At 37.6% G+C, this 144,179-nt stretch overlaps 1 protein-coding gene and 2 non-coding genes across 6 annotated transcripts; all 3 read right to left on the bottom strand.

Annotated features, from left to right (window-relative positions):
* Positions 1 to 15,469: 15,469 nt before the first annotated feature.
* Lrch2 (leucine rich repeats and calponin homology domain containing 2) lies at positions 15,470 to 107,993 on the bottom strand. Of its 4 annotated transcripts, XM_052737780.1 has the most exons (22): positions 107,609 to 107,993; positions 72,932 to 73,076; positions 70,221 to 70,347; positions 64,674 to 64,779; positions 64,456 to 64,592; positions 55,367 to 55,500; positions 51,535 to 51,622; positions 51,129 to 51,240; positions 50,841 to 50,938; positions 50,686 to 50,744; positions 47,924 to 48,031; positions 42,757 to 42,834; positions 41,242 to 41,307; positions 36,198 to 36,246; positions 36,001 to 36,117; positions 31,462 to 31,506; positions 27,946 to 27,996; positions 25,438 to 25,495; positions 24,570 to 24,682; positions 24,259 to 24,396; positions 24,025 to 24,102; positions 15,470 to 18,176 (listed from the first exon to the last, which is right to left on the bottom strand). In XM_052737780.1, exons 1-22 carry the CDS (start codon positions 107,976 to 107,978, stop codon positions 18,057 to 18,059), a joined length of 2,397 nt encoding a protein of 798 aa, XP_052593740.1. In that variant the 5' UTR covers positions 107,979 to 107,993; the 3' UTR covers positions 15,470 to 18,056. The 4 variants fall into 4 exon arrangements, with proteins under 4 accessions (XP_052593740.1, XP_052593748.1, XP_052593756.1 ...); XM_052737788.1 differs by lacking the exon at positions 42,757 to 42,834; XM_052737796.1 differs by lacking the exons at positions 41,242 to 41,307; positions 42,757 to 42,834.
* LOC128118242 (small nucleolar RNA SNORA35) lies at positions 27,495 to 27,623 on the bottom strand. Its single transcript, XR_008221066.1, has one exon. It is a non-coding gene; the product is annotated as a small nucleolar RNA SNORA35 (small nucleolar RNA).
* Positions 68,383 to 68,455, bottom strand: Trnak-cuu (transfer RNA lysine (anticodon CUU)). The gene has a single exon. It is a non-coding gene; the product is annotated as a tRNA-Lys (tRNA).
* Positions 107,994 to 144,179: the final 36,186 nt, after the last annotated feature.

Here is a 144,179-nt window from a genome sequence, read left to right on the forward strand (position 1 = left end):
GGCCTGTATATATATATGCTCTAGTCCTTACCCCAAGTCACCTGCAGAGTTGCCAGTGGATAAGGCACAGTCGTATATTGGAAGGGAAAGGAGACAGAGGCATAAATATCAAACAGTTCAAACTGGGGTGATCTTTTGCAAAGCTGGAAGAGCTAAATGTTCCAAGATGACAGGTGCTCGGCTCAGAGGACAGTCACTCACAAGCACATTTGGAAAGCCTTTACTTAGCAGGGGTTAGGGCTTTATTATGGCCACAAAATGGAGCCCCCTGCTCCTAGCATTTATAGAATCTAGACCAGTGGTTCTCAACCTGTGGCTCGCAACCCATTGGGGGTCAAACAACCCTTTCACAGCAGTCACCTAAGACCATCTTCATATGAGATATCTACATTACGATTCATAAAAGTAACAAAATTACAATGATGATGTAGCAATGAAAGTAATTTTATGGTTTGAGGTCACCACAACAAGAGGAGCTGTATTAACTGGTCCCAGCATAAGATAGGTTGAGAACCACTGATCTAGACCCTCCCCAAGACCATGAGAAACAAGGTGGGGTTGCACACAACTGATGATAGGGAGCCACTGGTAGCTTAGGCGTGGGTTTCAGGTCTCTACTCGTACCTTCATTCATGGGTGTAAACAGTCAACAAACCCAGCCAGGATTATCCTTTGCAATGGAACACAGCTGAACTCCCCACGATAGTGTTTGCTTGGTTTGGAGGGCAGTCACACACACCAAGTTGCCTTAAAAAAAATAAAGCCTCTATGTTCTCTCTCTGCTCTCATATTTTCCAAAGTTATCTCGGTGCTGCCCATAGTCCATATAGCAACAGGACAGAGGAGGCTGCACCAGAAATATACACTATTTCCTTTCAAAGTTCAGAAGAGCTGCTTCTTAGAGAAAATACACGAGTGCATGCATGCATATGCACACTCAAGTGGGGGGCAGATTTGCTGAATATTTTGTAGAGCTCTTTTTTTGGAAAATAAAGCCTATTTTCAAGTTTGTTTCCTAGATCTGATCATCAGATTTCTCTGAAAAAACATTTGAAGGTATGCTACCAATCAGATGATCACAGATACGGAAAGAACTTCCATAAACAGAAAGAAAAATCATCTTGCTCTAGCAGCAGAGTTCCCCTGTGAGAGGGATATTTTGTATGGATTAGAAGAGTCTCTATTCCTCTAGCATTGGAGTTACGGCACTCAAGGCTCTCCACGTTCCCCGAAGGCATGTGCGCATATGTACATTTGAACAGCCCCTTCACCGGACATAACCACCATCCTTTACTTGGCTATCCTGGTGAAAGCAGGGCATCTTCTACAAAGGGACTGCCAAAAACAAGGCCTGATCAGTCCCCGGTTGCTGGGAGAACAACATTTGAGGGAGAAGCGGATATGAAAGTGAGAAGTGCGGAGGGAGGCACAAAATGACCCTTGGGGAAGCACATTCTAGTAAACAATTAATTAGGAATTCATTTCTCAGGCCTAAAAAGCATTCCAATCTCTGATAGATTTTCGGAAAACTGCAAATGCCCTTTTTGGCGAGGACAGAAATTTTTAGATAAGCCATCTATTTAGTCTGTTAGAGAAAATAGTTAAGAAAACCATTGAGAAAATAGTTAAGAAAGAGAAGACCGCCTAAGGGGGAAAATGCTTGGCCTGAAAAGAGAAAAGACCTTCAGTTTCAGTGGGATGGCACAGGTAGCGGAGGCTAAAGATCAAAAGGTCAAAGGGCAAGATCTTGAGTAGGCTGTGGTGTCCTATGTATGTCCTCCCAGCTCATGGGAGACCGGAAGGCAGGAGTGCAGTTTACAGATTAGCGAGCCTGGACAGGTTAGCAAGACTCTGGGCTTTTTGTTTTAGGGTGTGTGTGTGTGTGTGTGTGTGTGTGTGTGTGTGTGTGTGTGTGTGTGTGTGTGTGTGTGTGTGTGTGTGTGTGTGTGTGTGTGTGTGTGTGTGTTTAAAGAATTATCATTGGTATCTCCTTGAATTTGATGGGCTCTGCATCCAGATCTGTGTGGGAGCCCGTTTTCAGGTTCCTCGTGGCTTTACCCAGCAGGTCCGCATAGAGGATGATTAGGATCAGGGGCCTGAGTGCAGGTGTCTGGGATGGACTGCACTTGGCTGTGCTGGGGGAGGAGGTTTTTTGCTCCACCCCCTGGCGTCTCTATAAAAACCCTGGGGCAGAGACAGTCGGGGCCCGTTGGAATAGGTTCCAGGCCCTCTCGAGGCTATCCTTCATTTTCTATCTGTTTATCGCCACAATCTAAATCCTTCTATCTAATATTTCCTGCTGCTCACACTCAAGAAAACTCTGGGGAACTGTGGGGTTGGTGGGTAAACGCCCCACAGATCTGAGTATCTACCTTTTTTCTTTTTCTCTTTCTTCCTTCCTTCCTACCTTTCATTCATTCTTTCTTTCTTGTCTTTCATTCATTCGTTCTGCTTTTTTTTACAGCTTCCTGATATTATCCTTGCTACACGTATGATATATTCCTTGACTCCTGATCCAGATTCAAGGATGACCCTGCATATTAAAAAAACTGACTCTAACTAAGATAGTAAATTAGCATGACATATCTGGACATTAATAGAAGAGGTATAGGAGTGTGGAAAAGCAAATACGAGAAAGGAAAGAAAATACAGATAAAGAAATGCTATGTCTCTTCCTGTTTGCACACTTGTTTTAAAACTAAAATAAGTGTTCAAAATCAACATTACACTGGACATGCTGTAGAATGGGGAAAACAAGAAGATAGTCTAAGGAAGAACACAAAATGACAGCATGTAAGGCATTTGTGCTACCTACCAACCATGGCTATTCCACAATCTAAACAGTGGAACTAGACAGTACAAATTCTAAAAGACTTGCTTTAAACTCCCAAATATCCTAAAACTCTTGGGGGAGGTGGGGCTTGAGTTACAGGGTCTGATGGGGGATGGGAGTTGCTTGGCTCCAACTGTTTGGGGGGCACCCAAGCAGGGGGATCAGGATCTGTCCCTGGTCTATGGGTGGGCTTCTGGAATCCGGTGCCTGTGGTGTGACACCTTGCACAGCCTTGGTGCAGTGGGAAGGGGCTTGGACCTGCCTAGGCCCAGTGAGCTGGACTCTGCTTACTTCCCATGGGAGACCTCGATTTGGGGGATGCGGGGTGGCTTGGGAAAGAGGGCGGGGGGGGGGGGGTAGGAGGAGGGGGGGTTTGTGGATAGCATGAGGAGTAAAAATAAAAAGAAAATATAACCATTCACATGGTAACTCACCCCTGAAGGAAAAAAATAAAAATAAAAAAGCTCAAAATGAACAACACTTTGTAGCTTGAAATTTTCCCCGCTTTCCTAGGAATCCGCAAGATAGACAGTTTTATTTATGTATCGTGACTTGAAGAGCCCTAATGAAAATACAGAGCTTGTTACTGATGTCTTCTCTAGCCTTGTTAAAATGCTGCACATATTGTATTATTCTTGGAAGGCCCAGATCGTGACCATAATTGAGGAAATGTTCCTCAGAACCCAGAGTTTCCTTGGGTGTTGTTTATTTGTGTGTAGCCAGGCGTACACGCTGCTCCTTGTCATATTGTTTCTTATTATGTTATTCTCCAACAGAGGATTTATTTTTAGAATCAATTGAAATTAGAGAGTTCAGTGGAATTAGATATAATAAATAAAAACGGCTTTGACATGGAAACAAAGAAACTTGAGAAAAAGAGAAAATTCTTTATTTATTGTTATTGGAACTACTTTAAGAAAATGTTGCTTTCTACAGAAAGACAAACATCCTACCTAATTAGCCCTTGCAAATCCTTACAATTTTGGAGGTTAACTGATGGGTAGACTATTTATTTGATTGAGAAATTAAGTAAATCAAGTCAACTCATAACATATATAAAAGAATAGATATACAAGTTAAACTGGAACAGACCGTCCTTTGAATTTTAGCACAATTTTACTCATATTTTAAGGACAGACTGTCAAACTGTAGCCCAGGAAGTTACTGTTGTTGGTAGTTGTTAGGTTCTGATGTTTTGCTTTCACCTCCAGCCTGGTGCTTGTGTGTTGGTCATATCATTCTACTATCTTTGATATAAATACACAAGAAAATGGTACGTGGGATGTTTCCTTATATTACTAATTGTCATCACCATCAATGCAGTTCAAATAAAAAAATCACAGAATATTCTTTTTCCCTTTTATTGAAAATAGGCTTTTCTCTCACATAATATATTCTGATTATAGTTTCTCCTCCCTCTACTCCTTCCAGTTCCTCCTCACCACCCCCTTTCTGTCCCTCATTAGAAAACAAACAGGCTTTTAAGGGATGATGACAAAATGAAATAAAATACAATAATATAAAACAAGAACCATCATAGCAGAGTAGGACATACAGAAGGCTAAATGCCCAAGAAAAGGCACAAGAAACAGATATAGATGCAGAGACCCACTCATTCCCACAGTAATTCGATAAAAACACAGAACTGGAAGCCAAAATATATATGCACAGGGCCTGTATGGTAAAAGGGGGAATATTTATATATAAATATATATTATAATTGATATATATATATAATAAAATAAAACAATACAAATACCCCCAAATGCCCTGACATGACATTATGAGAAAAGGAACCACCAAGTTGAGTTCATTTTCTGTTGGACATCTATTGCTTGGCATGCTGCCAACCCTTAAAAGTAGTTTGTTCCCCAGTGAGACTCTGTCCAAGATAACTGCTGGGTTATGGAAGAGGGCAACAGCCTGGGTTATTTGAGGATTCACATGAGATGCCTTTGGCCAACAACTCAATTAGATGTAACCCAATCCCAGTACTGGAAGCTTCATTTGGTGACCAGAGATGTATATTTAGGGCTCTGTCTCCCTCATTATTTGGCAATTTCATTTAGATGTCCTTCATATATGTATATATATTAGGGAGCTTCTATGATTCTACTGTATGGATTAATGTCTGAGTCTTTGATTTGATTCCATTGATCGACATGTCTGTTTCTTATGCCAATATCATGATCTTTTTTATTACTGTAGCTCTACAGTACAATTGGAGGTCAGAGATGGTGATACCTATAGCAGTTCTTTTGATACTCAAGATTATTTTAGCTATCCTCTCTCTTTCTCCCTCCCTCCTTCCCCCCCCTCGTGTGTATGTTTCCATATGAAGTTAAAAACTGTTCAAGATCTGTGAAGCATTGTGTTGGAATTTCGATAAGGGTTGCATTGAATTTGTAGAGTGCTTCTGATAAGATGGCCATTTGTACTATAATTAATCTGTAGCAGGCTTTCTCAGACCACCAGCCCCCAAATCATGACAAGGAAACTTACTATCAGTTATGAATGCTTGGCCTTAGTTTAGGCTTGTCCCACTAGCTCTTATAACTTATTTTAACCTGTTCCTCTTCATTTACATTTTGCCTCGGGGCTTTTTACCTTTCTTTCTTTCTTTCTTTCTTTCTTTCTTTCTTTCTTTCTTTCTTTCTTTCTTTCTTTCTTTCTTTCTTTCTTTCTGTCCTACATTACTGCTTCCTCCGTGTCTGGCTGGCTGGTGGCTGCCTGGCTGCCTGGCCCCAGGCATCTCCCTTTTTTTCTCCCTCATTCTCCCTCTCTAGCCTAGATTCATCCTGCTACTTAATCTCTCTGCCCGCCAGCCCTACTTATCCTTCTATTGCCAAGCTATTGGCTGTTCAGCTTTTTATTAGACCAATCAGGTGGCTTAGGCAAGCAAGGTAAAACAGCAACACCTCTTTTTCTTTTTTGGTTTTTCGAGACAGTTTCTCTGTGTAGCTTTGTGCCTTTCCTGGATCTTGCTCTGTAGACCAGGCTGGCCTCGAATTCACAAAGATCCCGCCTGCCTCTGCCTCCCAAGTGCTGGGATTAAAGGCATGGGCCACCACTGCCCGGCTTCACATCTTTACATAGTTAAACAAATGCAACACACTTTTACATAGTTAATGCAATAATCCACAACATTAATCCTACCGATCTGTGAGCATGGTAGATTTTTCCATCTCCTAATATCTTCATAAATTGCTTTCTTCAATGTCTTAAAGTTTTTATCACACAAGTCTTCCATTTGCTTGGCTACAGTTACCCCAAGATATTTTGTATTATTTGAAGCTATTGTGAAAGGTGGTGTAATTTACTTCTCAGTTCTTTGGTCATTTGTATATAGGAGGACTACTGATTTTTGTGAGTTAATTTTGTGTCAGGCAACTTTGCTGAAAGTATTAATCAGCTGTAAGAGTTCACTTATGTAGTCGCTTATGTAGACTATCAGTATCATCTGCAAATAACTATACTTTGAATTCTTCCTTTCCAATTTGTATCCCTTTGATCTCTGTCAGTTGTTTTATTGCTCTAGCTAAAATTTCAAGTACTATATTGAACAGGAATGGAGAGAGTGGACAACCTGATTTTAGTAGAATTGATTTGAGTTTCTCTCCCTTTCATTTGATGTTGGCTATAGGCTTGCTGTAAAATGCTTTTATTATGTTTAAGTATGTCCCTGTGTCCCTAATCTCTCAAGGAATTTTATCATGAAGGGGTGTTGGATTTCATCAAAGACCTTTTCCTCATATAATGAGATGAGATGATAATGTGGTGTGGTGATATTTGTAATCTAAGAAACAAAGCTTGCCTGAAGATCAGAGGACAGAGCCAGCCACAGAGTTAAACATAGAGGTTAGGAAGAGGTGGCAGAGATCTGTCTGGATCTTTGTGAGTTCAAGGCCACACTGGCCTACATGAGATTGATCCAGTCTAGGAGAGAAACAGAGTCAGGCAGTGGTGGCACACACCTTTAACCCCAGTATTTGGGAAGCACACATGCCATTAATCCCATCACTAGGAAGGCTGAGATAGGAAGTGAAATGGCTGGGCAGAGAAAGGCATATAAGGCATAAGGAGACAGGAACTTGAGAGCTTTTTGGCTGAGGACTCAGAGGCATCCAGGCAGAGGATTCAAGTTGGTGAGGTGAGAAGTGGCTGTGGCTTGTTCCAATGTCTCTCTGATTTTTCAGCATTTACTTTGATATCTGGCTTCAGGTTTTTTTGGGTTTTTTTTGTTTTTGTTTTTGTTTTTTGCCTGTATGCTTGTTGATTCTTTTTTTTAATTTTTTTTTATTTTGCAATACAATTCAGTTCTACATATCAGTCACGAATACCCTTGTTCTCCCCCCTCACGCCCCCCTCACCTTACCCCCAGCCCACTTCCATTCCCACCTCCTCCTGGGAAAAGCCTCCCCCTCGGACTGAGATCAACCTGGTAGACTCAGTCCAGGTAGGTCCAGTCCCCTCCTCCCAGGCCGAGCCAAGCGATCCTGCATAGGCCCCAGGTTTCAAACAGCCAACTCATGCAATGAGCACAGGACCCGGTCCCACTGCCTGGATGCCACCCCAACAGATCAAGCCAATCAACTGTCTCACCCATTCAGAGGGCCTGATTCAGTTGGAGATCCCTCACCATTTAGGATTTGTGCAATAATATAGGGTTTCTTCTTTCAGTTTGTTTATAGGGTAGATTGTTTAGATTGATGTATGTTGAACCATCCCCACATCTCTGGGATTAAGCCTACTTGATCATGGTGAATCTTTTCTCAAATTTGGTTTACAAATATTTATTAAGAAATTTTGCATCATGAGTAAAAATGTTCAAAACTACTCTTTCTTGGGTCTTTTTGTGGTTTAAGTATGAGAGTAACTCTGACCTCATAAAACAAATTGGGCAATGTTATTTCTGTTTCTGTTTTATGGAATAATTTGAGGAATATTGACATTAACTCTTCTTTAAAAGTCTGGTAGAATTCTGATCCAGGACTGTTTTGGAAGGGAGACTTTTAATGACTGCTTCTATTTTACTAAGTGTTACAGGTCTCTTTAAATTGCTTAGCTGATCTTGATTTAACTTTGGTAGGCAGTATACATTGAGAAAACTATCCATTTCTTTTAGATTTTCTTTTCAATTTGGCAGAGTACAGGTTTTTAAACTATGTACTTATGATTCTCTAGATTTTCTCAGTGTCTCTTGTTGTGTCCCTCCTTTCATTTCTAATTTTTTATATTTGGAATTTCTCTCTCTGCCTTCTAGCTAATTTGAGTAAGGGTTGGTTTGTCAATCCTATTGATTTTCTTAATCAACTCTTTGTTTCACTGACTATTTATACTTATTTGTTTGTTTCTATTTTATTGATTTCAGCCCTGAGATTATTTCTTGCCATCTACAGTTTTAGGTGTGATTGCTTCTTTTTGTTCTAGAGCTTTCAAGTATGCTATTATTAACATGGGATCTATCTAACTTTTTATGTAGACACAGTGCTATGAACTTGCCTCTTAGAACTGCGTTCATTGTGTCCCATAAGTTTAGGTATGTTGTGTATTCATTTTACTTAAATTCTAGAATTTATTTTTTGACCCACTTTTCATTCAGTAGTGAGGTGTTCAGTTTCCATGAGTTTGTAAGCTTCTTGTTGTTGATGATATTGATGTCTCCCACTATCGGTGTGTGTCAATATGTGATTTAACTACAGCCCTGTTTCTTTTAAGAATTTGAGTGCATTTATGAACTTTCGTGCATAGATGTTAAGAATTACAATGTCCTCTTGGCAGACTTTTCATTTGATGAGTGTATAGTGCCTTTCCCCATCTCTTCTGATTAGTTTTTGTTTGAAGGTTGTTTTTGTCAGACATTAAAATGAGTATACTAGCTTACTGCTTAGATCTATTTGCATGGAATATCAGTTTTCATTTTTTTTACACTGAGATGTCTTCTGTGCTTGATGTTAAAGATTTTTTCTTGGATGAAACAGAAGGATGGGTCCTGTTTTCACTTCCATCCTGTTAGTCTATCTTTTTATGGGGGGGAGGGGCGGGAATTGAGACCACTGATGTTGAGAGTTTTCGATGAGCAGTGTTATTGATTCCTGTTAATTTGTTGTTCTGCGTGTGTGTGGGGTGTGTGTGTGGTATGTGGTGTGTGTGTGTGTGTGTGTGTGTGTGTGTGTGTGTGTGTGTGTGTGTGTGTGTGTATGTGTTACTTCTTTTGATTCACCATGTTTCCCTTCTTGATTTCCTTGTTTTCTTGCATGTGGTTAATCTCTCTAAGTTGAAGTTTTCCATCTAATGCCTTCTGTAGAGTTGGCCGTGTAGAAAGATACTAACTGCTTAAATTTGGTTTTATCATGAAATATATTACTTTCTTTATCTACTACTATTAAACTTTTGCTGTGTGTAGTAGTCTGGGCTGGCATCTGTAGTCACTTAAAGTTCATAGAACATCTGTCTAGGCTCCTCTGGCTTTTACAGTCTCCATTGCAAATCAGGTGTTATTCTAATAGGTCTGCCTTTATATGTTACTTGGTCTTTTTCCCTTGCAGCTTTTAATATTCTTTCTTTGTTGTGTACATTTGATCTCTTGATTATTACGTGGGGAGGGGACTTTCTTTTCTGGTCCAATCTACTTGGTGTTCTGTATGCTTCTAGTACCTTGATAGGTATGTCCTTCTTTAGGTTAGGGAAATTTTTTCTATGACTTTGCTAAAAATAATTTCTGTGCCTTTAACCTAGATTTCTTCTCCTTCCTCTATTCCCATTATTTGTAGATTTGGTCTTTTCATAGAGTCTAAGATTTCTTGGATGATTTGTGCCAGGATTCTTTTTAGATTGAACATTTTCTTTGACAGAGATATCCATTTCTTCTACAGTGCTTCAGTGCCTGAGGTTCTCTCTTCCATCACTTGTATTCTGTTAGTGAGGCTTGCCTCTGAGATTCCTGTTTGAGTTTCTAAATTTTTCATTTCCAAATTTCACTCAGTTTGGGATTTCTTCATTGATTCTATTTCCACTTTCAGATCTCAAACTCTGTTATCCATTTCCTTCCATTGCTTGTTTGGTTTTGATAGATTTCTTTGAGAGATTTATTTAATTCTTTAGAGACCTCTATCATATCCATAGAGCCTATTTTAAGGCCTTTGTCTTGTGTTTCAGCTATGTTGCATTTCTCAGGGCCTGCTGTGGTAGGGTTGCTGGGCTCTGGTGGAGACACATTGTCCTGGCTGTTGTTGATTGGGTTTTTATGGTGGTGTCTATTCATCTAGGTTTGGGACAATAGTAATTCTATAAGCTGATAACTGCTTTTCTATTTGCTAGGTGGATGTTTTGTTCATTGGTTTCTGTTGCCCTCTCGATCTTGACGAGAGTGTGGTGGCTATGTGTTATCTAGTATAGAATTCTTCTGGGATACTGCCAAGTGTAACCACTGGGGAGTTCTGGTAAAATATGTTTCTAGGTATTGGCAGCTGACACTTAGGAATAGAGATGGGCTAGAATGGGGGTTAAGGAGGTCCACTGGAAGGAGGAATGTAGTGGGCAGCCATTCTAGCTTTGATCTGATAGTTCCAACTCCCATTGAGGCTTTGGTAACTGTCACGCCTACAAGGCGGGGCTGAGAGAGGACCAGAAGACCCGAGATCCAGATGGGCCAGCTCTCTTGGTTCCTGGACCCTGGACGCTGGAGGTAGATCGAGCAGAGTTCTTCAAAGAACACCACCGGACTGTGCTACACCTTTCCCAGACCCTGTTACCTATCCCTTCACTTGTAAGTTACCCCACAAAATAAACCTCCCTTTTAACTACGTGGAGTGGCCTTAATAATTTCACCAATAGAGGAAAGCAGTGTAAAAATTCCATCAGGATCTTCTTAGTTCTCTTAGAAGTGGGGCAGAAAGGAAGAGAGGCCACAATAGGTAGTTTGCTACAGAGCTGAAGATGAGACTGAGGTATTGAATTTTGAGGAGAATAGGAAGAGTGAGGATCTAAACTTCATCTATCTGCTTTGCTGGCCTACTTGCCTCTCTGGAAGGCTTGGATGGTGCGTTTCCAGGGAATGCCTGCTGGGGTTGGGAGTTTGCATAAGGGAATGAGTTGGGAGAAGGCTAGAGAAGATCTGTGTAATCCACTGGAGATGGGGGAAGACGGGGAGGGGAAGGCTGCAGAAGTTGATCTACCAGAGATGGCAGTGACTAGAGTATTGGATTTGGAGGAGAGGAGGGAAGGTGAAGATTGACAGTTAGGCAGGAATGGCAGAATATTTTTGATGTCTAAGGCCAACCGGTATAGATCTGTGAATATCACCTTTGAAAATTTCTCGCTGCAATCCTTCACCTCATAACTCATTGCCAAATATCTTAATTAGTCTCTCAGATTTCATTTGTTTCTTTCCTCTTAAAACTATCAGCCAGACTACTGTCCATTCATCTCTCTGGAAGCATAATCTAAATGGTCCTTCACTTAGAATCTTCCATTATCATTTATTGTAAAACTATAGCTAAACTTATTAGCATGACATTCAAGGATTTCCACAACATAATCTAGTGTACATCTCCAACTTCATCTCTCATAACTTGCTTCCATTTCCCTCTTCTAATAAAGTATCCATAGCTGAAGAATAGTGTTCCAGGTCTGGTTGTTTTTTGTTTTCCCCTCATGATTTTTCTCATCACCTTCATCTCAAGCTTAAGATCCAACACATAAACTTCACCTTGAACCCTCAGCTTTCTATTCATTTCCTCCACAGTCCCCACACTCCACCAGGTACACAGAAGTAACTATTCCTTCATGTGTGCTCTCAAAAACACATTCCTTTTTCAATGATCTCTCTCTCTCTCTCTCTCTCTCTCTCTCTCTCTCTCTCTCTCTCTCTCTCTCTCTCTCTCACACACACACACACACACACACACACACACACACACACACACTATTTAAAATTCACATGGAAGCAATCATGAGCAAAAAGACTACTCTTGGTGACATCACCATGTTTGATTTCAAGTTATGCTACAAAGCCATAGCAATCAAGTCTTCTTTTTGCTCAAGATTGCATTAAACTTGTACACAGCTTTTGGCAAGACAGTCATTTTCACATTGTCAGTTTTTCTGATCAATAAGCACGAGAGGTTTTCCCATCTTGTTATCTTTTCCTCCATTTCTTCAGTGTTTAAAATTTTTCTTACAGGGGCTTTTCACATCCTTGGTTAAGTTTATTCCAGAGAGTTTTCTAAGGCTATTGTGAAGGAGATTGTTTCTATAGAGATTTTTTAAGTATGTCTCACTGGTTTATAGAAAGGCTAGTGTGTGTATTCAGCCACTTTGCTGACAGTATTTACCAGTGTCAAGAGTTCTTGGCAAAGTCTCCAAGGACTCTTAGCCGTAGAAACAAATTGTCTACAGAATAAGATACTTTGAAATCTTCCTTTCCCATTTGGATCCCTTTCACTTGTTTTTCTAATCTTCGTGCCCTTGGAATACTTTATTAAATGTAGACAGTATCAAATTCATCTTGTTCATTATAATAGTGGAAAATCTTCAAGTTCTTCCGCTTTTAATATCATGTTGGCCAGAGGTTTGCCATATGCAGTCTTTATGTTGAGATATGTTCCTTCTATTTTGAGTTTCAAGGTTTTTAAATATTTATTTTTTAATGATATATACTTGGGGGGGCATGTGCATGTGATTACAAAAGTCCTCTGAGGTTAGAGGCATCAAATTCTCCTGGAAATAGAGTTAGAGACAGTTGTGAATTGCCTGGTGTGGGTGCTGGGAACTGAACCTGTGTGCTCTTCAAGGGCAGTATGTGCTCTTAATTGAGTTGTTTTCTTTTCAGTTTTTTTAGTTCTTTGTATGTTCTAGAAAAACTCTGTCCGATGTGTAACTAGTAGTTTGCCTCCCATTCTGTGGGCAGCCTCTAGACTAGAATTGTGGTGTCTTGCTGAACAAAAAGCCTTTTAGTTTTATGAGGTCCCATTGACTAATTGTTGCTCCTAAGTCTACAATACTGGTGTCCTGGTCAGAGTCCCTTCCTGGCCCAATGAGTTCAAGCATATTCTCTGCTTTCCCCTCTGTCAGTTTCAGGTTATTGGGCCTTATGTGAATATTGCTGATGCATTTGGGGTTGTGCTTTGTGCAGCATGAGTGACAACGATTTAGTTGTATTCTTCTGCATGTAGCCACCCAGTTTGGCTAGCACCACTGGTTGAAGATTTTGTCTTGTCTCCAAAGTGTATTATTGACATCTTTATTAAACAATCATGTGTCTCTTTGAGTGTGGGCTTAGGTAAACAAATGGAGTTCAAAGCAATCATTGTGAGTGAGTTAACCCTAACCCAGAAAGACAGATGTCATGCTTTCTCTCATTTATAAATGTTAGCTTTTAATCTTCAAATATCTGTTTCATCTGGAATACTCATAGGTCAATTAATTAGCAAAGCACCACAGGGGAGCGTCCAATTGATAGTAGAACACGGTGGTATATAAACCAGAATGGATCAAGGGGGTAAATTGGAGTAGACGGTGCAATGTGAGAGCAGGATAGAAGAGGAAGTGGGAACATAAGCAGCACCAAAGGCCTTGATAAAGCTCGTATGGAAAGCTAATACTTTAAAGCTTCCTAAAATACATACATACACATATTGTAAAAAGAAAATACATGGAATTACCCTACAAAAGGGTGGCACTGCCCCTACTAGACAACACAGGCCAACAAATAAAAACCCCATATGCATACACAGGCTTATGCATCACAGCTGCAAGGTATAATTTTAATTACTATATCATAAATTATAATGCATTGTTTTACATTTGTTTACACTATAAGTTAGTGAGGGGTCTGAGTAAGGACTTTTAGCAAACTCAATTTGTTATTGAAAATGTGTTTTACATATGTAAAATCCTATATATTCCTTAACTACTTTTGTAGACAGGTAATTAATGTGTATCAGTAGTAAATTAATTTTTCCTACCATTAAGTGGCAGAGTAATCAAAGTTTTATATTTGAGAAACAAAATATTATGGACCAACTTAATATTTTAAAATAATCACATTTTAAAGAATTCATTTTAGTAACTTTCAAATGACTCAACTATCAAATTTCTATCAATAAACTATTTTTGTTATAACTGCCATAACTTATTAACTGTTCATATATAGAATTCTCATTCTACACCAGAATTTCCAAAACAGCAAGATTTTATGTGGCAACAAAACTTTGACCCTGGACCTTACATTAAACAGGTAGGTACACACTCTATTGTGGAAAGACTAAGCCACCTAAAATCATACATATAAGGGAAACTTTCATGTTTCATGTTTAAAATATGGAAATAAAAGACATTGTAGCTTAAAACACATGGCTTTGATACTTTTCATTTTATAAATTATAGCAGCTATCTTGGCATTTACAAATCAATCTTATGTACAATAATAATCATATGTACAATAATGCATGTGCCCTTTAGGGTTTTCCATACACTGGTATAGGTGGTTGAGAATCTATTCTAGGGCCATCTAATGCTGAATATAAAAACTATAGATTTATTAAAGGAGAAAGGAAGCCTAGTGCTTGTTAAAGATCACTCAAAATTCTGCAATAAACTTGGATTATCTTTAAACACCTTTTATCAAATAGCTATTTACTTAAGTACTCGTTTAAATGTGTATGTTTAAGGTAACTATAGCAATATTCTCAACAGCATCAATAGCATTTTGCAATATATAAATGTTCTACATTTAGGGTCAAGCAAAACTATAAACAAATTAAAATAGTTACTTTAAAAAATATGTGCTTTGGGAATTTATTTTTTGAGAAGACGTCTCATTATGTAGTAAAGGCTGTTCCCAAACTCACTGTAATCCTCCTGTCCTGGGCGAATTATAATGGTGAGCCACAATGCCCAATTAAATATGAGCATGTTTAGAAAAATTACAATTGAAAGTGAAAGAATAATTTGTTATAATTCAGTAGCATATAAAGCACTAAAAAGTACTTTAAAGCAATCACATATTGACCTATTCTATATGTTGTTTTAAAGAAAGTTTTCTTGTCGTATAGAGCTTACATCATATGTTGATAACATTAGATTGTAAAGATAGCTTAATACCTTAATACATTTTAAACTAAACTGTCTTGAAAATAACATGGTGTAAAAGCCATCAGGACTCTTACAACCATCTACTTCAGCTTTCAGCTTTCGTTGCATTGGTTGCTCTTGTCCTTTAGTTTCTGAGACAAATTCTCATTATCTGTCAAGCTAGCCTTAAACTGCTGGTTTCAAGAGATTCTCTCACTTCAGACTCCCTAGGAGGCAGGATTCTGGGTGCACCACCATGCCCAACTAAAAGAGCCCCGTAGGAATATCTAACTTATCAAAGGTTTTATTTGTTTTGTGTGGGTCAAAAGTGTGCCAAAGTGCACTTGTGGAGTTTAAAAACATGGGTACCCACAAAACCAGTCAAACTTGGGTTGTCAGCCTTCACTGCAAGCCCTTTCACTCACTGAGCAACACTGCCAGCACTCAAGGTTTGAATGTTCATCCGCGGTGGGGACCAGAGACACAAACTCTCAAATACTGACCAAAAAAGGTGCTGATATTGATAGAGAGACGACTGAAAGGAAGAAATGGAGTTCCAGCTTAGATTTTTTTTCATTTAATTTTATCCACAGTTTGCATCGGTAATATACATTTAGTGTTCCATTTTTTAAATGCATCAGAAAATCAATTATGATAAATCTGTGACTAATACAAACATTTCTGAATTCTTCAAAAAATTCAGTTAGAAAAGTCATTAAACTAGCATTCTATAAAGATAAGTATTAAACAAATGGTTATGCATTTTTACTCATTTCAATTCAAACATATCCAACATCACTTCCTTCTTGTGCCATATGGTCATAAAATTTAACAGAAGTAGCTATGTAATGATATTTTGGGCCCAATAAAATATTCTTTGATTATTCAATTCTCCTCAAATCACAAAACCATTGTGATTTGTTAATTGTTAATGCAATAACTGATGAAGTAAGTATATAATAAGCCATAGAAAACATTTAGAATAAATTTACACTAAAAAACTACTAACAGAAACGTGTGAGGATCTTGGTATAAGGTTGTCATTGTGGACTATAATGAAACCGCATTGGAAGTGATATTGGTAATGCCTTTTGGCACAATAATAATTGAACTGCTGTGTTACAGACCTCAAGGGGACCCCTCTTGAAAAGAAGCTTTATTTGCTATAAAGAATGAGCACTGAAGTTCTGGTGTCTTTTCTCTATAAGGTAATAGCTAACTGACAAGTGAAATGTAGTAAAAGAATTGCCTGAAGTTTCACAACTATTTCAATAATAACAAAGCACAAAATACTTGGAAAATAACACAAGATTAATTAATAAGAGAAATTCTAAAGCACAATAACCATGAGAGAGGTATGAATGATTGTTTTGGTTGTTAATTTTTTTAAATTTGTAATGCTGTCAACTGTCTAAATTAAAAATTTATCAGCTAAGGTATTTACTAAATTAGCTATATTATCCAAATTTTCACTAAGGAGATTCATTGTCAATGGGGATATTTTTCAGATCCAACTATTTTTATCATATCTAATTAGATCAAATATTTAAATAATAAGTTATTAATAATTTAATTCTTAAAACTTACAATAATAAAAAGCTTTTACTCTTCCATAGCTCCAATTTGACTCATGGGGAATGAAAAGAACACATCTATATTCTGAAGCCAAAATTCAAAAATATGGCTTCCTGACAACTGACCAAAAGAAAATGTAGAATTATTCCTAAAACCAATCCTTACCATAGTATTTGGCACATGACATTTTACATTTTATAAATGTCCTTTGAAATATTCAGGCCAACATTTTTTTTTATTAAGTTGCATCCATATTAAGAGGTAACAAGTGCAAATAATCACACAATTAAGAAATGATACTTGCTTGGCTACTACAAAAGTGAATATGAAGGCTCTTCTATAATAAACTGAGTTATTCATCACAGTAATGTTTTGGAAAAATTCCTGCACTACTACCATCGTAAGTTTATCCATCTTCAAATCAAGCAAGGACTTTACAGAACATACTATTTCATGAAACAGACTGTTTAATTCAACATCAAGTTACTTGAGGATCACAAGGTGTACATGGTCCAGAAATGGCCAAATTTTGAATCAAACCCTGTTTCTCAATGGCTGCTCTCTGAATATGGAAGGCAGCACTGATGTACTTATTGTTCTGATAAGTCAAGATATAAACCCAAACACTGACAGTTGCATCAAAATGTCCTTGACAATTAGTACTTCCCTGGCCCTCCAAAGTCTTACTGTTTTGTGTAATGTTTCCAACACAGAAATAAAATACTCTTCAGATAAAACAATTTAAAAGATGAGTATGCTTTTGCAAAATTAAATAGCATAAATTAAGCACATTAACATTTTTGACAACATGAAAGAACCAATTTAATGAAAACTGCAATGGGTTAACTAAGAAACCACCAATGTGAGGCACATTTGAATCCTCACGTATTACTGACCGTACAAAATCTACCAAAATATTTAAAAATTCCATTGATTCTATTAATACATAAAAAGAAATAGCAAAAATGCTTAAGACTATTTGAGATTCATCAATTACACAGGCACTTCACATGTAAACAACCTACAATATAAATGAAAATATTTTGGCACCAACTGATAATACTAAAAGAATTGAATAATGCCAGGGTTTTGTTTTTTTTTTTCTATTCATTATTTTCCTAGGAAACAAAGACAAAATATTGAAGAGATTGTGTACAAACTAGAAGTATATGAAATAACTCAAATATAGAACTGCTATCCTAAAATATGATTACTTTTACCCAGATGTTTACTAGTATACGGTGATGTAAAAATATTCAACTTAATGTAATTGTTAAATTGAAAGCATGTTTTAATTTTGTATCAATCATCATTTTGAAAATTAGTCAAGGTTCTTGAATTACATAATAAAAGCAAATTTTTAATTTATCAAAACTCCTATTAAATTAATCCAATTTTCCTCCAAAAATTGTTTGGACAACTCAAAAGTTTAAATCTGTGATCTTAATGTAATTTTGAAAAAAGCAACCTAAGGCAAACTATTTTTACTGGACATTCTTCTCCATGATTTTGAGATCTCCGAAATCATTTCAAATACATGAAATTATACACGTGTAGTTTTTTCATCATCACATCAAGCCATAGAAAGCTGTGATGCCTTGGTAGTAGGCAATTCAAGGAGTGCTTGAACCGTAACACCGACTTTCACAAGACCTCGTTCTTCCAAAATATGGTGAGGCAAGCAGAGTCTCTCCTGGGTAAAGAGAAAAGGAGATTTGAATGTCCATTCTTTAGCAGCCAGAGAGATCTTTAAGTCTGGAACAGATTTTATAATTGTATTCGTTTATTAAATTATTTATTTTATTTTTTGAGATTATAATTGCAACATTTCATTTCCCCCTTCTCTTTCCTTCCTCCAAACCTGCCCATATACCCCTTCTCTTCAACTCAATGCAAAGAATCAGATTATTAAAAATGATTTTGTTCTTTATTTTTTGATGTAGATAGATGTTCTGTCAGCTGCACACCAGAAGAGGGCATTGGATATCATGGGAATACAGTTATAGACAGTTGTGAGATGCCATGTGGGTGCTGGAAATTGAACTCAGGACCTCTAGAAAAGTAGCTGGTACTTGTAACTGCTGAGCCATCTCTCCAACCCCAAGAAGCAGATTTTTTAAACATGTTTTCTCTTCAACTTAAAGTAAATAATACAATAATTCAACATTTTTCTTCTTAATTATAATATAAAATATGGCTAGGTTCACAATTTATACTAAGAAAGGGATTATAGATATTAGCTTGGTCTCTAATGCCATCATTTCACCCTTATACATCTATCTCTACTCAGAAACAGTTTGTTGAGGAGTATGTCAACATTACTCAGTCTCTGCTGTCTTACAGCTGCCTCTAATGTATCCACTCACTAAAGTTGCTGTGTTCAAAATCACCAACACCTTCTTAAATGTCAAATGTTGCACACACATATTTGATTGCTCTGTTATGTCGATCTTTAATCAGAGCTTTACTTGAAACCTTATCCCTATGTTTTTTTCTATGATACCAATCTGTTGAGTTCTTCAACTTGCCTACAGCAATTGGGCTTCAAATTACAGTAGTCTTTACCAATCTTCTTCTAATGTCCTACATATTTCCAAGAATTTTATATTCATTCTTCTCTTATTTTCACTACATCACTCCTTAGTATTCTATCTAATAATTTTAATTCTTGTTTCCACCCTGAATTCCAAATCTTTATTCCCACTAAAGGTACATCAAGCAAATGCGAGTGAGCCATGACCAAATATATGTCCTACAGATACGTCAAAATCAACATGTCCATGACAGAACTGCTTCAACAAATGAGGTTAATCTTTTGGATTTTTGTATCTCAGTCATTCTTCAAACTACACTGATACAAAAATAGGAAGTGTAACAGCCTCCTCCTTCTTTTTTCCTTTATAACCAAATTAGTATTCACCAAATACTACTGAAGATATCTAAAGGAGCCTTGAAAATGACATTTGCATCTCAATTTTCATTGCTACATTTAGTGTTCTTCTAGTATTTTACTCAAAAAATCAAATAATCAATTAATATTATTATAAAAAACAAGTTTCAAAGCAAAGACAATAGCTCCCTCCTTAGAAACTACAAAAAGAACAAATTAAGCCAATGCCAAACAACTAGGCACTCTTCATATATGTTACAGTTGTGTAGCTTGGTCCTCTTGTGGGACTCCTAACAGTGGGAACAAGGGCTGTTTCTGACTTTTTTACTGGCTTTTGGGACCCTATTGCCCATACTGGGATGCCTTGACCAGCCTTAATACAAGGGGAGGTGCTTAGTCTTACTGCAACTCGATAATGCCATGTTTTGTTGATACTCATGAGAGATCTGCCCTTTCTTGAACAGTAATGAGGTGGAGTAGATTGGGAGGTGGGTGAGAACAGAAAGGGGTGGAGGGGAGGGATTGGGAGGAGAGAAGGGAGGGGAAACTGTGGCCAGCATGTAAAATAAATAAATAAAGTTATCTGAAAAAACAGAGGGAAATAGCCAAGAACTGAGAAAAATGTACAGAGAATTCTCAACAGAGGAAACTCAAATGGCTGAAAGACATTTAAGGAATTGTTCAACCTCCCTAATTATCAGGGAAATGCAAATCAAAACAACTCTGAGATACCACCTTACGCCTGTCAGAATGGCTAAGATCAAAAACACTGAAGACATCTTATGCTGGAGAGGATGTGGAGTTAGGGGAACTCTCCTCCACTGCTGGTGGGAATGCAAGCTTGTGCAACCACTTTGGAAATTAATATGGTGCTTTCTTAAAAAATTGGAAATCAATCTCCCTCAAGATTCAGCTATACCACCACTCGGGCATATACCCAAGGAATGCTCAATCATACCACAAGGGCACTTGCTCAGCTATGTTCATAGCAGCATTGTTTGTAATAGCCAGAACCTGGAAACAACCTAGATGCCCTTCAACTGAAGAATGGATAAATAAAATGTGGTACATATATACAATGGAATACTACTCAGCAGAGAAAAACAATGACATCATGAGGTTTGCAGACAAATGGATGGATCTAGAAAAAATCATCCTGAGTGAGGTAACCCAGACTCAGAAAGACAAACGGTATGTACTCACTCATAGGAGGATACTAGATGTGGAACAAGAATGACTGGACTGCTACTCACAACACCAGGGAGGCTACATGGAAAACAGGACCCCAAGAAAGACATGGGGATCGCCCAATGACGGAGAAATGGATGAGATCTACATGAACAGTCTGGATGTAAGTGAGGGTAATGAAGGGCTAGGGTCGAGGGAGAGAAAAATGTACTAAATATAGAAAACTATAGAAAAAAGTACAAAATGCAAGGTAATTAATTTTAAAAAATTCATACGCCTCTAGGTAGGCAAAAGAGAACATACAAATTACCATTATCAGTAGAGACGTCACAAGGTATTTTAAAAGTACTAAATGAACAAGGTGGTATTATAAACAGTATTATGATAATAAGTTTCACAAACTAGAAGTAAAGATAAAACATACTGAAACTCATGCAAAGACAATAGGTAGAACAGTCTATATTTGTTTTATAAATTAATTGTGTTTTAAAAACCTTTGGGCCGGGCGGTGGTGGCGCACGCCTTTAATCCCAGCACTCGGGAGGCAGAGCCAGGCGGATCTCTGTGAGTTTGAGGCTAGCCTGGGCTACCAAGTGAGTTCCAGGAAAAGGCGCAAAGCTACACAGAGAAACCCCGTCTCGAAAAACCAAAAAACAAAACAAAACAAAACAAAAAACCTTTGGAGAAAGAAGCCCCTGGTCTAGATGGGTAATTAATAAACTTGGTGAAATATTTTACAGAAAAATAACATAAATTCAGTCCAATTGTTTGAGAAAAGAGGAAGGGATACAAATACAATGGACAGGTCAATACTGTCTAACAGACTAAGTCATTAAAAGAAAAATAAAACCCAACTTCCTCATAAACATCAATGTGAAAAATCTAAGCAAAACGTTTAAAAACAGAGTCCAATAACAAAAAACAGTAACAACAAAACGCATCATGATCAGGAGAAATTTTCCCCTGGAGTTCAGGGTTGATTTAATATCTAGAAAATTAATCAATGTGACTCAGATTATTGAGAAACTGAAGACGAAACAACTTAATCATACCAGCTGATACAGAAAAATCAGTTGCTAAATTCATCATCCATTCCTGATAAAAAGTTACTAATAGATGGGAACTCCCTCAGTTGATACAGGTCATCTATGTAAAACACACAGATTAAGTCAGATGTCAAAGGTGGAAAATTAAAGTCTCCTTTTAAACTGTAGAATAAAACAAGGATGTCCACTTTGGCCAATTTTCTTCAAGATTGTACTGGGAAATTAATTTAGGACATTTAAGCAAGGAAGGAAATACAGGATAGACCACAGATGACTTTCCCTTGAAGAAATCCTACCCTACCTACCCTTGGGTATATCTTACTTTCCAAGATTCTTCTTTAAGAAGCTCATACCCATACTCTAGTGTGTCTTATTTTCTTCTGAGTACTTCCATTTTTGGATTCCTCATTCTTAAGTCTATACTAAGATAGCTTTATTAAACCCAAATTATGATTCATAAAAAAAACAGATCACATCAGGTGGTGGGTGGCGCACCCCTTTAATCCCAGCACTTGGGAAGCAGAAGCAGGTGGATTTCTGTGACATCAAGACCAGTATGGTCTGTATAGTGATATCCAGGACTGCTAGGGCTACACAGAGAAACCCTGTCTTCAAAACAAAACAAAAAAACAAACAACAGCAACAACAAAGAAAAAACAAAAATAAGATCACAATGGAAGAAGAGGTTATTTCTATTCATAGAAAACATCATTGGAGAGAGGGAGTGAGGAAATGACTTAGCAAGATTGTAAATACATAGATCAATGTATGTTAACAATGAAGGACCAGATATTAAATTAATATTCAAATTAATTGTGAATGAAATTCAAGAAGAATCCAGTAAAGATATACATAGCTAAGAGAAGTTAAGAAAAACTACTGTTTTATTAGATATAATTCTACATTATTTTGTTCTATTAATTTAAAAAAATTCTATAGTAATCTCATCAGGCTTTCTTCGTTTTCTATATAAGTTGATAAATTACTCTAAAAGTATATGAAAATTGAAAGAACTCAGAATAACTAATATTACATGGTTTCAAAATCTACAAAGAGCAACAGTGATTTACCAAGGGAATTATGGAACAAAAGGGTTAATGAAACCAAACAAGAAAACAAAAATTTGACTCACAGACTAACACACAAATAGCCTGTGATATAGAAGAAAGGCAGATGAATACAGAGAAAGCAGACTCTTTAAGGCAACAGACTGCACGACTATAAGAAAGTAACAGGAAAATGCATCAAGTCACTGGAAGGGCAGCCATGGAAGACCTAGTGATATCATACTAGAAGATAAAGGACTTAATATTTCCCTGACATAAAGAAAGAAAAGACTTTCAATGGTACTACCAGTGTTCCTCATATGAGGGACTCCAGTCAAAACACTTAGACAAGAAGAAATAAAAAATGCCCAAACTGCAAACTTTACACTTAGGTTACAAAACTACATCCTACTTGCAGATATGACTTTATGTAGAGAACATCCTAAGTCATACAAACATATCTATTAGAAGTGAGTTTGGCAAGATCACAGAGTAAAAGATCAGGGGTATCTCTACATGATAGCAATAAAAATCTGAAAAAAATTTAAATTAAGAAACTAATTGTATATGCTAAAGACTTAATTTTACCAAAGAGGCAAAGTCCTCATGTGCTGAAAACTATAATACACTGTTTACATTGATTTGTAAAGTTATCAATTAATGAAAAGACATCTTATGTTCCTGGATCAAAAGAACAAAATTGTAGAGAAAACAATAATCTGCAAATTAGTCTATAAACCCAGCACAATCTAAAGCAAAATTTAAGTTGGCCATTTTGTAGAACTTGGCAAGCTAACACAGAAATTGATATACTGATATGGAAAGGCAAGGGAATCACTACAGCCAAAATAACCTTAAAAATGAACAAAACTCCATCTACACACTATCTTCAAAATGTGCCACCAAGCAATAGTCAGACAGGGTGTTACTGCCATAAAGAAATCAACGTGTAAAACTGGGAGTATAGCAGTGAAGCTTTCCATTTACAAACAAGAGATTCTGGACAAGAGTCTCAAGAATATTCAGTGGAGAAAGATGAGCCTTAACAACAACTGGTACTGGGGATGCTGGTATGCAGGAGAATAGATCTGTAACCTTATCACACACCCATACACGAAGCTGAAATTCAAAATGAAGTATACACCTAAAACTCAAAAAATTTTCCAAGAACATACAGGAATAAGTAAATAATTACAACCTTTTATTAGACAATGCTTTTTTAGATATAACATGAAAATTATAGAGAGGGGAAAAGATACTCAAATTTGTGTTCACAAAACATTACTCATCCCTCACTATGAAGATGATTTGCTGATTCTACTTTGCATGTAACAGATTAATAGTTAAATGATGATGCTTTCAGATAATTACCTGGGAAACACCCAACTTTTTGCAAGCATCAAGAAAATTTTCTACATTTCTTCGACATTTTGCCATACTCAGCTTGGGCTGGAAGACAAGAGCAGAAAGACATATATTTCAAGCACTTTTATACAGAATGTAGTTGTTACTGGAAATTGTATTTGCTTAAGTGCATTAGTTAAAGACAGTTTTTAAAACTTGTATTTTCCTTGGGAGAAACAGTTATCTGTTGATACTACTTACCACCGCTGGTGATGGTACATGAATACTAGCTACAGAGCGTGGCCTTATGTGATTGGCCAGATGGCAAAGAACAACCCCATCCATCAGTGCAGCTCCTATGTCATCAGGCAGAATTACTTTTAATCTGGATTCAAGATTCTATAAAGACATGAGGATAAATTGCAGATGTCTTACCTAAATGTATGGTATGATTCATATTACTAATTGTATGATCAAAAATTTGAAAAAGCATTAAAAAGAAAATCACTATACAGATTGGCCAAATGAAACCTATTTCTGTAAAGGAGCTGTGCAAGGTCAATGTGACTTACATTGCGAAGCTGCCTTATCTGTTCACGCTCTTCCCGTAAATGTTCCATCTTTCTTCTCATTGTAAATCCTGGATCTGCAGCCCCATACTCTTGCCGAGATGCACGACTAAAGGCTGTATAGAAACAGAAATTCCCTAACTTTTTAGGAAGATAATACAAAGAACAGCCATTCACAGAGAAAGAGGCATGATAAATAGAATCAGAGAATTACACATGTTATTAATAATGCGTTCCAAATATTTTTAATTATATGTAAATGATCGTTAGCTACATAGTTGAAAAGCAATAGGCAATACAAGGGCAATGATTTCTACCACTTATGTAAGTTTTTATTTAACCATATGTTATGAGAAACGTATGACCCAGGTTAAAAGTGATCACTGAACATATGATAGTCTTCTAGCTTTAAAGAAAAAAGGAAATTATTCTGGAAGGTCAAGGTGGTTATTCAGGAATAAGACTATAATTCAATACCTTGCCAAGTAAAATGGATCCATTTTCTCTGGAGCATGCCAAATGCAAAAAGATCCCTGTTTTAAACCACAATATAATGCAGGAGTGCTATCATTTGCAACAGTTTTGCCTGCTGGCACAGGGCTCATTCTAACAATAGTCACAGCAGGGGAGAAATAAGACTGCAGGACACCTAAGGCAAAAATCTGAGGTTCCAGGAGCTTGAAGAGAATGGGAAAGAAAGAAATGACTATGGGAATTGTAAAGACAAATAAGATCAAGAGAAAATTGCTTTTAGAAGAGGGGAAAGAATCTCTGAGTACATAAAATTATGGATTCCAACCCATTTAAGCTGGGAAACTCTATATTAAACAAAGACAACCAATATTATTTAAAGAATATACTAAATATTTACCTGATCTAGGCTTCAAGCCAAAGGGACCATGTGAAAAGCCATCAGTCCTGTCATATTCCTAAAAAAAAAGCAAAACCTTTGTTGTTGCAAAGTCATCAAGGCACATATTCATACCCTCTCCAGTTTTGAGAAGTATTCATTTCCAGTGTTTACTTAAATATTGAAAAGTCAACCTAAATTTAAAATCAAGTTGATATATTTCACATTTTAAAAGTCAATAAATATTCCTCATTTACCTGGGTATGCAATTTTAAATCTTTATTTCATTTTTAAAAAGTAAATTGTGTGCGCACACATATCTCTGTGTGTGCGTGTGTGCGTGTGTGCGTGTGTGTGTGTGTGTGTGTGTGTGTGTGTGTGTGTGTGTGTGTGTGTATGAGACAGTCAGAAGACAAATTGGGGGAGTAACTTCTCTCCTTCAATCATGTGAGTCCTTGTGAACAAACTGAGTTGGTCAGGTTTGGTGGCAAAAGCCTTTACCCAGTGACCTTGCCAGCCCAGAATACTTTCTTACAGTATGAAAAGACTTTTCAAGGAGAATCATTCAAGGTAATAGATTTTTTTAAGGAAGAATCAAGTTAAGGTCTCTAAAATAATGAAACACACATCAACTAAAAGATTTACCAACATGGACTCTGTATGCACCATTGACTTGATACTCAGCAGTGGAAAATTTAAGGCCCATCCACAATTACAGGGGTTTTAGAATAACAGATGAGAGTAAATGATTATCTCTTCCATCTGAACGCACATTATTTTAAAGTGTTTCTGCAAACCATGGTGAGCTATGGAAAGATAAATATAACATTAAGTAAATCCCCGATCAGAGTGAAAAGCCTAAAGTATATTTGTGTAAACATTTCATTTTAATGTGATTAAGTCCATGCGATTCAAATGAGATTGTTGGAAAAATTAAATGAAGTAGCTGAAAGTGCTTGATAAATTTTATAATTCATAAAAATAAATAAATATAATGCAATCGTGGCGGCACCATAATATTCTGGGTGACAACTCTGGGAAGCAGGAAGGGCCAAAGCTTTAGTTACTTCTCTACCGTTTACCGACTAGGTTCTTTAGGAAAGCTACTGGTCTTTTCAGCTACAAAATGACAAAGGCACTTAAAATGGGACTCTATTTATGTTCAATGAAGCAGAGTGACTTTGTGAATGTGGTACACTAGCGGATTTTACTACTTACTTTTCACATGAAACTGAAGCAGTCCGAATCCTGTAAGGTGTCTGAATGTTCCCTAGATGCACTAGGCACCTCCCAGTGAATGTTAGTGGAGCTATGTTAACATGTTCGCCATCCTATAATCTACTTCCTTATGTGTTGTCTCTGTTAGTTTCTTTAAATTGTTGTAAATTCCTGAACAAAGTTCCACTTATCCAAATACAAGCAAAAATTATAAAAGTAATATAACTTACCTGAAAATTTGACATTAATACACTTCCTGGTAGACACAGGCCATAAATCACAAAGCAACTATGCAAACCAAGTGGAAGTCATGTCTATCCTTACAGTTGTTATAACTTACAAAGAAAGGATTTACAAAAGCATGCAACTATGACTAATTTGGGGATATCCTAATTTAAATTGTTCTCTAACACCATATATATAATTCTATTTTCTATATTATTTATAAGCATTTTTATTAAACTCATGCTCGTGGCCATAGGAAAGTTTTATAATACAAATCACCCAAAACAATACAGAAAGAATCTTAGATTTCTAAAAACAAATATACTTACATATAATGAGATAAAACTATATAATCAAATTCATACAATAAATTGAGATCAGTCAAGCATTTTAAGACCTAAATTCACCAAGTGAATGATCATTTTCCTACTAATGAAAATGGACTTTAGAATACTAAAAGTAATCAAAACTAAATGAGATACTATTTCAAATGTTTAAAATTCTTGTGGTAAAGCAAAAGATTAAGTTACACAAACTAGTCATTCAAGCCACCATAGTACTTGAACAAAATTTTAGAAATTATGTCTTTCATATACCTGCTCTCCCATTATTCTTTAGATCTAAGACGCCAGGAAAAGTGTGACCTCCTGTCGATAGGAACAACCCACTGCAGGATTGTTTCTCGTGGAAAAAGGACATTTCTCTTGCATTGCTTTCAGACCTAATTGGTTACAAGGAAAACCAAAGGCCATTGCACAATGCTTAAAGGCTTTTTAAAATTCCAAAGCTATTGCTAAAATCCACCACTTATTTTAATATGTAGAGGAATAAGAAAGCATATACCTCATAAAATGATGTATGTTCTGTGGTATGGAAATAAGTTCCACAGAAAACCACAAGTTAGTGAAATTTACTAGAGATATTCATACAAAGGAATGGTATTCATAATTATTTTTACAGACAAGACTTGTACAAAGTAATCAAACACAGATTTCAAAAAGGAGTGAATAAATTACTTTGTAAAAAAAAGATGAAGTTTGAGAAAGGAGGCATAGAAAAGATACAAAGCATTAAAACAACTTGTACCTCGGATGATACTGGAGACTGTGGTGACATATGAGCATTATCACTCTCTTGCTAAAATATAAAAATAAAAACATGAAAGATGAAATTAAAATACACAATGATGATTTTAACATACAAAAGGACAATGGAAAATTGTTTCAATCAACTGTCAAAGGAGGAATTGGCAATGTACAACACCTAACACCTTGCCACTTAAATGTTGTCGGTGAAACACAGTACAGGCATCCTCTGGAATTTGTTAGATATACAAAATCCCTGGCCCCAACTAACAATGAATCAGATTCTATGTAAAATCTCCTAGTGATTTATAAGAATTTTAAAGACTTAAAAGTACAATCTAGACACAAGAGGTAAGATGTATTACCCCCAAGACACATCAATGAAGACTAGCAAAAGATCATCATGATAAACAAGAAACTAACTGGAAGATTATGTGTATTAGTGTAAGTAGAGAAATATTTACAAATTTAATTGAATAAAAACAAATAAATGGTTCACGGTTTATGAATGAATATTCTAATGACAACCAAATGAAAAAAAATCCTGTTATTTAACCTAGAAAATGTATACCACATAAAACATGTATTCATCTGACAAATGATTATTGGCCACTGACAATGTCAGCTACTATTCTAGACACTAAGAATAAGGAAATTTGGTGAAATATCATTCTTAAAGAATGTCTCAGTCTAGAGGGAAGACAGATTCACGTGCACATTTAATCTAGCATTCCCAGTATATGTATGGCACAGTAGGGATCACAGAGAAACTGTAGAGGAAAGGAAGGGGCGGTAAAAAACTGTTTCTTGAGAAAGTAAAAAGTCAATAAAAGCCAGGTAAAGTGAAAAGATAAGAACAAAGACACAGAAGTATAAATAAATAAAAAAATGATGACTGTAAAGCAACTTTGAATTCGAAAGGGTAAAAAAAAAAAGTGAAAAGAGAACAAGTTGTGAGTTTATGATATGGTTACCAGGGCCTTGATCCAAAAGGACTGAGAATTTACCTTTTAAGGCATGGGGTGAAACTTAAGGTTTCTAAGCAAAGGAACAGCCTTATTGTACTTGCATTCTGAAAGCAGTGTGAGAATGGGCTAAAGAGAGAAGAGGGGTGAGGGAGACATTTCAGTTGCTAAAGTGCTTGTAGTGTAAGCGTAGGGACCTGAATTGGGACAGCCAGTATCCACATACGATGACGAATTTGATGGCATGTCTCTGTGATCCTAACAATGAGAAGGCACAGAGAGGTGAATCCTTTGAGCTCAAAGATCAACAAGTCTAGCTAAATCTGGGAGCTTCAGATTCAGTAAGAGACCCTGTCTCAAAAAATGAGGTTGAAAAGGACTGAGGAAGTCACTGGAAGTTAACAAAGGGTGTACCGGCGTGCATGCATGTGTGGCACACACACTACATAGATAGGTAGGTGGGTAAATAGGTAAGTAGACAGATCGATAAATGATAAAAAGATAGATATAAAATAGTCAGACAGAGATAACATAGATACAGAAAAGCAAGGAAGCTACTATAGCAATCCAAGCAAGAAAGACTAAAGACCCGTGCCAAGGAAGCAAAGATGGAAAAGAAGGTAGTGTAGACAAAATATTTTAGTGCTCCAAAAGAAACAAGCGGATTAGTAGGTTTTCATAATTGATAGACACTGAAACAGGTGGGAGGAAATTGACTATGAAGAGGCAATGAGAACAGCCAAGGTGAACCTCTAGCGTGAAGTTCAAAGAATGTTTTCTGTTAAAGGCTAGATAGTTAACATTTCAGATATCATGGACCACGTGGTCTCAGTGGTAACCGCACAACTAGGTCATTAGAATGCAAAAGCATCTGCAGGCAAATGGCTGCAACTCTTCTGTATTTAAACGTTACTTTCAAACATAGCAAGTGGGCCAGGTTCCATTCTGGGCCACTTTGCCAATCTCTGCTTTGTCACGGGAGATGGTGATTTTATAAAGGAGTTACCAGCTTTGCCTAGACAGTAAACTCAAATGGAAAACTCAAATGGAAAATGTGTCATAGCATACACACGCACACACACATGTGTACACACACACACACACACACACACACACACACACACACACACACCAATTAAATATGAATGTAGGTAAAATCCAGATATCGTGAGTCTTCAATATGCAACCTAGTTTAAAAAGGCATTGCATAAATTGAAAAATTAAACATGTTTGAATTGTGGAAAAAAGATGAACATGTTGAATCCTAGGTGATCAAAAGACTCCAAGCAGCTAAGGACACATTACTACAAAAGCCTAAGGCTCAATGGTAAAGGATGGACTAGAGACATAAACCAGGAGCTACCATTAGGTATACTGATTTTAGTCACCAAAAGTCTGAGCACTGACCAGCACATTCGAGTCCATACTGTGGGCTATGACATAAGGAGAAATAAAGTGGAAGGGTCAAACTGATATTGTAAAGTGCAATGGAAAGCCAGCAGCAGGTACACAGAACTGACTGTAGTTCTGTGAAACATAAACAGCTAAATATTAGCAAACACACACACACACACACACACACACACACCCCTACACAAAACTACTTTCACGATCTACCACAGAAACTAACAATGAAATGATTGGAAGCTTAGGAAACATCTTTTTTGCGGGGGGGGGGGGGGGGGAGATCCCATGAATACTACTTTGATAAGACATGGAAAAACAACTGCATTTGGGTTAGGCAAAGGTAATTCATAATAGATACTTATTTTGCCCAGTGTAATTTTATTTCTAAGAAATACATTTGTTTTCAGATGCCCTGCAAAATACTAAACATCAAATAAACTACCAATTTCCCCAACCACATAGAGACAAAACTTGGGGATGGCAGTGATGAAATGTTTCAGGAGGGGTGCTTAACCTGGAGCAACAGAAACATTTACAGTAATGAAAACTGTATAAATACAATTTTAAATTTAAAACCCTCAACAGGATCTGTGAAGAGTGTTCCTTAAAAATCTTAGATGGATACAATCTCTCAACAGTGAAAGTGTTTTCCCCCCGAAGTCTGACAACTTGACTTCAAGTTCAGTATCTGTAATCCAAGGTGAAAGGAGAGAACAGACTCCTAAAATCTGTCCTCTGACCTCCACATGCATGCCCTGAAACGCATACACTCACACCTGGGCACACACATCAGGCCAACACATGCACACAGTGTTAACACATTTTTGAAAAATATAAACTCTCCACTGACTGCCATGCTGTTTGGGAAAGTGAAAGTGGAGAATGATAACCAATATAAACTGATGGGTTACAGATCCAAGACAAATAATAAACTGCTACAACTATTAGAAATTTTGTTCTAGAAAACAAAGGATTAAATTAGTAACTATATGACAATGCTCAGTTTTTTTTTTATTACAGGAAACTCATGCTTTGTAAGAAAGAAAATGACAGCAGAGCTGCTTTAATTTAATTTAATTTAATTCTTACTAACGCACCTAAATATAAGAGTAAAGAATTCAAATCCATATCACCCTTTGTCTCACCTCCTCATTTTCATTGCCGCTTGAATTCTTCCTTGTTGACTTGTACTGCAAAACATTTTAAATGCATACGTTATTTTTCCTTAAACATGTGAATTTTCGTTCAAAATGACACATGAGACTTATTATTACATTGGTACTTTTATGAAACTTTCTGATATTAAACTTAAGTAAGCAGTTAGTTTAAACACCCCTCCTAATCACACACAAAATACTGTAACACTATCCCAAACCCTCTAAAGATGTCAAATAGGATCTCCTCCCTAAGCCACACCCATTTCCCATTCTTTTAAGTTTGCAATCTGAGGGTTGTCTTAGAACAGCGGTTCTCAATCTGTGGGTTGAAACACATTTGAGGTCAAGCGACACTTTTACAAGGGGCTGCATAGACAGATATCCAGTATATCAGATATTTACACTGTAATTCCTAGCAGTAGCAAAATTACAGTTATGAAGTAGCCATGAAAATAATTTTAAAGTTGGTGGTCACCAAAACATGAATTGTATTAAAGGGTCACAGCACTAGGAAAGTTGAGAACCACTGTCTTAGAGTCCTCATTTTTCTTAGTTCACTGCATTCAACAAGTCATCAAGTCCACTTTTTTGGCAATCTTTCTTACACTTACTTCCTCTGAATTCTTACAACTACCACCTGTCCAAGTTTCCTACCATTGTTCACATGGTTTGTAATTTCACTACACTAAGACAATAGCAATTGTTTTAAAAACAACTGGAGATGTGTTTCAGTGGTAGCATGCTTTCCTATCACCTATGAAACTCTGGGTTCAATCCTCAGCACCACAACAAAGCAATCTACTGATTTCAGGCTTTAAAAGACTACGTTAAATGCATATGCCAACTACACAATAATAGTAATAGTACTAAAAGCTAACATTTAGAACTATCGCTTACAATCCAGTAGTAATGACTGAAATGCATTATATGTATTGAGAAGTTTACTCTTTATAATAGTATAAGTACTTTCATCCCAATTTTATAGTGAAATATAGAGATAACATGTTCAACATAAAGAATTCGAATATGTGACAGAGTAATTCTTAGAATCAAGATAATATAGTGTGACAATCACTAAAATTCTTATTTTCAGATTCCTTGCCAAAATGCATTGAATTTTTCTGCATATCAGTGGTAGAACTAAACAGGAGTTCATAGTAGTTCTATTTCAAAAACTACTAATTCTCAGATCATGTCCCAAACTTTTTTGCCTGATATTCAGGGATCTATTTAATTGTTCCATTTATGTGACTCTGTCTTACATATCCCTTGGAAATAACTTAGCTAACATCTCAGTCACAAACCGAGCTGTATTAGGAATTACAGATACGAGACATATGTTCCTCTACTGTATTTTTTTAGCTGTGACTAATGTACCATTAGTTCCATTTTATATTGCTCTTTTTGTGTTGATGCTCAACAGCCTTAAGCATACAAAGCAAGTGCTGTTATCAATGAGCTACACTGCATCCTGACTTTATATTTTCCTGACATCATAGGAATAATTTGATACTCAATTTTTTATGCAATGTCCTAACACTGACATCTTCTGACAGTTGAGAAGAACTACACATGTCCTTAAAACATTTCTCAGTAACTGAAGATTATGTTTATACCCACTTTATGATGTATGAAAGAAATGAACATTTACTGAGTGATGGCTATATAATGGTCATTTCATATACTATCCAATTTTACCTTTTAGCAACTTTGTAATATAATTGATACAGTTGAAGAAGCATATAAGCCTTCACGACTAGACTATTGAATGAACAAATGATGCTTTTAAACCAAGGAACAGTTGACTATGATAAAGACTCACTAACACCTCTATTAAGTTCACTTGAATTATGGAAAAATATTTTTAAAACAATGAAACTATATTAATGTTAGTGTGTGACAGTTTATATCAAGCTATTCACAGCACAAAGTAGCAGCATTGGGAAGGCTCTGAACTCTAATCTCAAATATATGATTAGCACACTATTCCACTTTCTAGGCCTTAATATCCCTGTCTGTAAAACAGAAATGATAACTGCATTTATGCTACTGAAGGTTCTTGAAGACTTAAGGGGCTAGTCATATTTGTAAAGGTTTATGACAGTGTCTGGCACTTCATAATTCCAATACAAGTGCTTTGATAAATATAATCAGTATGGTTATGTTATATTGGGATAAAGGAAATCAAAGAAATATCAACTACCTTTTGTTGCTTACAATTACTACGCTGTAAGTCAGTCATCAAAGTTCACCTATAAACATACTTATATTCAGTGCTTTGGTTTAAGTTTACATGGAACTAAGGGAAACTAAAGATAAATGGCAGGATATAAACCTACTTGCAGAGTTACAAAGGGTTCTGAAGAAAGAGTTCTCACCGGAATGCCCTGCCCTTTTCCTTCCTATGGGTTTTTCATATTATCCAATTAACCCAAAATCCAGTGGTTAAAAATAATCAGTAATTATTTGTTTAAAGTTTAAGGTGATTACATATTTGTTAAGGCATACATCATTTTTATTTCGGTCATATGCTACTTTCAAACACACGTTGCTTTCCAATATATGGAAAGAGAAAAAAATATAGACTGAGAAACCAACTTCTGCTGAACACCAAAATAAAAAAATGAATCTTATTTATTAGTGCCATGAACTTGAAATAATGTGTAACTTAGCTGAGTACTACATGTTTAGAGAAAATGATTGTAATTTAATGAGAAGAGGTTTGGGGGAGGTGTGAGACAACACAGTTTCCTCTTCAGGGTATAGGGACCAAGTTTGTACTGTTCATCTGCATCAATTAGAAGAGTAAATGCTGATTCACATTAAAAAATATTCTAAATTTTGGTGACAGTCCCCTGCAAATATAACAGACTAGAAACACAAATAAATAATAATGTAATAGAATTTTGGGATAATTCACATGCTCTAGTATTTTAACTTAGCTTTACTAAAAGACCATCTTAAGAAATCTACTGAACCATGTGTAGTGACGCACACCTCAGAGACAGGAGGATCTCTGTGAGTTGGTGGCAAGCCTGGTCTACACAGAGAGTTCCAGGACAGCCAGACCTACATAGTGAGACCCTGTCTCAAAAAAACCCAAAAAACAAAAAGGAAAAAAATTCTACTAATATAACAAGGAAATGGACCAGTCTTCAACTAATTATTTACATAGATGTGTGGTTAAACACTAACTGAAAATAGTTCTGAACTATTTATTGAAACAAATCCAATGAAAATCTTTTTCTGAGAGGTAAGAGCTCCTGAGTAAACTGGAAGTACAGGGGTGGGGGAGTATAGGGGATGAGAACATGGGGGAACTAGATGGTCAACTTGGGGAAGCCACAGAGAGGGAGAGCAAAGTAAGAGATATCTTGATAGAGGGAGTCATTATGGGGTTTGGGAGAAACCTGGTACTAGGGGAAATTCTTAGGAATCCACAGGAACGACCTCAGATTAGACTACTAGTGATAGTGGAGAGGGTACCTAAGCTGGCCTTCCCCTGTAATCAGATTGGTGACTACACTAATTGTCATCATATAACTTTCATTCCAGTAACTGATGGAAGCAGATGCAGAGATCCACAACCAAGCACCAGGCAGAGCTCCTGGAGTCCAGCTGAATAGAGGGAGGAGGGAGTATATGAGCAAGGGGGGTCAAGATCATGATGGGGAAAACCACAGAGACAGCTGACTTGAGGTAGTGGGAGCTCATGGACTCTAAACTGACAGCTGGGGAACCTGCATTAGACCAAACTAGACACTCTGCATGTGGAAAACAGTTGTGTGGCTTGGTCTGTTTGCGGGGCCACTGGCAGTGGGACCAAGATTTATCCCTAGTGCATGAACTGGCTTTTTGGAGCCCATGCCCTATCGTAGGATACCTTGCTCACTCTTGATGAAGGGGAGAGGGGCTTGGTCCTGCCTCAATTTGATAGGCCAGACTTTGTTGATTCCCCATACGAGGCCTTACCCTCTCAGAGGAGTGGATGAGGGGTGGGGCAGGAGGGAAGTGGAGGGGGAGCAAGACAGGGGAGGGAGGAGAAACTGTGGGTGGTATATAAAATGAAAAAAAAAAACTTTTAAATAAAAATAAAGAAAATCTTTTTCTGAACCAGGCCTGGTTTTTCACTTCTGTAATCCCAGCTCATAGGAGACAGAGGCGGTGGTGGTAAGGGGGGAGATAGTGATTTGAGGCTAACCTGGGCTACAGAGTGAAACCCTACCTCAAATAAAAAAGACTCACAGAATTAATTGCCACAATTTGCAATGTAACACACAAACATTCATCTTTCTCTTAACTATTAGAAAAATCATGGTGTATACTGATGTACACTTAATTAATTTGAATTACTGAAATTTTGTGGCTATATTACATAGCATATCATTATCCTACAGAGGAGGGCAATCAACATGAACACAGTTGTGAAACTTAACTGGAGAGTCATATCTTATTAATTTAAAACAAAAACGGTTAAGAATAAAAATGTCATACGTATAAAACAAAATTTAAAATTTAATAAGGTACCTTGAAATAGTCTTTTCTGATCTGCTTGCTCCGTCTCCGTTCTTCATTTTGCCAGATTATAGGCTGAGATTCTGGCCACTGTTGTTCACCTATTTGATCCTTCTGATTTTCTAATGGCTTTAATGAGAAAAGTTGTTCAGCTTACTAAACAAATGACAACGAAATAGTACACGTGTCATTCATTTTATTTCTCTTACCTGCCACGCCAGGGGTGATAATGGTGAATTCCCTTCATCTGCTGAGACACTAAAAAATTAAAGACGCTTTAGTATTTCTTGAGGTATTTTGAAATCCTTTCACATACTTTAAAAATGACAAATTTGTCTTTTCATTGTTCGAAGGCAGGAATGTAAGCAGTGTAAAGACTATCCATACCTACATGTTTCATTTGATTGTGTTGCTTTGTTACTTTGTGTTGTTTTCTGCTGAGACTGGGGCGTGCTGTGTAGTCCTGGACGGCCTGGTACTCACTACTGAAACCAGCCCCCACGGACTACAATAGCAGGTATTAACCACCACATGGCTTACTAATATTATATAAATTAAAGTTGATGAAACCAACCAATAGTGAGTGCCTGCTAACTATTGCTCTACAAGAAATACCAAAATGGGTTTATTTTATATTAACCATATGCATAAGCCAACCCTATTTTGTAGAGGCCAAAAGGAGTATAATATGTACAAATGTACAGTGAATAAACAAAATATTAGAGAAAACAAGTTACTCTTTTTAAAAAATCAAGTAATAGTATCAGTGAGATGAGTGAGCATGTAAAGGCACTAGCATGCCAACAAGCCTGACAACCTGAGTTAGATCCCTGGGATTCACAAAGTGGAAGGGGAGACCCAAAACCCTGAATCCTTGAAAGTTGTCCTCTGACATCCACACCTGTGCCACGGCACACATGCACATGCATAATAAACAAACAAATAAATACATACATAAATTCCTTTGCCTAAATGCCAAAGAGTTCAGAAGACAAACATGTTATATTTCCTACTGAATTACTGATTCTGAGCTTCAGTCATGACATTAACAGGGGCTCCAAAGGACCTGAGTTCAACACTAACACGTGCCTCTTCTAGCTCCAAGGGATCCAACATCCTCTTCTGTTATGGGCACCCAAACACACAGACACACATACAAACCCAAACACACTCAAAAAATTTTAAAAATGTAAATGAGAGAGGGGGGAGGAAGGGGGTAAAGCTGAGCAGGGTTGTGGTGGTATTGTGTTCCCCAAAATATTGTGTACTCTAATAAACTTATCTGGGGTCAGAGAACAGAAAAGCCACTAGAAACTTAGGTTAGGCAGTGGTATCACATGCCTTTAATCCTAGCATTCCAGAGGCAGAAATCCAAGTATGGTGACTCCCGCCTTTAATCACAGAAAACTAGCCTTTAATCCCAGGGAGTGATGGTAGAAGGCAGAAAGATATATAAGGCGTGAGGACCAGAAACTAGAAGCTTTTAGCTGGTTAAGCTTCAGGATTGTGAGCAGCACAGTTCAGCTGAGAGCCATTTGGATATGAGGACACAGAAGCTTACAGTCTGAGGAAACAAGACCAGCTGAGAAGTTGGCCAGGTGAGGTTAGCTGTGGCTTGTTCTGTCTCTTTGACCTTCCAGCATATCACCCCAATAACTGGCCTCAGGTTTGATTTTATTTATAAGAGCTTTTAAGATTCATGCTACACATGGTAGCTCATACTGGTTGTCTCAGCACTCACAAGGTTGATCTATCACCATGAGATGGAGATTGATTGGTATACACTGGTAAGGTAAAGGTCACCCTGGGCCACAGATTAAGAGGAGGAAGAATAAGTAGAGAGAAAATAATAAACATTTATAAGAATACATGAGACATCTCTATTCCTAGCAAGTAATAAAATATATAACAATATGAAAATACAGTAACACAATTCCAGAATTTGAAGATTTTTTTCAGTGGAAGATAGAGTACAAAATTTTTAGTACAGCAACTTATGGTACAAATGACATTTAAATGTATGGAAATCGGAGATTATGTAACAAGTAATATATAAACAAACAACTGAATGACTACTTGTAAAATATAGAAAGAAACAGCAGAAGGGAATGGGTAAGAAAAAGGAGGAAGGATAGAAAGGAAGACAAATATCCTAGGTTCCCTATCTCTTATCAAATACAAAAATCTACCAACTAAATAAATTTATTTTAAATGTAAATAAAGAATCTTAGAAATGGATAATGAAATATGAATGTCATGCTACATGGAGAGCATTTCCACGCCACAGACCAGGGAGAAGGAATCACAGCAGAATCCAGACAGTCCCTACATTTAGAATTCGAAGAGAATTTAGGAGTCAAAGAAAAAAAGGAAAGTATAATAATGAAGCAGGTAAACACATAGAATAGCAACCTGGGACTATATTTGGTTTGGTTGTGCACGCACGCGTGCGCACCCCCACACACACATACACACACACACACACACACACACACACACACACACACACACACACACACAAAGGGTGGGGAGACAGACAGAGAGAGGAACGGAAAGAGAGAGAGAGAGAGAGAGAGAGAGAGAGAGAGAGAGAGAGAGAGAGAGAGAGAGAGAGAGAGAGAGCGCATGCACAACTCTTCTAATAAAGTACTTGCCAGTCCAACTCTTTCACTGTCCCATACCATACTATGCACATACATACCTCTCTGGACAAGCCACCTGACAATCTATAATCCCACCCGCATTGGACTACCCACAGAACCCTCTCTGAACATTGGAATATCATTCTACTCTCCTACTGACTATCAAAACTTGGACAGTTTCTATTAAATATACTCCTAGGTTTTTTTTTTTTTTCAGGAACAAAGGAGTATAGGCTGATCTGACCTAAAATAATTGTTGAGTGCCTGTACAGTAAGGCAAAACTGTATTCCCCAGGTAAACTCTTGGAGGAAATCCGTATTTGCCACCTTATGCCTGTACACAGTTGGGTGTGTACAGAGCAAGGTTGGCAGAAGCGGACTTGGTAAGATGTGATCAGATTCTAGAAATATTCTCACTAGTCAACACGATTTGGTAATGCATTAGCTAAGGGGTTTGAGAGAAAATGACAGAGGATGAAGTTTTTTCAGCTGTTGTACAATAAGAATGGATTTAGCACTTTCTGAAATGGGGAAAATCCAGAAAAAGCACGTTTGAGTGTGCAACAAAAGTGAATAGAAGTATGATTTCTGGAAATCAGACATTTCTACTATACATACTATACATCTAAGTGTCAATGGTAAGTAAATAACAAATTCTACCATGCTGTGGTATATATCAATGCACAACTTATATATAAACACTGTAATAAATATACAACTTATATATAAACACCATAATATATATTGATGTACACTTGTATATAAACACTGTGGTATGTATCAAAATGCACATTCCCATATATAAACACTGTTGTATGTACTGATGCACACATCTACATACACAAACAAATGCAAATATTCATATGCACATATAGAAGAAGGGTATGCTATACCTTGAAAACAGTGTGTTCCCCACAAGTTTCATAATAATTAAGAGCTTGAAGCTCAGAGTGGTGGTGTAGAAGCTGGTGAGGTCTATAGGAGTAGAGCTAAGTACAATACAATATGGTCACTGGGGAGCCTGTCTTTGCAAGGGATTAATGTAGTTTTCTAGGAGCTCCAGTTGCTTCTGATGAGAATAAGTTGCATTACATAAAAAACTAAAAGTGAAATTAATTATTGAATCCTTCTGGCTTCCTGTCTTACTGTGTGACCTCTTCTATACCTGCTTCGACCACTGTGATGCTGTCGACTATGAAGCCCTCACCACTACCATGCAGAATTGAGCTGAATTCTAAGAAATCATGCAAAGAAAGGAAGAAACATGGGCAACATGAAAAGGAGACCACAATATAGAATTTAGAAATAGGAAATCATGCTGAAATAAATAAAAGAATTATGCTCCTAAACTGAAAGTCTGTCTCTCTAGAGAGTGCAAAGATGAGGCTCTGAACTAAGATTGAAGATAAGTAGAAGCCCATTTCAACTTTATAGTTAATCTCAACATTTTAACCTTTATCATAAAAGGTATTAATACCCATTAGAAAATAAGAAACAGGTGTTGCATTGTCATATTTCAGTTTTACAACCTATCTTCTTTAATAATACAGAAAAGAAAGGAGTTATGTGTGGAGACCGTCCCAGTCACTTACATGGACAACAATGGGAGCTGAACCAACACAGCTAAATTAGTAATGGAGAGGATGGAAAGAGGATTAAGGCCGTATTAATTTTGAATGATTGACCATATTATGAGGAAGGCATAACTGTGAGGTGTTTCCAGAGTTGCTAACTTGGGGGACTACATAAGTACTTGCACATTCACTGGGGCAGATGATACAGGAGAAGACATGCATTGGGAAACATAAATCTGCACTCTCTACAGAAACATATCCAATGAGATGCGTGGATTTGAAGTAAACTTATTTTTACTGTACATTAAGACTTCAGGTTCTGCGATAAGACAAATCTGAGTTTGAATCCTGACTCTCCAACTTACAATGTGATCTTGAGTTAGCTATGATTATTTCTGAGTTTCAGTTCGCCAGTGTGTAAAATGAGGATAGCAACAGTAACAACGTCACCAATTTATTGTGATGATTGAATCAGTCATTTACAGAGCTAAGAACAGTGCACCTATATCCAGCATCCACCAAATGATCATTCAATGTGTGCCTCTGTATCCCTATCTTTGAAATTTTATACTTCCCAAAGATTGACCCAGAGGTTGGATAAAACTTAAATTTGAAACCACAAAGAACAATAAATATTTCAGATCTTCTAATTCTCTAAAATTCATATCTGTAAACTTAGGTCATTAAATAAATAGTTTAGTAAAACCCAATTAAAAGAAATTAAAATGCAAACAATAAAAAAGAATAACCATAACCAGTGCTGAAGAAATACATTATTCCTGGTGGTAATGTCAATAGGATAAACATTTGTGAATGAATCAAGACAAACTGCAAGTATAAAGAAAAAGGTTCAGAATCAGGGTGTTTGTTTATAGAAAACTCAATTGAACTCATGTTATGACATACTTGATGCTTAAATTATCTACTTATATGACATCTGCATCATATATTCAGTTAACACCTTTTGAGGAAAATTACTAAAGAGTATCAAGTCTCATTTTAAAATACCAAATATAAGGACTATGATATGTTTATACCTCTTTTCACATTCCACAGTTTGTTTCAGCTTATTTCTCATGACAGAAGTTGAATGATTAAGAATCCTAGAAGTAAATCAACACATTAATTACACACTATACTGAAGAGAACATTGCACATATATGATATCTATGTCCTAAATAAACTGCATCTAGGTCAAAGATCTTTGCTAGAAAATAGTATTTCAGTACTATTTAGATTTAGATGCCCATCAGCACACCATTTATGAATGAAGTTCTCAAAATCTGTCTTGCATCTTGTTTTTGAAATCATTCTCTAAATGTGGATATTTTCCAGCCATTGCATGTTTACTCTGTGTATATCTTATTCTGATTTACATAGAACATAATGAAATATTTTAGGTACCATTTTGAGTCATTTCCTTTGTCCCAGGACAGAAAATGACAGGAGTTATGTCGGTACTTCATAACCATTTTGACAATAGCCAAATAATAAAGTTTAATTGTAAATGCAAAAATCAGTGTTAAAGGTCAATTCCTTTTTTAAAAAAAATCACAAAATTCTTAAACCTTCAATAGGAAAGAGTATTAGAACAAAAATAAACAAAAAATTATGATTCCCTATAAAAGAAAATTATTTGTTCATGGCTTTATCTAATTCTAAGTATTAATCTCAACGTCAAAAGTGGTAAATTAGTAACTATCTTCCACTAAAATAAATAATTGTACACATTCAAATATTCTTCTTATGCATATAAATGTAACTTAATTTTACAAAAGAATTCTTTAGACATCAACAATCTAAAGACTATAGAAAAGAATTTAAATGAATTGTATATGAACTAAACACACATTGGTAATTACAGCTCTAGGTGACTATAGAGCAGTCAGTTAGTGCAAGGTCTCTTCCTCACTAACTTGGCTCTGAGCATAGCCTCACTAAGTAGATGCAATGATGGCAAAAGGTCAAGTATTCATACAAGCCACTCTATTTCTGGGCCAAACAATCACAGAATTAAGCACACTTTAAAAAATTTTTTCCTATGTACATGTGCTTAAATTTCCTTAGATCCAAAAATGCAGAATTATGGTACTGAAATATCATAGGAAAATAGACTTTATTTAAAAAATAAATAAATAAAAGAGAGAGAAATGACAATAAGTACTACTCGGGAAAGAAAGAATTGTTAGGGGGAACTGGTCAAGCAGTTATGACCTTCACCATGATAAAAATGATGTCTCTCCACACCACACTTACTAGTATGATTCATGTATCATACTGTAGTAGAAAAAGAGAGTTGAGGCCAACTTGCATGTAAAATATGTAGTATGTATTTGAAAATTTAACTATATAGAACTCTGGAATATACATTGATTTTTTTTTTACTCTTTGATAAAGAAAAACTAAACATCTACTTTATCTAAATGTCTGTTTGAGATTAGTATGCTTCCCTAAACAGTTCCCAGTACTTATTTTAACCAAACAAAATGGTAACAGTTGAGCTACATAAGCCTGGCCCCTTAATACTTATGGCTTCCACCAACTCTAGATACCTTGATTTCCGTCCTGCTGCTCTGGTCCTCTGGAAGAGTTTGTCACTGAATGATGTTCTATAACTTAAAGGCCTCCATCTATTTTCACATTTCACATATATCAACCAAATCAAAAGATGGTAGAAGGGAGATTGTTTGGAGAAGACAAGGAAGTCATTAGTAAAGGAAACAGAAAAGAAAGAATGGCTAGGTTTCAAGGGTTAAGAGAACTATCCAAGTAGTTATAACAAACTAGAGGTTAACACAATGCTCCACAAAGTGAAATGCTGATTAATCAGATAAAAAGTATGAGAAACATGTCATAATACATTTTATAATTCTAAACCCAAGGCTTAAATTTCTCAAAATGTACTTTTATTTTCTAAGACCATTAGTTATACTTCAGTTATTTAATTTTTAACAATTGCTTCTTTGTTATCTAGCTATATCACAAAGTATTCAGAAGTACATTCCACAAATAAAAAAAAAGCTTTCAGGACACCTAAAAGCATATAAAACACTTATGAAAAATGTAAGGCATATCAAAATACTATAGAATAAGTTAGCAGAGTAAATACATAAAGGGAATCAGTTAACAGAAACTATTGTAAAGTCTACATATACAATACTCTATACTTTAGGATAATAACCAAATATTAAGAAGCTAGCTAGGTACCCACTTACCATGACACATAAGATCAGTTTTATAAGGCAAAGCATAGAAATCATTTCTCTAATATTAACATATATAAGTAGGACTGATTTAAAATGTGGGGAAATGGATCAATAATTTATAGAGCGCCATTAAAGTTTTTAGCAGAATTTCCTTCATTTTATTCTCAAGTCAATATTAAGAATAATCTTTTTTATTATAAGTCATACATACACATGCAGAAAATACTCTAATACTGGCACTTTATTCTCAGCTCCCTTTTCAATTTTCTTCCTAATTCAGTAAAACATACCGTTTTCCTAAATTGGATTTCATTGTGGTGAAAGTGTTTAATTATCTAGTATGCAAGAGGTCTGACATTGATCCCCAGTATATAATACAACATTTAAAATTAACATGAGATCTACTCTGGACTCATTAAGTGTGAAGTGCATGGTTAACTATAGGCACAATGTTATAAGCAGACATCTGCAATTTATTCATCTCACAAAATATTTTTTGATACTGACTTTTAAAAATACTCTTTTCATTTGAATTTTTTCCTTGGGGAGTGCTGGCTTCTATCCTTTCAATCACACTCTCCATAGGGATACATTCCACAACCCTATGCTCAAGAAATCCTCTAATCTCTGTGCTCAGGGAGTTAGAAAACAGACATATGGCACCACGTGAGCTTCATAGAAGCGTATCCTGTAAATCAGAAAAATAAGGCCTGCTTTATAAGCAACCTGTCTTCATAATCTGAAGCCTATGAGTTAGCTACACAATGATCTATTCACTGACCACTTTCCCCACTGTTTTTGAGCAATAATATGTCTTCTGGACTCTTCTGTTACTTTCCTAGGACAACATCATTCACCAAATAAAAATACACACTTCCTTAACCAATCAAAGATTCTTACTAACAAGTGGCAAAACAGCTATGACAAAATTATCACTGAACTCAACATGGGCATTGCTCCAGTCAACCCTAGTTTGAGAGGATAACCATCGCTTCTTTTAGCCTAGACCTAAAACTATGTTTATTTTCAAACAATGATAAGCAAAAGAACAGTTCAGTATATAATCAAGCTAGGAGTCCTGGGGGGCATTTTCTGGTGATTGGGGTTAATCTTATACTATATTAATTACTTTTAAATAGGAATAGCAATAAACAAAAGAAACACATAAAACTATAATAACTGTATTAAAACCTAACACATAGATTCTACATCTTCTCTGTAGAACTTTTAAAAAGCAAATTTATTTCTCCTTTAACTAGTAGATAAGAGCTACACTTAGAATATGGGGAAAGATTACCATTTTTTAAAGACTATAATGCTGGTTATTTTTCATATAGTGAAGAATGAAAGAAAAAGTGCCTCAAACATAATTAATGCTTTCAAACATTTGGCAAGACAGTACATAGTAATACATAACCTTAATAGTTTTTATGTTATTATCTTGAAACGCATAAAAAATAAAGAAGAAAAAATCAGATAAAAACAAAATTGGTGTGTATATACCTTGAGGAAGAAAAGAAAATTTTCTGGAGGATATAAATATTTCAGCAGAACAGATGACTTTCATTACTTAAAATTTGAGAAGTTTTAAGAATTCAGTTAACAAACAATAATATAACCCTGGGTCCTCTGTGTTACTATGTAGAAGACACAATGCTAGGCACCATTTTGTACTAGTTACAAAGGTATTGCCAAAGCAAACCCTACAAAAGATGGCCTACTCAGATGACCCTTAATCTAAACAACAGAGAAAAAATTTAAGAAATATAGATCAAAATGACTATAACAATAGCAGAGATAAAAATATAGAAAAAACTATGAATGGTGAGGTTGAGTCTAAAACTAAATTCTCAAATAGAAAATATCACTATTCTCTTCTCATAATGAAAAATAAATGTAGCTTTGCTAAATAAAGGAAACATAAACTCAAGCATTTTGTAGCTTCCAAGAGCTGGTGGCAGTATGCATCATTAAGTCAAACCACATAGGTGATAAACATTTAGACTACATATAACCTTACTATAACCAGTTTGAAAAAGACATATTAGAGCACACCAACTGGTTATTCAATATCAAATGGTCAGCCCTAAAACATACATATAAGTTATATAGACTGAGCAGGTTGTATTTATGTATTTAGGAATATATGCATGTAACTACATATATACTTACATATATAATACATATGTAAAACATATATACATATATATGACAATAAATTTTTTTAAGTCCATGAATTTGAAAGAGAGTAAACTGGAGAGTTATGTAGGATAATTTGGAGGGAGAAAAAGGGAGAAATTATGTAATCACCTTATAATCTAAAAAATTAAGTTATAAAGGGGCATATTAGAAATGAATTGATAAAAAATATTAAATTATAAATAACATGGAGACATTTACATAAAGAAGTGACATAAGAAAAAAAGAAGCAGAGAATGAGAATTCATTAGATAAAGAAATGATAAAGACAGATAAGTGATACTTTTTAGTATGACATTAAGAGAAACTGTAGTAGATGTGAAAAAAAATGGTATTCGATGGCTATTTATCATATTATCCATTGGTCTGTTTTTTTCCCTAAAACAAGATCCTATACTCATTTGATAAGTCTGCTTATGCTGTCTTTTTGGCTTTACATATGTATTTATTTAGTGCATGCACATGTGTGTTTGAAAACTTGCATGCCTCAGCTTTGGTGTGAAACTCAGAAGACAACCTGTGGGAACTGGTTCTCTTCTTCTACCATATGGGTTCCAGGGATCAAACTCAAGCTGTCAGACTTGTCTGCAGCACCGTTATGCACTGAGTCATCTCACCAGCACTGCATGTATTTTGTTGGTTTTGTGGCACTGAAAATGCAACCCGGGCCCCAAGACATGCTGGGCACTAATTCCATTAGTGACTTATACACCCAGCACTCATTTACTAGATCTTTTCAGGGTTGGTTTAGTATTATGAGTCCTTTTTATACAGCCCAGGCTGACTGTCATCTCATGACCCTCAGCTTCCTGAGATACGGGGTTAAAGGCATGCACCACCATATCCAGATGCGAAGCATTTCTAAAAGTATGTGTATGTGTACATGTGAGTGTGTGCCACATATGTGTGGGTTCCTGTAGAGGCCAGAGAAGGGTGTCAGATCCCTGGAGGTAGAGTTACAGGAGTCATCCACCTTGGATCTTGGGGAAAAACCTCCAGTCCTCTGAAAAAGCAAAATGTGTTCCTAACTCGTGAACCATCCATCAATCCAGCTGCCAGATGCTAAGTTTTCATGATATTTTTAAAACAAATGCCAATATAATTAAATATTAAACTTTCCACGACATCATCACCATGTTAACAATAAACATTTATTTTGAATAAGTGAAGTGCAATACTACTTATCTGCCCTAAATATACCAAAATTATCCTATTAATTTTCTCACGAAAAAGAAACAAACACTTCAGTCTATTTATTTCAAGACTATAAATGTAAGATTCTCAGTAAATGTAGATAGCAGGGAGAGTAGCACATGGTCCATTTTTCAAGTGAAAATGGGCTTTGGGCTCAATGGGCAAAGTGGCTGCTATGCAAGCATAAGGGCAGATTTTAAGCACCCACATAAAAATCTGGAGATGGCTGTATGCCATCTGTAAGCCCGGTCTCGGGAAGGTAGTGGTTCCTGGAGACTCAACAGTCAGCAACTCGAGCCAATCAGTGAGTTCTAGGTTTAGTGGGAGACTGTGTCTCAAAGTACAATGTGAAAAGCAGATGAGGAAGACAACTCATGCAGACCTGTGACCTCCGTGGGTGCACACATGGCTGTGCACACACACATTTTTACACTCTACACACAAAACTGTTGAAATGGACTTAACTTCATTCTATACTCATGCTCATGTCATGTTGGCAAAGACATGCATTTGGAGAAAGCTGAACCAGAGGGGGAAAAAGTGGTTCACCCAAGAAACAAGACACCTGTGAACATGGGATACTCAAATCTTCACACTGATTTAAGAAATAATTAAGAAATAATTACATGATTCAACTCAATTCTGGGGAAACTGTATATCCCAAATAATTGAGAATCTGCTAAAAATCAAATAAATAAATTTTACCAGTATAGTACATACTTAGAAATAAGTGCTTACACTGCAAATAATTCTACTGTGAGCTAAAAATGAATATGGTCAAATAAATCAGTTACTATGATTTAGCAGAGAAATAAAATTGTTCAGTACATTATCTAAGGCTGGTGTGTAGCGCAAGGGCAGAGGTCTTGCCTAGCATGGATGATGCCCAGAGTTTGATCACCAGCACCACAAAAATAGAGCCAATTTGTGTACATTCTGTTAGATATATATGTGATTTCCTATTTCTCTTCTAAGTATTTCCAGTCTCTTAGCAGTTAACCTCTTGAACATGTATATTTAAAGATCCCTAATGTTTACTTGCAACTTCATTTCCTTAAGTTGATAATCTTTTACTGATAATAAAATTCGTCTGTTCAAATCTCATTACTGAAAAGAATACCTGTTCTTCTGTTCTTGCTTCAATAACTGAGCAGCTATCTTCCTCAAATCAGTTACTTCTTTCAAATCATCATCATCTTCTTCCGGATGTAACTGTTCTTTGTCAAGTCTGAAACAGACACAATTATTCAAAAAGTAAAGCCAACTGTGCTTTGTCAATATCTAGATATGGAAACTGTTGTTATTTTTAATTCCATGTAAGCTAAAATCCTTATGCCTTTATATGCAAAATACTGAAGTAGAAAATAAGGAAGGTTTAGGAAAATAAATCTGCATTCCCTATGTAATATAACTATAGCTAGCAAGTGATGCTGAAGTATAGATCATTTTAAAAATTTAAAAATGGATAATGCTCACAAGTTAACAATACACACTGCTCAGCCTTGAGTATAAAAAGGACTGCAAAGCTCCTCATGGCCTGTTTTTAGCAATAAAGAAAAACTAATATCAAAATTTTTCATTTTGCCACACTGCTTCTACAAGTTTACTTGGTTTGGTTTTTAAAATCTCTATGTAAAACAAAAAGAATAGTTTAAATGAGGAAATGTTAAATAGGTTCAAATGAGATTTTCAAAATGTCCAGAGCTTATTAAAATATATAATTTTAACATTAAAAACTAAATTAAAGGTAAGTTATTTTCCAAACTCTATTCTATATCAAAAGCACTCCATTTAATAACAAGAACCATAAATAACAATAATGACAATAAAAATATTGCATTGTTATCAAATCTTACAGACACTAGTGATGTTCAAACTTATGCAACACTTCTCATTTGATGAGGTAAGAAATTAATAGAAAAATTAAATCTAAAGAGTACAGCAAAATGGTGTCACAAGTCTGTAATCTCAACTACATTGGAGCCTAAGGCTAGAGGATGACAAGTTCAAGGATCCTCAGCACTACAGAATGAGCCCAAGACTAGCCTCTTCAATGGAGCAAAACCCTGTCCAAAATATGAAGTAAAAAGAGGTTTGTAGCCATAAACAAGGCATTTTTATCACCCCTTCTAAGGCTCTGAGAACATTACAGAAGATACATAGGAAAGTAAGTGCTAAAAGGTTGGGTAAAGTGCTGTGAAATGTCATTCTCTAGACCATAGATTTTCAACCTTCCTAATGGTGTTATCCTTTAATACAATTCCTCAAGTTGTGGTAACTCCAACCATAAAATTATTTCGTTGCTACTTCATAACTGTAATTTTGCTACTGTTATAAATTGTAATGTAAATATTTGGAGAAAGAGGTCGGTTAAAGGGGTCGTGACCCACAATTTGAGAACCCCTTCTCTAAACACTGTGTAACAACTCCCAATAGTTACTTAAAAAAAAACATAGTTAACTTCATTTGGGCCCACACAAGACAAGGTCTATCAACAATAAGTCAAGGAAATGGGGAACTCATGAAGCTCTACCTATCACTTCTGAACTATTGGCTATTGATAGACTCTGGGAGAGGTTGAATCACTGTGTTTAGTTGTGTATCCACTGTTGAGCCAGGAGGTTCCAACAGTTATTTGTAAACCATGGTTGACACAGACAGCCCTGGTTAATATCAGTGGGACCCCCCAAAAAAAATGAAAAGACATGAACAACATGAGAGAAAGAACTATGGAAAGTGGAGATAACAGGGGTAGTAGTGAGAAGGGGGATGAGAATGACTAGCATCTGTCATGTACATGTGTGAAATTGTCTCAAAACTCATTAATTTACAAAGTAGGACCTAGGCTATAGCTCAGTGGTAGAGCACTTGTATAGCATGCTGAAAGCTCCTACAGTCAATCTTCCACATTAAAAGAAAAAAAAAGACTACAAGACAAAGCAATGTACTTCCTCATTGGGAAGTAGAGATGATTAACTAACAACTGCTTAGAAAATTACCAAGTAAATTTCTAGATATGCAGTTTAGAGAATGTGTATGCTTAGCAGGCATGAGGCATTGAGTTCAATCCCTAGCACTAAACAAAATTATCAATAAATTCACTTGAGAAAGCACGATGTGCAGAGAAAACTAGGGGAATTGGGAGAAAACTCAGTTCAGACACTAGTGGCATTAGCTAAGCACTGTTAATACATAATATAAAGTCTTTTAGCAGGTAATATAAAAATCTCTGAATTGCAGCTCCCATTTGTATAGATATGGAGTCAATTTCTCCAATGCAGGACTTTAGTAAGATTAAATGAGAAACATGGAAAATCACACAGTGCTGCTCCTAGTATGTGGTTAGTACAGCTATCAAGCAAACTAAAGGGATAACTCCATTATTTTGTGAGATGAAATATAAAGAAAAGATACAAATTTCAATTAATGTAATAAACTATGGAAATAACTACCTTAACATTTCCATAATCAGCCGACAAAGTGGAAAGTATGTTAAATCAAGAAGACACAAAGCCCAAGTTGCGGAAATTCAGAACTCTAGGTCTCAGCTTCCTTATTGATAAAATGATGCTGATGGCATTTCTATGACATGGTTGTTAAAGAACTCAAATGAGGCAATATTTGTGAAGACACAGTCCTCTTTGGTAACAAGATAATGCACATGATTATTATCTACTCAGAGAGGAAAGTAAATGTCTATTATAATTATGAATTTAATTAAGGAATTCAAAGTACATGAAAGTTATCTAAACATGGCACGGGGGTTGGGGGGGTGGGAATATGACATATGAAACAAATTCTTTCAAGTGCTCTCAAGTAGCAATACACAATGAATAGTCCAAGAATTCATAAGTAACGTTTTGAGAATTAGTATATACTTACTTTTTCTCATTTCCCAGTTCTTCATTTTTCTGAGACTTTTCGGAGCACTTTTCTTTCCCCTTATAAAAAGGAAAATTATCATTTTAAATTGCATGGTATCTTTTGTATGATCAGGAAGAAGTGAATATTATTAATGTTTGTTCAATTTTGTTTACCTTAAGGAAAGAGACAAATGATCCAATATGTGTATCCCCTTGTTCAGGAACTGCTACATCTTCTGTGTTGGGATCAATAAAATCATACACTTCCTGGTCTAGGTTCAGATTAATATTATAAAATATAATAAATGTTCTAATACTTTAGTGCTTAAGATAAAAGTTTACTTTTCTCAATATAAGATACATCTTTAAATACTATAAATTTTCAAAGTCTATTTTAAAGAAAAATCTCAGTTTTAATAGGAGCTGTGTACATGAAATAATAGCAGATATCACCTGAATTACCTTTCTGAGAATCAGGCTTGCTTCCTATTATATGACTGTCATTTCTGGATGCTTGTTCTCTATTCGATTCTGAAATTTGAGAGTGAAGGCTGATTGTATCATCATCTGACGGCTGAAAGGAACAAGCACACAGTATAAGTGAGGCATTTGAAACATATGACAAAGTATATACCTCTTTGATCAAACAAGAATTACAAAAGATCTGATTTCCATCTCCATATTTCCAACCAAAAATCCATGTTATGATGAAAGTTCTGCTTCTAGGCACTCCTTCTTTTGAAGTCAAGAATTATAAGAAAAATTATAGCTGCATGTAAAATTAAAAACCTATGTGGTCAAGTGCCTTTTTTGCCAAGCTCTAAGAAATAGCAAAACAGCATGGATCAGAAAAAAAAAAAAAACTCACTTCCGTTGTAGACAATCGCTTCTCTCCATTATCACTTCCAATTCCAGAGTCAGGGCCATGATTTTTATTTGGATAAAAATCTTCCATACTACAGAAAGAGAAATCCTAAGAGCAGTTAGAATTTTGTTCTTAAATCCACAAAGTACATTTGAGCTAAAACACCCTAGACAATGTAAAATGCATACTTTTGATGTCTAACATTCTTGAAGCAGGAAATACCAGAAATTTTCCTATAACATATTTTACTCATGTCATTTAAGCAATATTTTTCTTTTATGTTCTCTGTAATGTAGTAGTTGATAAGAGTAATTCTCTTGAGAAATTCAAAAAAAAGAAAGAAAAATAACTGCCCTGCCAGAAAATCATTTTGATAAAGACATTTATTCAGTGATTTTGGCATTTTTTAACTTTACACAATTTCCCTCTTGTTGGCTGTTAAAACAAGTGTTAGTTGTATAAATAATGTGTATAATGTCAAATGTGTACAAGGGCCTCCATTCAAAGCTCTATTAAATGGTAAAACCACACAGCAAATGAAAAGATTCACTTCTGTTGTAGACAATTGCTTCTTTCCATTATCACTTCCAGAGTGAAGACTAAAACCACTAGTTCATGTAATAATTAAGAAAAGGGAACACACATACACACTGTCAGCAAAGTGCTGAATATGGAACTGTTTTTTGTGTGAGACTAGAGCTGTCCTTACAAATTTGTAACTTGCATATTACGCAACCCAGAGAACAAAGTGGTTATTGCACACTGTGCAATAACTATCTAGTATGTAGCAGGTACTGAGCTAAGTGCTTTCAAGACAATGCTGTATCTAGCTCATTCAACGCCCTAACAAAATGGTTGGTGTTTTCCTATTTTACAGGCAGGCAAAATATGGCAATGTAGCTATCTACTTTGCAAATGTTATTGTAAATATGGTCCTTGGATTTTACCTATCCTGACAGTCCTTGATTTTAGCACTATGCTATAACTCCATAGGGGCTTCCTGACCTGAGGCGCTTTTTTTCTCTTTATTTCTTTTTCATGAGACAGGGTGTCACCTTAGCCCTAGCTGCCTGGCACTTACTATGATGTACCCAAGCTTACCTGAAACTTTCCATCTCTCCTGCTTCAGCCTCCTTAGTTCCGGAGTTACAGGCATGTGCCACTAGCACTTGATTCTTCCTGACATTCTCCCCACCCCACCCTCACTGTTCATACAACTGTATTTTTTTAGTTTGGTTCTTGAATTAAAATTTCACCTTCCTATAATACATGGTGGCAGACCTGGTGGCCCAAGCCTGTAACTTGGAAGACATAGGCAGGGGGATCCTCAAAAGTACCAGTACTGGTCTACATAATGAATTCCAGGCCAGACAGAACTTCACAGTGAGACCTTGTCTCAAAAATAACAAAACAAGCTGGGCAGTGGTGGGGTACACCTTTAATCCTAGCACTTGGGAGGCAGAGCCAGGCAGATCTCTGTGAGTTCAAGGCCAATCTGGTCTACAGAACGAGATCCAGGAAAGGCACCAAAACTATACAGAGAAACATTGTCTTGAAAAAAACAACAAATAAATAAATAACAAAACAAAACAAAACAAAATGCTGAAAGTCTTCAACTTCCCAAAGATATATTCCTTAACCAAAGTCTTGAAATATAGCAAGAAATATTTCTTTCAAAATGTGGGTCACAATTTCAAATTTATTACATCTAAAAAGGGTCTAATAAACTCATTGTAAGTTGAAAGATATTTCAAATAAAAATGCATTTACCATGCATCTTGAACATCATACTTTAGCAACACACAGTCCACTGTAGAGTACTGCTTTTCTACCTTTGTGGTCCAGCAACAGCTTGTTCTCACTGCCCAGCAGCACAAGGATATGCTCATACTATATACTGGCATCCCCAGAAAAGATGAAAATTCAAAACTGAAGTATGGTTTCCATTGAATGCATATAGTGTAAGTACCATGAAAAACTTGAAAAATGGCAACACGAACCACCACATGCCAGGTATCATGTGTGACTCTGTGCGTGTGTGTGTGTGTGTGTGTGTGTGTGTGTGTGTGTGTGTGTGTGTGTGTGTCTGTGTATGTGTGTGTGTCTGTGTGTGTGAATGCTATGGTCTGAATGTGTTGTAAATTTAACTCCCAATGCAAAAACATTGGCATGTGAGGTCTGGCAGGCGTTTGGGTCATAAGAGCTTAGTCTTTGAAGAGATTAACCTCTATTGTAGGAACTAGTTTTGTCCTGGAAATAGATTTGTTACAGGAGTAAATTTGACACCCTGATCACATCTCTCACTTTCTTATTCTTATCGGTTACCTTTTGACATGCTGTGGTGCAGTAATAGGGCCCTCACTGAGTGTGCCCCCCATATCTTGAACATAATCAGTTTCCAAAACTATGAGTCAAAAAAATTTCTATTGTTTAAAATTATGTGGTTTCAGGCATTCTTTTAAAGCAGTATAAAATGGACTGAACTCTTATTTATATGGTTCTGTGTCCCACCTAGAATGGGAATTCCAGTAGTTGCCAAAACAAACATGTACAGCTTTCAACAAAATATGCCCTGAATCTAACAGCAGGTATTCAACAGCTATGTATAATAATTACTGAGAAAGAAAGAACACCATTACTAAAATAATCTCACTTGCAAAAAGTAGGAAGCAAATTAGTAGAGATTACCATAGATATTAATTCTAACTTTAATAGAAATTTAATGTTGTTCTACTACTAATATTAAACAAAATACATTTTAGAATCTGAATATAATACTTAAATATCTTATGAAAACAAGAGAAATATTCACAAGAAAGTTCTATTTAGGAACTCAAGACTTCACTGTTAACAACAGTACTTACTACAACCACATTCAAAACAATCTAAATATATCATACAAATCAATGACAAACCTTTAAATCTTTTAGGTGGTCATAGTCTCCCTTTCTGTAGTCTTACCCCATTCCAAGTTATTTTCCGTATTTCTGCATGGAATTATATTTTCAAAAAGCCTTTCAGAGCAATCTACATCTTGAAGGTATGAATTTAAAAGAATAACATATCCACCATATCAAAAGGTCATAAAGAGGATAGTGCAATCAAAGAATATCAATGATATACCATTTTTGACCAGGAGATAAAGAGTTATAGCTGAATGTTAGAGCACCTGTATAGTGTACAACAGGCCCTGCATTCAACTCCCAGCACTGCAAAAAAAAAAAGATCATACACATACACAAAGGGCTGGGGTTATAGTTTAGTGATAGGGCACTTGCTTAGACTGAATACTCAACATAGGAAAAAGAAAAGAACATTAAGAAAAGGAAAAAAGGCACCCCTAAAATATCTTCATCTTCCATCAACTTCAGTTCAAAGTCAAATTCTACTTGCTATTACAAGGATTAAAGCAGTGATCAAAAAGACCTTGCCTTCTGGGAGGAGGGAATAAGGGGTGGGTTGTGGGTGAAGGCGGGAGGGGTGGGAGGAGGGTGGAGAGGGGGCTCTGTGATTGGTATGTAAAATGAATAAAAAATTACTTAATAAAAAAGTAGGCTACCAGATATAACAGTCAGGAAATCAATGCTTCTACTTATACTGTCAAACTTATACATTTTCTGTGCTAAAATAATGCTATCTGAAAATAAATTCTCATATTCAGTTCAGTATCCCCGAAGTTATTCACTGACCAATGATGGGCAGCCAAATACATTTTGTAAAAACTGGTTTTATCAGGCTAAATACATTCAGTATACCCGAGTGATAAATTTCTTTTCTAATAACTGAGGACAATCATCAATTGAAACTATAAGACTACTAATACTATTCACATTACCTGTCTGTGAGAGGCTGAGAAGGCATTCTTTTACTCAGCGATGGAAGATCCAGGGAATCTGGTTTCTTATCCATTCTACAACATGCTTGTATATTTAAGTACTTAAATATGTGTACTTTACCCTTTAAGCATATCTGTAAACAAAAAATGAAGTAGATTTAGTAATAACTCCAAATATAATTTTTTACCTGTATGAGTGTTTTGCTTGTATGTATGTGCACCTTGTGCGTGCCATAAAGCAGAGGCCAGAAGAAGATATGGGAATCCCTGGTAACATAGTTATAGATGATTATGAGCCACCATGTGGGTGCTGGGAAACAAACTCAGATCCTCTTCAAGAACAGAGAGTGCACTTAACTGCTGAGCCATCTCTCTGCCATCTAATTGCAAATAGAAAGGAACACTATCAAGTTTATATATATATATATATGTATATATATGTATATATATATATATGTATATATATGAACTCAAATTAGGCTGAGATATCACAATCTTGGTAGTTTGTATATTTGTATATTTTAATGAATTATATGTGTGGTGCAAGGAAGAAAAATGTGACAATACTGATAACAAATAAAAATATTCTATCACCTTTTCATCAGAAAGGTTTTTTATATTTCTTTTTACTTTTTTCTATGTTAAGAATGAAGTTTTTGTTCTTTTCTTTCTTTAACTGAAAATGGATTTTTTCATACAGTACCTTCTGATTATGGTTTCCCTTCCCCTAACACATCCCAGATCCTCTACACTTCAACACGCATCCAAAAATCAATCTGTCTATCTCTCTATCATTATTGTATTATTAATTATTAAAAGACAAAATAAAATAACAAACCTAAATAGAACAAAACAAAGAAAATACACAAAAACACATACAGACACTGAGATACACACATTCATTCACACACAGAGAAAAGCCATAAAAACAAAATTGGAAACCATTATATATTTACAAAAGATCTGTAAGATTAAAAAAAAGGGGGGGCAGACAAAGCATTGTGAAACAACCCTCCCCCATACACACACACACACAAAAAAAAACCTTCAAAATTACCATTGATTTCATTTTGTTTTGGCCATCCACCGCTGTGCATGAGGACTGTCCTTAAGTGTGGTTGGTATACCAAAGGAGAAAACTAATTTGTCCTTTGCAAGCAGTTGTGAATTGAAGATAGCTTTTGGGTTAGGGATGAGGGCTTATATTTACTTCCCCTCTCAGTGCAGGGACCCTATCCGGCTTAGACCTGTGCAATCCCTGTGTATATTTCTTTTTAAAATAAATCACTTATTTTTTAAAAGGTTCATTTTTACTTTATGTATATGTGCATTTGCCTGTGTGTATGTAAAAGTACCACATGTGTGCCTAGTGATCAAGGAAGGCAGAAGAGGGCTTGGGAGATGCTGCAACTGGAGTCATCATTCACATACTGGAAACTGAACCTGAGTCCTCTGAAATTGCTCTTAACTGTTGAGCCATCATATCTCTGGCCCTTTTTTTTTTTTTTGTATATTTCACTCACATTTTCTTGATAAAAGCAAATGTACAAACTACTGAAAACTATAAAATCTATGTCATGAATGATACTTCTATTAAAAAAATAAGAAATATACCATTCACTGTATTAGTGAAAACAATATATGTTGTGGTGATATATTGTGTACCCTAATAAAGCTTGCATGAAGATCAGAGGCCAGAGCCAGCCACTAGATTAGACATAGAGGTTAGGCAGTGGTGGAATATATCCTTAATCCTAGCATTCAGCAGGCAGAGAGATCCGTCTAGATCTCTAATTTCAAGGCCATACTGGAAACAGAGCCAGGCAGTGGTGGCATACACCTTTAATCGCAGTACTGGGAAGCACACACGCCTTTAATCCCAGGAAGTGGCAGCAGAGCGGAGAAAAGTATATAAGGCCTGAGGAAACAGAACTAAGGCAATTCAGCTGAGACCCTTCTGGGTGAAGACTCAGGGGCTTTCAGTCTGAGGAAACAGGATCAACTGAGGAGTTGGTGAGGTGAGGTTGGCTGTGGCTTGTTCTGCTTCTCTGATCTTTCAGCTTTTAGTCCAATATCTGGCTTTGGGTTTTTTATTGAAAGACCATCTAATACTCGAACAATATAATATGTAATCTCACCAAGCCCAGAAAATATTGATATAAAATGTGAAGAAAGACTAATAAAAATAACATAAGCATATAGAGAATAGATCGGTTAAGAAGCATAATAATCGCAAGGCAGTTGAAATGGAGTTCAACCAGGAAAACACCCTGAGAAAATATTTCCCCTGGTCATACAGAAAAGCAATGGTAAGAGGTAACCACCAGACAGAAAAAGGGATGGTGGCTGAAGAGATGACTCATGGGGTAAAACACTTGCCACAACATCAGGAGGACCTAAGTGTGAATCCCTAAAATCCACATTAAAAAAACAAAAACGAATATAGTAGCACAAGTCTCTAATCCCAATGCTCTTACAGCACGATAGAATATGGAGACAAGAAAATCCCTTAAAACTGGCAATGAGCTAGCCCAGCATATGCAGAGACAAAACAAATGATCATTTTTTAAACAAGGTGGAAGTACTAACACATGAGATTGTCCTCTGACCTCCACATATGTACTGTGGTATGTGCATGCCCACACTTACACACACATACATACACACACACACACACACACACACACACACACACACACACACACACACATGAGCACATGCATACACAACACACACTCATATGTATCACGAATCTTAAATGGTCTTATTAATAAGAACAAACTCAGAGCCAGGTATTGGGTTAACGCTGAATGATCAGAGAAATAGAACAAGCCACAGTCACCTCACCTTGCCAATTCCTCAACTGATCCTGTTTCCTCAGACTAGATGCCTCTCAGCTGAACTGTGATGCTCAAAAGCCTAAAAGCTTAACCAGGCTATAGTTCCTCGTCTTCATGCCTTAAATACCTTTTTGCCTCCTGCCATTACTTCCAGGGATTAAAGGCGTGAGTCACCATGCTTGGCCATGAGCTCACAGAGAGCCAGGTGGATCTCTGCCTCTGGAATGCTAGGATTAAAGGCGTGTGCTACCACTGCCTAACCTCTATGTTTAATATTGTGGCTGTTCTGTTCTCTGACCCCCAGATAAGTTTATTAGAGTGCACAATATTTTGGGGAACACAATACCACCACACTCATACACACACAGATTTTTTAAAAAGAGATGAAGTACTATTATAAAGTAATAATGGCAAAACAAAAGAGCCAGGACAGCCAAAACAATCCTTAACAATGAAAACAGTGCTAGAAAACACCATCTCTGGTATCAAATTATATTACAGAATTATAGTAATAAAACACCATCATACTTGCATAGAAACAGACATGTTGATCAATAGACTAGAAGACGCACATATAACTACCAGACTTTTTACAAAGAAGGTAACAAAACACACTAGAGAAAAGATAGCATCATACCCTTCCATTCCTCACCCCATTTAACCTTTATTCCATGACTCTTCTTCCCTTTTTCATCCCACCTGTCTTCTATCCCTACTCCTTTGAAATATCTTCCTATGGTCCCTTACTAGTTTCCTGACTTCTCTGGGTACTACAATTAGAACACACACATTAAAAATGCAATGCTAACATTCAGATGTGAGAGAAAACACGTGGCTTTTCCTTTTCTGAGTCTGGACTACCTCAGCAAGGATAATTATTTCCAGCTCCAACCATTTTTATAAGAACATAGGTGAATTTTCGTCATGGATATGTACCACACTTGAATTATCCATTCATCAATTAATGGGCATCTCAACTATAGCAACTGTGAACATGGGTGACCAAGTATCCATGTAGTAGGATACAGAGTCCTTTGGGAATATGCCCAGGAGTGCTATAACTGAGTCATATAGCATATCTAATTCTAGCTTTTTTGAGGAACTGCCACATCAATTTCCATAGTGGCTGCATCACTGTGTACTTGCACTACAGTGTAAGTGTATTTTCCTTTGTCAATATCCTTGCCAGCATTTGTGGTCATTTGTTGTTGAGATTTTGTTTTTTTTTTTTTTTTGTTTTTTAATGGCCATTCTCACTTGAATAAGATAAAATATCAAAGTAGTTTTAATTTTCCATTTCCCTGATAGCTGAGGATGTTGAACTTTCTGAAAGTATTTGTCAGCTATTTGTATTTCTTCTTGTGAAAATTGTGTTTACTTTCATACCCCAATTTTAAATTGGCTGTTTTCATGATGTTCAGATTCTTTCAAAACTTGATTTTTAATATTCTAGAGGCTAATCTTCTCACAGAAGTAAGGCTTGTAAAGATTTTCTTCCCATTCTGTATGTTGGCTCTTTACTCAAGTAATAGTGGCCCCTTTGCTGCACAGAAAATTTTTCATTTCATGAGGTTCCATATATTGTTAGTTCAGTGTTTTTCCTTACTGGAGTCCTGTTCATAAAGACCTTTCTTGTGACAAATGAGTCCAAGCATATTCTCTACTTTTTCCTCCATGCACTTCAGGATATGAGGTCCTATATTGAAATCTTTGGTCCTTTTGGAGTTAAGTTTTGTGCAGAATGAGAGATGAGGATCTAGTTTAATTCTTCTACATGTTGATATCTAGTTTGACCAACACCATTTGTTGAATTCCCTATCTTATTCAGTTAACCTTACTTCCTTGCCTTTTCAAAATTCAGTACAGTAGAGCAATTAAAAAGCATAGATTCTGGAACCATGCATAGTAGCCCTTACCCCCCCCACCCCCACACACAAAAACAAAGTCACAGAATTAAATGATTGTTCAAGATCACCAAGATCACATGTCTTGAGACAGTTCCATATAACTGAGGCTGGCCTCAAACTCTCTGTTTCAACTGCTGATCCTCTTGCCTCACCCTGTCAGATGCTGGGATGACAACCACACTCAGTATTCTTTTTTAAAGCTGTCACTATATTTTTCTGATATACATATAAAATCTGGTTTCACACAAACACATTATTAGAAGAGAATGTAAGATTGTGGGAGCCCACAACTGACTCAGTTTCCCAGTTTGAATCTGAAGTCTATTCTGAGTCAACAGAGTTCAAGCTTGCTTGCTCCAGGGCTATGAGGAAGTCCTGATTAGCCTGCAGAGTCTCATTAAAGGGCTTGAGAATGTCCTGATTAGCCAAAGAAGAAACATACTATCTAGCTAGATGCAGGCTGCTGACACCAGATTGGGGAGTTAGCTCAGTGGTAGAGCACTTGCCTAGCAAGCGTAAGGCCCTGGGTTAGGTCCACAGCTCTGGAAAAAAAAGAAAAAGAAACTGCCTGCTCCTTGATGCAGACAGGATAGATAGTGGTTGAATGCCTGTGCTGTGCATTGCTCTACCTCTGTCCTTCAAGACTGTATATAAGCTGGCTGTGAAATAAACTCGGGACTGTCTGGCATAGACTAGCAGTCCTCTCAACTCTTTTCTGTCTTCTTTATTGTCTCTACAAATCCACACACCTCTACCCAGTTACCTAGCTGACTGTCAGCAGGCTCCAACATAAGATTTTAACAAGTTCCTCACATTCTTATGAAGCCTCTACTATCTAACAAAAACCCAGTGCCAGGCATGGGAAACTTCCTTACAAGTTTCTGATTAAGGGCATCAAAGGGACCCCCCAAAAACAATATATGCTATATCAATACCCTTAGTGCCTTCTAGAAAAAGAAGGTAAGATTCAATTGCTGAAGACATAACACAGTTTACTTGGAGGAACTGTAACCAACACCTTTACTAGCTGTAAGTTACCCCCCAAAATAAAACTCCTTTTTAACTATGTGGAGTTGCCTTAATAAATCCCATAATATCTGGCACCCAACATGGGACACAAAACCATGACCCTGGGATTAAGAGTCCCATACTCTACCGACTGAGCTAGCTGGGTTTTTTAAATATATAGCCCAGGCTGGCCTCAAACTTGTGATCCTCCTGCCTCTGCCTCCTTCAGCAAATCCTACCAGCTTGCGCCACCACAACCGGCTTTTTATAAGGAACCCTTCTTGAACTGAACTGGAAGCCTCCTCAATGAAAACTAGCAATTGTAGTTTCAGAAGGAACCACAAATGCAATCTGCCAACAGATCAAAACAAACAATAGTCCTACACAACTGTAATATCAATGAACTATAATATTGACCAGTATAGCAAGATATTCTTAAAGATGCAATAATGGCACTAATATCTTGGGGGTAACCAAGTCACTTCAAACGACTTAAGACTCACTGGGAATAGTATCTATCCCTAGTGAATGAACTATCTTTTTGGAGCCCATTACCTATGGTGGGATACCTTGCTCAGCCTTCATGCAGGGGGGAGGGTCTTGGAACTGTCTCAGCTGAATGTACTGTACTAGGCTTTGCTAATTCCCCATAGGAGGCCTTTCCTTTTCAGGGGAGGGGATGTGGGATGGGCTGGGGGAAGGCTAGGGGATGGAGTGGAAGGAGGGATGAGAGGGAGATCTGTGGTTGGTATGTAAAATGAATACAAAATTTCTTAATTAAAAAAAAGAAAAAAAGACTCACTCAATAGAGGGGAATTCTTGCTTGCCAGTGTAAATTTAACCAATTATCCATGACTGAGGAGCCCATGGAAAGTAGAAGAGAACCAACTACTGCAAGTTACCTAAACCAGTATAATCTCTACTGAATTACAAATATTCATCCTTACAACCACAAATAAGTGTAGCTCCCATCCCTCATTAAAGGCCTTCTTTTTGCAGTTGATAGAGATCATTACAGAAAGCCACAACTAGAGGGAACCCTGTGGAAGAGGAGGTAGGAAGATTGTAAGAGCCAGAAGGGATGGGAGACCAAGGAAACAAGGCCCTCTAAACACAGCAGGACCGGTGCACATATGAATTCACAGAGACTGTGGCAGCATGCGCAGGGCCTGCACAGGTCTAAGCCAGACAGAGTCCAGTGCTGAGAAGGGAAGTAGACACAAACCCCAATCCCTAACCCAGAAGCTGTCTCCAATTGATAACTACTTGGAAAAATTAGTTTCTCTAATTGGCAACTCACTGGATATATAAATCACTTTGAAGGCCAGGCCCCAGGCCCAGAAGTAGACACCAACTCAAAATAAACTCAATGAAATTTTTTGGAAGATTTTTTTTTCTTTTCTTTTTTCTCATAATGCTTTATCTGGGCATTTTCTTTTTTCTTTCCTTTTTTTTTTCTTTTCTTACCATACAGGTCCTTTATTTATTTATTTATTTGTTTGTTTGTTTGTTTATTATGGTTTCTGATTTTGTGTTTCTAGGAAATTTCAGTGTGTATGGGTGTGTGTGTGTGTGTGTGTGTGTGTGTGTGTGTGTGTGCATGCATGTCTCTACATAAATATGTGTTTCTTGTGCTTTTTTTGACTCTACTTTTCTGTTTATTTGCTTGCTTGTTTGGTCCTATTCAGGCTTGTTTATTTTTATTTTAACTTATTTTATTATTTTTAGATGCCTGTTTGTTTTCTAGTGAGAGACAGCAAGAAAGGATGTGGATTTGAATGTGTGGAAAGGTGAGGAGGACCTGGGAGTTGGGGGAGGGAGAACCACCAGAATATATTGTATGAAAAAAGTCTATTCGCAATAAAAAGGAAGGAAAAAAGAAAGCCACAATTGGTCAAAATGCAGATATCATCTGGATGCCCAGCCCCTACAGACACATATGCAACATAGCTCCTACACTTAAGGCTCAAAAACATCACAGAACAGGAGAATCAAAGGTTGTAAGAGGCAGAGGACCCAGACAGCTGCTGGGCGATAGTCTCTTCTGATAAAAAAGCAAGCAAAAAAAAAAAAAGAAGACATGATGGGGAATAAGTGGATCTTGGAGGAAGGAGAGGGAGGAGTGGGGGTGAAAGTGAATATGATCAAGACACATCATATGAAATTTTTTAAAAATTAATAAATGTATAAAAAGAAAAATATTTATTCTCTTTGTAATGAATGCAATGTATCATTGTTAAAAGAAAAAAGGCACTTCTTCACATGCCAATGACCAAAGCTTGGAGGTAGTAGGAACTGTTGTGCTCCTCAGGCAAATCTGTGCCTCATATGTGGAGGCACTCGTTACCACTATTCCACCTATTTTACCATTTTCAAAATCCTGCTGTCTGCTTCTCATGATTCTCTTTGTTCTCCTGAGTTTATATCTTAGGTTATTCTTTATTGTTTTAGTGGATTACTTGTGGCTTTAATACTCATTATATTAAAAGCTAAAATTAATGTTTCCCATTTGTATCTTTTTATGTCATAATTCTATCTCAGTGATAAAAATATCCTGGAAGGGATACGTAGCTAGTCTTCCTTATGTGAGATATGTTTCCTCAGGCAAAGCACTCTTGGTCCTGCAGACTGCCTATCTTAACGCCCAGCATGGAATTTTCCTAGAAGAACTCTAATTCCAACCCACATATCAATACCCATTATACCAATAGTCCAACAACAAATACCTATAAAATGTATATCTGAGAGAGTTCAGAAACTTTCTTTTTAAAATAACATTTACAATCAGAACTACAAATTCACACAGATAAAGGGTGATTCTAGGTTTTCTAAATGATTTTCTATAACCTACACTAAAACTATTATCAAAGTAAAAAAAAATCTCTAACATGGCATGGTGGCATTCCATCATTTGATAGGTAGAGGCAGGAGGAGGATCAAAATGCATAGCCATCTTGCCAGGCAATGATCGTGCACAGCTTTAATCCCACCACTTGAGAGGCAGAGTCAGTTGAATATCCATGATTTTGAGGCCAGCCTGGACTACAGAGTGAGTTCCAGGACAGCCAGGGCTACACAAAGAAACCCTGTCTCAAAAAAACAAAAAAAATCATAGCCATACACCACACAGAAAGATTGACACCAGCATAAAGATACATGAGATTATCTTAAAACCAAACCAAACAAAAAAATACCAAATGTCAGTTCGTAGAAAAACTCTACATAATGCCATGTAAAAGACAACACTGACTCATATGATACTGTTTTTAAATTTCATAAACATGAAATCATGATAAAATTGAAAAGAAAGAAGTATCATATGCTTATTACAAACCTGTGCTGGCGGTACTTGCAATGGATTGTTATCCAAAATTATTACTTGCAAATGATGCAGCTTCCTATAGCAAATAGGAATTTCAGTCACTTTATTACAGGAGAAATCCAACTTGACTAAGGGGAGATCTCCTAATTCTGTTCAGAAATGAAAAAAAAAAGTTAAATGTTGTATGGTCACTCTCTTACTCTAGTAAGTGAAAATAGTGAATATCTTACCATCTGGCAAAACATGAAGATTATTTCTTCTTATGTTTAACTCTTTAAGGGAATGTAATTTTCCCATTTGTTGGGGAAGAACCTGAATTTCATTGCAGCTAATGTCCTAAGGAAAACAAGAAAGTAAAGTGATATCAAATTTAAAAATACAAATATACTTTCAATTTTAAAATTTAAAATTTTAAAGTAGCAAAGTTACTTCTAATGTCCTTTTCTGGCAGAGCTTTATTTGTATTAGATCATAAGCCAATACACCACAGTCAATAAAAAATTCTACACAAAAATTTGAAATTAGTTTTAATAAGTACATAAGCAAAACTCTGAACTAAAGAACAACTTTCTTTGTCCATTGAAATTAGAATAACGAGTCAAATGTTCAAGCAGAGATAAAACACTATGGATAACTATCAAACAACTTAAATAATCTGCCAATTATTATAGTTTATTTCAGATTATTTAGGAGGATAAATGCCTCAAGAAAGTCAAGGATTTAGAGATGTGAATTAGAGAACCAGACACCATAGTCATAATAAGTTTAACTAAATTACTCTCTACAAAAGAGAGAAGAATATGAAACAGTTACAAGCATTTATTTTGTAGTCAAATCCCACTCAAAGGTATCCAAAGGAATTAGAATCTGAAGTCTTTCAAGGTTATAAAAATATAACCCTGATTTAATGCTCACTCATTTAAAGAACTTTTGGAAAAAAGATCATATGGAAATCTATTACTGTAGAAGCTTCTTTAAATACAGATAGATACAGATAAATTCACATGTATACATAAAGAGTTAAAATGGAGTCACCCAATAATAGGTCAACAATGCTCCTTTTAGACTCCATTCATTATCAAATAAAAAGGCCAGTGCCAGGAATGGGCTACTTCTTTGAGAATTTTTGGCCAACGAGGGCCTAAAGACCCACAAATATTACAGGCTCTTGCTGTTGCCATTGGCTACCCTCAAACACCGACAGAAAGACCTTTTGCTGAAGATACCAACTACTTGAGACACCAGGACATGGAGAAATCAAGCTGGTACTCACCTGGAAGCTTCATCACTACTAGCTAGCTTTCATAGTTCTAAAAGGTTCTATGCATGTTACCAGAAGAGAAAAGTAAGCATCAGTATTACCCAGCTATAAACCCTGTGAACTACCATAATGACTGGCCTGCCATTGGTGCAATCGTGGCATGAACAACATGGGGCTAAAACAACAACTTCTTGGTAGACTTTAATGCCTGCTCCACAAGATGAAACCCATACCTGGCACCACTATCAGACCAATAACTTGTGGCTAGGCAGGTCATAGCTCCTAGGAGACAACCTACGACTATTCTGCTAGGTGAACACAGCATTAAACTGACTTGTAGCATGAATCTTAAAAGGTCTTATTAATAAAATCAGACCCAGAGCCAGGTATTGGGGTGAATGCTGGAAGATCAGAGAGAAAGAACAAGCCACAGCCACCTCACCTTGCCACTTCCTCAGCTGATCCTGTTTCCTCAAACTGGAAGTCTCTGAGTCCTCATCCAGAATGAATCTCAGCTGAACTGCTGCTAAAAGCCTAAAAGCTTAACCAGTTCTAGTTCCTGGTTTTCACGCCTTATATACCTTTCTGCTTTCTGCCATCACTTCCTGGGATTAAAGGTGTGAGTCACCATGCCTGGCTGTTTCCAATGTGGCTTTAAACTCACAGAGATCCAAATGGATCTCTGCATCCCAAGTGATAGGATTAAAGGCATGTGTGCCACCATTTTCTGGCTTCTATGTCTATCTAGCGGCTATTCTGTTCTCTGACCCCCAATAAATTTATTAGGGTGCACAATATTTGGGGGAACACACTATTCACCACACTGACTCCTTAAGATTTATTATTATACACATAGATTAGTACATTTTTCAACCCTCAGAAAAGCTTCTGTTAAAGATAGACTATTAACACAGAGTCCTATAACTACTAAGGGTACAGAGAATAAGAAGCAGTGGAATGATCAGCCCTAAAGTGGACATCTATACCACACCCTCTCCTTCCAAGGCTCGGAGATCATTGTGGAAGATGGTGTGGAATGATTAAGGATGAGCATAAGAAAACAGTGTCTTCCTATACGGAAGAAAAGTTGCACATGTGACCCCACAACAATTGTGACAGTGTCCACAAGACCTGTGCAAGCTCAAGCAAGACAGATGCCAGAATGGAGAGGAGAAATGAGCAGGAAGTCCCACCCTTAGCTGAGGAGTTCTTGGAAACCATGTTAGTTTACTTTGAGCGTATCATCCAGAATATATGGATGTGGATGCTTATTTATCATAATTGCACTAAGAGTTTTGAGCTATACAAAACATCCCTAGATTATATGATGTCCAAAAGTAGCTATCTCCTGAGAACTATGAACTGTGGAAGAAATTAAGCCATTGTAGACAATTTTTTAAAAGCCACATAATAAAACCACTTAAAGAAATCCTAACAATCTCCTCACATCAAAGTAGGAAAATATCCAAAAGAACAGCTTCAACTTAAATGAGATGAAAGTGCACTATGAACACTGTTTACCTTGTGGCATGAAGAATTCATATGGCTGTTTTGTAACATTGTTTATGAACTACCAAGTATTAACGAAATCCTGCATAATTACATGATTTATAGTATGCAACAAATGAGACAAAACTTATTAGTAGAAACTACAAATCCAGTTATCATTAATTTTTATTTTATTTATAAAGAGAAAGTTATTACTATACAGTTATTTTCTTATATTAGAAAGACTGAAAGTTTAAAGTATCATAGTATATGACCAATATTTAATTTTTTCCACACTGATACTGTATATAAAATAGCTTAACTATTGATAAGTCAATGTAAAAAATTAAAAGAAACGCCGGGCAGTGGTGGCGCACGCCTTTAATCCCAGCACTCGGGAGGCAGAGGCAGGCGGATCTCTGTGAGTTCGAGGCCAGCCTGGTCTACAGCGCGAGATCCAGGAAAGGCGCAAAGCTACACAGAGAAACCCTGACTCAAAAAACGAAAAAAAAAAAAAAAATTAAAAGAAACCAAACTTCTGGCATGATAAAAATCATGGAATTAAACCAGGGGTATACATTCATGCAGAATGCTGTTTTTGAAATCTATTCTGCACCATTTATTAAAGTTGAGAACTTTTTAGTATCCTGTAATTTTCCTAAATTCCTCATGTTATGTACCTATGAGTTATTCTTACATAAAGAAAAAAAGATGAATGTATTTGTATTAAGGTTTAATTGAAAATTTCCATAGGGTTAGCTAATTATAGTCACTTTCTATTGAATATGGACTCCTGATGTTTTTTCATTTCTATTACACGGGAACTTCCTTGTTTGAGTATATTTACTAAAAGTTTTTGTGTTGTTTGTTTGTTTGTTGTAGTGGGTAGCCATTCCAGCTTTGATCTGGAAGTTCCAACCCCCATTGAGACTTCGGCAACTGTCACGCCAACAAGGCGGGGCCAAGGGAGGCGCCGGGGGACCCGAGATCTGGATCGGCGGGCGCTCTCTCTGTTGCGGGACCCTGGACTGGAGAGGTGGACTGAGCAGAGCTCCAGAGAACACCGCTGGACTGTGATACACCTTCCCCAGACTCCGCGACCTACCTATTCCTTAATTTGTAAGTTACGCCATTAAATAAATCTCCTTTTAACTACGTGGAGTGGCCTTAATAATTTCACCAATATCTGGCGCCCAACGTGGGGCACGAACCCACGACCCTGAGATTAAGAGTCTCATGCTCTACCGACTGAGCTAGCCGGGCTGTCTAGAAAACTCAAGCTACAGTTTGTTTGTTTGTTTGTTTTAAAGACTGTGGTCGACTGTACGCCAGCGGAAGGCCACTCACTCAAGAATATATATGCAGCATAAACTGACCTGGATGGGTTTTTACATTTTTTTAAAGCATATACAATGTTCAGTGGGTAGGGAAGCTGGGTAGATTTGGGGGGCCAGGGGGGAGTTGGGAAAAGCTGTGAATATTATCAAAATATATTATATTATATTTTCAAAGTACTGATAAATATGATTTTAAAAGAAAGTTATGCAAACTGTGGAATGGAGCACCTGCTAAAATTTGGTTCTCAAAATCTAATATTTAATTGCATTAGTAAATCAATGTAATTCAAATTAAATAAATGGAACACACAAAAAAGAGATTCATTGAAACAAATAAAGTTAATAAGGATGTTTTATCTTTAAAAAAACAGGCCTAAAATTTCAGTAGAATACAAATATTTGAGGGAAGAGAAGTTTTACATTTCTTCACACAGTGGCCAAGGTCAATAGAAAAAGCTAACAGGAGCATTATTTTGGTTCAAAACAATAAAAATTACTAACAAATAGAATTCTAAAAAAGAGAATTAGGGGAGGTTCAAATATACCCAGAGAACTGTCCTTCTTGGAAATACACAGGTAGCATTAGGAAGTGACTGTATTTGGTCATTTCTAAGATCTTTTCTAACCGCTAACCTCTATGTCTCTAAAAAGTAAAGAGAAACTGGACATGAAGTGATTCCTTAGAACACAATCCTGACATTTCTGATTAATATACATTCTTATAACAATATGTTTACATTATAAAATTGTAAATAAGTTTTAAAAGAAAATTTCTGGTCCTTGAGAAATAATAAAGTCCTACTTAAGAAAAATCCTAAAGTACCTATTTATTGGGAAAGCTTCACCTTAATACAAAACAGAAAATAAAAATAAACAGCATGGCACAGGGTAAAATTGAAGTAATACAAATACATGAAAAGAGTTCAATGCCTGAGCACTCTCTGTTTTGCTCTGGAAGTTCAATGTCCTTTAAAAATCTAAAACGTTAATATTCAGAGGTGTTATATTAATTTCCACAATCAATTGCATATAATTGCCTCTTTACATTTACTTTGGTCCTAAAAGTGTTATAAATTCATGTGCGCATATTAATTGAAGAAAGTTGTTTTGTTAATTCTACTTCTGTTTGTGAGCACCCTATGCTTTATCTTTTAGAAACTGATCATTTGCTCATTTGTTTGTTTTGGTGAAATGGGGTCTCAATATGCTACCTGGCTTGATGTAAAAACTCCTAAGCTCAAATGATTATCCTCCCTCCCCTTGAGTAGCTGAAGATAATGGCATGCACCACCAGCACACACAGCTGCATTGTCTACTTTTACCACTACGTTCTAACTCTCCTCATCAGCTCCATAAAACATTAGAAAAAAACTCATTTCCTTAGGAACTCCGTCCACAATATAAGTAAATAAATATTAATTCACTTGAAACATGTTACTGAAAGCTCGTAACCGAGCATCCTAAAGTGTCTACAACTGAGATTCCTCAAACTTCTGTTGTTCTTGGCTGGGAGCTAAAATCAGACATAAATAAATGCACCTGAAATTGATACCCAACAGAATTTACACATATATCAAGTTATCTCTTTTTCTTAATTACAGTGAAATTCCACAAAGTAATGAGTGCAATTCCAAAATGAAAAGGTACATATTATATGCAGCATATATAATTTTATACAATATTTTACTCACCAGCTCCATCAAATCTTTTAATTTTCCAATTTCTTCTGGAATGGATACCAGTTTATTGTTGCTCACAACCAAAACTTTAAGGGGAAGGTCAAATAGGTATTTTGGCAATGTTGATAAAAGATTTCGACTGAAAAAAAATAAGGAAGTCTCGTTGTGAAAAGTATGTCTGAATCTTGATGTTAGGATAAAAAGTACAAACCATCTCAACAGTAAATCATAAGCATTCACTAACAAGCACCATTTATTAAGTGTATCCTGTCGTGCAGTGTCTAATCTTCACATTAACCCAAGATAGATAATATTACCTTCAATATACAAATATGAAAAATGAAGGGTAAAGCTAAGTGACTTGCCCATTGTAGCAGGGATTCAAACACAAGTTTGATAGCAAAGATTCTGTTATTACATACGGTACTGCTCACACATGTCACCCACGCAATAACTCAGGATTTTTCTGAGCTAGAGAATGCCAGAATCTTCTTCTGGCTCATAATTTTAGCCCACTCAATACCTTCATAAGTCTAACCATGGAAAGGTTTCGAGGTGAATTTGCTGACGTGCTAAAAATGATGGAAGAAATCTATCTTTTAAAATCTCAGTAGCTTGGAGCATGGAGAGATGGCTCAGTACTTAGGGATGTAGAATGCTGTTGCAGAGTACCCAAACTTCATTCCCAGCACCTGCATGGGGCAGTAAACCATCTCCTGTTAATTCCAGCTCCAGGGAATCTGACATCATCTTCTGGCCTCAACAAGCACTTATATGCACACCCACACAGAAACACGCATACGTGTAATTAAAATAAAATTAATCTTTAAAAACACCAGTGGTTTTTAGATAGTTTGTACCACAACAGCCTGGTAGTGCTTTTATATCAGCTTAACATTAATGAAAAATTCCCTAGAGTACATTTAAATATAGCATCAACTAACATTTTATTGAGTACTTACTATGTGCCAGTAAATGTTCAGAATAACTAACTTGAATTAACTCAACTGTCCATCACATCAACCTACTTCAGGAAAACACTCATCACGAGCCCCATTTTAAAAAGGAAAATAAATTACAATGAGAGTAAGTAAAACATTCCAAAGTTACACAGTTGATAAGGAGAGCCTGGGTTGAAAACTGGTCAATCTGGCTTTGGTATCCTTACCCTTCATGTTTTATACTCAATTGTCAAATGCAGACAGACTGACACAAAATATGCCAAAACCAAAAATATAGAAAAGACAACATTCCAGTTATATACTAGCAAGCGCTGACAAGCAATAAGCTATCATTGTTTCTCTATTTTTCAAATTAGCATTTAGAGACCTGTACCTAGCGCTTTATATAATGTATATAGGGACAAAAGCTCTGTGTTATTCAAGCAAGAATGGGGAGGTGTGACAAGATTCTTCACCCCATCTTATCTCTGCAGAGAATTTCCAGAAATACTAGACTGGCTTTAAAGGGTTTTTTTGTTTGTTTGTTTGCTTATTTTTGGGGTGTGTGTGTGTGTGTGTGTGTGTGTGTGTGTGTGTGTGTGTGTGTGTGTATGTATGTGTGTAACAAAAGGGAAGGACAATGCTCTTCAATTAATAATCCTCAAAGGACTTTTGAAATGTATAACATCCTATGTTCCAGTTACAATTCTCCATACACTATACCTTTTAATGAAAGGAAACTGAATATTGATTGAATATTGGTGGACTTTAGTATTTTCAGGAATGTCATTCTCCCATGACACAGAAGAACATCTGTATGAATATATGGCTTTTTGCAAACAGCTTAACCCAGTTTTCTCATATGGAATATAGAAATAATATGACCTATCTCTTAATGATGTTGGAATATTAAATGAGGTAATATGGGTCAAACACTTGCAATGATGCCTAGTACATAATAAACCCATATTAAGCATAAAATGGCTAGGGCTGTCATCCAGTGATAAAATGCTTGCCTAGCATGCACAACAACCTAGGTTGATCCTATCACTGAAAGAAAAAAAAACATGTTAAGCATAAAGATGTTCTGTCATCTCATCCACTTGCAAACTTTCCAACCTTCCATCCCAATTTACCCATTCTTAAACTGGCAACATCACAAGAGATAAAACTTTACTTAAAATGCGTTTCATTATAATGTTTGACTGTAACTAGAGTGCCATATAAGTGAATTCAGACAATTGGGCAACAAATGAGGAAAATATTTATGTTCTAAAGCCTTCCTCTCAAAGTGAGATCTAATGACCAGCACACATGCAGGTGAATTACCAAGAGACCGTTTAGAAAATGTAGGTCCCTCAGTAGACCTAATAGGATCCCCAGACAATTCTTGTGTACAAAACTTTGAGAAACATTGACTTAAAGAACAAGACCAAAAGCCTACAAAACAATTTGAGCATAAACAAAATACATTCCTTTACTATTAAAAGTGATTAAAGACTAAAAAAAAATTTTATTAAAGACTTACTATTACTATTATTAATTATTATTATTCATATTGATGAGTGTTTCCCTGCATGCATGTATGTGCATCATGCTGGTGCCTGAGGAGGTCAGAAGAGGTGACTGAATTCTGGGAAACTAGGTAAAGGTAGTTATGAGCCAATACGAGGGTGCTGGGAACCAAACCCTAGTCCTCTGAAACCAGCAGCCTATTCTATTAACTGCTGAGCCATCTTTCTAGACCTGAAAATTTTTATTTTTAAAAAATTGTTTGCTTACCTAATGTTAAGGTATGTTAACATTTGCAAATTCTTAATGGCTTCAGGAATGGTTTTGATACAATTATGATATAGGTTTAATGTTTCAAGTGGTGCAAATAACCACACATCTGAAGGAATTTCTGTAAAGCGATTTCTGGAAAGATCTGAAAAACAAAAACAATTTTGAGTAACATGTATACACCTGTATATACAGTAATAAACAGAACTATTTTCAGTCAGAATCTAAGCAACTATTGATTATATTATAAAATAGTATTCACCACTATCTTGAAGAAAAACTATTTAATATAGTGGTATAAAATGTTTATCAATAAATGTACTTTAAAATCATTTAAAAAATCTGCTTCTAAATCTGTTGAAAATGCAAATTATGATATTTATCTTTAAATAAACCAATAGTGAGAGGTATAGTTCAGTGATAGAATACTTGACTAGTATGCACAAGGCCATGGGCTCTATTCCCTCAGTACATAAACACACACATGCCACATAAAAAAGAAAAAGAAAAAAATTTGAAAAAAAAACCAAGGACATCACATTGATAGACTGAAAAAATAACCAGAAAGATTTCATTTCTCCACATCGATAGAATAGATTCTTTTGGATAAATACTTGTTGTTGAAGATTATGTTGAGCACTGTAATAGTAGCCTATCCACACTCTAGCCCTGACTGCCAAACAAACAAACAACAACAACAAAACGTAAAATACAAGTGGCTCTCAGCTACCTAGGTAATTATCAAATCAGTTGCCTTATGGAAATAATATTGTTTGTCCTAGTTTATTATACTTAATCGGCTTCAAAGATAAGAATCTTCAGAAAAGGATTGTCTATATCAGGAGAACATTTACAGTCCAGACAGGCCCACCATTTGTAATGTCCTCAGCAGGAAAACAATCTCCTATCAATAGTGCTCAATATCCTCACTGTGAGGGAAGAAACCTCTTTAGTCATCAACAGTGAGTTCCCTCTTCAGAACATTAATATGTACGTATTAATACAAATGGATAAAGAACGTGGAGGCAGAGGTAAAGAGCTGATTCACATTACCATCTAGTGTAAAATTTTATCATTAGCTAAGGAATCTTGAACTATTAATTTCTAACTATATAATATGAAAATTTATTTAGATTAATCTCACCATAAGATTCTTAATAACTTAAAGAAATTATAGAATTACTAAAAAACAAACTCTGAACACTATCTGGATACCAAAGTATGAAGCGAAGAGGGAAAATGAAGTCATCATACTTTAAATATATGGATTTCCCTCTTACTCTTTTTTTTGAGACAAATTTTTCTCTGTCTAAAAGTCCTAGTTGTCCTGGAACTGGCTTTGTAGACCAGGCTGGCTTTGAACTCACAAAGATACTCCCGTCTCTGCCTCCCCAGTGCTGAGATTAAAGGTGTATGCCAGAACACCTGGCTCCTCTTATTCTTGTAACTTCAGAATCTTAGAAGTTAAAGTTATACTTTACAATTAATTTGACATTCTAATGATAGAATAATGCTCAGTAGATTCCTCTGTACATCATCTCATATGAATTACTAATAAATAATTCAACGGTCCCAGAGATAAGTAATGGTATTTTGAAACAAGACAGCAATCCTAAAAAGAGAAAATGTATAAAATTTGTAATATATTTAGCATTGGCACATAATGGGGAAGGATAAGGAATGAGTAATGTGGACTAGTAAGAATTAAGAATCAGAGATAGCCAGATGATTCTAGCCTAGCCTTTTATTAATATTGCCCAACATCAGTAGAAGTGGAAACAGATTTTTGTTGCAACTGCTACAGGTTGGATCTTTTTCTTTTTGAAGAAAATATATAATGAACATTATCTGATATATTAATCTCAAACATGATGTTTCCGATGAATAAATAAAATTAGAAGTTATAGGAATGTCGTTAATGCCACAAAACCATAGAACCAAAAAAATGTCACTTAACCTCAGAGTACTAAGAGAGATCAAGACTGGCTGTCAGCTAGGCATTGGGGGAGCAAACATTTAATCCGAGTATGGCATACAATGGCATGACAAGTCTTATGACAAGGTGCATAAGATTAGGCACAAACCTTTCTATCAAGGCTGGACCAGGCAACTCAATAGGAGGAAAATGGTCCTAAGAGCAGGCAAAGTATTCAGAGACAGCTCCACTCCCATTGTTAGCAGTCTCACAAACACCCCAGGCTAAACAACTACAGCATGTATGCAGAGGACTTAGTGCAGATCCATGCAGGCTCCGTGATTGCTCCTTTAGCCTCAGCGAGCCCCTAAAGCTGGCTGATCTAGTGCATATCTGCAGTACTAGATCTCTTCAGTGAGATGGAAGCAGAGACAAGGGAACCCCCAGGAGCTTGCAAGCCAGATACCCTGTAGTAAGCCACAGGAACTACAAGGAATCTTATCTCAAATAAGGGGGAAAGTGTGACCTGACACCTGAGGTTGTCCCGTGACCTACACACATGTGCACAGTGACACGTGTGTGCCTGCAGCCGCATGAAAATGTACAGCACACACACGTGCCCACAATATAAAAGCACCACAAAAATAAAAACAGACAAGAAGGTCTAGAAAAGTCTGCCAGTGGTGGCACACACCTTTAATCCCAGAACTTGGGAAGTAGAGGCAGGTGGATCTCTGAGGCCAGACTGGTCTACAGAGTGAGTTCCAAGACAGCCAACGCGACACAGAGAAACCCTGTATCAAAAAACAAAAAAAAAAGTGCTAAGAAGAAAAAATAACATTATTTCTTCATTATAGAAATATCATTAAATTTTAACAGATTGGAAATAAGTTATTGTTTTTACATTTTCTTTTTTGGTTTTTACATATTCTTATATTATACAAGGGGATTTTAAAAAAGGAATAATATTATTTAAAATATTTAGGTTAATTATTCAATATAATTGATTTATGTTCATGACATTAAATAATAAGGATGGTTTTTAAATTTGTAAAGTATAGAGTATTTTTAATATTAATACTAATATTCTTTAAAATTTTAATGTTTTTTATTTTTTATTTGATGAGTTGGAGTCTCATGTTATGGCCTAAGCTGCCCTGCAGCAGGCTGTGGCATAGGCTTGCCTCAAATCCATGATAATTCTTCTGCCTCATCCTCACAAATGCAAGGATTACAATTATGAGCCACCAAGACTGGTTCGGTCACAGACTCAGTCTTGAAAGTCCTAATCACATAGAGGTGATGACCAGGAATAACTGAGAGACAAATGAATGCACACTTGTGCTTTGGTTTAGAATTAGTTCCAGTTGTGTTGTAGCATGCCACGCTCTAACTGTCTCCTGCTTTGCTCTGCTCTCCTCCTTTTACTATGAACTCCGTTAAGATCTACGCTCTCGAAGCTGTGAAGAGTTACCATTTATAGGTAGATCAGAGAGCTTAGGCTCTCTCAAACAACAGCTCTCCGTGTTCATTGCTTTTTCCCTTCCAGCTTCATCAAAACCCGATGACTGAGGTTTTCTCACTTTTATTTGTTTAATTTTGGTGTTATACCTCAGAGTTCTTTTACTCTTATCCACACAGGAATCAAGGCAAAAACAACAGAGAAGTTTCCTTAATATTGGTCGCCACGAGTTACAGAGACTTACAGTCTGGACTTTCAAACTCTGTGTCTTATTTACCTCTTAAGCACTGAGAGTTAGAGGCATATGGCTTCACAGTGTCAAAGCTTGAAGCGTATTGCTGTCAGTGTTGGTGGCATAAGCTTATTGCCCAGTGCATAGAACCAAAAGCAGGGGTGAAAGTTACAGATTTGGAGTTTGGGTATCAGACAGCTGGGCTTTCACTCCTCACTGGCTTTCTCAAACTCTTCTTGCAACCAGGGCTTTCAGTTCTTGAAATTCAGCTCCTATCTTTGGTTCTTCACAGCTTCCGCTCTTTCATCCACTCAGCTTTTCTGCCTCTGCATCTTGGTGATCTTTTACCTTCTCAATACTTCCATTATTCTTCTTAGCTTTTTGCAAGTTCAGCCCTTGGTTTCTCTCTAGAATTCTTCAGCTCTCTCCTAGTGGTGTTTCTTTGAAATTTAACACATCCAGCTCAGACTGCTTTGCCCATGATAAGGACTATTTGTGGGAAAAAGAATATTTTGGGGAAACATTTTTTATGGTCTCAGCTGAGGCTTGAATGGGGTATATCATAGGAAAAGCCTTGAGCCTAACCCAACAAGAATAAAAAACAGCCTGCTTATATTAACTAGGACATGCATGCAGCATACTTGTTCAATTGTAATTCCATAAGCTACAATTCCTTTTTTTTTTTTTTTTGAGACAGGGTTTCTCTGAAGCAGTCCTGGCTGTCCTGGAACTCACTCCTTAGACCAAGCTGGCCTCAAACTCTCAAACTCACAGAGATCCACCTGTCTCTGCCTCCCAAGTGCTGAGATTAAAGGTGAGTACCACCACCGCCTGGCTCGGTTTAAAATTCTTAAGCTACATAAAGACCAATCATAAGCCTCAGTATAGGGAGTAAACAGAATCTTTTTGCTGATTCACAAGATGGGCATCACTGGTAGAGTCTGAGTGAAAACCAGAGCAGTACGAACAGGAACAGGGTCATCGGGAGTGTAAGCAGGTGTGCACTGTGTGGAGGGGAGGCTTCCAAGGTTTGTGCCAGTTTCCTGGAGAGGCTGTGACTGCAGCAATGGCTCCTGAGGCAGCATTTCTAAGTTACTCACGTTCTCCGCAGTGGTAGGTTAGTTTCCTGAAGGGTTCAATGAAGTGTTCAGAGCGGTTGTTAAGTCATGATGACAGGTTCACTGGTTTCCATAAGAGGTCCTGCGTGTTTGACAGCTGCATCCATGTTCAGAGCATTTAAGGACAAGGGAACAGCTCTGCCAGTTTTCAGTCACACAGATGACTTGCCCACTCCTGTCCACTTTTGCCCATTTGAATTAACTAAGTAACAGATTACTAACTGAGTTGGGCCTCAGCAACTCTTTTCGCCTAGAAAATTTAGGAGGGTGATGGTATCCTGGAATGATGTTAGGTAGGAACACTACAAATGACATATTGGAGACAGATGCCAACACAACGAAAAGAAGAAATATCTTAAGCAAAGGCTTGCCCAAATAAGTTTAGGCTGTTTTAGAATCCATGGAGAAGAAGAAAAAAAAAAAAAAGACAAGTGAGTTGGTAATGATGGCTGTCAGGGTTAGTCTAAGTGAAAGCAAAAAGGTCTTGAAACTCAGGTGGCAGTGGGGTATTGAAGAAAACATCGTTAGTATCTAAAATAGTGAAATGTTCATTGGGTGCTATGAATAATAGTACTGAGGAGAGTGTGTGGGTTTGTGATAAGGTGTAGGGGAACAGCAAACTCATCAACAACTCTAAGATCTTAAATTATATTATGGTAAGAGCCATCTGAGTGGCACTGAGATAAGGAGAATGTAAATTTTATATGGAAAGGGAATGGGGCTAAAGATATGAACATTCAGGAATGTGTAGTAATGTGTTAGAGTGCTTTAAAAGCTTTGACACTTATATGGGGAATAGGACAGGTGTTTAAATTTGATGACAATGGAAGGAATATGAGAGACTCTGTCTGGGTTTGATGTGTCCCAAGCAAAGAGGAAACCTGACTGGTTATTAAGTGGGAAATATTGGAGAGCAGAGAAGATGGAGGGTCCTAGTGAACTTCCATTGGTTAGGGAACTGTGTTTGAGGTTAAATAGGCTACAGATGTAGTCTGGTCTCCAGCTTTCACATAACATTTCTTCTTAATAAAATAACTGGTCAGGAGGACAAGATTAGGAAGTCATGGCTATAGAACCCATCTCCAAGTAAACAGGACAGGCCCAGCACCATGATGGATTGAGCAGGCAGAGACCCATACGCAGGCCTACCCCAGTCTTTGAGGAGAAAATATGGGCCCACTCAGATGAGGTACTGTTATGGTGAGCAAAGGTATGGTATGTTATAGGAGAGAGGGAGAGGTTCATTTCCTGTGGAGAGGCATATCTAAAGAAGTGAACGAGGCAAGGAGAGGGCTGAGGTAGGTGGCTTGACTGCCACTCAGTGACACAGTGATGTCTGGGCCTGAGGTGTGGCTGGGACCCATGCCTAGGTTCATGGTCCTGATGCAGCCATAGTGTGTTGATGTCCAATGTCCCTGATACCACCAAAAGCAGAGAGAATAGAGTTGTACAGAGTTGGTCCTGCCCCACACTGGAAAATATCTCACTAGCTGAAGCACTCAGAAGAGAGGTCCCTACACCTCACCTGGGCAGCGTACTAGAGCTGACACTGTTTGCAGGAGCATGGGTGAGCTGGCCCTGAAGGCAGGAGAGTGAGAGAGCAGGTTGCACCTCCTCTCATTTGGAATGTGGTTGCATGAGTGAGGGAAAGATGCCCTCCTCCACTCACCCCTCGATACCTGCAGCAGGTGGGCGACCTGACTCAAATCTTCTGCAGCTGCAGCACTTGGAAGAATGGGCCCTGCTCCTCACCTGGGCAGCACAGTAGAGTTGACCCTGTAGACAGGGACGCATACATGGTATGGCATCCCTTGTCTACAGTGTGGTGGGGGGGAGGCGAAAGAAAGGTGCCCTCCCCTCTTCCCCTACTGGCTCCAGCTGGTGAGGAAGCTGATCCCTTTTTTCAGTAAAATTCAGGAAAGCAGGCCATGCACCCCTTCTGGGCAGCACAGCAGAGCAGTGACCCTGTTGATGAGGGTACAGGTGAGGCAGCCCCGAGAATATGAGTGTAGGAGACCTGGTCCATCCCTTAGCTGCCATATGGCAACATGGGCAGGAAAGAGATGCCCACCCCCATCAAAGCCTGAGGCAGGTGGAAGAACTGGACCTGAGGTCATAAGAACAGGAGAGCTGCTCCTGCCCCTCCACCAACTGCAACACTCAGGAGAGCAGATCCTGCACTTCGCCTGAGCAGCACAACAGAGCCAACCCTGTTGGAGGAGGTGTGGGTAAGGCAGCCCTGAAGTGGTGAGTATGGGAGAGCTTTCCCCACTACTCATCTGTCATGCAGCGGTGTGGGACAGGCAGAGATGCCCCCCTTACCCCTTGGCCCTCACTGCCTGCAACTGATGAGGGAGCGGACCCTCCCCCTTATTCTTTGCAGCACTCAGGAAATGGGACCCTGTTCCTCTCTTGGGCAGCACTGTAGAGCTGACCCAGTTGGCAGAGGTGTGGGTGAGCCAGCCCTGAAGTTGTGAGCATGGGAAAGCTGTCCCCATCACTAATCTGTCATGTGGCGGCATGGGTGGGGGAGAGATGCCCCCCTCATCAATGCCTGAGGCAGGTGGGAGAGCTGTCCCCAGTACTCATTTGTCACGTAGCAGCATGGACAGGGGAGAGATCCCTGTCCCAGTCTCAGTTGGGAGAACTGGCCCTGAGGTCATAAGAAAAGTAGAGCTGTCCTTGCCCCTCATCAGCTGCAGCACTCTGGAGAGTGCCCCCTACACCTCGACTGGCAACACAGTAGAGCTGACTCTGAAGACGTAGGTGTGAGAGAACCAACTCCAAAGATGTGAAAATGGGAGAACTGGCCCCACTCCTTGCTGATTACTGCAAGGGATGAACTAGTCAGGGCAATGCTGGAGTACTCACCCAGGTAGTGAAGAGAGGGGAGAGCTGGTAGGCTGGCCAACCCTGCAACTATGCAGGCCCAGAACCAGGGTGAAGTGGGTTTTTTCCCTTTTTTATATTAATTTTTTTTGGGGGGGGGAGGTTGCAGGGGCAGAGGGTGGATTCAAGGAAATGGGAGATGGGTGGGAATGGGTTGCACGATGTGAAAGACAAAAAGAATAAATTTAAAAAAAGAAAGTTAAAAAAAGAAAACAGGACAAAAAAGGAATGACCATTGGTTGAAAAGATGCCATTGAAGAGCTGGAGAGATGGCTCAGAGGTTAAGAACACTGGCTGTTCTTCCAGGAGACCTGGGTTCAATGCCCAGCACCCACATGGTAGTTTACAACTGCCTGTAACTCAATCTCCAGTGGATCTGACACTCACACAGACATATCTGCCAGCAAAATACAAAGGCCTAAACTAAAAATAAATTAAATAAATCATTGCTGGGCAGTGGTGGCATACGCCTTTAATCCCAGCACTCGGGAGGCAGAGCCAGGCGGATCTCTGTGAGTTCGAGGCCAGCCTGGGCTACAGAGTGAGTTCCAGGAAAGGTGTAAAGCTACACAGAGAAAACCTGTCTCGAAAAAACAAAAAAAAAAATGCCATTGACTTCAACCATCAAGATAGAAACCAGAAAGACAGGGCTTGAAAATTCAGAGTCTTTATCCAAGAAAAAAATTATATCCTTATTTGAATGGTGAATGGTGAGAGCTACAATGAGTTTAGGCAACTGGATAGTCAAAAATGGGGTCTGTTTTGGCCCTGGCTTGTATCAGTCAGTCTCCTGCAGGAAGCCCAGAAGATCCATCATTGTAGAAATGTCCACCCCCTTGAGCCTTAGTCAGATTTTGGTGAGTTTGACACCCACTTCATTTGAGGGGGAGATAATTGTTCTTCTTATGTCTGACCTTTTTACAGGCTTGTCAAGATAGACTAGGTGGGGGCAATTTTTACTCAATGGCCAGGCTGACTAAACCTAAAACAGGAACTAAGAGACATCTACCAAGTGCCCCACTAATAATAGAGGCAAGGGGTTGATAAGCTTCTTTTTCATCTTGGGTCTTCTTGTGGACTTGATCTTTTAGCTTCCCTCTCCTGTGCATGCTGATTGTTAAATCTCCCAAAGACTATATCTAAGACTTTATTTTGTGTAGACTTTCCCATATTTTCTAATTATTTCTAATATCTGTTGCTGACTGAGGGATGAAGTGCATCACTAGAATTGGCATATGCTAAGTCTAGATGAAGACTGGTGTATTTTTCAAGTTTATGAGGGGTGGGTAAGAAAAAGGGCAAAGTTTTCATTCGGCTGATGCAGGACTTCTCGGATTTGATCATTGTTAATTGGTTAGGATACATCCTATCGTCTATCAGGGAGGAAGGCATATAGTCCCTTTTAGTATGATTTGGAAAAGTGGGCTGATAGTTCCATGTCCGGTCATCCTTTTCAATCGCAGTTTCTCCAGTAATAGAGTGGCCTACCTGTCTGAAGTTTAAGTTATTGGAATATTCTGCTACTTAACCCAAATGAGATATATATATATATACAAGTTATATCATAAGAAATTAGTAAGAACTCAAATTCTTTTGTAAACTGTGAAGGAATTGTAGAGGTTGATACTTAATTTGCTTTCTATTTGACAAAGAACAGATATGGACAAAGATATACAAATCTGGACAATACCCTTGGCTCCAGGTACCTTAGAGCAGCAGGTGGTTCCAAAATCAGTAGCCTGAAAGTGGTGGATGGGGTGGGTATGGTAAAGGGGGAGCTAGGAGGCTGAATAATCTCTAGATTAGGGGTAAGAAGGGGTTCAGGATTGGAATGCAGAGGAGACACCTGATCAGCATAATCAGAGTGAGAGTGGAGGTCAATAGGAATTGAATAGGGAGGGGAGATGAACTGAGGTGAAAGAAGGGACATGCCTGCAAGTGGAGCAATTACTAACATAGTGGGCAAGTTTGAAGAAGGCTTGAATAAGGGAACATAAGACTAGTTTCCTCATAGGTGGTAGTAAAGATAGAGATGGAAGAAGACATTGTGATTAAAAGAACCATTTTCAGGCCAGACTTGCTAGTCATCCAGCTTGAAAAAAGGCTAGGTCACACTGCAACAGAACACCTAGGTCTTAGATTATAGGAGACTACAGAATAGCATCCCCAATCTTTTGGAGTGTGTTTGAAGGGGAGTGTAAAGATTCCTTCCATGACCACTAAGCCTGTGTTCCTGATGGTTAATTCATTGAAAGATTGGGCAAAACTAGTGCTAGGATTTTTGCTGAATGAGAAATGAAAGGGAATTGTTTCATCTGAAACAGTATGAAGTCTTTTCTTTCTTTCCAAAAAAAATCTGATTGATCATCTGTAGCCAGCTTTCTTTTGGGCCACCAGCCAGGTCCCAAATCATGACACAGAGACCTGCTATTAGTTATGAATGCTCGGTCTTATCTTATGCTCGTTTCTTGCTAGCTCTTATAACTTATCCTGTTACTCTTCATCCACATTTTGCCTCAGGGCTTTTTCCCTTTCTTTCCTTCTGTATGTACTCTTCTTCTACTTGGCTAGTGGCTGCCTGCCTATATGGCCTTAGGCGTTCTCCCCTCTTTTCTCCCTTGTTCTCTCCTCTCATTCTTTCTCTATTCTTCTCTCCTCCTACTTATTCTCTCTGGCTGCCAGCCTTGCCTATGCTTCTACTGCCTAGCTATTGGCCATTCAGCTTTTTATTCAACCAATCAGATGCCTTAGGCAGGCAAGGTGAAACACCACCCACCCTTACATAATTAAACAAATGCAGCATAAAGAAATGTAACCCATCTTTGTCTAGTTAAAGTAATATTCTACAACATAACAAATGTAACACATCTTTGCATAGTTAAAGTAATATTCCACAACAATCATCCCATCATATATTCTCAATATTTTGACCATTTATGAATCTCTGCATTAACTGGTGACCACTGCAAGCAGAAGCTTCTCTGACCAAGATTGAGAGTAGCACTAATCTATGGATATAAACATAAATATTTAGATGGCAATTTCACACTATGTCCATATAGCAAAACAGCAGTAGAGGATTCCACCCCAGAGCCTATGACATAGCCAGCCATAGGCTTTTGACTAGGTTTACAGTACCAGGCATGAATTCCCCTCCTGTGCATTGACTGGGCCTCAATCCTAATCAGAAAGCAATTTGTTACCCAATAACAGACTTGTCATCATTGTACAAGGGAACACATCTTGCTTGGCATATTGGTATTGTGGTTTGCAGGGCTCACAGTTGACTAAGACCATTAATGGCTTTTCTTTTCTCATAAGCCTAAATAGAACCTTCCCACACTATGAAATCTGACCTCAAGGAGCAAAGTTCCAGCTCAGATCTAGCTTAATTTCTCTACATTCTGCAACCCAAGTGTGTAGTGTCTTCAGCAATGAGGTCTTGCCAACTAGTTATGGTGGGTTACCAAAGAACAATTTCAATTATTTATGGTGGTTTTTTTTTTTTGGAGGGGACTTTTGGGGCCTCCTGGTACAACAACTCTTCAGGGAGGCATACTATACCGGGAACTTGGGTTTTTATTTAATAACCTATGTCTTTTGGGAGATGCATTATCCACTCATGCAGGACACCTCAGTTTAACCTCTTTAAAAATTATTTGAATATGTTGTTATGTGAATATTGATTATTGATAAATTTTATTTCTGAATTTGTGATATAATCAATGGAGTCATGTGTTATTTTTATTGGTGTATGTTAGTTATTGTTTCTTAATAGACTGATACTTTTCTTCAGATGAGTATCTGAACCTAGAAATCACTTGTTAGCAATTTATTTCTTTGTGTGATGCTTTGAAAGCCTTTCCCCGTTCTAAAATTCTAAAGTGTTTTTCATTTTGATCTTTCCTTTTCATGTGATTTTAGAAGTTATGTGAAGAAGGTCTTCTAAAAATAAAAAGTTAGTTCAACATCCACTTCATAAATAATACCACACTGGTTCAAAGTGCCAAATTCAACAACTATATAGTTTATATGGATTGAAGGTTAGTGCCACTCTTAAACATCACTTTGATGCTTGATGCCATTACTCTAGACTCATTAGACGTTACTTCTTGGTGAAACTGAAAACCATTGCTGATATTCTTACAGACAGCTGCTGTGGGATGTTCTGTATGGCAAATGTTTTGCTGATTGGTCAATAAATAAAACACTGATTGGCCATTGGCTAGGCAGGAAGTATAGGCGGGACAAGGAGGAGAATAAAGCTGGGAAGTGGAAGGCTGAATCAGAGAGACACTGCCAGCTGCCACGATGACAAACAGCATATGAAGATGCCAGTAAGCCACGAGCCATGTGGCAAGGTATAGATTTATAGAAATGGATTAATTTAAGCTGTAAGAAAAGTTAGCAAGAAGCCTGCCACGACCATACAGTTTGTAACCAATATAAGTCTCTGTGTTTACTTGGTCAGGTCTGAGCGGCTGTGGGACTGGCAGGTGAGAGAGATTTGTCCTGACTGTAGGCCAGGCAGGAAAACTCTAGCTACAGATGGCTCTGTGTGGAACCCCCCTCCCCACTTTTAATAAAACCTTGTCCTTCCACGTGACTTAACTGGTGCATGACTCACAGTCTTTTCCTCACAGAGCATGCATGTAATCTGGCCCTCTGGTTAGCAGCTGTGGTTTCTTCTTGCAGTATCTGTTTTTGTTTGCACTCTTGATTCTCACCATGCCTGTGGCAGAATGAATCTTCCACCACTGCTTCTCCTTGTTCAGTGAATCTAGATGCTTCATATTAATTCTGCTAATTGTTGGCTTTAAAGCAGTTTTTCTTCATTTTTGTCAAGTTACTGCTTTCCCTCCACTACACTAAGGTTCACATTTTATTTACTTGTGGGATAGATTAGAAGTTCTGTGACTCATGACTCCTCAAGCTCATTCAACAAGGCTTAGGCCTTCTAAACTGTTTACTATCTTGTCCTGAATGGCAGCCCGACAGCCTTCTAGAGACTAGTGAATCAAGAAATCACCTGTCTTTGGAGAGGGCATGTGTTGGAAACAGATGCCAGAGCCATGGAGTTGTCATTTCCCATCAGTCTCCAGCATCAGTCTCTCATACTTCAAAGACACTCTCCAATCTCGCAGCGACAGACAGCTGTGCTGCCTCCTGTTTTCTTATTGGGTTTCTAGTTCAGACAGTTCTTTTAGATGGAAAAATAGATAAGGAAGTATTAAAGTGTGGAAGCATATTGGCCAGATCTTACACAATGCAACTGTACTTGCATGTGAGTAGCGGCAGTTTCTGAAAATTAGTAAAAATGTATTTTTACTTTTCATGTTAGAAAGTAAGAAATTTCTTCAATTTTATGTACTCTCCAATAGCATAAATATGTTATATATAATCCACTTCACAAAAACAAACATAATGGTCTAACTTCTATTATTTTCTTTTGTATCTATATAAACCTTATTTTTCATTTATTATGTACAAATTGATGAATTGCCTTTTATTTCTATTGTTTATATCTTCTAGGGATTTTAGGTTGTTATAGAATGTCTACTCATTTTCAGTAGTGCTAAAATAATGAGGTATTATAAAATGTTGGCAGTCTCTTACGAAATCATAAATGTAGTTTTTACCTAGTGTGTTGCTTTCTTTTATGTAGGTTACCTTTCCATTTTAGTTCCCAAAGATTTTGTGACATTTAAAGTACACCCCCCAAAAGCATATCCTAAGAATGATAACATATGGTTCAGTCAGAAGACCTTTATAAAAATTAACAATTTTACTTGAAATAAATGAAGGCAATTCTTTCTGTATTACTCCATTCACTGAAATGGTACTAGTACTATCATCTAAGCTGACATTATTTGATACTGGAGTTGGACAAGAATTGGTACTGCCTATAGTTTGTGTCTGAGCTTTGTATTTACCTTAACACTTAGTTCCTCATTCCTAGTTAGTGTTTAATGAAGTCAGTTACATGAATGAGAGTCAATTGAAGATGATACCTGGAAAATAGGAGAATAAGTCTTGGAAGGTGATTATCAGAATCTTCTTATACGGTTGCAGAGGACTTGATGTTTACAATATTTAGATATTAATTTGTACAATTATTGTGGTTAGTTCAACCATTTTTTCCTTTGTAATTGGGATGGAGCCTAGGGGTTCATGCATACTAGATAATTGTTCTGCCCTAGATCTACATTCTCAATTTATGGGCTGCAACTTCTAAACCTTGCTGGAATGTGTAAAGATATTATTTGGAGACAGTTCTCTGTAGGTTTTTATGTTTCTGTACATCTTCCATGTGAGGCACTAAGGGCTGAGTGTTCCATACTCTTTTCCAAGATGTTCCTATGTTGAGTAGCCTTGCAAGATAAGCATAATAGCAAAGGCCAGACTGGCTGCATCCTTCGAAGAAGAATGTTGTATCTTTAGGGCAATGCACAGCCAAATTTACTGTCCAGTAAAATAAGGACATATTCTTTAACACAAGGACAGTTATGCTTACTGTTATGAATGAGGTAGGTTCTCTCCACTCAGGTTCCTCTCTTATGATGTACCTGAATACACACAGCTACATTGGCCCAGTAGGATTTTAGGGGCAAGTAGAAAAAATACAAATATTCTGTTCATTCCATGATGTGGGATGTGAGTTCTAAAGTCTTTTATTTTTCACACAAGAGTCTCATGCCTTGTGCTAGTATCCACACAACAACCTGAAGCTAATATGTAGGTTCACAAGTAGGGTGAAGTTTCAGACGCCTTGGAGTCCCGCACATAAACTCAATGGTTTTGTCTCTTGTGCAATCTCCTTTAGGATAAGTTGGTGTACTTAGTTTTCTTTAATCCTTGTTTAATGAATTGATGAAAAATGTTGAAACATTCATAAGGGCCCATTCTTGTAAGAGCTAAGAAGGCTGTATCTTATCTCAGAGCAAACAATTGTGCATTGATAAAATCAGGAACAGCTGAGAGCTTTTTTAATACTTCTGATTAATTTTTGAGCCTGAATTTGGAACTTATATTTGTGTTCAATTTCCTATTACAAGAATCAGTCTTTGGTATGTATATGGTTAGAAGAGTTATTGTTTCTCTGACCCTGGTTTGTGTTTGGAATGGGTAAGAATATTTGAAATGTGAGATAGGACGTCCTATTAGTAGAGGAGAGGAAAATTACATACAGAGCATGGGCTTTGAAATCCCATTTGAATTCAGAAACCCAGTGTTGTCAGGGTTTTTTTTCTATATTGGACATATCATTCAGTCTTTGCTTCATATGTATGATAAGAAATGGTAGCTACCACATAAAACTAACATAAGGATTAGAAATACTCTATGGCAAGTGAATGGAATCTGATCTAATGTATGGTGTGTATATGTGCAGTCCCACTGATAGGAATTTTGAGTTTCGACTTCAAATGATTTATACATTAATCTATGTTCCTTTAAGCAGAAAATTATTTCCTTTCTTTCTTCCACCCTCCTCCTCCTCTTCCTGTCTGCTCATCATATTGTTTTGTTTGGGTTTGTCTCAAATACCTTATAAGCTGAAAATCTATGATGATATGGTTACATCTGTCGATGATGAAGGTATTTTCCAACAATTTACATAAATATTAGAAATTTTACTAGAGATCAAAATGATCAGGGCTTCATATATTACTAGATTTTCAAAAATGAGGGGCTGTGGTAATCTGTATTATTAAATAGCAGTAGACTAACAGCTGACATTTCTGCTAGTTTGCAGTTTGACAATTTGTATTGTCTACCCTTCCAGTAGAAACATCACAGTTTCTTTGCACACTGAATAAGAGCAGAATATAAGTAGTATAATTAGTATGTGTTAGTGTCATTTCTGAAGATCTATTTCTGTACTTTGGCAAAAATGCTGCTGCTGGGCCAGGCATTACAGTGGACAGCAGACGGACCCATCTGTGGTGCTTCTGGCTGCAGCTTGGAAGGCAGCGAACAGACTTCCATTCCATCTGACTTACTCCTCCTTTCCCCAATTTCCTTGCTCTTTGAAGCTCAACAGCAGCGATACAGAACACCATTTCAATCAGATTATTTCAGAGGGTCTATTAACATCTCTAAAAGGCTGCCAGCGTTTTAGGAGGAGTTGTCTTGTAGGAAAGGAAGGAAGCAGTAAACCACAATCTGTCTGCTGCTGACTCACGGCCAATAATGCTTGATATGATTTATGTTTAGAAATGAGACAAAGGAAAAACTGTCTAGTTGTTATAAATGTGATTGTCCCTAAGGATATTAATTAAATGAAGTGTCATCTTGATGCGCAAGAAAGAATACACAACTATGTTTTTTAATATATGTGCTGCCAAAGACCACAGTACACAGGTCTTAAAATTTTTTAAAGGCATTTACCCAATAATAATAGTAAATGATTAATGTGGGATCTATTAGTTTCCTGTGGTTTCTATAAAAATTATCATAAATGTAATGGTTCACGGTAGTATAACCTGAGTCTGTCATAGTTTGGAGATCACAAAAGTCTGAAGTGAATTTTATGAGATGAAAATCAAGGTTTCATCAAGGCCATTTTCCCTCTGGAGGCTGTAGGTGACACTCCAGGTCTTGTCTTTTCTAACTTCCTGTGGCTGCTGAATCTACTTGCACACGTTACTGCAATGTTGCCCTCTCTCTTCCTGTGGCTTTCCTTCCCATGCATCTGTCTAGCTTCCCTCTGCCTTTCCCCTTTTCCATCTCTGTGAGATGGAGTGTCAATACTTCAGGCTGCTCTCAAACACGATATCTTCCTGTGTCAACCTTTAGAATGCTGGGACCACAGCAATGGACCATTGATCTCTGCATGCTCTGACTGTTTTCTTACAAAGACACATAGAACGGTATACAGGGCTCACCTAGATGATCCAAGATATGCCCATATGGCAAGATTCTTCATTACATTTGCAAAATATTTGCCTTATAAGGTAACACTGGTTCTATAACTGGACCTAAGTGTGAGGGCCACCATTTAGTTCTCAATAGAAAGATGAGTTTTAATCATGAAAAGATGAACATTTTTATAATTGTCTTTTCCAAAGTCCTTATTGTTCTCTGAGGAGGTACATTTTCAAAATGTTGTGAAATTAATCTCAGTAAGGAATATATTAATAGTTTGTTTTCCTGGTCTTAGTGAAAACTTTATTTACCTGTTTACTTGTTTACTTGTTATTTGTTTTACTGGAACTATGTTTGAAACACCAACTTTATGTATATTTCTTGATAGTCATATGTTCATTATTGTGTTATTCCAGTTTCCTGGGTGTAAATGGTGATTAAATAATGTTTAATGTTATAAAGCTCTAATAAAAGAGGTATATATCAGAAGATAAAAATTTTAAATCAGTTTAGGTTTACGTATTACATCTCTGTAAGTTTATCTTCATTCTTTTCAGGGTAAATGGGACATGGTTAGTGTGAAATAGTTCACAAAATTAAGTCATAAATTATTTTGTGGCACTTCCTGTGCTTCCTTCCGTGGTTGGAGTATTCTTTTGGCTTTGTTAGTCTGTCAGCCAATGCTTCAAATGGGGGTTTATTTATACTAATTTACAGTAGGAAACACCCTAGAACTACATTTCCTTAATTAGGGTCTATGTCATAGTTGGAGTTTTATCTTTGACTTTGTTATGCTTTGTTTTAATTCCATTCAGTTAGAATAATTCCTGTAATTTTAACTGTCTGTTTAGTAAACAAACAGGAATAGATTCAGATAATGGTTTTTAAATATAAATTTAATTAAAAGCCAGTGGAGGTTTATACTATTACTTTGTAATTTAACATTATTGAAAGAAAAAGAACATAATATGTTATTAATATGGTGTATTAATATTAAATTATCTTAATGAAATCATTATTAGTAATAATGTTTTTCCTTGTTAAATTTGAGATCTTTACAAGTTATTAGCTTTTATCTTGGGAATTATATTTCCGTATTCTTTGCTTGTTTTTTTTTTTCCAGACAGGGTTTCTCTGTGTAGCCTTGGCTGTCTTGGAACTCACTCTGTAGACCAGTCTGGCCTCAGAGATCCACCTGCCTCTACTTCCCAAGTTCTGGGATTAAAGGTGTGTGCTACCACTGGCAGAATTTTCTAGCCCTTTTTGTCTGTTTTTATTTTTGTGGTGCTTTTATATTGTGGGCACGTGTGTGTGCTGTACATTTTCATGTGGCTGCAGGCACACATGTGTCACTGTGCACATGTGTGTAGGTCACGGGACAACCTCAGGTGTCAGGTCACACTTTTCCCCTTATTTGAGATAAGATTACTTGTAGTTCCTGTGGCTTACTACAGGGTATCTGGCTTGCAAGCTCCTGGGGGTTCCCTTGTCTCTGCTTCCATCTCACCGAAGAGATCTAGTACTGCAGATATGCACTAGATCAGCCAGCTTTAGGGGCTCGCTGAGGCTAAAGGAGCAATCATGGAGCCTGCATGGATCTGCACTAAGTCCTCTGCATACATGCTGTAGTTGTTTAGCCTGGGGTGTTTGTGAGACTGCTAACAATGGGAGTGGAGCTGTCTCTGAATACTTTGCCTGCTCTTAGGACCATTTTCCTCCTATTGAGTTGCCTAGTCCAGCCTTGATAGAAAGGTTTGTGCCTAATCTTATGCACCTTGTTATGCTATGCTCAGTTGATATCACTGGGAGGCCTGCTGTTTTCTGATAGGAAATAGAGGAGCAATGGATCGGGGGGTAGGGAGGAGTGGAGATCTTGTATGACAGAAGAATAAATATAAAGAAAAAAGAAGAACTATAAAGCTTAGTGTGGTGGCACACCCTTGTAATTTTAGCACTGAGGAAGCAGGAGGTTCACTGGAAGTTTAATGTCAACTCGGACTATACAGTGAGTACCAGATCAGCCTGAGCTATATAACAAGAACCTGCCCTCCAAAATAATAAAGTTATTAAATGGTACTATGGAGAAAAGCTACTAATTGCAATCAAATACCACAGCTGCTGTAAAAGGGGCCTAAAGTAATCACTATATGTGAAGGATGAAATGAAAGGAAAATAACAAATAAGCCACGATGTCTGATAGAAGGTTCAGTGGTGAGTGACTATAGGAAAAGAAACACGGCTAAAAGAAATATGAAAAAGAAACATACAAAGATGTAGAGTAAACAAAACATAGTTTGGTAGGCTGAGACTAAATAAAAGCATGGGTGTCCATGAATACAAAGTGAGTAAAAAATAAATCAGTATATTGTGCCATATTAATGCAATAAAGAACAAAAATAAAATGTAAAATTCTCAATGCATAGAAAAAGCATTTGCCAAAATCCAATGCCTTTTATGGGCAAATAATAAAGTAAACAAACTAAAACTAGCATACATATAAAAACTTGGGCAATTGTAACAATAAAATAGATAATATGTGTAATTCTCTGACATTTATGAAAATCATCTGAATGATTGATATCTATATGCAACAACTCATTTAATATAATGCAATCAATGTAATAAATTTGGATAGTGTGTAAAAAAAAAAAATATTCTAAAACTAAGTATAGAAAGTAATTTCTTCAACCTGATGTGGTGGTTTGAATAACAATGGCCCACATAGGCTCATACATTTGAATGATTAGTTGTCAAGGAGTAGTACTACTTAGGAGGATTAGGACATGTAGCTTAGTTAGAGTTGGTGCAGCCTTGTTGGAGGAAGTGTGTCACTAGGGGTGGTCTTTGAGATTTCTTTTCTTTGGTTTTTTTTTTTTTTTTTTTTTTTTGGTTTTCCAAGTCAGGGTTTCTCTGTGTAGCTTTGGTGCTTTGGTGCCTGTCCTGGATCTCACTCTGTAGCCCAGGCTTGCCTGGAACTCACAGAGATCCGCCCGGCTCTGCCTTCCGAGTGCTGGGATTGAAGAAGTGCACCACCACCACCTGGCTGGTCTTTGAGATTTCAAGAGCCCAAGCTAGGCAGCCCCCCTCCCCCCTCCTTTCTCTCTCCTCTCTCTCTCTCTCTCTCTCTCTCTCTCTCTCTCTCTCTCTCTCTCTCTCTCTCTCTTCCTCACTCTCACTCTCTTCCTGCTGCCTGCAAATCCAATGTAGAACTCTCAACTTCTCCAGTACCATGCCTTCCTGCAGGCCACCATTCTCCCCCTGCCCCATGACAACAATGGACTCAATCTCTGAAACTGTAAGCCAGCCCCAATTAAATGCTTTCTTTTATAAGCGTTGGCATGGGCCGGGTGGTGGTGGCACACACCTTTAATCCCAGAACTCAGAAGGCAGAGCCAGGTGGATCTTTGTGAGTTTGAGGCCAGTCTGGTCTACAGAGCAAGATCCAGGACAGGCACCAAAACTACACAGAGAAAACCTGTCTTGAAAAAAAAACACACACAAAAAAAAGAGTTGGCATAATCATGGTGTCTCTTCACAGCAATAGAAAATTAAGACACCTGATAAAAGCTATACTAAGAAACCCAAGTTAACATCATATCTACTGATAAAATACTGAAAGTACTCTCCTTCCAAACACAGACAAGATAAGAAAGGTCTCTTTTCCATTATGTCTACTAAATACTGTACTAGAATTTCTAATCAGGACAACTAGGCAAGAAAAAGAAATGAAAGGTTTCCTAATTCAAAAAGAAGTAAGTTTTCTTCAGAGATGCAGCCTCTGAGAGGCCACCCATGCTTCAGTAGATGGTCCTACACCCAAATATATATAGACAGCACTAAGTGGACTCTGAGTAAAACAAGAAGAGTAAATGAAGTTAGCAGGTAAAGGGGGTAGGGGGAGACAGGGCAATTTCCAAAGGAGAGAATGAGGGCTATGGATTTGACCCACACATCATATGTATTTATGATGTTCTCAACAATAAAATGAATGAAATATAAAAAAAATCTCAACTTGCAGATGACATGATCTTGTGTAAGGAAAACTATTTGTATTAGAAAACTATTACAAATGACTGGAACGTAGCTCAGTAGTACAGCATTTACCTCGATGGTACACTGGGTTGGATATCCAGCATGACAAACAAATAAGAGAATAATTCTTAGAACAAACAAACTAGTTCTACAAGAAGGAAGGTTACAGATCGCTATGTAATACAATCAATTTTACGTCTACAGACTGACAATGAACAATGTAACAGTGAAATTAAGGGGGGAAACCGTAGTTAAAACATTCTCAAAAAAATTCTTCAACATTGCAGAATGTTTTGTAAGAATTTAAGAACATACAAATAAATAAAAAGATGTCCCGTATTCATGGATTAGCTAACTTAACATTGTTAAGATGGAAAATTCTCAGGGGCTAGAGAGATGGTTCAGTAGTTAAGAGCACTGGCTGCTCTTCCAGAGGACCCAGGTTCAATTCCCAGCACCCACATGGTAGCTCACAGCTGACTATAACTTCTATTCTAGGGGATCCAATTCCCTCATACAGACATGCAGGCAAAAACACTAATGTACATAAAATAAAAATAAATAAATTTTTTAAAAAGATGGAAAATTCTCTCCAATTGACCTACAAATCAACACAATCTTTATCATAGTCACAGTTTGAAATTTCTCAGGATGTGATAAGTTGACCCTAAAATTAAATGTGAATTTAGTAGAATAACTACAACAATCTAAAAAAAAAAAGTAGTGTTGAAAGACTAAATATCCAGTAACAGAGCATTTCATAGATTTACATACCTACAAAAATCAACATACTTGTAATACTTGGGTAAGGACATATAAAATAGAATTAAGTGTCAAAAAAATAAATAAACCTTTATAGTCATCTTCACTGATTTTCAACAATGACGAGACAACTGGCTGAAATTTTTTTTTCAAAACTGGTGCTAGATGAACCAGAAATGGTGACACACTTCTGTAAATCAACCACTGGCAAGGCAGTAGCAGGAGACTGAGTTTGTGGTGATCCTAGGATATATGGGGAGACCTTGTCTCAAATAAATAAGAAAATCACAAGTCAGTAAGGTAGGTAAGAAGACAAACTTGCTTGCCACCAAACCCAATGACCTGAGTTTAATCACTGGGACCCAAATGATGAAAGGAGAAATCAACTTCTGCAAATTGTTATCCAACTTCCACATGAGGTACACACATGCACAGATGTACACCCATGAGTGTCTATACAGAGGCCACAAGAGGCTATCAGCTATCAGGTACTTTCATCTATCACTCACTACCTTTTTTATAAAGATAGAAGCTGGACCCAAAGCTTACAATTTAGGCTTGAACAACTGTGCAGTGAGCGCCTGAGATCCATCTAGCTTCATGTCTCCGAACAGAGGGGACATGGACACACATACACATATACACACAGAGAGGAGACAGCGTCCATGGAAATATAAACTGTAAACCAATTTGAATGTTAACATACAACCTAGCAATTCCATTCAAAGTATATAAAAGAAAAGGTTTTACACATATACAAAAGATATGTTTAATGTTTACAGGTATATTGTTTGCAAGAGAAAAAAAGGGTAGCATAAAAATAGTCAGCAGAGAGAAAGTGAATAAAGAAATAAAGTGGATAATAGTGTAGCTATGCAAAAGAATGAATTACAACTTCACACACACACACATACACACACACAACTGAATGAATCTTAGCAACTTAATATAGAGCAAGAAAATATAAAAATTACTACAGTTAAAGAAAACAGTGTAGTATTAGGTTTCATTTTTTTTAAGCTTTGAAACAAAGACTAAGAAAATGGGCCTTTGAAATGTTTTGTTAGGAAATAGCCTACTGCTCGAATGTGTTTTAGCAACAACTGACAATCATAGTTACACATCGCAAAGCACAGTCTAACTAGTGTGGAGGAAAAACTGAAATTGAAGCAAAGCTGGGGCAGACAGGTCAACAAGTGTGAGAAACTGTTGGACGTCTAGTTCAAGGTGAGGAAGAAGGAACCTGAAGAACAATGGCAGTGAGGACAGACAGGAAGGAAAACATGTGAAAGCTATTCAGAACGCTCTGGTGAACAGGCGCCAGTTTCCACCTGGCAGAGAGGCTGAGAGAAAGGGAAGAGAGCAAATAAGCCCTGCCATCCTTGGCTGAGTGATGAGATGGTCCACAGTTAGCAACAAGAGTTAATTATCTCATAAGCTGAGTTTGAGGAAATTCTGGGATTTCAATATTCAGTGAGTTCCCTCCTACTACACAAAGCTATGTGATCCCTTTCTAAGCCAAACTTGCATATTCTTTCTAAAGCTCCCTTTGATGTTCCAACAGTCCAATCAAATGTCATCTCAACCTCTAAACATGTACTACACAATGTTAATATTCTGACCTGCCCCCTTAAAATCCAACCCCTTCGGGACACCCTGCATCCTGACTTAAAAGTCTCTTTTAAGGAAAAACTCTGCCCCTTCCTCCCTCCCCGCCCCTCTCTCCCCTCTCTCTCCTCCCTCTTTCCTATCTTCTTATTGTCTCGCTATTATAATAAACCATTTCTGCACGGATATAGCGTTTGGGTTGTGAATGTTCACCTGCCAACCGGCCATCATACCCGCATGGAGTGAGTCACCCGCCAGTCGGCCACTGCATTGGCCCAGCATGCCAGTGTAGTTCCCTGGACGAGTGGGATACCCTCGGGTTTCCCCCGTAATATATCATAACCCACAATGTTTTCATTTACAACACTTACCTTCTTCAGACTTAGGGTTCTGAAATGATAGTTACCATTGATGTATTAGGATAGAAAAAAACTTCATTGTGGGGATTGTTATTTTCAGTTAAAGATGCTTGGCATCATCCCTCATCTCTAGTTACTAAATGTCATTATCACCACCTCCCATCACCCTACAAATTATTACAATCAAAACTGTTTCCAGGCACTTCAAAATACGCCATGAAGGTAAATTAGCACCCCCTCCCACACACACATTGAGAACAATATTGAGAATCTAGTTTGTGTAAGATGTATGTGAGTTCTTATTCTGTGGGACTATTGGATCAAGTCTTTGAAAGCTGCAAGTTTACCACCTTTACAAATCATTTCCTGCATACTCACTAAGGAAGGAAAAAAGTTGCAAAATTAAATTAATATTTTCATTTGTATTAGTGTATTGTACATGTCCGTGTGTGTGTGTGTGTGTGTGTGTGTGTGTGTGTGTGTGTGTGTGTGTGTGTGCTCAAGCGCCAGTGCCCAAGGAGGCCCAAAGAGGGCAACAGATACCTCTGGAGTTACAGATGGTTGTGAGACACATGACCTAGGTACTGGGAACAGAAATGAGATCCTCTGGAAGGGAAGCAAGCTCTTCCCTGCTGAGCCATCTCTCCAACCCCTAATTTACTATTTTTTATTTCACAAATATCTGTAAATGTAATTTATTATAGACAAACATAAATACCACCAACCAAGTAACGCCTCATAATTTTTTAAGGATTGCTGTATTATAGTTTGTTTTAAGAATGGAAAAAGTCTAGGCTCCACATGCAAGAGTGTCTATGGGACAAAATCATCAATATAGTCATTGTTTTGTGTGTGAAATCTAGTCAGAAATGTTCTAGAATTGTATAGTCTCTTTAGAGTGCAAATAAAAATTTTTATCACAATTACTTAGTTGCACTTCTCATCATTTTGAATGCCTGACACTATGCTCAAATTGAAGTAATCAAAAATAAAGAAATGGGGCAAGTGAAATGGACGTGGCTCAGTGCGTGAGGTGCTCCTGTCACAAGCCTAGAGACTTCATTTTGATTCCCCAAACCCATGAAAAGGTAGGATAGAACCAACTCCACAAAGCTGTCCTATAAACTTCACACACATGCTATGGCATGCATGTCTACACATACACATTATGTACATGAGTGTGCATGCATACATATATAAACACTGATAAATAAAATCTTTAAAATAAAGTAAGAACAGTTCTGCCACTAATTACAAGAGAGTGCACACGGGGCTGGAGAGACGGCTCAGCAGGAAAGAGCACTGGCTGCTCTTCTAGAGGTCCTAAATTCAATTTCCAGCAACCACATGATGGCTCACAACCATCTATAATGGGATCCTATGCCCTCTTTTGGCTTGCACACATACATGTAGATAGAGCACTCATATTCATAAAATATATACATAAATTTTTAAAAAGGGGAGTACACATAATCAAAAACGTCCATAAATAAAAGGATTTATTTTTATTACTTTTATTTTCTAGAGATTATAATATAATTACATGATTTTGCTCTTCCCTCCAAATGCTTTTCCATATATCTCTCCTTGCTCTTTTTCAAATTCATGGAAGCCTCTTTATTCATTAACTGTTAGTACACAAAATCTTGTTTAGAAAAAAAATTCTTTTAAAAATCTCATATCAGAAGACAGGGGCAGGCTAATGTCTGAGTTACAGGCCAGCCTGGTTTACAGAGTGAGTTCCAGGATAGCCAGGACTACACAGAGAAACCCTGTCTCAAAAACAAACAAACAAAAAACCTCCTATCAAAACTATCATGACCTCAAATTACATTAAAAAAATATGTAATTGTTATCTATTATAATCCATACATTGGTTTTATGTTAGTTATATTCTATAAATTTAAATCTATTTGAAACAAATGAAACATAAAGACTTAATGTTTGCGATTAAGGGAAAACATAATGGTACAAAGCCCAGGGTTCAATCCCAACATCCCAAACAAAAAGCAGTTAAAGTCTGACGTTTACTAGCTTTAGTGCACTAGCTGAAATTGACACTAAAGTTGAATCATTATAAAATTGCCCCATACCATTTCCTTTCAATACATTAAATGGCACTCCAGAATGTAAGTTGTGGATTTCTGTCCTATAAAAGAGATATAGATGATAAATCTCTAAAATTTCTAGACAGCTAATTTTATAAGGGTATTGCAATGCTTCATTAATTACCTAAAAACATCTAAGTGTAGGGAAAAAGGAAAGGATAGGAGTCCCCCTTCTTTGTTGTTTTGCTTTGCTGCTTTGTTTTGATTTTGAGACTAGGTCTCTTGTAACAGAGGCTGCTCTCCAATTCCCTCCCTAGCCAGTGATGACTTTGCACTTGAGACTCTCCTGCTTCCTCTCATGAATGCTGGGATTTCAAGCATGTGTCACAGTACCTGGCTTGTGTGGTGCTAAGGGGTGAGCCCAGGACTTTGTGAATGTTAAGCAAGCATTGGAGCAACTGAGTTATATCTCCAAGGCCAAGAGTTCACCTATTGCACCATGCTGATAACCAATTTCCAAGACATAAGGTTAGTTATCACTCGGTTTAAGAATCATTCAGAGTGAGCTGCTGGACTAAGCAGGGAGAATATAATTTTGTCCATGAATGAACCAGAACTTAAATACTATACCTCAGTAAGTCAGTATGCTATAATTCTTCAGTAAGTGGTCCTTGTGAAAAGTATCCTTAACATTGTTTTTTGTTGCCAATTATCTTGTTCACCTGTTTCTAATGCCACATGAACTATTCCAAGTGTGATGGCTATCTGTGGCTGTCAACTTAACTACATCTGGAATTAACGAAAACCCAAGTGGCTGAGTACATGCGTGAGGGATTTTTCTTGATTGAATTATTTGAAATGGAAAGACCCACCATAAATCTGGATCTTTTCAGGAAGAAAGATCCACCTTAAATCTAGGTCATACCTTCTGGCAGTAGTCTATATGAAGGACATGGAGGAAGGAAGTTCTTGCCCCTTGCCGACTTGCCCTCATTCTCACTGGCAAGTTAATTCCTTCACTGGCATTAGAGCCTACTTTTTTGGGATTCTGGCAAACACAGAAGACAAGCTGAGACATCCAGCCTCATGGACTGAACAACTACTGGATTCCTGGACTTTCAGTTGGTATACAGCCATTGTTGGACTAGCTGGACCACATCATGTAATCCACTCCAATAAATTATATATATATATATATATATATATATATGTGTGTGTGTGTGTGTGTGTGTGTGTGTGTGATTATTATATATAATATATGTTATATATAATCCATATGGATATATTCATTCGTTCTATCAGTTCTTTTCCTCTAGAGAGCCCTAACAAATTTTAGATAATCCAAATTGAAATGTAAAAATTTAAAACTTACACAAAACATTCCAGCCAAATATAGGCTATCCCAACCATCAATTTCTCTATGTGTTTATGTTGTACTACAAATACATAGCCCACTTTCGTTCTGTGGTACTAGAATCAAGAATAGGGCTTCATGCATCCCAAGCAAGCAATCCAACACTGAGCTACATCCCTAGACGGGTTTTTGTTTTTTGGGTTTGTTTTTTGTTTTTTGCTTTTGATATTGTTCCCTTGGGTAGTTCAGGTTAGCCTTAAGCTCAAAATATTACTACCTGGAGGTAGAGAGATGGACTGGTAGTTAAGAGTGATTACTGCCCTTGCAAAAGAGGACAAATCTTGCTTCCCAGCACCTGTGCTTTGGAGTTCACAACTGCCTATAACTCCAGCCCCAGGGGTTCCAACATGTTCTTATGGACTTTGGTACACCTTCACTCACATATAAAAGTACCCACACACAGAGACACACACATACAAGTATGTAGCTGAAGTTTTCAGCTACACAAGTAACATTATATGGACTGAACAGATTATATTTTGGAATATATACATATATATTCATATACATACATACATGCAATAATAAAAGTGAAAAAAAACCCATGAATTTAAAGGAGAGGAGAGTTTAGAGGGAAGAAAGGGAATGGAGAGATGTAATTATATTATAATCTCCAAAGAGGAAGAAAGAATATATTACTCTCTTAGCCTTCAGAAGGACAGGATTACAGATGTACATCTACATACATACTAGGCTTGTCTCTTTCTAGTTTAGTGGCCATATTTCCAAAGATAGAGTTCTAAGAATGTTTCTTTATTCTGTTCTAAAGTTTTCAAATATAAAGGCATGAAAAGCTATGCCAGCAAATAAAACATGGCATGATATAGACAATGATGATATCTGTGAAGTATTTACTGTCACAAGAAGTAACTCATTTAATATTTGCATTAACAATTATATGATAAGGAGAAACCATTAACAGTGCATACAACACTAGGATAATGATGCAGCCTAACCAATACTTTGCTATGCACTCCCTGGCAATCACTGAACCCGTCCCAAACAGAAGGGGTACTATGTATATGTACTGTTGTAGAATATTATTTTAAGATGTGTTACATTTGTTTATACAGTGGAACATCTGTTTAATGATACAAAGATGTGTTGCATTCTTTTATGTTGCATTTGTTTAACCCTGTGAAGCTGAGTTACTTTACCTATCTAAAACACCTGATTGGTCTAATAAAGAGCTGATCAGCCAATAGCAAGGCCGGAGAAAGGTCAAGTAGGGCTAGCAGGCAGGGAGAACAAAGAGAAGGAGAAATCTGGGTAGAGTAGATGAGGGAACAAGAAAAGGAGGACACGGGGAGCCAGCCCCCTAGCCACACATCCAAACAGAGAGTAAGAAGTAAAGAAAGGTATATAGAATAGAGAAAGATAAAAGCCCAGAGGCAAAAACTAGATGGGATTATTTAAATTAAGAAAAATCTGGCAAGAAACAAGCCAAACTAAGGCAGGACATTCATAAAGAAGAATAAGTCTCTCTGTGTGCATTTATTTGGGAGCTGGGTGGCAGTACCCCCAAAGAGTAAAGGGTAAAGCTAAGAAACTAAACCCAACTACAATGTACTCTATTAATATCAAAGAATTATTTGCTAAGATAAAATAGAGTAGTTATATATGAAGAGCTACACAATAGAATTACTGTACCTTTCAATTCAAGCTAAATTTTTATTTTACATTGCAAACTTGCAAAAGAAAGAAATTAAGGGATCACTAGAGGATTGCTTCCAGAGTAAATCAGTTCAAGGTTCAACAACTCAAAAATGTAATCTATAGCTATTAAAATATGAGTCAGCTCTAAAAAATGTGCTTCATATTCCATTTTTCAGGAAGTCACTCCATAAAGAAAGGCAGATACTTGATTCAGGTCAAAAAATTAAATCACAAACATCTTCCAGTAAATGCACTAGCAGGACCTACAACTATAAGACCAAGTCAGATGTGTTTATCTGACTCCATTTTACAACTGAATACAATGTACCATACCCTACAGTTGAAGAGGTGAGCCAACACATGTAGGAAATTCTAGAGTCAATTCCTGGTTTACAGGAAAACATGTGATTATCCAGGACACAGCACAATCTGGCAAAAGAATTCCTAAATCTGTTTTACAGACCTACTGCTCATGGACATAAAAATTACTGTATAATGCATCAGATGGATTAGCTGCAAGTAGAGTAGGCTCAAACACATGCCCTCAGTTGTAGCACTGGTGACAGAGGAAGCTGTGAAAACAATAAGATTTGTTTGAATAACCAAGAAATTCTTTTTTTGTTTTGTTTGAGACAGGGTTTACCTGTGTAGCCCTGGCTGTCCTGGAACTCACTCTGTAGACCAGGCTGGCCTTGAACTCAGAAATATGCCTTCCTCTGCCTCCCTAGTGCTGGGTTTAAAGGCGTGTGCCACCACTTCCTGGCTCAAGAAATTCATTTTAAAGCAACAAATTATCACAGTCTCCAAAAAGCTCATACCACGTCTATAAGCAGGGCACCTGAAAGAAGACTTTACACAGAGAATGAGTGCCCTTCCTAAAACAGGATAACAACTTTTGGATCACTCTTTGTATATCCTTTTGTGGGTGAGAATTTTTATGAAGGAAAGTTGAGAAAGTGGATATACTCAAAAAGGTCATGAGGATAAACCACCAACTGATTTCATCTAAGGGTGCAAACTCCTCTTAAATGGTAATCTTCTCCAGAGGTGGTCATAATCATATACCTTTCAGCTCCATTCCAGTGAAGGAGGAAAGTGAACCTGAAGTTGAAAAGAGAACTGAGAAAAGGGACAGAGGTGATAAGCGAAGAATAGACACCATAAATGCAGAAAAAAATGTAAAAAGACACCAAAGATACACTCTGCCAACAGCTGTCTTCTCTCCATTTTCCCCTCTTGGCAAACCTATTAGAGACAGCAAGGCTCTGTGACTACAGATTTTGGAGAAACTGTGCAAAGTTTACAAACTGGATGAGCTCTAAGCCAGGGATAGCCAAGAAAATTGTAGGTTCCCAGTAAGCTCCTATCATATACACTATGATAAATAGATACAAAATAACACGGCACTAGATCTTGAACACTTCCTAGTTTGGGTTTTGAAACTTAGGTTAATCACTAAATTTCTGTCTGTATTTTCATTCACTCAAACAGAAAGCATTTACATTTATATGACCTTGACTGTACATTGGAATCACCTGGGAAGATTTTGTTTAAGTCTCTTAGGCACTGAGACCCTGATTTAATTGGTCTGGGGTAAGTTCTTGGCATAAAAAAATTAACAAAAAAACCCCCTCCCTTGGGATTTTAATGTCTAGCCAAGGCAGGAAACACTGGTCTATTTCATCTTATGTATGTATGAGGGACGGTAAAATGATGTAGAAAGCCCTCCCTTCCTTCTTCTTTTGAAACTTGTCGATTTCCCTTAGGTCAATGTTGTTTTAGCTCATTTTGAAACCATTGCTTAATTAGCAGAATATCATCTCTGCTATTTTTAGCTCATTTTCCAACCACCGCTTAATTAGCAGAATAGCATCGCTGCTTTTTCCCTTCTTCAAATCTCTTCTCCATCCAATAAACCACCTCATGCTTGTCTAAATAATCAATTTGGTTCTGAAACATTAACCCACTAAGCCTCATTGTAAATACAGTGTAACAATGCCATCAAACAGAATTATCCTGAAGAAAATAGTGTGTTGCTGTATGTATATGCATGTGTATGTGTGCATGTATAGCCTCCAAACATGCTCAGTTTTCTTCATATCTGAGGTGTCCACTTTCATTTACATAAAATGAACATGATATCTGTACTAAAAAATATTGCTTCTAAATACTTCATGGATACATTTTGTCAAAACAAAGGACAAGTGACTCATGTACTGATACCTCATTTAAATGAAAAAGAGAATACCACAAAATCTATTTACTCTACCTGATCTTGATATGGTCTCAAAAAAGAATATATATTTAAATGACAAAAATATTAAGTGATTGGCTTTTCTTTTCTTTTTTAATTTGTCATTTTTTTAAATCTACTTTTAAATAAAACTACTTTGTTCTAATTAACTCACAAATAAAAACATTTTTTATAAACGCAACTGGTTTAAGTACGCCATTCCAACACTTGCCCAGTCCCAAACCCTGTTCATTTCAGTGAACAGCCATACAGTTGAACTGGTCACTCTAATGTGACAGAGCTTCACTTAGGGTTTTATACTTTTACTATCAATTACATTTTTATTCACTTGTCCATCGCAAAAAAAAAAAAATTACAAAACTATGGCAGACTTGAAGCCAGGAAAGAAAAATGTGTTTATATGCTCTTTCATGACTCATGTGTTCTTTTACCTGCATTCCATCCTTTCTCATCACCTAATATTAATTAGCCTTTGTGGCCTTTCTAAATGTTACAACTCTACCCATACTTACATCAGTTAACATATATACACATACACATTATAGTCTAGGAAATAAAACTGATAATCAACAAATGGGGTAAGAAAATCAACAGATACTTTTTTTAAAAGAAGAAACACAAATGGCATGTATTTCTCAAAGTGTTTAACATCTGTAGTCACTGGGCAAATGCAAATTAAAACTGCTTTCAGACTTCACCTTACCCTAGTCAGAATGACTATCATCCAGAAATCTAACAACAAATGTTGGAGAGGACGGGGTTGTGGGGGTGGGGAGAGTAATCCTTATTCACTCCTGGTAAAATTCAAATTAATACAGCAACTATGGAGATTAGCTTGGAATTTCCTCAAAAATTAACACAAAACAAACAAACAAATAACCATATGACCCAGCTATACCACTCCTGGGCATATATACTCAAAGGACTGGAGCACGTAGGGAGTTGCACGTCCATGTTTACAGCTGCTGTACTTACAATAGCAATGAAAAGGAACCAACCTAGATGTCCAATTACAAATGAATAGATAATGAAAATGTGGTACACACAATAGAATGCTATTCAGCTGTTCAGAAAAATGAAATTTGCAGGCAAATGGACAGGCTTGGAGAGGATAATATTAAGCAAAATAACCCAAACTTAGAAAGTGAAAATCTGTGTATTCTCCTTCATATGTGTATCCTAGCTTATAATAAAGCTGAGTTATTTTAAGAAATCCTATCAAGTGGTTATTCATGCCTGTAATCAGGTGAGATTGAGTCAAGAGGATTATCTCAAGTTCAAGGCCAACCTGGGATTCACAGTGAATTGAGTGCTAGCCCAAAATACAGACTATGTCTCAAAACAGTAGCTCGGGAGAGTAGGGGAAATGACAGTGGGTAAAGTCTTGTCAACAGCATGACAACTGGAGTCCAGACCCCCAGAACCTTTGTAAAGGGCAGACAGAGTAGCTCAGGTATTTGTAATCCCAGCACTCCTTTAGGGAGGTGGGAGAAAGAGACAGCAGAGTCCCTGGGAGCTCAGAGGCCAGGAGAGCCTATCTTAAGGTAGAATTGATACACAAGGTACTCCTCAGATGACCACACACTGGCCCTGGCACCCATGTGCTTGCATTCATATGTGCATGTTTGTGCAAATGGGTATCACACACAAAGGAGAAAGCAGAGACAGAATGAAAAAGAAAAGGAAGAAAACACAAACAAAAACACACCTTCCTTGGTAGGTAATGTGTTTGTGAGGCAAGCATGAGTATCTTAAGTTTAATCCCCAGAATCCACATAAGAAAGAAGAAAGCTGGGCATGGTTGTTTATTTGTAACCCCAGTGCTGGAGGTGAATTCTCAGTGTTCTCAAACCGGCCAGCCTAGCCTACTTAACAATTCCAGAGCAGTGAGAGTCCCTGTCAGGAAAAAAAAAAAAAAGGACTGCACCTTAGGTTGACCTCTGGCCTCCACACTCATGTATGCATTTACATATGCACCCTCACACATGTGTGCAGTGGCACACACACACATGTATACACTCCAAACGATAAACAATATAGACACTAGTAAAGATTAACATGGGAGGGATCTGGGTATTTAGAGTTCTTGAATGGCATGTGCAAAACACTGCATCACCACCAATAAAAAGATTATGGTGAGTTAACTGTTTACCAAGAGCAAACAAGGCTCTGTGTTGTGCTGAAGCTTGCCTCAGAAAAACAACTGAAGGAAGGCTTTAAAAGCAAATGGTTATACCTGCAAAAAATGATGGTCAGGTTTGTGATAAACGTCGTTATACAGTAAAAGCAATATAGAATGGGAACACTGAACAAATATATGCCTTTAAAGTTGCTCTTCATATCCTCAGGGAGAGTAAGGCAAAACATAAAAGGAAAATAAAGCCAGCACTGTCAAATAAGTAGTAAAGTCAATAAATACCCTGGGAATTCAAAGAAACTGAAGACTGCTATGGATTATGGAAAAAGATTCTTGGAAAGTCTCAGGCATGAAGATCGCCTCATACAATGATGAGGCAGAATTACACAAAATATATATTTGAGGGGCTGTAAGCTGACCTGGTTGGAAGAGAAGGTAGGAACATTTGTGGAGATAAGGTTGCAATAATTAACCTGGGGCCAGATAGTAACAGCCTGAAATGTCTAGCTAGGATCCTTAAAGTTTGTCCTGCAGGTACAGGTTATAAAGAACAGTACTCGAAAAAACATCCTGGAGCCATTTTTTCTTGAAGCTTTTCAAGCACACACCAAGGAGCATATCTTGCCAATATCTAGCCATGAGTCTGTGAATAGAGTGTTTGGGAAATCTGTTCTGAGTAAAGGTGTAAACATTCAAACCTGTTTCCCACAATATAAAATCAGGTATTGATTATGCATTCATAGTTCTTTGGATACTGCCTAAGACAACTACTGAATAGGAAGCTTCAATTTTAAATTTTTCCTCTTTTTGCCATCCTTTGCCAGTACACATATCTTGATTCGGTGTCTAGAAACTAAAAGCACTAAAATTGTCTTCTTTATAAATAAGGTTGTTTACTACTTCTCATTATGCGTGAATTTACTATGTTGCTTCAAAATCACTACATCAATTCAAATATTTTGGTGCATAATTTATTTCAGCAGGGTAGATGGAACACATAAACAAAAAAAAAGATTGTGAAAAGAAAATAAAACTTTCAGCAAACCTGAACAAAGCTAAAAATGAGCAGCACTGCATTAGAAGAGAGTGAATTCACAGCAACAACAACCAAATGCCAGCCACAACAAAGACTAACACAGAGTACAGGATAATCCATTAACCATCAACTCCATAAGAGACAGATTTTTTTTCTCAAAAATCCCCATTCATTTTTTTTTTTTAGTTTTCTGCTATAAAAATCAAAACTAGCATCACCCCAAAATGGACTACCTTTCATCCAGTAACTAAACACTTGAGTGACTGACGTTTTAATTTGCTAGTGGAACAAACACTAATCTAACCACCATCACCTCTCAACACCAGGAAAATGAAAATAAAATAAAATAAAACTCACTCTGTAAGGCATAGGTAAGAAAAAAAGAGACAAAAACATCCTAAGATGATTAAACAAATCCACCATAAGAACACACACACAAACAGCAAGCCTTACTCTGAAAAGGACTATGCCATTCTTGCAGGCATGGATGCCTTCAAGGAATATGTAGAGATTATGATTTTCTGCATTGTCTGTTCCCAACTCCCCTCACTCCCTCCCACCTACTCATGGTTGAGGTGGAGAAAGCTAGGACCAAGAGTTGAAAGAAGTGCATTAAGAAAGGTGTCAATAAGTCCCTTCTGCCTGGGTGCAACACTCTTTTAACAATAATGCCCCTAACATCCCAGCCAGCTTCTCCATCATCCCTGGGCTACTGGCGCCCCTCTTTTCCGCTGCCTGCATTGCCCCTCACAGTCAGAGGAGGCTGCAAGGATTCCGGGACTCCCGCCGCCTCCGCGCGCCGGCCCAGCAGAGTCCAACAAGGCAGCCACGCAGCCACCCACTCCCCATCCTCCTTGCAGGCCCCGCTTCCCCTCCCCCCAGCCTGTCACCTGCTTGGGTGGTGTCCGTCAGGTCGTAGCCGCTGCCTGGGAAGTCTCTGAGTTTCCTGCCACTGAGGCTCAGGATGCCAGAGTTCCCCGCCTCCTCCAGGGCCCGGTCCAGGCTCCTCACCGTGTGCTGAGGCTGCAAGCTCCCCGGGTGCCACTGCGGCCCATTGGGGAACGGCTGACCGAAAAGAGTCGGGACCGGGATGGGCACCGCCACGGTCCCGCCACAGCCGCCACCTCCTCCCGCCCCGGCCCCGCCACCTCCTCCTCCACCGCCACCTCCTCCGCCAGCCGCGCCACCGCCACCGCCGCTTCCACCTCCACCGCAACCGCCGCCCCCACTGTTCCCACCGCCTCCCTGACTCGCCGCCATGTTCCTGGGAGAGAGAATAGCCCCCGACAATACTCGGAGTCTGGGCCGCGAGTGGAGGGGGTTCTTAGGACGCATGCGCAGGCTGGGGGTGGGAGGGGGGGCGAGAGAGATGGTGGGAAGGAACCCCGGGCCAGTGGCTAGGAGGTGTCGCGCGCACACAGAGGACGTTGGAACGTGCTCAACGTTTGTTTAAAGAAAACCAAGGATCCAAGGAAGGATGCTAAATCCAGGGTCCGCTGCTTTGGGTACCAAAATCTTAGCGAAGAGGTACCAGGCTAACTGGAGGTTGCTTGGGCTCTGTGCCTCCTCCCCCTGCCCCCAAATCTCTCAGATTGCTTCGTCTTCTCGGTCTGCAAAACAAAAACAAAAAAAAATGTGAGATGGGGATGAAAGGGCTTCTTTCAAGATGAACAGAAACAGCTCTTGGGAGGATTAGAAGGCAAGTGACTAAGAAACTTACTACAAATGCCTCAGGAATCATCTTTCCATGCAAGTATACTAATAGAAACATTGGGGAGAAAATGAGTACAGTAGTGGGAATGAGGCAGACATGAATTCTGCTAACCTTTAGAAGCCCAAAGTAGGAAAAGACCTTAGATGTTTTCAAGGGAGCTTCTCCTTACAGCAAGTCTCAGCCAATGTGCTGCCTTCCAAACATGGAAGAAGAGCTCGCCACAGTCTGTTCTATTACTCTTTGAAGTTGTTCCAAGAACTCCAAAATATGTCCAGTTTCTTCTCATCACGTCAGTATTGGATGATAAAAACGCTTTGATCATCAAACAATCTTATAAAGTATTTTTTGAAATACAGGTTTTGGTTTAAATGGAATTCTGACGATTTAATGCTGGGAATTTGAAGCCAATCAATCATGGGGTTTAGGAATTTCTTCTTACAACTTAGAGAGATGTTTAATGTAGAGGCCAAGGAAAGCTGAAAGTCATTTATGAGGTATCTTGGGGCCTCCATAATCTAACCCAATCTATTTAGGCAGATAGGTAGTGAGCCCTTTAAGCTGCTGCTCCGATTTCCACTATCTGTTCCTCTCCCAAAGAGGCATTCGAATCCTTTTACTAATACTCAATGAAGTTACTGCAGAAATGAACCAGAATGCTTTGGCATGTCCCCTTATCATCACTTTCAACATTTTGTGAGCATTAGTCACATCTTTGTGAATTTGAACAATGTACCACACAGTCTCAGAGAATTCTCTGCCATCAGAAAATTGATCTGCCATAGGCTATACTTTGAAAAAGAACACAGGGAAGAAACGCAGTTCCTCAGAGTGCCTGTGTGGCCATAGAGGGTTAATTTAAACGATTATGCTAAGAGAAATTGCACTCATCTTGTACATGAATCACAGAAAGAACAGGGCTTAAGCTGAACTTTATACTGAGAAATTAGCAAGTAAAAATGACTTATTAAACACAATGGTAAAAGGTGGAGGTTTGCCGGGCGGTGGTGGCGCACGCCTTTAATCCCAGCACTCGGGAGGCAGAGCCAGGTGGATCTCTGTGAGTTCGAGGCCAGCCTGGGCTACCAAGTGAGTCCCAGGAAAGGCGCAAAGCTACACAGAGAAACCCTGTCTCGAAAAACCAAAAAAAAAAAAAAAAAAAAAAAAAAAAAAAAAGGTGGAGGTTTAACTCAATATAGAGCACTTGCCTAGTGTAAGGACCTGGATTTGGTCACCAATACTGGACAAAAAAGACCCCCAAACAATCCCCCCCCATTTTTAAAACTGCAATTTGTATTTTGTCACTGCCCAGACTGCCATCCCAAACAGTGTACTCAGTAAATCTGTTTTCTTCCAAATAAATAAACGGAACTTCTATCACAAACAAATATTATATCTTATACTTCTCGTCCCTTTTATTTCAAATCAAACCAATTATTAATTGAGGATTTCCATAATTAAGAAGGATGGAGAAGCCGGGCGGTGGTGGCGCACGCCTTTAATCCCAGCACTTGGGAGGCAGAGCCAGGCGGATCTCTGTGAGTTCAAGGCCAGCCTGGGCTACCGAGTGAGTTCCAGGAAAGGCGCAAAGCTACACAGAGAAACCCTGTCTTAAAAAACCAAAAAAAAAAAAAGGATGGAGAAAGAAACACTAAATTCCTTAGTTCCTTAGTAAGAAAAAAATTAGAAAAGGAAATATTTTAAGAATTACCCAGGGGCTGGCTCAGTGGTAGAGTGCTTCCCTAGCATATGGGAGACCTCAGGTTTAGTTCTTAGCACTACAAAATAAATAGAGGATACTGAGTCAATAAGAATTTCTGAAGTTATTTAAAACAATACTTAGGCTCCAGTAGAAAAATGTCCTGAGGATAAGGATACTTGTTAACGGTAAAGGACCGTGAACAACCAAGTTTAAGAAGGAAAATAATCTTCCAAAGAATAAAAAGACAGTCTAAGTAAGAAACATGTGAAACATTCAAAGTTCTCTAAATATACATGAATACTAGGTACAATAACGTTTGTAAAGCTTTTTGACAAGAACACCAAGTTTCAAAGGAAGTTAATAGATTTAGAACAGTTATGAAGTTCAGAAAATTGTTCCAATCTTCCCGTATACTTGGAAAATGAAATTTCTGTGCTTCAGTGTCTACACATGACATTAGATAAAAATAATACCCGATAACAAGAATTAAATAGTATTTGTCACTGTTATGGAATATTGTTCTCTGATCATACTAGCCATTACCATTTTAATCAGAGTAACTAGAGTTACCCACAAGAAACCCCCAAGACCCAGCCTGTTGATGTTCCCTCATATAAAAGGAAGGGATGAGAAGCATCATCAGATCCTCACTGAGATTCCTACCACTCTTTCTAGTGTCTCATTCCTAGTTATATGTAATTCTCCCCAAGCTGCACACGGTCTCAGAAAGGAGCTAGCCCACTATGTATAGAAGGTCGAACATTGATTGAAGGGGGAACACCATCTATACAGCTGTGGAAAAGGCATTAACTCTGTGGTGAGGCATTTAGTGATGTGGCTATTTTGGGGTGTGCCCCACACTCCAACAAGTAACCCCTCATTTGCGATCTGTAAGGAAGCCCAATCACCTCATTGGTTCACCAAGGTATAGTTGGATAGAATCCTTAGTTTGATCTGTCATTGGTGTCCTCTCTGAGATGAGGTGCTGGTTTACATTTCTTCCCAGGAAATATGCAAACACAGCATCCAGGAACTGCTTAAATTATCATTTGATCTTCCTAGAATTCCCAGAAAACTGGTAATATGACTCATAATTTGTACATTGTAGAAAACAGTCCATATTTTGCTTTTTTTTATCAGAATGAATCAAATCACATATGTAAAATATGCAAGCACAATACCAAGCATTCACTCACCCATTCAATAAATATATACTGAGCAATTATTCTATGCAATAAATATTCTAAAGGTATGTAACAAATGTTACTGTCTTCACTACATCATGAACGTTCAAAAGACATGAGATAACCAAAATATACAAAATGTAGAAATCTAAGCGGAAAATGTAGTTAATTCATAGATAATTGTGAGTAAAGAGATGATAATACATTGCATAATTTTTATTTCAAGTCTTTAACAGGATATAATATAATGTTTAACAGTTTGATATTATCCCTGAAAGGACACATTGGTAACTGGATAGTTAAGGCCAATACTCAAAATTATTCAAGCCAGACTTATGAAATGAATGCTGATAAACCACTAACACTGAATGGCACATGTCAGAGATAATGCAAGGAAAACAAGGAGAGAATTTTGAAAACACATACTCTTTAAGCACTAGATGAAAGCAAATGCAATTTCTGTTCAAAAGACATTGGCAATACCAGGCTACTTTATACTCATCACTCTTCCAAATTAGTAGTTATTCAGCAGTTATAAATAATACAGAGGAGGAAAGAAACATTTTTTCTCCACAGCTAGAAATTTGCTATCAAAGATGAAGATAAGTGAGCTACAATACAGAATTTTCTTATTAATGTGTAAATTTAAAAAAAAAACATAAGTTTTGATGTAGGATCTAGAACAAAGCAACAAACTAAAAGTTCAAAGCATAATATGAAAATTTTAAAAATCCTATTCATATTCAAGGAAAGAAACAGAAATCACTAGTCTATTTCTCAAAAACATCAGCACAAATTCTAAATTAAGAGAAATAAGCTAGGGGTATAGCTCAGTAGTAGAGCACTTGCCTAATATATGAGACCCTGAGTTTGAGCCAGTGAAATGCTGAGTATCATTAAGATATGTATCAGGAACTCAAAAGAACATATTAATTAACCTGTACTGAAATGTTTTGCACCTGCAACTGAAACATTATGAGCAATGCTCACCACTCCAGAATTAGAGAAATCTCTGAGAAGTGCATAATTAGAGACTTGGGGAAGGAAGAAGTTCACATGGTCCTCCTAAAGTAATCCGAATGTCAGTCTCCTCCAAGAAGCCCTGTTCCTAAAGAGTGACCAAGAAGTTATAGAATAAATTAAAGGTGTTATTTAAAGATGACAAAGAAGAATCTGAGAGTATACATCCATAGTAGTGTACTTTAACATAACAGTACGAAAGACATGTCACTCAGACCTTCTATGCTTCATATTTTAACTCATGGAATTTGAGCAAGCACAGAACTCCAGACAATTGATAAAACAGTGGATTTGATACTATTAATCAGCTACTTTTCAGATGTGTTAACACTATCATAGGTTTGTTGAAGTAGATTTGGTTTGGGTTTTGGTGTTTCTACTTTTTTTCATTTTTGTTGCTTGTTTTGTTTTAATTTCATGTGTGTAAGAGAGAGAGAAAAAGAAACAGACAGAGGTGAGCATGGGCCATGTGCATGACACACTGTGCATGCGGAGGTCAAGGGACACCTTTGTGAAGTCTGTGCTCTCCCTCCACTGTCACTTTGGTCCTAGGGATTAAACTCAAGTTGTCAGCTTTGCATATCAAGAGCTTTATTCCCCGAGCCATCTTGCCAGCCCTTGTTTTCCTCTTGTTTGGGGGGAAGGGCTGGCTGAGGAAGAGCTAGTCTCAAAATCATAATCCAACTGTGTCAGTCTCCAAAGTCCTAGGATTACAGGCATGGACAATCAAATAGAGCTTATTATATTTGCTAAGGAATTATTTTGTTTGGTTTGATGCAGTTATTTTAGGTGTTTGTGTGTGTGTGTGTGTGTGTGTGTGTGTGTGTGTGTGTGTGTGTGTATTTGGTTTTGAAACAGGATTTCACTATGTAGCACAGATTGATTGTAAACTTGTGATAGTTCTGAGCTTCTGCCTTCTGAGTACAAGGGTTACAAACATAAGCCACCATACTGAAGCAAAGGGTGAATTTGGAGCTGGAATTTTTATTTCTTGCAATGCTGGGGTTTGAAAACTGGACCTTGCATGTTGCTAAGCAAGCACTCAATTACTGTGGTATGGCCCCAGTCTTTAAGGGTTCTTTAATAAATATGCATAGCAAAATATTTATAGAAGAAAATTAAAAGGCACCCTTTTCCTGCATGAGGATCTCATAGAATTGTTTTGATTTATTTTAGTTTATTGGTAGCATGCTATACACACTATCCCTGATTGTCTTTCACCTGTTTGGCTCTGCCTTTGCTAAAGCCCTTACTTACATTGCTTTAAACAGCAAAGTCATTAATTCTGACGTAAACATTGGTGAACTCAAATGAGATTTGGAGAAATGAATCAATAGTGACCACCGGAAGGAAACTTTTACAGGCCTTATCTTTATTGCTGCTATCAGTCAGCACTATTACGTTTGATCAGAGTTAGAATCTGTCTTCTGCCACTTGCCAAATGTCAGAACTTAGCTGAATCTGTTAAGCTCTCAAAATGACGCATTCCTCATCTATAAATCGGAGATCATAATATTATTAGATATTAAGAATGATGGTAGTGAAGATAATGAAATGATACTACTAATTTGTTACGATCATTTGTATCATTTGTTCTGGGTACATTTTGCCCACAAGAACACTGAAGGAAGAACTATTACGTCCCCAGTACTCATAGCACCTTTCCCCATGCTGCTGCTGAGGTAGCACATTTGTTCTTCCTCTTCCTGTTTTGTTTTTGGTTTTGTTTTGTTTTGTTTTGTTTTGTTTTTTATTCAATATGTTTTCTGGACCAACAGGGAACCTGACTCAAATTTCTGATTTCTGCCTCCAGTGCAATCCCACATATTGATCTCTGACTTTCTAGTATGTTAAGTTGATATCAAGAAATCATTTAAATACAAGAGGAGGTGCTTAGTCTTACTGCAACTTGCTATGCCATGCTTTGTTGATACCCATGGGAGGTCTGCCCCTTTCTGAACAGAAATAGAGGAGGAGTGGATTGAGGGGAGAGGGGAGGTGGGGAGAGGGAATAGAAGGAGATAATGAAAATAAATTTAAAATAACAAAATCATTTAAAAATCTGTTCCAAATTCACCCTTTAAAAAAAAACAGGATAGACATGTTCTAAATGGTAATCAGACTCTAGATGGCATGTTTTTTAAATAATTTTATATGCATTTCTTAGTTTTTAACATAGTTATGAATTCATTATTTTAAAAAGTGACAGGATTGGAGAGATGGTTTAGCAGTTAAGAGGACTGGGAACTCTTACAGAGGTCCTGAGTTCAATTCTCAGTGGCCACATGGTGGCTCACAACCACCTCTTTGGGATCTGATACTCTCTTCAGGAATAAAGTTGTACATGCAGATAGAGCATTCATATACATAAACATAAATATACACATATATCTTGGGCGATAAATGTAGTTTAGAGATAGTACACTTTTTGGCACTTTATCTATACTCTAGGTTTGATTCTCAGTCTATCTCACATGCAAGTATGTCAATATAACTATATACAGAATAACATGTGAAACACATAAAAATATATCTGAAATGTCTGACTTTCTGTGAGTTAACATGAGTCTGTCACAAATTCTGAAAAAGTTTCTTAGCAAAGTAATAAGTAAAACATGCAAATTATTAAATTGGACGCGTAATGCTTGCCTGTAGACCCAACATTCTGGAGTACAGGCAGAAGGATCAGGAAATTAAGGTTATCTTATAGCGACTTTGAGGTCAACCTGGAATATATGAGACCAAATGGAAAGAACAAAAAAGAGAGAGAGATGGCAGCTGTTGGAAGTTTATTTTATTGTAATCTGTAGAAAGATATGGTGGGGATCTAAGCCAGGGCTTTGAATATGCTGGGCAATACTCCTAAATTGAGCTATACCCCAAGATCACATTGATTTTTGTCCATTTAGCATTCTCAAAAAAAAAAAGAGAGACAAGATATTGTGAAAAACCATTTTAAACCTGCAGGGTTGGATTAGGAATTAGATGAGTAAGGAAGATTTTTAGTGTTCTTTAAGATTCCCTTGGAATGTTTCACCTTTATACAATGCCTTTTAGGACAAGTTTATCTCTTATTTTTTCCTCTCTTATAATAAGAGACTGAATGATAAAATAGAATCTTTTATGGAAAATCTTAATTCCTAATAGTATGGAATTAAGAGAAAATTATTATGTTACCTCTAATCAAGTTATATCTGTGAGACAGAAAAAGTGGTTAGTAGAATCTCAGTAAAGCATATAAAAGGAATTATAATATCAAGCTATATTAAAACGTTAGGAGAAATACATGTTCCAAAAGGGTTTGGAGTCTATATTTTATTAACTAAAACAAGATATAAATATTTGAGACAAAATCAGTATATGAAATGAATGCTGATTGATCCAGCACTAAAACTTACTTAAATGCATTTTTACTTTAAAACTTGTTTCAAACTTTGAAACTGCAATTCTTCTGCCTCAGCCTCCCGAGTACCTTGTGCTGAAACTTCTTTTAAAGACTGAGTAAGTAAATCTAAAAGCTTTGAACCTAAAGGGCCACACAGGACCTTAAAATACAGTTTATCTTATAGCTGCAAGTCTTGTATTTTGTAATCATGGAATTTATGATTACAATAATAAGCCTATTAGTAGGAAATCAGAAAGGAAATGTCAAAAGTCTGGCTGTTAAGCAAGAGTGTTTGGAAGTCAGTGTTTTGGAATATTCTAGAAGTGTTTGTTTTGCTGAGGCAGTTGGAAATCTCAGCTCTCAAACACACCATAAGGTTTGGGCAAAGATAAACATCATGAGGACATTTATTTAAGTTTCAGTAGTTTGTCTACAATTATGGCATGAATCCATAAAGCAAGGGAATGTGGATTGGTTGTGATGACCTCATGTTTCACACTACCAGACTCTCACAGGTATAACTAATGTAGAAAACAGCAGACTTTCCTCTCTGTTCTGGTTTTTATTTTGTTAAGACTCTATGAAAAGAGCTGACTCTGAGATTAAATAATGGAATAGATAATTCTGAAGTACTAGGCTTACAACTAGACACTCGACCCTTCTTGAATGAATCCTTAGGTTAAACCTGGGGTTTCACATGGGCTTTGCTGTAGAGACTTTTTTTCAGGCCAATTAAAGTCTCCACTCACACATCCATTTCTTTTCTGTTTCTCTTAAATGTTCCTTAATGAAACTGTTGACTTAAATGCTATTAGTTGATGCAAAAAGATTATTTGGTGACATATATACAAATTTACAGAGAAGGTTTTTTTTGTTTTAATAACTGCTGGTGTCTACTGTTTAAAAGTGATAGTTTTGTCAGAGGTTTGTGAAGCTAAGGATATAAATAAATGCTCTACACTAATTCCTCCACTATCACAACCTTCGTTCAAGTGACTTTTTTTCTTAGAATTTCATTAGTATCCTCCTAAATTAGGCCCTTTTGCTTTCATTCCTCTGCCATGTAATAACTATGTGGCCTTGACCAAGTTACTATCTCATCTGTGCCTCTATTTCCTTATCTGTAAAATATGAATCATAATATTGGGAAGATTCAAATTAATATAAGAACAACATCTGGGAGAATATCTAGTATTGCGGTCATTATTTACTTGCTAAAAACAGCCCACATCAAAAGGTAAATTATCTCATAATTTCATAAAAGACCTGTAAGGAGGATATTATTGGTAAGACAGTTTTAAAAGTCCCAAAATTAGCATTCATCTAAGTTAGGTAACATGTCTAAGGTCTCAGCTGAGAAATGGCAAAGAGAAAGTTTTATCAGAAGCATGTCTAACTCCTAACCCCAGTCTCTAAACACTGTCACACTTGACATGACCTATCTACATTACTGGCTTTTCTCCATCCAAATTTGCTTAGTTATTCACCTAACTCTCTCCAAGCTATGCCCAAATAATGTGGTGGCCACTAGTGGCATGTGGTTTACTTTAGATATGTAGAAAGAGGACGGAGAAGGTTTATGGAAGGGTTTGGAGAGAAGAATGTAAAACAGGAAAGGATACAAATATATTATAATCTCAAAAAAATTTCAAAAAGAACATGGATGAAATTAACAATGACTACCTCTGAAGAAAACGTCTCTGCTTGTTCAGGAACAATTAACTGCCTATAGATGCTTAAAAAAAGGGCTGAGGGCCCATGACCTCTTCATACCTAGCGACAGTTTACTGTCTATAAATAAAGTTTTTTTTCATTTGATGAAGACTTCTCTATAATCTTTTATCAGTTATCATCACAAGCAAGTACTTGCCTGTAATATTTTATATAGTTTCTCTCAGGTTTTCCAAGCGACATGAAGTTTTGATTCATTCATTAATCTCATTTAATGTATTCATACTTATTTTCCCATAGCATACTATGAATACTCATCTTAATTGTTACATATACATATACACATGCAGTATATAATATGTCACATGACCATGTACTGCTTGACCTGTGTGTTCTCAGACACTTCTTTTTTTTTTTTTTTTTTTGGTTTTTCGAGACAGGGTTTCTCTGTGTAGCTTTGCGCCTTTCCTGGAACTCACTCTGTAGCTCAGGCTGGCCTTGAACTCACAGAGATCCGCCTGGCTCTGCCTCCCGAGTGCTGGGATTAAAGGCGTGCGCCACCACCGCCCGGCCTCAGACACTTCTTATCATTCATTTTTTGGGGGGAGGCAAGGGAACATTGCTGGCTTCCAGACCAACCAAAAAAAACAAAACAAGAACCACAGGTTCAGGGAGAAGCCTGGCCTCAAAGGAAAAATCTCTGTGTGGCAGAGGAAGACATCGCATGACCTCTCCTGGCGTTTGCATACACACACACATACACACACACACACACACACACACACACACACACACACACACACACGCAAACACACATTCATGTGTGCATACACTCGCATACATGAACAAATAAATAATATTACTTCTTAGAGGAATATTGGGAAGATCTATATGAGTTAATATAAGAACCACATCTGGAACAGTATCTAGTACACATACACAATGTGTTATCTCTCTTTCCCTCTCTCTGTCTCTCATGCACACATGCATACTAGGATCTGCGTATGGGTGAGAACCTGCAGTATTGTCCTTCTGAGTCTAGGTTACCTCATGTAATATTGTAATTTCTAGATCCATCCATTCTTATGCAAATTTCATTGCTCCCTATGACTGAATGAAATTTTACTGTGTATGCTTTAAAAACAATCTCGCAGTGTAGCTCAGTCTTGCCTGAAATTCACTATGTAGCCCAAGTTGACTTCACACTTACAGTTTCTTTCTTTAGCCCCCCAGGAGCAGGAATTAGGGTTCACACAATCATTCCAAGCTTTTTCCATTCCCCCTTTTCAGATGCTATCGTATCAACCATTTAGAGTTCTGGGAAAATAAACTTTGAGTTAAAACAATGCAAAGTAATGACAAAAAGAAGTGTTCCTTCGTATTCTCAAATCTATCCTCTGCTGCCACGTTCCTTCTACTACCTTCATTGAGAACTTTTTAATCTCTCTCCCGAGTTTTTAAAGAGCTTTTAACTAGTCCCTTTTAGTAGTATCTGCTTCCACTCACCATGCTGCTGCCAAGTGACTTACCACAAATGCTGACTTATTCTCCCTCCTACTGCTCAAAAAGTCTGGCTACCTTAACAAGGCATGTCGGCCTTTTACTATGCTGTTGAGGCCCATTTTCCCATTCTCATCTACTACACATCTGTTTTGTTTCTCCTTCCAGGTAGCACCATACCACACTAATGACATTCCTCTCCATCCAAATGACCTCCCTAGATTCTTTCCATTAGGGTCCTTCAAGATTGAAGTCATGGCAAAGGCAGGTGGAGGCTGAGGCAGGTGGATCTCTGTGAGTTCGAGGCCAGCCTGGGCTACAGAGTGAGTTCCAGGAAAAAGGTGCAAAGCTACACAAAGAAACCTGTCTCGAAAAACCAAAAAAGATTGAAGTCATGGGTCATTATCCTCCCCAAAAAAGGCCTTTCATGAGTTCTTAAAAATACTCTGTGCCTATCTCTACCAGATTCTATCACTATCCTTTTTAGCTTTGTTGAGACATGGTCACCCTGTGTAGCATAGCTGCCCACAAATTTGTGATTCTCTTGATTCTGCCTCCAAAGTGCCAGCTTTACAATGAGTGGCACCATGCCTTGCTGTTACCACCTTCTTTTCGTTTTGTTTGCTCTCTCTTGACAACAGCAAATTTATTTTTATGTTTACTGACAAACATAGCTCAGTTAAACAGAAATGCAATGGTGACTGATATCTAAGCCCCAGAGTTGCTGCCTTCTGTATTTTTTCCTAGAGATCCAGTTTGAGTCTCACATGTGTACATGTAAGAACTGTACTCATTTAATTCTACAGTGCACCAAAGTATGATCCCTTCTTTCTTAGTCCCACATTCTAAACTATCCCCTGTTCATATCATAGCTGAGACCATCCCTCCATCCTTTAATTGAATATAAAGCTGCTATGTTTCAAAGTTTTATTTACACCCTTGGCTCTCTTCTCAAGACTGGTAATTTCATCTAAAGAAACTAAGAACCAATTACATCAACTGTATTTTCACTCAGTGTGACTGCCGTATCCCCCACCCTTAATTCCTCAGAGGTTCATACTCCCATCCTATGAGCAAATTAATTTCATTCTTTCCTTCCCTAAGGGAAAATCCAAGAAAGGTTTTCTGGCTCATAAATTTTTCCTGCTGTTTGTAGTCAAGGGCAGAGTCCGGGTGTCATAATAGAAAGTGCTAATCTGTACACTGGCTGTACTGAGGCATATAAAGCCAATTCATAACACTCTGTGACACTTTTATGAGCTTAAATGCATCTTGCCAGACCTATTCAAATTGTATGCATGTGGAAGGACTGTGCTAGTAACTATTTTCAGAGTTTGAGATTACCCTCAATCATCTGTTGAAGAACAAAAACATTTTCAAAGAAGGATGCCAGGGTTCCATCAGCTGAAGTAGGGAAGGCTGGTTACAGAATGCTGATTTTTATTGTGGGTTAAGGGGACAGAGAGCAGATCTACCAAGTTCCTAATAAGGGATGAAGTGCATAGTTTTTCTACTTCAGAGAGAAGATCAATAGGTGACAGTGAGCTGCAGTTCTCCCAAATGAGTAATAGTGGGGAAATTCTGTTCGGTTGTGAGACAGGGAAAAGGATATTGAAAAGGTTGCACGGTAGGTCTGGGACACATTGTTACTCCATTTGAGGATATGCCTTCATGTACTGTTAGCTCATCCCATTTGTTCTTGCTAGCTTATCTGTAAGCTTGGGCTCATGGCTTTTTCATCATTTATTCTTGCTCTAACAGGTTTTACTTAACAACACAATCACAAAGGCTGGAGTTACAGCTGTCTGAAGTCCTGGGTTCAATCCTGAATGCCAAACACACACACACACACACACACACACACACAGAGAGAGAGAGAGAGAGAGAGAGAGAGAGAGAGAGAGAGAGAGAGAGAGAGAGAGAGAGAGAGAGAAATGCCTTCTAAAAACTGGAGAAACAATTATAGAAAACATCAGTGGAACATAAATAAGGCTAAATGACATAGCATAATTCCACTTTACATTATTGAAAATGTTACTGAAGCTAGACAGGTTGGCCCACACCTGTAATTCTAGCTCCTGGGAGATAAAAACAAAAGAATCAGGAGTTCAAGTCTAGGCTCAGCTGAATCCAAAGCCAGCATTGGCTGCATGAGACTGTTCGAAAAACAAGCCGTAATAGCGAAAAACCCCGGGATATTGCATTCCATTGCAAGGACTACAGTAAAGAAACCACAGAACTCGGAACTCTGAGAGTCAGATTTTATAAATACCATTAACTGAGTAATTTAACACTATTTTTGTCTAGCATTTTTTTTCTAACAAGCAATCCACGGATTATTGCAACAGAATTCTCTGGGGTTCCTGTTAACAATTCTGATCCATATAATCAACCCCACAACTATGGATCAGAGTCTTGGGGGATGAGAATAGGATGTCTTTATGTACATATTCATTAAAAACTTCTGTTGCGCCGGGCGGTGGTGGCACATGCCTTTAATCCCAGCACTCAGGAGGCAGAGACAGAGGGATCTCTGTGACTTCGAGGCCAGCCTGGTCTACAGAGCGAGATCCAGGAAAGGCCCAAAGCTACACAGAGAAACCGTCTCGAAAAACAAACCAAAACAAAAACAAAACGTCTGTTGCATATTAAAACTTGAGAACCACTGTTTAAGAAGTACTTGACGATACCCTTCCAACTTGAGGGTACACTTTTCTGGAAAGGGGAAAACACTGGTTTTTGTCTTGCTCGAGAAGGCCAAGCTTGGATGAAAGACAGTAAAAAAAAGTGGGTGAAAATTACAACAGTAACTGGTTCAAATGCAATGAAAACATTTTCATATATATATATATATATATATATGTATATATATATATATATACATATATATATATACATATATACACATTTACGATATATAAATATATGAATGTATTTATGTATAGCAGCATGAGATACTACCCAGTGGTCAAATACAGATTCAACAAACACAAGATTCAAGATTTAACTACAGCACAAAAATAAATAAGTAATTATATTGAGACATCCCAAAGGTCTTCAAAAGTGTGCCCTGGAAGTTTTCTTTTCTTTCTTTTTTTTTTTTTCCCAGAGCTGAGGACCGAACCCAGAGCGCTCTACCACTGAGCTAAATCCCCAACCCCCAGAAGTTTTCATAAAGAGAACATAGAGGGCTTCATGGGGAGAGATACACCAGGGATTCTAATATGATGTGGGGGGTTGACCCAACTGGCTTCTTGAAGTCCCCTTAGCATACACATCTGGCTAATTTATCCCTCAAATTTCATATTGATAAATCATTCCATAACTTGCAAAACTTATATCCATGTTTCTTCAATCTTTCCTTGAACTGACACACACATTTGTAAGCAACTAGGGTGTGCTGAACTCTGAAAAGTCGGCGAGAAGCAACGATCAGCAGGCAACAACAGTGTTCCCGTCATCAGAGAATTCATACTGTAGTGGGGCAAATGGGCTGAGTACAATTTAGAATGCCAGGATTTGTTCAGAAAATATAAGGGAATACAGAGAGGAGCTAACCTCACTAGACTTGGAGTCAGAGAAAGCTCTTGAGAAAGGAATTATCCATACAGAGAACTAGAGAATTAGCAAATGCTAGCAAGACAAAAAGAATGAGGCACTTGAGCAAAGGCTCCAGACCACCACACTCATTCAAATAAATGAATGAAGCTCATGATGAATAGCCAGAAGGAAAGTGCTGGGAGGTACAAAATGATAAAAAAAAAAGTGTGAAAAATCTCCCTTAGCCACAGACACCAAAATAAAAACTTTGGATTTGATATCAAGGGAAATCTCCAGCCATCAATGGGTTTTGGTTTATTTATTTGTGTGTGTGTGTGTGTGTGTGTGTGTGTGTGTGTGTGTGTGTGTGTGTGAAAAGAGAGAGAGAGAGAGAGAGAGAGAGAGAGAGAGAGAGAGAGAGAGAGAGAGAGAGATTATTTACACCAGGCTGCCCCTGGAACTCACTATCCTCCTGCCTTAACCTTCCACGTATTAGCATTACACGTGTATGTCACCACATTTGGTTCCACTAAATGTTTTGGGGGTGTTTTACTGGATTTTTTTGAGGCAGGGTCTCCGACCTCCAAAACACTATGTACAAAGGCCAGTCTTAAACTCCTGTTCTTTCTGCCTCAACCTCCCATGTGCTGGTATGGTACACATGTAACACCATGCCTGGCTTTCACTGAAGGTTTATAAGGAAAAAAATATAATGATCAAATTTTCAAATTCTAAAAACTATGTATTCCAGCAGTGCCTTGGAATCCAGTTTACTCCCCATATATAGTGCCTAGAACACAATGAGGGCCAACAAAGAGTGGCCATCTTCATCATCATTGTGTATTATATTTTTTGGTTCAAGCATATCACCTTATCTCCAACTATGAATAGTTTTCTAGTTTACAGTCCTGAATGGACATTGCTTGCCCTGGATGGCTCTGGCTGGCTTTCTCCTTCACATAATGAAATTGTCTTTTGACTCAATACTTGAAACAGTTTGAACGCTGCCTGTGTTTCTATAACTATGATTATGTTTTATCCCAAACCAATAATAATAATAATAATAATAATAATAATAATAATAGAAATATCACTTTAGAAGAATAAATATAGATTTATTATGGAAAATTGAGAATGAACTCCAAAAAATGGGAGGGATCCAAGGGAGGAAAATCCAGAAAAATCATTGCTTAAATTCCAAAATTATACTGAAAATAATAATTCAGTATGCTAGCAAATACAATAGTCTTTCAAAATGATGTCATTAAATTTAAAAGTAAAAGGCAAACCAATCAAATTTTAGTGGTTTTTCAGTGATCTCACTACAAAAATGTAAGAATTAGGTAATAGATATACTATTAACATGGTTCAGACATACCAAAATATATACATAAATGAAAATATCATTATATTGCACTCCATAAACTTAAAACTTTTGTCAGTTGCAATTTTCCAATTCAACAATTTAAAAAGAATTAGTGCTACAGAATGCAGTAAAAGAAAATCTGTTAACTAATGCAAAAGCTGATGAAGAGCAAATTCAGTTTCATCCATCTTCTTTTCAACACTTGAGACATTCAAGCACTTAGAAGGCAAAAGCAGCCGATTTACAAATTCGAATGGTAGGAAATGAATGAGGGAAAGATGGATTTGGTGAACTGCTTTGCAAGCCCTGCGGCAGAGAACCGGTCTGCTCACCAGCTGTCTACCTATTTTCCTAATGTATCTGTTGGGCATTTGCTCTAGAGATGAAAACAAATAATAATCTTGCCAATGTTGGTAGAATTATGAACAAGTGGCTTTAATAAAGGTAATTAATATAAGACAAGAATAGCATCATATAACATGTTGCTGGTTATGTATATTTAATGACAAACTGTAGAAGGCATAGAGAAAGTTGTGTGAAAGGGACTTAAATGTGTGTAAGCCTTCTGGTGGCAAAATTTTTAATTCGCTCAAAGGTACAGATATATATGACTAGAATTACAAAAAGATGTATTTTAATTTTTTTTCCATTTTTTTACAATATCTTGGTTAGGTACTGCCATAGAGCAACTGTAAAAGTCTGTTAAATATGCAAAATTGGAATACAAGGGACAAATTTACATAGATGTTTGAGAAATACAAGAAGATATGAAATTATTGTATAATTATAAAGCACTAGCCCTAACTTTGCCCTCTCCTTAAAACTGGACTCACAATACCCTTTAATTAACAGATTTTAGAGGATAAAAATACACGTTATAGGAAATACATAATCCTGTCCCCCAGTACATTAAACTTCTCATAGAAAAACAGCCCTCAAAAGTCTATCAGCGGGAGTACAATAAATCCCTACAAAAGAAGATCCTCCCAAGAACTGGTTTTAAGTATGTAGAGCTGCACCACAAAACAAGAAAAACAGAAGCAAGATTATACTTACCAAATGAAAGGGTGTAGACAGAAATAAGTCTTTGTCCTCTAGACTAAATGGATCTTGCTGAGGGGGAGATACTCTACACAAATCTCTCCTTATCTGCCAGGCCAATAAGTCCAATACAAGCTCTATTGCCAGAGCTAACTAACACCTAGGAAATTATCAGGTTTCTGCCCTGTAAGGTCTTTCACAGAGATGAAATGCAGTCGAGTACAGAAAAGAAAAAAATAAAAACCTGTAGCTTAAATACCGTCAGAAAAATCTGTGATAAATTAAAGCTAAATGCCATGTATTTAGTGATAGAATCAGTTCTGAAAGTCTGCAGATACCTGAAATATATGAAAAGAACCATGTTTTTCTCTCCACCTGATTTGGCTGTAGAGTGCCTCTTAGTGTCCATGGTAACTCCCATAGAGTGGCTAGGAGATTCACCATTAAAAGGCTTGTACATTAAAATATAATGGGGGACCAGCCACAGTACTTAGGCAATGCTAGGTTTCTGAACTGCTAAACGAGTTTAAACCAATTTACACTTTAGCAACATATTGTCAGAGAACTTTTATACATATAAGCTAGCCAAAATAAGTTAATCCACAGCTATATAATTATTCAGGCACTACAAAGTAATTATAGCACAAAATGAAGAGCATGGAAGCACTTGCAAAATGCTCGCAAACATATCAGTATATCTCAAATTGTAACCATAAAAATATGAATAAAGAAAGGGGGGAAAGAATTGCTGATGTATTCGAGTAACAGTATTGCTGTATTTTTACATGCATTTTGCTAACATATTTTTGGTTATCCTTCCAGCATTAAAAAGCTGGCTAGACTGAGGTACGACAAGATTTAATTTTGCAGGTTGGAAGCAAAGAAATCTATCTTGGTCCCTTTTTATAATCCTTCTTTGGCAGATTTAATATTAACGATTTGAGAAATGGGTTAAATGCATGGAAAGACCCAGTTGGTTGCCTGAAAGCAACTAGCCCTTACACATTTGTTAATCAGTAAGTGAAGTCAGTGAGATGAGACTAATCCCAGATGAACAGCTTTTGAATATACCTTCATGGGAGTGAGACCAGGCAGAAATTCAAGATGCATTTAGTTCTTAATCTTTTAGTGGTTTCAAATGAATTTTACATAGATTTTGAAATAATAGATGTCTCCATGTAAATTCTACTCAGTCAACAGAACCATAGCCTCAAAATACAATATATCTTCATAATGTTTAAATGGGGTCAGAAAATATCACAGTCTGAACTTGAAAATAGAACCAAACACAAATGGAGGGCTGGGAGTATATAATAACTCCATTGGTGGAGTGCTGGCCTAGCATACACGAAGCCTATACCAGAAGGTAGAGGTAGGAGGATCTGAAATTCAAGATGATCCACAGCAAGCTTCAAAGCAAGCTGGAGACCAGATTGAGATAGGTGAGGTTCTGTATGAAAAAAAAAGACAAGACAACGAAAATTAATCCTCTGTCTAAATATTCCCCAGAAAATACCAATGTAAGGCATGATTTCCAAGTAGGCTGTCACTGAACTATGGATTCCTTAGGTCAGAAGCACTGCCTTAAAAAGAATGTATCAATTTTAACTATAGCAATGGTCTATAATCAACATAAATTATAGGAATTGAAATGGAAAAAATTAGTTTTGATGACTGATTAAGAGCTGTTTTAAAGAGACTGAGAGTAACAATTTGTCCATCTTCTCCAATGGCATGCAAAAGAAAGGATTCTGTTCCTGGCAGCTCCATCAGAGGCAGTGGATGGATTGCACCAGCCCATTAAAATCATGTAATTCACTGTCCTGTCTCTATAGTAAGGGTTTTTTTTTCCCCAACCAGTGATATTTTTCACTGTGAGCATTGATACCAAAATCTCTGATGAATACACTTTGTGTGACTAACTTCCCACAAGTTTCAGCATATGTAGCCAGCCAGGCTCTTAGAATGCCATTTTACATAAAAATATAAGTATATTTTAAGTGCTACACTACCACCAATTATAGACTTCTATAAATCCATTCTCAAAAATGCTTATACCCTGGTATCACAGTGTAGTGTATACCTATAATCCCAACTATTCAAAAGCCTGAAGCAAAAAGACCGTGAATTCAAGGCCAGTCTGAGACAGCTGGCAACAATGATAATCTCTCTCTCAAAAAAAGAGAATTTTTTCTTTACAAAAATTAGTGCAGAAATAGAGAAGATTTTATGCAAAAATAGACATGTTCTCCTTTAGAAAACTCTGTAACGTGTAAAAATTGACACAGAACACAGGAATCAGAGAGTAGACACATTATTTTTAAACCTTTGTATGGATGGATTCACTGTGTTTCTCTTAAATAACAAATTACTTTGGTAAGTTTTAAGTTTGAACCATTTGTAAGTTTTTTAAAAAAATGTTTCTAATCCTTAAAGAATAACCTTAAAATTATAACAGGATGAGATGGAGACACAGTTCGGAAGGTAAGAGTGTGTAATTGTCTTGCAAAGGACCCAGGTTTGTCTCCCAGGACCAACTCATTGAACAACTTACCTTCACCTATAGATCCATCTCCAGGGAATCTGACGCCCTCTTCTGGCCTCCCAGGGCACCTACAATCACATTCACACAACCACAAACAGACACATACACACAATTAAAATTAAGATATAGGTAGACGGATGGATGGATGGATGGATGGATGGATGGATGGATGGATGGATATAAAACATATTTGTTAATCTCAATGTGTTTTTGTGAAGCTCTATATCCAATGTGCTTCTACAAAATATTCCATGTCGAACCACTTCTCATTGTTTCCAAATTACCATCATCTCTTGCTGCAGATTGAAATGGTGCATAACTGACCATTGTATGTCTACTTTTGCCTGCTACACTTTGTTCCCAACACTTCTGTCAGAATAACTTACTTAAGACATAAGGCTAAGTGTGTGGCTCAATGATAGAGAGCCTTCCTAGTATGCACAAAGGCCTGGATTCTCCCCTCAGCATGGTAAAGCTAAATTAAATAATAAAATACAACACAAGTCTAAGTTAAGCATGGTACCACTCATGCGTATCCTCAGCAACACAGGAAACTGTGGCAGATGGATAGTGTGAGCTCAGCGATCTATGCCAGCCTGAGCAACATACTGAGATCCTGTGACAGAAAAATAACTAAACAAAAGAAGTTAAATCGTGTCACTTTTCTGTTTGTACTTTGTGATGGGGCTGCCATGATGACTCATCATGTAATGGTATTGCCACCAAGCTTGACAATTTGAGTTTGATCCCGAAAGACCCACATGTTGGAAATAGAGAATGATTCCCACAGGTTATCCTCTAACCTCCATGGGCATGCTGTTCCATGCACTCATTTGTAGTTGGAGTTTTCTCCAGTAACACTCAGACCTGCAGCCACTCAGACCCAAATAAACACAGAGATGCTTATATTATTTAAACTGTTTGGCCTAATGGCTCAGGGTTCTTTCTATCTAGTTCTTACATCTTAAATTAACCCATTTCTATTCATCTATAAGTTTCCACATGGCTTGTGGCTTACTGGTACCTTACATCTTGCTTTTCATGGTGGTGGCAGCTGGCAGTGTCTCCTAACTCAGCCTTCCACTTCCCAGAATTCTCTTCTCTGCTTGTTCCACCTATACTTCCTGCCTGGCTACTGGCCAATCAGTGTTTTATTTATCAACCAATCAGAGCAATACATTCACAGCATACAGAAGAGCCCACAGCACTCATTCCTTACACACAATGAGTTAATGAGTAAATAGAGTTTTAAAATGTTTTAAACCTTATGACAATCCCAACATATTTTTCTTTTCCTGCTTAAAATTCTGGCCTCACGCCCCTCTCTTTCTATCTTTCTCACTTGATTAGGGCTACTTAAATCTTCTAGCACACCAACTATTTTCCAAATCTCAAGGATTGCATGTGTTTGTTATATGGTAGTTTCTTCTGAGTTAAAAAGTTATGACATTGAGGGACACTCATTAAGACATACAGTATTCTAAAGGGAGGTAGAACATTGCATCCTGAGGGAAGATCTTAATCTCAGGAAGGAACAATACCAAAGATTCATGGAGTCCCTGAAACTGGCCAGATTCACTAAGCTCCTCACTACCCAAATATATATAAGCTCTAAGGATGGCTTATAGACATTCAGTGACAAGTTTAGTTGCCTAGAACAGACTCACACTCACTGAGCTTCCTGAAAGAGGCACTCCCTAACATGGTGAGCTGCCTGAAAGTCAGCAGTGAGCCGCCACTCATGCTGGGATGACTATTAGTGAAATGGCTGTCTTCAAGCCATTTGTGCTCCTGAAAGGAATTCTCACTAATATTCCATCAAGGACTCCCAGTAAAATTCATTATATCACTAAGTTGGACTTTGGTGGCAGTCTTATTTTCACCTGTTCTTGGTTCCCTTCTGAGTGACTAGACGCTTATTCATGTCTTCTAGGGAATAGTGTCACAGAGCAGTGGTTATATGTCCCCTTGGTGATACTCTCCTACCAGATTTCTCCACAGCTGATGTCCTCATCTCCTTCAATATTTAGCAAATGTCACTCATCAAAGTCTTTTCTGACCATCCTATTTAAGAATACAACCTCTCCATAGCTCACATGTCTTCTTTTCCCCCTTCATTGCTATTTTCTACACAGGACTTATCATTAAAATACTATGTATTTTATTTATAATTCATGTCCTCTGCCTACAGGTGGGCATGATATATATATATTTATGATATATATTTATATATATATTTATATTTTGTATGAATATACTTTGTATTTTATTTATAATTTGGGCCCTCTGCCTATAGGTGTGCATGATATATATATATATATATATATATATATATATATAATATATTTATTTATTTATCTATTATAAATATATTTATATATAATGTGCAATGTAAAATGCAATATGTATATATAAATCTTCTCTCTTCCGTGTGTGTGTTATATGTGTATACATGCATATAAATATACATGTGTGCATGGTTAAATGATTTACTACATATTATGGAGCTAACACTTTCTAGATTATTCTTTCTGTTTATCATTCCCACCATCTTAATGCTATGGGTTGAACCCAGAGCTTCCCACATATTAAGCACGAATCCTGCTGCTGAAATGCATCAAGCATTGTTTTTAAACATATCCCTGAAATGACCCAGACATTTGCAACAATTGCAACACAACAATTGGAATTGTAATTAGACACTAAATACAGTGGTCACTCATTTCATGCATTTGCTCCTGGTGGAAATCTGCATGCTTTCATCTATGCTAAATTAAATGATCATGCATTTTACCTTTCTATAGTAATAACAGATTAAATAAATTGTATAATTATATTTTTGCAAAAGTATAATTATACATTTGCACCTGAACCTTCAGGAGAATGTGGGTCAATGCTACTTTCTTATCCCTAAGTGTCCACAGCCTGAGAACCTCCCTCTGTTGTCTCTATGATTTGGAGAAATGATGAAGTCATTGTGATGACTGAGAGCCTATGATGCTTAATCTTAACTGTCACTGTGATTGGATTGAGGAATGTCTAGGAGGCTAATAAAGGATACTTCTGATTGTGTCAAAGAGGGTGTCTCTAGGAAAGATTAACTAAGGGGGAGGACTCACCATGAATGTGGGTGGAACCATCTCACAAACTGGGTACCTATGGGAAAAGGGGGAAAGCTCCAGAGAATGGGAACTCCTTTTTTCTGCATCTTGCCCTTTTTTCTGTATTTTGCCCACCATGAGATGATGAAGATCCTCCACTACATGCTTAATATAATAATATGTCAAAGCCATATACATAATAATATGTCAAAGCCAGTGGACCAAGTGACTATAGAATTCATCCTCTGAAGTAGTTTACATTGGGTATTTTGACACTGTAATGAAAAATCCAACAACCACAAGGCCCAACATCTTCTCATGCAGTATATAGTTCTGTCACTAATTTTTTTCACTGAAAAACTTGATTACATAGAGGTGGTGCATGTGTATACATGGCAGAGACTTTTTATTTGAACACAAAAGGGACAATCAATGTCAAGTTGAGCATATGATTCATAGAGAAATCAAACTCATATAGAATAAAATATACTCCCTAACTTCTGCACAAAATCAGCTGAGGTAGATATAAACACTTTATCAGGTTTGGGGGAAAGGAAGGATGCATAAAAATTTCCAGGTGTATCCAAGTAACATTACTGAAGTCTATACCTGGAGAGCAATACACACAATACTACACAATTATCGACTCACGAACCTGGAGAGATGACAATATGTGGGGAGCAAGCACCAGTCCATTCAAATGGAAAGGATAAAACCAAGGGACTTGAATATTAAATTCAAAAGCTAAAGGTAAAGGCATGTATTTGCTATATTTTAAACATGCTTTGTTTATTTTTACTTCTTTCTGTGGTTCTGAAATAAAAAAAATCAGCAGATGCCGTGTCTATTGGAAAAAATCAGTTCAATATATAAGACTGCAATTATTGGCAAAACCCTTGTACCAAAAATCAGGACAAATGGTAATGTTACTTAACAAAAGCACTTGAGCATGAATGGATTTTCAGTGGGATGTTTAATGAAAGAAGGAAAGATTATTATTATTATTATTATTATTATTATTATTATTATTATGTAATTCTTTATACAATAGCACAGAATCAACAAAGTGTTCTGTTGCTGATTGGTCAATAAATAAGACACTGATTGGCCATTGGCTAGGTAGGAAGTATAGGCAGGACAAGGAGGAGAATAAAGCTGGGAAGTGGAAGGCTGAGTCAGAGAGACACTGCCAGCTGCCATGATGACAAACAGCATGTGAAGATGCTGGTAAGCCACGAGCCACGTGGCAAGGTATCGATTTATAGAAATGGATTAATTTAAGCTGTAAGAAAAGTTAGCAAGAAGCCTGCCACAGCCATACAGTTTGTAACCAATATAAGTCTCTGTGTTTACTTGGTCAGGTCTGAGCGGCTGTAGGACTGGGAGGTGAGAGAGATTTGTCCTGACTGTGGGCCAGGCAGGGAAAGTCTAGCTACAGTGTTCCCTCTTGTTTTTTTGCAGAAGGGTCTTAATAAGTTTAGAGCTCATATATTGTTAAGAAAATGTCAGTTCCTGAATATGCCTAAATATACAGATGTTAAGGCCTCGTTGAGGGAAAGTAGAAAATTTACTTGAATATCTGTCTATAGGAGAAATAGACAACCCAGATAATGGAGTGGTCACAGTAATAAGGTCTGTAGCTCTCTACCTGGATGTGTGCTTATTTTCAACCCATTAAACACAGGGTGCTTGATATCACAATAGAAAAATATGACAGAACTAAACATTATCTTTACTATTCAAAAATGTTTCTTTAATTTAACACAAATGAAATTGTTTAGATACCACATCTAATGAGAATTCGGGGAAAAACGATATATTGCAAAACACTCAGGGAATAAGACGCTTAACCAAACAGATTTTCTAATTAAATTTAGACTGTACTAAATTACTTTTGCTCAAGTTATTAAATAAAAATATTTTAAAGAATATTATTCTTCTTTGTTGGATTAATGTGTGTACCAAAATTTAAGCTTTGTTGGCATATGAACATATTATCATGTTCAACAAACCCCTCCAGTAGCATTTTTATAGAAGATGAAAAAATACGTAGATGTTTGATAGTATTGCCAGCATGTTTTTTAAAAAGTTCAAAAATAAGTTTACTGTGATATTTTACATTCTCTTCCAAGTAGATAAATTGAATTCATTAACTGATTAATGAAACAGCAGTTGGAGTTAAGTGGATAACTGGAATGTAATATTTCCCACAAATAAAGAAAGTAATCTAGTAAGGAATTCCTAAAAATTAGGATATGTCATATTAAAGCATTTTTAGATTTCTTCTCACTATCCACATCGAGCTGTGTGAGTTTTCTGTTCCCAGCATAATAGAACCTGTATGGCAGACCTGTTTATGCATGCCAGGCTGCAAGCTCAGAGCTTAACAATTCACCAGCTGTGTATCAGAGAGGGTATGAACACAATGAGATCTGCCACAAGCTGTTCTTACTCATTTCATGAAAAAGATGAAGGACCACTCTTTAGGAAGGACCTCAATTATATCTGTTTTCTCTGTATAAGCTTAGGTAATGGAACGCAGTAAACTGGCAACCCTAATGAGAAAAAAGAAAAAAGGAAAAGAAAAGGCCTGAGGGGTTGGGGGAGACAGTGGAGGGTCAGAGCACTAAGTCCAATGTAGTGGAAACAGAAAAGACTCAAAGACAATAGCTGGAAACTGATAAGAACATGTGTGGGATTGGCAAGAGGAGGGATCGGAGCCGGGGGAATACTGGGAGAAACGACTGGAATTTGGAGGCATTTCAGCGGTGATATGGAAACCTAGTGCAATGAAAACTCCGTGGAATCTAAGAGGGTGACCCTAAAAAGAATAATGGGGGACACTGAGCCTGAACCAGCCATCTTCTGTAACCAGACAAGGCCTCAAGTGGAGGAATTGGGACACCAACCCAGCCACCAAACCTTCAGCCTACAACTTGTCCTGCCTACAGAGTGTTCTGGGACCAGAGCATAACAGAATCATCATCAAAGACCAGAGAGACTTCATCCAGCAACTGATGGGAGCAGATGCAGCCACACATTAGGCTGAGCTCAAGGAGTCCTGTTGAGGAAGGATTGGAGGAAACTGAGGGGTCAGGGACAGCAAGAGAACATGACCCACAGAATCAACTGACTGGGACTCATGGGCTTGCAGGGATCAAGGAGCCTGCATGGTTCTGACCTAGGTACTCTACATATATATTATGTTGGTGTTCTTGTGGGACTCCTAACAGTGGGAGCCGGGGCTGTCTCTGACTCTTTTGCCTGCTTGTGTGACCCTTTTCCTCCTACTGGGTTGCCTCCTCCAGCCTTGATGTGATAGTACGTGCCTGGTCTTGTAGCTTGCTATGCTGTGTTTGGTTGATATCCCTGGGAGGCCTGCTCTTTTCTGAGAGGAGGCAGATAGGGGTGGATCTAGGGAACAGGGAAAGTGAAGGGTAGAGGATCGGGAAGGGGAAGGAAAGGGAAACAGGTCAGGATGTAATATATGAGAGAATAATAATAATAAAAAGAACATGTAAAGCATGTTGACCATGATAGCTTCAGGCCAAGTCTTAGATGTGTATATTTTCATGTCCAGAATCAACGTAAAATATAATAAAAAATTGTAAGTGGCTGTTTGCCCTATTTCATGTTTTTATACACTTATGCCCACTCTCATTTATTTTAGGGCACATAGTCCAAAATCATCACGAAATTCTCACTCCAATGTGAAACTCCTTAGATAATATTTTATAAATTTTAAGATGCTCGAAATAAGCTTTAAAAAGTTAATTAAATTAAAAAGTTAAAATAGCCAATCCCATCATCTTTCTCCCCCAAGGATTCTTTGAAAGGTAATTTAATGTGACTCGGGAAATCAGTTCTCTTGTCTTGCTCTACTCATTCCTAGGTTTTAGGGCAAATGGCTATCTAATTTGGGACTGTTTCTTTGATTTTCTTTTGCTCACTTTTTTAAAAGAAAAAAAACATATTTGTTTTGTATTGAACCAGGCACATGAACAACATGTTAAAGAAAACGGGTAAACTAGGAAACAGTGGCATATGCTTGTAATCACAGCGCTGGCAAAACCGAGGCAGGTGAATCATAGTAGTTTCAAGGCCAGCCTGGAATACAGTATTAGGCCTCAGAAACCAGAGGCAAATAAATGACTGAGATGCCTATTTAACATATCAAAGGAGAGCAGGCCAGCTCTCTCAGCATCACAGACTCAATACCGGGGGCTCTCCAGTTCTCCTAGCATCAGTCTGTGCTTGTGGCTCACTCCCAGCACTTCTCACCTAGCCCCCTACCCTAAACTTCTCCCTTCAAGGGGCTGGGTTTCTGCTTCCTTTCTCCCAGCCTGATGCCTATATAACTCAGCCATTTTGGCTGTGCTCATCTCTTGGCCTCTTGGCCCTGCCGGTTTTTGTCAACAGCTACTCTCTTGGTCTCCCTGTCCCTCTCTCCTTTCATAGCCCTGTTTAGTCACCTGGCCGTGTTCAGCCTGGACTCCTCCCTCTACGTGTTTTCTCCCTTATATCTACAATAAAAAATCTTCTCCATACTCGAGGAATAGTCATGCCCTCCTCCTTTTATTTCATTTTTAAGTTCACATAGTAATTTTGAATCCAGCCTATTTGGGGTAGTAAATCTCTATTCAGAAAGTAATAAGAAGGAAAGGGGAAAGGGAAGAGAAAGGGGAAGGAAAAGATTAAAAAAAGAGAGAGAGAGGAGAGGAGAGGAGATGGGGAGAGGAGATAAAGAAAGGTCAAATCAAAAATAAAGAAATTAAATGTTATCGGCACATTTGAAAGCACCCGCATATCCCTTTCTCATTACATCCTTCCCTTTCAACTTAGGGGTAATCACGATTATAATGTGGGTATATATCATTCTTAGACATTTCTTGGATAGGAGCTAATTTGTGTTTCGTGTTTTCCAATTTATGTCTGAAATATCCTGAAATTAATGCATTCCTCTCAAGGAAAACCAAAACTGTATAAGTTATTGTTTTAGCTCAATAGATAATGTAGAAGCTAAAGCCCCTTGAGGACCATGCCTGCGAAGGCCCAGCTGCCCTCCTGACCTCTCTACCAATATGTAGACAGCCCTTAGGCAGAGAAACTTCCAATTTAGATCTGGAGTCACATTTTGTATTCCTAAAGTGGCAGAGTTGGATTGAACTATGTTTGTGTTCTTTTTCCATGGTAAAATTTTGTATCATTTTATAATTATTATTTTTATTTATAAGTAAAGTCTACTTCACATAGAACAAAATAGAATTGAAAGAAAGGGGGCTTTAAAAACCAAAATTAATTTTGGTGAACAATGTAAATTTGTAGACTTGAGTTGTCCAAATGCACATAAATTAAAAGACATGATTTCTTAAGACTCACATTGTCGTGTATGAAAGATTTACAACAAGCCCCCATGGTCAGGCGTGTTTGCATATGCCTGGCGGACACTTCCGCCTAGCCAGGTCCAGGTCAGGATAGCCATTTCCGGGTCAGGGCATCTCACGTGACCAAGATCCGTGACATCCCACTAGCCACGTAAGCGCGCAACGTGGCCATGTGATCTACGCGCTTGCATGTAGTAGTGATGCTGATCTGTCCACGCCCAGCCTTTAAAATCAGGCGCCATGTTCCCGGTTCTTCCCTCTCCACACACGTGTTTCCCGCAGGCCTGTTCACTCTCTGTCCCTTTACCTTTAATAAAACTCTTGTTAGCGGATTCTGTCGTGTTTCGTGGCATTTCCTTGCAGGGTAAGCACACAACGCAGCCAAAAAACTAACAGTGTATAATTCTATTATTTTGTAATGTAATTAAAACAACAATCAGTACAACTCTATTTGGAGGGAATTTAAATTACAATATTTTCCTAAGATATCACTTCTTTTGAAAGAATAAAACAACATTTAAATATACTTAGGATGTTGAGATGTTTCTACAGGTAAAGCATCATGTAGCCATAGGACCTTGGACTGCCTATCAAGTATGCAAAAGAGAAGGACAATCAAATGCACTTAGAAGGCAAACTGCATGTTAATTTGTAGCCGTATTCAATGCAGAATTCCTACTCCAGGTTTCCAGCAAAGGGATATTTTCAGTGTCTCACAGGCCTAAAGTTGTGTGTACTGTTCAATTATGATGCTTATGTATTAACGCACTGTATATTTTTCGGTGTCTCAAGTGTTAAATCCAAGATGATGTCTAAAGCCAGATTGAAGACTTTTTTTTTTTTGGTTTTTTGAGACAGGGTTTCTCTGTGTAGCTTTGTGCCTTTCCTGGAACTCGGTTTGTAGACCAGGCTGGCCTCGAACTCACAGAGATCCTCCTGCCTCTGCCTCCCGAGTGCTGGGATTAAAGGTGTGTGCCACCACCACCTGGCCTCCCCCAAGATGATGTCTAAAGCCAGATTGATGACTTTTTAAAAATTATCCAATTGTATTGATGTGTTTATTTCTTTGTATTTGTTTTCTTCGGAGTTTTGTTTGTTTGTTCGAGACAGTATGGGGATAGATACGGCCTAGAAATTGCTATATAACCCAAACTGACCTTCAGGCTACTGATCCTCCCACCTTAGGGTTTCTACACTATCTTAGAGTTTCTATTGCTGTAAAGAGACAGCATGACCACAGCAACTCTTATAAAGGCAAACATTTCATTGTGATGGCTCACTTACACTTGTGAGGTTCAGTCCATTATCATCACGGCAGGAAGCATGGCAGCATGCAGGCAGACATGGTGCTGGAGGTGGAGCTGAGAGTTCTTACATCTTGATTCACAGGCAATAGGAAGTGGCCTGAGACACTGGACATGGCTTGGGCATATATGAAATCTCAAAACCTGCCTCCACAGTGACACACTTTCTCCAACAAGGCCACACATTCTAGTAGTGTCATTCCCTTTGGGGACCATTTTCTTTCAAACAACCCCATTTAGTATCCTGAGTTCTAGGTTTACAGGTGTGTACCACTATATCTAACATTTTAATTTTAATTTCATTTTAGAAATTGATGCTTTGTTGCCAGGTTATACCTCAGTTAGAAGAGTATCTGCATAACATGCATGAAGCCCTGGGTTCTGTCCTCAGCACTGCACAAACAAGGTAATGTAGCTCACATTTCTATTACCAGCATTTGGAAGGTAGAGGCCAGAAGACTGGGAATTCAAAGCCAGATTTGCCTGTGCAGCAAGTGTGAGTGAAGCCTCTCTGGGCTACATGAGACCCTGTCAAAAGAAGAGAGAGAGAGAGAGAGAGAGAGAGAGAGAGAGAGAGAGAGAGAGAGAGAGAGAGAGAGAGAGAGAGGGAGAGAGAGAGAGAAGAAGAAGAAGAAGGAGGAGGAGAAGGGAAGGAAGGAAGGAAAAGAAGAGATAAAAGAAGAAAATTAACACACCTGATTTCAACAATAGTCTACAAAATTGTCTTTGAGACTAACGAATTTATTGTATTTGTGTATGGGCTACAATGATATGAAAAAGTTTTTACCTTCTAAGAGAATGGAAATTTTGCTAGACCTCACATGTGATCTTAAAGTCACTTCAGATTTCAGACTGCTATCCTACCATGTATTCAGCCTGTTTGTTTAAACCTGCCTTTAAGAGAACACTGTTTCATTTGCCTTTGATTTTCTATGTAATCAAATTTTACAACTTAAGCTAATGCATAACTGTAATCTTAAGTTATGTACTCTACTATGCCTCTGACTCAGAGTTATATGTGTGTATCATTTGCTAAAAACAGCAAATACAGAGGTTGAAAGCAATACTGTAGCATGCATATCCACTATAAATGTTGAACACATCATTTGGATATTGCTTGATAAATGATGTTTGCAATACTGTATGTTATTTGGTCAATTGGGGTCAGTTGGAGTCAGTGACTTAATCCCTTGTAAAACTCTGTTAAAGGTTTCTGTAAAGTATCCCTCATTCCTTCTCCAATGATGCTTTCTGTGTTGCTCAATAATGACAGAGCAAAGCCCTTTGCCAGGAAAAGAAACAGACACAGACACAGATAAAAGCACAGGGAGAGATTCACGAGACAGCCTTCAGGCAGGCACAGACAACAGATGGACACAGGACAGAAGAGGGTACTGGGAATGTGAAGTAGGTAATTCAAATCTCGGCTCAGTCTTGGTTAAATGACACCAAGGGGAATTGCTTTGATTTCTTTCCTTTATGTGACAGTGACACATTATTGGTTACTGAACTTATCACTAGTGTGTTAAATTTATGCATGTGTACATATATGGAGGCCAGAAGTTGACAATGAATATCTCCACTTTAGTTTTTGAGACAGACTCTCACATAGAAAATGGAGGTCATAGGTTTGCTAGACAAGCTGGCCAGGAAACCCACAGGTTGATCCTGTCTCTACTACTTCCTGGGACTGGGTTTATAGTCGAGTGTTGCCATGCCTAGCTCTTTTCATGGGTGCTAGGAATCTGAATTCAGTCATCATGACTTCCAATCATTCAATTATCATCTCCCCAGCACTTAACTTATCTCCGGACTTATCATAAGGGATATTATTTTCTAAAAATTATGCTTTAAAATATACGGTTTTTTAAGCCGGGCGGTGGTGGCGCACGCCTTTAATCCCAGCACTCGGGAGGCAGAGCCAGGCGGATCTCTGTGAGTTCAAGGCCAGCCTGGTCTACAGAGGGAGATTGAGGAAAGGCGCAAAGCTACACAGAGAAACCCTGTCTCGAAAAACCAACAAAAACCAAAAAAAAACAAAAAAAAATATATACGGTTTTTTAACTCAGATTAAACAAAGTAAAAGAAATCATAACCTATAAATCTTGTATTAGCCATTCTGCAAACAGGAAAAACATCATGTCCATTTAAAAAATTATTCTAGTAAGGCCAAAAAGTGGTGTTACACATGTTGACCAAGAAAATTATGTTTCAGAAACAGTACTAATGTAATTGTATTACATGACAAAATTATATCTGATCTACAAAGATCACATTTGGTAAACTTGTATTCAAGTACTGTTTTGTAACTTCATTTTCTTAAAATCATCTTAATTCCTTATATATTATTTGTAACAAAAATCTGCTTTTCTGTGTCAAACTTAGATATATGTTTACATTTAACCAAAGAAAAAAGTAAATGGAAATTTGTGTGTGTATGTGTTAAAAAAACAAACCTTGAGAATAAATGAAATTGTTAAGTAATAAATATTTTGAATGTGATATTTGTTGTATTTTTCATTTTGACAAAAACCTTCATTCTATACCATGAAATACAGATGTTTTACCCTTTTGACATTGCAGACCGTCAAAATTTCTAGAATTTTGTTATTACTAGATTTGACTAGAGGAAAAGATAAAGTACAGCTATGCTCGGTGTGAGATATATGACAGGAAGCATAGCCACTCACGGCTCAGCAAAGGGCCAGTGACCCAGTGAAATAGTAGAAGGAAGTTTCAATACTGCTCATTTCTATCAGAAGCATCACACTCCTCTAGTAGACAGGTTTAAGGACAGAAGGGTCAAGAGCCTTCAGAAATAAGAAAACAAAGCCCCTACAAAAACTATGTTTAGACTGGAGAAAATGATATAATCTAGAAGTTACAGACCTGGGAGACAAACCCAGAGAAGTCTGCCCACATTTTCCTTGAGCCCTTGTTATATTTCACATTCCACCTTCTGAATTCTTTCACACTTTGAACATCTGATGCTCCTGCCTTACACTTCGTGAATCCTGAGATCACAGGAGTGTGCCCCCATGCCCAACTCAGAATGTTCACATAGTTGTATTCTTTTAAGTTGTATACTTGCATGTGTGTGTGTGTGTTGAACAACATTAAATTCCTGATAGTAAATTTTTACCTAAAAAGTGGCAGCTTTTTGTGACTCAATACAAGCTTTGAAAGGAATGTAATTGAAGATTTGGAGTGGGAACAATCTAGAGTTCGAGGCATAGGAGATGTCTTGAATAGTCCACGTTACATAAGATAGGAGACAGGACCTAATCCTGAGAGAAGGTAGGCACAGGAGAAGGGCAGTGAAAGTTAGCTGATTGTTGGGTTATATGTGAATTTTGAAATATTTGTCAGATATCCAAGTGAAAATGCCCAATTGGTTAAAACTATGTTTTAAAAGTTTACAAAGAATAATTTTGTGCTGTTGAGCCACAACCGCTTCAACGGAATATAGATTGTGTCTCCTGGCAGGAGTGCTCTCCTATCTGGAACCAGAACTTCTAGGCCAGCAGAATTTAAAGTCCTATGAACAGGAAGCAAAAATATCCCTAGTGAGTCACTAGGGGTGATAGTGAGTGGAACTATTCACCTTTTTTTACCCCTTGATTCCTGGACTCTTGTGAGGTGTTGTTGTGCCAGACCTGACCAGTGCTGTTTGGGGGAGGATTATGGAAGGACTTTGGAACTCTGAGCAAGAAAAGCCATTGATTATTTAATGCTTAGTGAGCTGTTCTGTGGGAGCTTGGAAGATAAGAATGTTGATGGCAATGTAGAAGATAAAGGCCAGGCTTGTGAAGTTTCAGAGGGAAGTTTAAAGACTATCTGAGCCGTTTGTTATTTAGATTCTGTGGTTCTGGTTAGCTGGGGCTGAAGAATCAGCTGTGATTAACAAGATCCCAGAACTACTGAAGTGAAACCTTTGCTTTCCTGGGATACTCAATGCTGGTCAGCTGGAGCTGAGAAACTAGCGGCGATTAAGACGAGACCAACTTTGTTAAGATTCCATCTTCTGGGAAGGGTTTCCTGGGAGCACAGAGAAGCTGTGCTCTAGTGGTTGCCAAGATTGTGCCTTGTGCTAGCAGCTGAACTTGGTAGTGTAAGAATCACACAGGTGGTACTGGTTTTGAAGGTATGAGGGGGTCACAGAGAGCAGCTGAGGCATGACACTGTAAAAGACCAGGAGAGGCCATTGGTGAAGGTGCAGCCTCAGTGGCAGTTGAAGGCCCAGGATTGAAGGGGTCAGTTGTATTGGCTAGTTTTTATATCAACTTGACACAAGTTAGAGTCATCAGAGGAGCTGGATCCTCAGTTGAGAAAATGCCTCCTTAAGATCAATCTGTAGGGCATTTTCTTAATTAGTGAATGATAGGGGAGGACTCAGCCCATCGTAGGTGATGCATTCCCTGGGCTGGTGGTCCTGGGTTCTATAAGAAAGCAGGCTAAGCAAGCCATGATGAGCAAGCCAGTAAGCAGTACCCCTCAATGGCCTCTGCATCAACTCCTGTCTCAGGTTTCTTCTCTGCTTGGATTCCTGCCCTAGCTTCCTCCAGTGATAAACAGTGCTGTGGAACTGCACCATAAAATCCTTTTCTCCCCAAGTTAATTTGGTCATGATTATTTCATTTCAGCAATAGAAACCCTAAGGAAGACAGTTGCTTTTTTAAAAAAGCCTGGCAGATGTGCTGAACTGTAGACACACAAGTATTGAGGGAGTGTGGACTAAGAATATGGCATTTGGTACTCTAATAAATAAACAATGGCCTCTTCTCAAATTTCCAATAATCTAGCTAATTAGGTCACTAAGCAAATATGTACAATTCCCATTGTTTTATGGCTTCTGTAAGTGTGTGTAGCTGGAATCTCCTAGAAAGTGAGAGGAACATGTCAGTTAACTGACCCACTGTTGGTAATGACACCCAAGGCTTCCCACTCACAGGAGCTGAATTATACCTCTATCTCCGTTCTTTGAGGTGTCTCCTATTTAAAATACTTTTAAAGTTGTGATTCAGTGTGTATAAGACTTCTCTGTTTTTTTAGCTAGAAAATAATACTATAAGAAATGCTTTCATATAAAAATATTAACATAATGTATATGGGAATTAAATTACTCCTAATATTTCTGTGCTTGGGACTTTGATAAAATTTGTATTGGATTTTTCCTTTCTGAAAAGAGAGCACAGAACTGAAACTGTAGTTCAATTGATAGTTTACTTGCCTAGCACAGATAAAGCCCTGGCTTTGATTCCCAGAAGCATATAAACTGGATGAGGTGGTACATCCTATAATCCCTACCCTCCAATATTGAAACCTGAGGGTGTATGCCCCGATGCAACAGAAACTGTTTTGTATTCATAAGATCCTGGGTTTGATAACTCGGATAAACAGACAAATTTTGCTTCGGTTCTACATATGAGGCTCTGAACGGTAGCTCACACCTGTATCCAGAGGAGGGAACAAGTACAGCAGGAATATATTTCTTTTGAGGAAAGTATGAGCAACAAGGTGAAACCTTGTGTCAGAAAAAACGTGCAAAAACTTTTCAATTTTTTTTTTTTAAGTGAACATGATACGGTTTTGGAAACAGCATCTCGCCAACCCGAATCTGTGCACCATTGGGTGATGCAGCCAGAATGACTGGGATCCAAGGCAGGTGCTGTCTTTTCCAATAGACTGCTGTGCTGCGGATCAAACTGGGGGCTTTGTGCATGGACTCTGGTCAAGCATTCTGCCTACTAACTTGCCCTGCCCACTTCCGAACAACTCTTTACAAATGTAGATCTTTGACTGTTCTCATGTTTTTAGGCAGGGTCTGACTGTATAGCGCAGGCCGGCCTTCAGTTTCCTAGTCTGCCTTTACTGCCCTCTAGTGCCAGGATTTATTATTGTGAGCCTCCAAACCTGGCAGGGTTACTTGATGCTTTTACTTTGCTTTTTCCTGTATGAAATGGGTTGTGTGCTGTTCCTGGGCCACAAATAGAATCCAGTGAGTGCTTGTGACAGGCCACATGGAGACACTTGAGAAAACCTTTTACTGTAAGAAAATTATTGCATACCAATTTAATTTAGTGTAGTAATTAAATACTCACTGTGTACCTGAGAAGTTTTCTTTTGCCTTTTTCCTAACAGAATTTATGTGTGTACAAGTCTGTCTGTATAGGTGGGTGGGCATGTTTGTGTTACACAGTAGCACTTATACATGTGGGCATTCTTGTACATGTTTGTGCACAACCTGGACGCTAACCTTGAGTATAGTTCCACAGGACCGATCCACATTTTTTTTAAACAAGTCTCTCACCAGGACCTGGGTTTTAATCATTAGGCTAGGTGGGCTGGTCAATGAGTCCCAGGAATTCTATCTTTTTATCATCCTTGACACTGGGGTTATAGGTTGTGTTAGAATATCATTTTAAGGTGTGTTACATTTGTTTATGCTGTGGAACATTTGTTTAATGATGCAAAGCTGTGTTGCATTATTTTATGTTGCATTTGTTTAACTCTGTGAAGCTGTATTACTGTGTCTGTCTAAAACACCTGATCATCTAATAAAGAGCTGAACGGCCAATAGTGAGGCAGGAGAAAGGGTAGGCGAGGCTGGCAGGCAGAGAGAATAAATAGAAGGATAAATCTGGGAGGAAAAGAAGAAAGAGCAAGAGAAGAAGGAGAGGAGGATGCTAGGGGCCAGCCACCCAGACACCCAGCCATGGATTAAGAGTGAAAGTAAGATATACAGAAGTAAGAAAAGGAAAAAGCTCAGAGGCAAAAGATAGATGGGTTAATTTAAGTTAAGAAAAGCTGGTTAGAGACACGCCAAGCTAAGGCTGGGCACTTATAATTAAGAATAAGGCTCTGTGAGTGATTTATTTGTGAGTTTGGTGGCAGGTCCCTCAAAAGAACAAAAACAACCAATTACAATAGGTATACACCCTTATGGCTCAAACAATTTTTGAATTTACTATTTACTGAATTTGTGTGGGTTCGGGGCTTGTGTGACC

Source organism: Peromyscus californicus, unplaced genomic scaffold (genome assembly GCF_007827085.1).
Source record: "Peromyscus californicus insignis strain IS unplaced genomic scaffold, ASM782708v3 Scaffold_10__1_contigs__length_136768540, whole genome shotgun sequence".
In the NCBI taxonomy this organism is placed as follows: Eukaryota; Metazoa; Chordata; class Mammalia; order Rodentia; family Cricetidae; genus Peromyscus; species Peromyscus californicus.

Bases quoted from the DNA above. Each gene is read 5' to 3' on its own strand.
- Lrch2 (XM_052737780.1), bottom strand. From the start codon at position 107,978: ATGGCGGCGAGTCAGGGAGGCGGTGGGAACAGTGGGGGCGGCGGTTGC. The intron at 48,032-50,685 runs GTAAGTATATAC...TGTCTGTTTCAG, and splicing joins GAACTGGGAAATGAGAAAAA to ACTTGACAAAGAACAGTTAC. The intron at 27,997-31,461 runs GTGAGACAAAGG...TTTATATTTTAG, and splicing joins GCGGCAATGAAAATGAGGAG to CAAGAGAGTGATAATGCTCA.